General features: G+C 42.3%; 3 protein-coding genes and 1 long non-coding RNA gene across 7 annotated transcripts; 2 read left to right on the top strand and 2 right to left on the bottom strand.

Annotated features, from left to right (window-relative positions):
- The first annotated feature begins 11,417 nt into the window (after positions 1 to 11,417).
- LOC121283532 (40S ribosomal protein S25-like) lies at positions 11,418 to 12,287 on the top strand. The gene is made up of 2 exons (XM_041198211.1): positions 11,418 to 11,591; positions 12,007 to 12,287. The coding sequence occupies exons 1-2, from the start codon at positions 11,476 to 11,478 to the stop codon at positions 12,179 to 12,181; spliced, it is 291 nt and encodes a 96-aa protein (XP_041054145.1). The 5' UTR covers positions 11,418 to 11,475; the 3' UTR covers positions 12,182 to 12,287.
- Positions 12,288 to 29,934: 17,647 nt separating this feature from the next.
- On the bottom strand, positions 29,935 to 30,586 carry LOC121283458. Of its 2 annotated transcripts, none has more exons than XR_005944263.1 (2): positions 30,522 to 30,586; positions 29,935 to 30,226 (listed from the first exon to the last, which is right to left on the bottom strand). It is a non-coding gene; the product is annotated as an uncharacterized LOC121283458 (long non-coding RNA). The 2 variants fall into 2 exon arrangements; XR_005944264.1 differs by having other exon boundaries at positions 29,935 to 30,221; positions 30,522 to 30,573.
- A 190-nt stretch (positions 30,587 to 30,776) lies between these two features.
- Positions 30,777 to 122,222, top strand: LOC121283250 (nucleobindin-2-like). 3 transcript variants are annotated; one of them, XM_041197629.1, is made up of 13 exons: positions 30,777 to 31,050; positions 39,636 to 39,773; positions 94,232 to 94,339; positions 100,035 to 100,161; positions 101,099 to 101,202; positions 101,421 to 101,606; positions 102,879 to 102,969; positions 104,548 to 104,606; positions 107,599 to 107,691; positions 109,541 to 109,630; positions 110,390 to 110,560; positions 117,496 to 117,580; positions 118,788 to 122,222. In XM_041197629.1, exons 2-13 carry the CDS (start codon positions 39,636 to 39,638, stop codon positions 118,898 to 118,900), a joined length of 1,365 nt encoding a protein of 454 aa, XP_041053563.1. In that variant the 5' UTR covers positions 30,777 to 31,050; the 3' UTR covers positions 118,901 to 122,222. The 3 variants fall into 3 exon arrangements, with proteins under 3 accessions (XP_041053563.1, XP_041053562.1, XP_041053564.1); XM_041197628.1 differs by having other exon boundaries at positions 100,035 to 100,167; XM_041197630.1 differs by lacking the exon at positions 118,788 to 122,222 and having other exon boundaries at positions 117,496 to 117,588.
- Positions 122,223 to 126,355: 4,133 nt separating this feature from the next.
- On the bottom strand, positions 126,356 to 138,728 carry LOC121282820 (2-oxoglutarate-Fe(II) type oxidoreductase ppzD-like). The gene is made up of 5 exons (XM_041196635.1): positions 138,654 to 138,728; positions 138,398 to 138,551; positions 137,864 to 138,009; positions 133,446 to 133,556; positions 126,356 to 126,685 (listed from the first exon to the last, which is right to left on the bottom strand). The coding sequence occupies exons 1-5, from the start codon at positions 138,726 to 138,728 to the stop codon at positions 126,356 to 126,358; spliced, it is 816 nt and encodes a 271-aa protein (XP_041052569.1).
- Positions 138,729 to 144,179: the final 5,451 nt, after the last annotated feature.

Raw genomic sequence — 144,179 nt, 5'->3', positions numbered from 1 at the left:
TTATGTCCAGGATTTTACAGCCCCTCCCACCAAGCCGGATATTATGGTCCCGCCGAACTAAATAGAGTTTTAAATGGTTCACCGTATTTGCTGGCAGGAGACACGCTGTGGTCGGGCCGTAAAATCCTGGCCTATGTGTAAGTATACACAATTCGGATATCATACATTGGTCAAGGGATTTATATACTGTCACTGTACTTTTCTTAAAAACTCATATTTTAATCCAAATAGGCCAGCTGTTTTTCTGCAAACTATGGAAGGTAGTAATTATGTTTTGTGAATTTCAAATCCGGTCAGTATATGATAGAACTTGAAGCTAATTAAAATTCGAAACCTGATTTCTAAAGCTTCATGGGACATTTTATCACATTATGGGCATTATATAAATGCAAATTGTTGTTGTTTGAGAATAAATGGTCTCAAAGTCCTCTTTGAACCTTGTTATTTATTATGCAGATCGATTTTCACATGCAAAGTTTCTGTTTTGAACTGCAATCCTTGTAATGACAGTAGCCCATAATCTTGCAGCCAACACCAAACTCTCAATTCAGTATAGTTGGCAATATTTTCAGAGCTTATATGACATTATCTTTATTACATGGCATGGATGAACTGATTGCCTTGTTTTCCTCTGGGAGGATTGTATCAACACTTTCAAACACCAACAAGTAATGGTGATAGCTAGGTCTTCTGCTCATGAATAAATTCACATTCTGTGCTGATAGATGTATTTCGACTAACTGTCTTAAATGTTATATCTATTGATCCGAGGGAACCTGTAAATCCGAGGATAAAACTTATGTCTGCTTGTATCTGGCTGTTATAGCCATAAAACTTAAAACTATTGTAACCTTCTGTCTATTGAAGATGCACTTCCAATTCCACAGGCCCCCTACTATGTGTGCTAGATAAAAGAATGCCTAGACTTTCGATTAAAGATTACTAAACTTCAGAATGAGAATGGAAGACTGAGGATCTTGATGTCAAAAACACCATCTTATATATTCCTTGCCAAAGAATTAGTTCTGTTTACTGATCCGAATGGCACTTGTTAAGTGAGTTCAGCCCTTGTCATGTCAATCGCATTGTCCTGTTGGTACCCATGTTATGTTTCAATCAATATAAAACAAGCACCTAGACAGGTCTGGTTGATTGTTCATGCCCTAGTTTCTCCATTTTTGCTAACAAAAGGGTCAAACAAAGCTCAAGATAGGACAGGGCATATTTATCTCTCTCTTAACAAGTTGTCTCTGAACCTGTGGCATTATTAATGGATTTTTTCCCAACCGATAAAAAATATTTTGTTTGTATAATACTTCATAGTTTAATTAGCATTGGTCCTTTTCTTTCCTAGCATCCTTTCAAACTGCTGACCCCATTTTGAGGACACATCTAGGCAAATCTTATGGCTCTTCTCCTACAAGTAGATGTAGAAGGCTATAAAGAGGGTTGACCTCTGTACCACTCACTGCACAATCCTCATAATTGCAGAATTGCCTGGAATCAGGTCAAAACTGACTGATACATGGTGCAGATTATCATTATGCATCCTTACAGCAGTTGGGACAGCTGAGCATCCAGTTTTCAGCTGACTCACACTCTTGTTAAAAACAGTTCCCCACAATTGTTGGATGGTAGAGCAACAATGCTTCCAAATCTAATTGTTGGTATTTTGGTTAGTGTGAACAGTCAAGACTTTTGCTGGGTCAGCTAGTTCAGCATGGCTTTTTCAAGCAGTACCTCTTAAATAATGATATATTTTGATTGGGGCTTAGCTGTAGAACCATCCAGCTCATTGTTTACTCAGACCTTCTCATTTATCTGTACTGTTTGATGAGCTGCCAAATCTACCTGAAAAGTTGGAGCCCTCTGAATATACTGATCATCTGCCAAAGTGAAATTTGGTCACCTCCAGGTGTATATATGGTGTGCAAGTGCTGGCAGTTGAATTTCTTATGCAGATGTATTGGGACGCTTGTGTAAACAGAGACGAGGATATTCAAATCGAGGTATTATTAAACTGTGAGTCAATGTACATCAGCTAAAATTATTCTTGTTCATTTAAAAAGGTATAAAAACAATTCAAAATAAAGAAGAAATAACTTGAATTTACATAGTACCTTCTCTAACTTTAGGACGCTTTACTGCCAGTTATGTACTTTTGATGTGTTATATTACAGTTGTATTATGAAGAAATGTGACAGTAAATTTGTGCACAACAAACTCCCACAAACAGCAATATGGTCAATATGATATTGGCTGAGGTATAAATATTGGCCAGGAAAACGGAAGAACTCCCTTGTTCTTCTCTGAATAGTGCCTTCTGCTGTCACAACATATGTTGCAGAAGGTGACAATTGTAAAGCTTAAATATGCTGCCTGTGAAATAGAGCAACTTAGTTATTGTTAATTTTATGTGGCGCCTTTGAAAGTGCTTTCTCAGACTCTGCTTTTCTTGTGGCTGTTAATGAAAAACTAGCTACAAATTCTTCCTCTTTTTTTGGTTCTGGTTATCAGTTGGAGGTAAAAGACCAAGCCATTATTCAAAGAAGAGCAAGTTCTTAAACTTCCTCAAATTCTCCATCTCTCGTTTCTCCTTTAACTCACTCCTCAAAACCTACCTCTCTGAACAAGCTTTGTCAACTGCCCTACTATCTCATGTGGCTTGGTGCTAAATTTCACTTCTGTGAAGCACCCTAGGTTTCTTTTACACTAAAAGGTGCTCAATAAATACAAATTGTTTTTGGTATGGAAATAACAGCATAAATGGTATTGCATCATTGCTTTACTAAATTGTTGTCAGCTTGTGATACTTCCATTTTGCTATAATTTTTGATACTGACAGCTTGCCATCATGTTGAAAATTCAGTCACTGTAGTGCAGTACTGGAGTCCTTGGGGCCACCTCAAACTTGTTTGTTCTGGTAAAATTAGAGGCAATGCCTAGTTATGATCTGGTACCACCTTACATCAGCTGATTGCAACTAACAGCTGTAATCTCATCAACTGCAGATCTGATATACATTCCAGATTAAAATCCTTGGATCAAGTTCAGGCTTGTCACCTGTCTGGTTTTGATCTGGTTTCTAAAATGTAAAGCAGATAGCTAAAGTAATTACTTTGTTGCACCCAATTGGACACATCACCCGATTTGCAAGGTAAAATACTGAAGCAGCAGTGACCCGAGTAGGGTAGAAAACACTTTTTACACTACATTTTACTCTACAGCCTGACGATCTAATACACTTAGTAAGTTCCCTGAAGTCAATGTTACTTATTGAAGGAAGGAGTTGTTGCAGCCATTGTCATTTAAATCATTTTGTTTTTGAAATACTTAAACAAATTAAAGGTTATAGTTCCTATAATTACTTTCTGTAAGTCAGGCTTAAAAAGCAACTTTCCATGATTAAAAGTAAACCACTGCTTCATCTGCAGCAAATGAGCGGAGGCTGCCACTTCAGAGTGAGGCACCCGAGTCACACCAGGCGATGTTTAACAGAGAGTTGACCATCAATGCACAAACTATTGCCTAATGAGACAGAAGGCTTTCAAAATATTTATCATGTTAATTACCCGACAGCAAAGAAATATTCATTTTATTCTGCTGGCCGCAGGTTGGATTATCTTACATGATGGCTTCACCTGACGGGTCTACCTCAGTTACATCATAGGAAGTGCTGATGTCCAGTGCAATTAACCTAGCCACATATCAAACAGTGATTTTACAGCTTTGTTTCACTGAAAGGGAAAAACAATGTGAATTTCAAAAAAAATCAGTTACGTTTGTTAGAGCACCAAACCACATTGTGGGATGTTCACTGTCCTAAAGTCCTTTGTCGTTCATTATACATTGGTTGAGGAGAGGACTTAGAGAGGATTTAGAAAATGATAAAAGCAGCAAATTAGAAACAAAAGTAGGGGATTTAGAAAAGACCCATAAAACTGAGCCAATAAATAGAAACAGAGACCTGATTAAGGCTAAATGTTTCCTAAACAGTATGGTTTCTCAGTAAGTCAAATTTGCTGTATGCATTTTATAGCATTGTCAATTCTTGTAAAGAGTGAGATTATGACAATTTCACCACAAACTAGAATTTTTTTCTGTCAGTGAGAGAGATAAATCATACTAGATGCTTTTCCTTAGGACGGGAAAAAGTAGTGACAAACAAGGCATGGCTTTCATTGAGCACCTTGGATGGCTGATTGAAGAGCAGCATTAGTAGAGGCCAGTGTTGGAAGTTGCCTGTTCACTGCCACAATTTGAGATTGGTGAACACTCTTAGGTGTTAGATCAAAAGTTAGCAGACAAGAATTATATTTTGGATAAAAAGAATAATACAAAAACAAAAAGAGGCAAAATATGTAGTTTTAATCAAAACAAAAAGTTTCTCTACCAGTTGAAAAAATAATCATTCTAGTCATACACATGGTGGATGGTGAGGGGTACTATGGCTGCTACTGAAATGAGGGATACTTAACTCAATTTACCACAAAGTATGCATGCCCATTGTCAGTGTATTAACAGCATGATGAAGAAATATTAGACACAAATAAGTAGGAAATACCAATTCTTACAGCAAGATATTGAACTTTGATGAAATATAGCCGACAGAGGCTCATAGAGTAGGTAAATAACTGGGAAAATAGATTTTGTGCCAATTGTCCTCAGAAAGCCCTTACTGAAATCTTTGTGCTCACTGATAAAGTTTAGTTTTGGACTCGGTTTTATTTGGTCTGTGCAAAATCTGGACTCAGTTCTTCCTGCACCTGTTTCTTTACTTTTTTTTTACTGTGACAAGTGGCACAAAACAGTATTGCAGTTGGTCCATTTTCCTCATTTTCAGCTGGATCGAACAGCTGAAAGCTATTTCCACAACCAGGGCTTCATGCTTTGTAGCGAGCCAGACTCATCACAGCTTATGTGAATAAATGGATTTGGCTCTTATTGTGTGGAGAGTCTTTCTTTCCTGTTTCAGCCCTCTGGGGTAGAGAATTCCAAAGATTCACCACCTTATCACTGAAGAAAGTTTTCCTCATCTCAGTCCTAAATGGCTTACTTATTATTCTGAGACTGTGTCCCCTGGTTCTAGACCTCCCCCTGCCCCCCCAACCATTGGAAATATCCTGCATTTACCCTGTTGAGCCCTGTAAGAATTTTGTATACTTCAATTAGGTCACCTCTCATTCTTCTAAACTGTAGAGAATACAGGCCCAATCTCCTCATTCTCTCCTCATGGATCAATTCTGCCATCGCAGGAATTATTCTGGTGAAGCTGCACTTCGTCAATGGTCAGTATATCCTTCCTTAGGTAAGGAGACCAAAACTGCACACAATCCACCAGGTGTGGTCTCACCAAGACTCCATATAACCGCAGCAAGAATTCCTTACTCCTGTACTCAAATGCCCTTGTAATAAAGGCTAACATATTATATGCCTTTCAAATTGTTTGTTGCTCCTGCATGTTAGCTTTCAATGACTTGTGAACAAGAACACCCAAGTCCATTTGGACATCAACATTTCCCAATCTCTCACCATTTAAGAAATACTCTGCACCTCTGTTTCTCCTACCAAAATGGATAACCCACATTTTTCCATATTATAGTCTATCTGCCATGTTGTTACCCACACACACAGCCTGTCTAAATCCCTTGAAGCCTCTTTGCATCCTCCTCACAATTCACAATCCCACCACATTTCATGTCTTCAACAAACTTGGAAATATTTCAGTTGGTCCCCACATTTAAATCATTGATTTGGAATGTGAATATCTGGAGCCCCAAGCACTGATCCTTGTGATACCCCACTAGTCACAGCCTGTTAACCTGAGAAGGATATGTTTATCCCTACTTTCTGTTTTCTGTCTGTTAACCAATCCTCAATCCATGCCAGCATATTATCCCCAATTCCATGTGCTCTAATTTTGCTCACTATCCTCTTGCATGGGACCTTATCAGAAGGCTTCTGAAAATCTAAATAGACCACATCTACTGGTTCTGCCTTATCCTTATTGTAACATCCTCAAAAAACTCCCAACAGGTTTGTTAAACATGATTTCTCTTTTATAAATCCAAAGTGATTTTGCCCAATACCACCACTATTTTCTAAGCACCCAGTTATCACATCCTGTATAATTTTCCAGCATTATCCTCACTACTGACATCAGGCTAACAGGTCTGTTGTTCTGTTTAACTTTTCCCACCTTCCTTAAGTAGTGGGGTTACTTTTGCTACCTTCCAATCCACAGGTACTATTCCAGAATCTTCAGAATTTTGAAAGATGATCACCAATGCATCCACTATCTCTATAGCCACCTCTTTCAGCACTCTGGGATGTGGATCATCAGGTCCAGGGGATTTATCAACTTTCAGTCCCATTAATTTCCCAAGCACTACTTTTTTGCTAATACTAATTTCTTTCAGGTTCTCAATCTCACTAGTTCCTTGACTCCCCAATATTTCAGAGAGGTTTTTTGTATCTTTTTCCATGAAGACAGACACAAAGGTAAGAAATTTCCCGTCGGTGAACGGGGGCGGGCCTACTCGCCGACATGTAAAATGATGTCGGCGGAACTCCCGACGTCATCCCATGTCATTTGCATTTTCAGGTAGGCGGAGGCACAGCTGAGTCAGCTGTGCGCCCGCCGACCTGTCAATGGCCTATTGAGGCCATTCAAAAATCAATTAAGCTCATTAATGGACCTGCCTGTCCAACCTTAAGGTTGGCAGGCAGATTGGGAGCGCTGGTGGCCACCTGCAAAAGCATGAAACCTCATCCATGGGCAGGATGAGGTTTCATTGCTGAATCAAAAATTTAACAGATACTTCTAATTAACGTTATGTCCATGTCCCAATGTGACATTGTCACGAGGGGACATGGATGGTGAATGAAATTTTCACTGCAGTAACTTTTTTACTTTGGGAACCGATCTCCTTGAGGCAGCACTTAGTCTCAGGGAGAGGAGCGCACTTCCGATTTTAGGAATCCCCCCCACCCCTCGGCACAGGAAGCACTTAAGGCTTCCCTGCAGACATCACGCTGGTTGGGCCTTAATTGGCCCACCCACTAAAAATGGCAGCTCTGCCCCCATTCCCGATCGGGGGTTCCGATTGGAGGGCCACACACCCACGCCCACTCCTGCACTTCCCCAAAAATGAGGGGGAAAATTTTGCCCAAAGGCTGAGATGTTCTGGTCCTGCCTGCAGCAGGAAACATTGTGGGCTAGATTGAAAATTTGGAAAGGCAGCCAAAAGTCCAGTGACTTTCAGTGAGAATTTCCAGTCCTGCCACTGGGTGGGACCGGAAAATCCCAGCCATAGTATCTATTTAGTTTCTCTGCCATTTTCTTATTACCCATCGTAAATGCTCATTCTTTGCCTGTAATAGGCCCACATTTGTCTTTACTAACCTTTTTACATACCTATAGAAGCTTTTACAGTCTGTTTTCAAGTTCCTTGGTAGTTTACTTTCATATTCTATTCTCCCTTTATCAATTTCTTGGTTCTCCTTCGGTGAATTTTAAGATGCTCCCAATCCTCAGGCTTACTACATTTTTTTGGCAACGTTATATGTCTCTTCCCTTGATCTAATAGAATCATTAACTTGTTTTTAGTCATGATTGGATCACTTTTGCTGCTAGCTTTTTGAGCCTTAAAGGAATGTAAATTTCTTGAAAACCATGTATTAATTCCTTAAATGCTAGCCATTGCCTGTCTACAGTCATACCTTTTAACTAGTTCCCAAATGTACCTCAGCCAACTTGCCCCTCATATCTTCATTTTGCATTGAATTACATCACTTTCAAACTTCATGGAAAATTCTATCATATTATGGTCACTTTTCCCTAAAGACTCCTTTACAACAAGACTATTAATTAGCCATTTCTCATTGCACAACACTAGACCTAAAATAGCCCGTTTCTGGTTGGTTCTATAAGACTCAGAAACAAGGGGTTTCACTTCCGTCTAAGGTTCAGACCCTGTAATAAATATCAATGACGCAAAACAACTTTGGATACAAATTTCATTTCATGTGGAAAACCTTCATTAGCCCATTGAGCAGTAGCATATACATAAAACACCAACTGCTTAGTAAGACCCATGTGCGGGAGCTCATTCCTGGGTGGTCAGTTCGCTGAACGAATTCTTCCGCACAACTTCCCGTGACTGACCAGGTAACACTTCCCTGGCTGCAGCAGCTATGTCCTTGTGGACTGTGGCTTTATACCCCTTTTGAACCCTGGTCCCTTGACATATAAGGAAAGACCTCAAATTGGGTCATCCAATTGGGTTTCAGTGCCTTATCAATCCCACCATAGCTATGCAAGATCACCTGCATGCGGTCATTTCCTGCTCTCAGCAAGGGTGATGGGGGTATAAACGTCTCCAGGTGCATATCAGCAATCTGCACCTTGATAAGGCACGAAGAAAGCCATTTATTCATATCCAGAGAGGCCATTGTCTATGACAGTTGTAGACAGAATGTCTGGGTGCAATTAGTCTGGGCCAACAGCCTTAAGGACATGTCCTGACATGTCTGTGTTTGTGTGTGTGTGTCCCTGTTCAATTAAACCGTCTTTATTTTTAAAAAAAAAACAAAATGAGCCCCAGCAATGATGAATTCTGACCAAAGACTTCTCCCTTCATCCGATGTCCTCCTCGCTCCAACCACATAGTGAGCTTCACATGCTGGTCTACACAGCAAATGGGTTACATTTTATTTACAAACAGAAATATAAGCGATATTAGAAATGCCTTACAGCATAACAGAAATACAACAGATATAAAAATGTACTGCTGAAAAAAGAGACGTCAAAATCTTTCATCTTCGCTCATCAGGACACTTTGCAAGAAAAGTGCCCCATGATTACTGTGTTACCCTTCTTACATGTACCTTTAATTTTCTACTTTATATTGTGCCCTACACTACCACTACTATTTGATGACCTATGAACAATTCCTACCAAAGTTTGCTGCCCCTTGCTGTTTCTTAGATCCACCCAAACTGATTCTACATCTCGATCTTCCAATCTAAGATCCTCGCTCACTAATGTACTGATCCCATCCTTTACTAACAATGTGACACTACCTTCTTTTCTCTTTTTGCCTATCATTCCTAAATGCCAAATACCCTTGAACTTTCAGTTCCCAACATTGATCACCCAGCAGCCATGTCTCTGTAAAGGAAATTAGGTCATATCTGTTTACTTCTATTTGTGCCGTCAATTCATCTACCGTGTTGTGAATGCTGCAAGCATTCAGATAGAGTTCCTTTAATTTTGTCTTAATATTTAATATTTAACTGTTGGTGCACTCTCTCTCATCCTGCTATGCTCTGATAAAGGTTTCCCCTTATTGCTATCCTGCTCTCTTACCTTCTCCTCTCTCTTTCATTTATCAAATATTCCCTGCCCCCCACTATTTCATTTAAAGTCCTCTCTAATGCCCTAGTTATTTGACTCACAAGAACACTGGTCTCAAACTGGTTGAGGTGAAGACCATGCCAATGGTACAGCTCCCACTTTCACCAATACTGATGTCAGTGCTCTAGGAAATAAAACCCATTTGTCCCACACCAATCTTCGAGCCCCGCATTTAACTCTCTAATCTTATTTACCCTATGCCAATTTGCTCATGGCTCAGATAATAATCCAGAGATTATTACCTTTGAAGTTTTGCTTTTTAATTTAGCCCCCAGTTGCTCATACTCTCTAAGCAGACTCTACTTCCTAGTCCTACCTATGTAGATCCTGAGTACTGGATCCTCCCTCTCCCACTGCAAGTTCCTCTCCAGCCCAGAGTAGATGTCCTGAAGACTGGCACTGGGCAGGCAACACAGCCTTCTGGACTCTAGCTCTCGACTGCAGAGAACTGTCTATGCCCCTCACTATACTGTCCCCTACTACCACTATATTTCTGTTATCTCCAACCACTCCCCCCCCCCCCCAAAACCTGCTTGATGATGTCCAGTAGCATGGTGCCCTGATCAGTTTGCTCATCCACCCTGCAGTCCTCACTGTCATCTATACAGGTTGCAAGCACCTCAGACTTGCTGGACAATTGCAAGGGCTGAGGCTTCTTCACTTCTATCTTTATGATCCCTTTACCTTTCTTACTTGCAGTCACACCCGCCTGTCCTTGTCCACTGACTAAAACAGAAGACCCTATCCTAAAGGCTGTCACTGCCTCCTGGAACAAAGTGTCAAGGTAACATTCCCCCTCCCTGATGTGTCACAGTGTTTGCAGCTCTATGACTGAGCTGAAGCTCCTCAAGCCACATACACTTACTGCAGATGTGTTTGCCTTGGATCATACTGGTATCCAGGAGTTCACACATCCTGCAGTCACAGCACATTACCTGCCCTGCCATCCTGATTGTATCTTAATTAAGTAACTATTAATTATTTTCTTCATTAATTTTGAATTAAATTAGTCCTCCCTCACCCCACTTACTGTACTTTAGTAATCCAGTAATCCAATAAACACTATCAGTTAAGAATAAAAGAAACAATGATTCACTAGTTTCTTACTTCCCTTCTGCTAGTGTCTCTAAATTTATTAATTATAAAGTAAGATACTTCAGGGTTATTTAAAAGTTTACTTTTTCTACTTTCCAGCTCTATACAAACAGTCCTTAACATCATTTACTCATCAACCAATCGACTTACGGCTTTCCTGTGAGGTCACTGTTTAAATGTTTTCTCTCTCAAACTCAGCGCTCACTGGAAACCGAAGCTCCGTTCCTTTGTAGGTGCGCCTCTCTGCCACTGTTTCTCCCAGTTCTATGGAAGGGTCATGAGGACTCGAAACGTCAACTCTTCTTCTCCGCCGATGCTGCCAGACCTGCTGAGTTTTTCCAGGTAATTCTGTTTTTGTTTTGGATTTCCAGCATCCGCAGTTTTTTTGTTTTTATCTCCCGGCTCCTTCTGACTAAGTGGCTTCTCAATTAAGTCTCGCTCTTTAAAGTCTCGTTCTCCTTGCTGATGTCTTGTTCTTTATAACATTATATATGATGGAGGAGAGTGGGGTATAAGAAAGAGATCGCATTATGACAGATAAGGTAGTAAAGTGAGAATTTGGTGCTAAGAAATTTACAGTCAGACAATTTGAATGCTAGCACAATATATTACTTGCACGTTATGACAAATATATACAATTCTTTCCCCTTTCATTAAAAATCTCCATTAAACCTTTATTCACTTCCAATCTCTAGTTGATATCATGATGTTCACATAAAATATACATTCAAAATCGCAATAATACATATTGGGCCTTCACTTCCTCATTACTTATCAGTGCTCCGGCAGCGTAGCCTGAAAATTGCGCATCTTGAAGTCCCGACGCATGCATGTGTGTGCTAAAAGCGCACTGCATTCGAACTTCCAACTCGGGATTTTTAACTGCACAGCTGAGTACGCTACTCCTAGGCTGCCAGAGCAGGGGCTCTTCCTTTTCGTCTTGGACATCTTGAAGCGACAACATGTCTCCTAAAGATGACAAAAAAAAAGATGGGGGCAAAAAGGATAAAGATCCAGTAAACGAGACTAGAGGCAAGGTCAAGAAGAAACGGTTGGAAGGAAAAGTAAGGGACAATCTGAACAACTTGAAAACAAAAACAGGATTACCTGAAAAAACTCAGCAGGTCTGGCAGCATCGGCGGAGAAGAAAAGAGTTGACGTTTCGAGTCCTCATGACCCTTCAACAGAACTGAGTGAATCCAAGGAAGGGGTGAAATATAAGCTGGTTTAAGGTGTGTGTGGGGTTGGGGGAGAAGTGGAGGGGGTTGGTGTGGTTGTAGGGACAAACAAGCAGTGATAGAAGCAGATCATCAAAAGATGTCACAGACAACAGAACAAAAGAACACATAGGTGTTAAAGTTGGTGATGTTAACTAAACGAATGTGCTAATTAAGAATGGATGGTAAGGCACTCAAGGTATAGCTCTGGGGGGGGGTGGGGGGAGCACAAAAGATTTTAAAATATTTAAAAATAATGGAAATAGGTGGGAAAAGAAACAACTTGATCCTGTTTAACAAAGCCACATATGATAAACTTTTGAAAGAGGTACCAAACTATAAGCTCATCATGCCTGCAGTCATCTCTGAAAGACTAAAGATCAGAGGTTCTCTGGCCAGGGTTGCCCTACAGGATCTGCTTACGAAAGGTACGATCAAACTGGTGTGTTAACACAGAGCACAGGTAATTTACACACGAAACACCAAGGGGATGCACCTGCTGCTGCAGATGGCATGTGAACAGGTTCTGGAGTGGATCCCAAGTGAGGATATTTAGATACAAGTGTAAAATTTAAAAAAAACTGAAGGGCTTCTATTTAAATTGACGTGACAGCGCTAACTTTGCCTAGATGCCCTGATGAAAGGCAAGTATTTATGTGGATTTCTTTACACACTTTCATTCTTGGTCTAACTGCAGTGAAGAGAGGCAGCAGACATTTTGGAGAAATTCTTTAGGTGGGTGATTTTTGTTTACATATGTTTGAAAGATGTTGAAAGTATATATAATGTGCATAAAGTGTAAGAAAGGTAGAAATTTAAATCTTTTTACAACTTTGTCATGCAATTCTGCTGTTTATTACATTAAAAAGCACTTTCATATTTAACAAGGTGGGCCTGACTCTTGGAAGCTTTAGATAAAGTTATTTTGTAAAATATGTGGTGTATTACAGTTGAGTCCCTTTAATGCAATGTTGATCCAAAGAAGCCTGTTAAATAGTAAATTTGAAATCTCAAAAAGGAGTTCTGCATTTACTTTTACAAGCTAATTTGGCTATTTCAATTGCTTTAGAAAAGTGTGATGCTTAAAAGGACACACCAAGCCCTCTATAAGGTGATGTTAACTATCTCTCCAACAGGTATTCCAGAATCCAGTGGAGATTACAAACTTGATCTGAAATCACACTCAATCCTGGCACATCTCAATTTCTGCTCTGCTTATTGGAACCGTTCTACTTATGTTGAGGACTGAGGGCTTGACGTAGGCACAGGAACCATGAAGAGAGTCAGGCAATATGTTTATAAAAGCAAAAAACTGCAGATGCTGGAAATCCAAAAAGGGTCATGAGGACTCGAAACGTTAACTTTGCACTTCTCCGCCGATGCAGCCAGACCTGCTGAGTTTTTGCAGACAATATGTCTGTTTGCTGAACAAGCGGATCAATCACCCACCCTTGATTGTGAATAGGCAAAGGACGTCATATGAAATGATGCCAGATGAGCTGTGTGTCAGGACACCAGGCTTTGGCAAGAAAGCGATGGGACACCTCTGTAAAATCAACATTGCATTAAAAGGGACTCAAAACTATAATACACCACACTGCACTAAAATGCATCGTAAATACATTTTACAAAATGACTTTAGCTGAAGCTTATTACAGGCACTTCCATGAGTCAGGCCCACCTTGTTAAATATGAAAGCACTTTTTAATGGAATAAATAGCAGAATTGCAGAAGAAAGACCTGAAGCCAAACTCAAAATGCTGCATTGCCTTAACAATGGAGATAAAACTTCATATCTGGGTCTTTTCAACAGGGCATTAGTGACCTGTGTAACATTTCGTCTGGTCACTACTGCTTTTGGACATTGAGCTTTGAAAATTTTTGATGTTTCCCTCTCTTCCTCCCTCCATCCCCTCTCCTCCCTTCCAAAATAAGACAAGAGAATTGTTGTGGTAAAGTTTTTTTAAAAAGTTTTATTTTATTTCTAAAAATGTGAAAAAGTTGAAGTAGTTATTATTCAAAATATATTAGTGCAGTTGCTTAAGTTAAAGTTTACAGTGTTGTCACAAATTCAAGATTTTGTATCCCTTACGTTATGTTTATGAATAAATGTTTTCCATAAAATTTTTTTTACAGACAGCTACAAATGTGTTATTACGATATCAAAAACACTGAACACTTAAATAGAAGATAACTATAACTTAATAACATAATTCAAATAAACAACAAATCTGAACTGGAACATTTTTAAATGAAGGCATAAATATACAAATGAACAACACAAACCAAAAATAAGTCGAATGTAACAAAACACTGTTCACAGTCAAGTCAGTGGTCAAAAGTGCACTAAATAAAGAACACAAAACACTGAAAAACAAAGAAAATACCCATCACGAAAAAATGGGGGCAGACGAGGCAGTGTTGGAGGGAGAGAGGAGGGACCCTAATTCCTTCCACGTCACCCTTGGCCCCTTTCCCGTCCACATGACATAACCTCCTGTGTCCCAGATGCATACCAAGCAGCAGGTTTCTCTGAACTGGGCAGTTGCTGGACAGAAGGTGCAGCTGCAGGTTTTACCATTTTAGTAAGAATCTGACAGAGACTCATTATGCTGTCTCGTAAGCTCTTTCTGATCCTGAGAAATCTACATATGCTGATCTCAGTTAATCTTTGCAGATGTTGGCAAACATTTGTTAAGACTTGGTATTGCAACTGTGAATTGACACCTCTCAAAGTTAGCAAAGAAACTACTGTCTTATCAAGATTGGATATAACTAGCTCAAAGTATCTCCACAGCAACTGCATTTTTGACACCTCAAACTTAGTAGACAGAACAAACATTTCTGACCTTCCTTAATTTTTCAAGTCATAAATTAGGATTGTAAATTTCAGAAATTACTTTACGGGCAAAATTTTCTGGATGATGTGTGTGTGTGTGTGTGTGTGTGTGTGTGTGTGTGTGTGTGTGTGTGTGTGTGTGTGTGTGTGTGTGTGTGTGTGTGTTGGGGGGGGGGGGGGGGGGGGGGGGGGGGGTGCGCGCATGCCCGTGCCTAAAATAGGGCACAGTGATGTCAGGCGAGCGTCCTGATGTCACCGTGCGCCATCACGATATTTAGCTGGGCGGGCGCACGATGAAGTACGACATGCGCCTGCCATTAATTAAAGGGCTAGTTAAGGCCCTTAACTTGGCCATCGACGCCGATTTTGAGGCACCCGTGCGATCTTTGGCTCGGCACATGGGCGCAACGATTGGGCGGATAAGTGGCTTTTTAACAAAACTCATCCACGGGCAAGATCTGTGAGCTCAGTGAGGTTATCAATGTTTTACGCAGCAAGTATTTTAAACTTGCCTGTGTGATCTGTAGCAGTTCAGAACGAATTCCAGCAGCTTTCTCTGTATTTTGAAGCTTCAGCTCAGCAGTCTGCAGTCAGGAATCTTTATCGGGCTTGCAGCTTTCCAAAGACCTCCATTTAGCCTGGGTATGGATTCTGACATCTCCACTGGAGGCAGCTCTTGAGGAGGAAGGGAGGGCTAGAATAAGGAGGAGGCCAGGAGTGGACAATCAGCCTCCAGGGGAGCCACCTTTGGATGTCCAGGCGCAGGCATAAGGGGCACAGGGCCAAGAGGTTGTCCAAGGTGGAAGGGGCCACAGAAGACACCACTATCCTACTGCCAGGGTATACAGGCAGCGAAGCAGCTACCTCAATATGATTGAGGTGCAGTGCCAAAGGAGGCTCCAACTGTCAAGAGAAAGAGTCAACTACATCTGTCAGATGATTGGCCCTGAGATCGCGCCTAATTGTGTCGGTGGACACTCCATGCAGGCGGCTCTGAAGCTCACAGTTGCCCTCCACTTCTATGCCTCTGGTTCGGTGGGTGATCTTTGCGGTGTCTCCCAATCAGATGTCCACACTTGTGTCAAGCAGGTTACAGACCCTCTGTTCAGCCGGGTATCCACCTTTATCCACTTCCACTGCGACCACACAAGTCAGATACAGCAAACCAGAGGCTTCACAGCCATTGCTGGCTTCCCGTGTCCAGGGTGCAATAGACTGTACACATGTGGCCATCAAGGCACCAGCAGGTGAGCCCAGTGCCTTTGTCAACAGGAAGGGCTTCCACTCCAGGAACGTGCAGATAGTGTGTGATCACAGAATGCAGATTTTACAAGTCTGTGCCAGGTTCCCAGGCAGCTCCCACAATGCCTACATCCTCAGACACTCCAGGTGCCGGGGCTCTTCAGTGCTTCGGGTTGGCTGTTGGGTGACAAGAGCGAAGGTGGCTCATGACGCCAGTACACCGTCCAAGAACAGAAGCTGAGCTTCGGTACAATAGGAGCCAGGGCACCACAAGGGCTGTGGTGGAGACAGCCATCAGTCTTCTCAAGATGCGCTTCCATTGCCTGGACCATTCAGGGGGCGAACTCCAGTACCCCCCGGATCGTGTCACTCTGATCGTGGTAGTCTGCTGCGCCCTGCACAATCCTGCACTGGAAAGGGGGGATGGAATTGACGATGAAGACCTTGACGCCCTGGATGAGGCTACACATGATGAATCCAGCAGTGCCTCAGGAGGATGAGGAAGCACAGGGCGATGGTGAGGGTCACAACGACGACCCGTGTTTACACCAAGGAGACAGGGACATCCGGGACAATTTAATCCAAAGAACCTTCAGCTAACTCTACACACATGGATCAGCAGGAGAAGCATTGCCTGGAACTTCCACACATGGCACTTAAGTGCTACATCTTCCATCTTATCAGCTGCAAATAAGGCCTTAGTACAGAAACATCAATCTCCACTCTAACACTCATGATAGTTATGTGAAAATGAAAAAGTAACCACAATGAAAAGACACTCATCCATGGTAACAAAGCTGGACTTTATTCTGTCCACAATTAAAGCCCACATGATTATTCGACAATGTTACAAAAAAAGGGTCCCTATTCTAAGGCCAACACAAAATCACCAATGACATACCTGTGGAGTGCCTAAAATGCCTTATGCTTACGTTTGCGGGTGCTACGTCTAGGTGCTGTCCCAGCACTCGGAGTGGCTTGAGAGACAGCCTGCTGACTCTGCTGTCCTATTGGCCTAGATGACTTTGGCGGGCATCCTCTGGCCATTGGAGCCTGTGATGGCCCTGCCTGGGAGGGAGTGGCCAGTTCTAGAACTGGCACCTCCCCAGTTGTCGCAGCCTCAACGGAAGCAACGTTGACTGGCATAGGGGTGGAGGAGCTGCTGCCCTCATCTGGAACACCATGAGAGGGGCTCACAGCAACGACAGGCAGCCGCTATGCCAACGTGAGGTCCAAATCTACCTCCCTGCTCACCGCAGATGCATGGGCCCTGAGTGCCAGCGCTTGGTGTCCACAACATCTCCCACAATGGAAAACACCACCTGTGGCCAGAACCGCTGTGAGGGCTTGCAGGTCAGAGCGTATCCCAATCATATTTTGATCCATTTAGTGGAAGACCCTCTCTTTGAGAGTCGCCAATCTCTCATTGAAGGAATCCTGATGCTCCGCCCTGAGGGCGGATTCTTTGTATGCACTCTGCCTAGACTCCTCCGTCGCAGAGAGCAACTGAACCATTCGCTCATGCAACCCTGCCAGATGGAAACACTTCCTGCCGCCTTTCTTGCAGCTGCTGCAATGGGGACAACTCCAGAGTCACGTCATCAGTGCCGGACTCAGCATGTGCCTCGTCCCCTGCAGCCCTCCGGCTGCTGGAGCCCTCGGCACTCTCTGTCCCTACCATCTCCTCCAGCGATCGTGATGTGCTCTCTCCACTGTGACCCGGGACACTAGCCGATGGTAAAGTCCCCATCGAGGTGTGCGTGTCTGTGCTGATGCCTGGCTGGCTGAAATGATGTGCTGCAAGTTGCACATGTTGGCCCTCAGGTGTGGAGGGGGTGCTGCGGTGCGGACGTGTGGGTCGCTCTGGTGGTGATGCTGAAATTAACAACAAGGACAGTGCATCAGTTAGCGTTCATTCACTTCAACCTTTCATCCCGTTTCCCCCCAGCCTCAAAAGTAGCTCACGCAGTGGATGATGAAGACTTTAACGCTGTGGATGCGGCTGCACACGATGACTCCAGCAGTGATTCAGAGGATGAGGAAGCACAGGGCAATGATGAGGGGCTGCATGTCGACCCACAATACACCAAGGAGGCAGGGCCATCTGGGAGTCTTTAATCAAATGAACCTTCAGCTAGCTCCACACACATGGATCTGCAGGACCAGCATTGCCTGGCGCATCCATATGTGGCACTTAAGTGCTACATCTTCCACTTCATCAGCTGCAACTAAGGGCTTAGTACATAAACATCAATGTCCACTCAAATATTCATGATATGTCTGTGAAACATACAAACGCAGCACAAAGGAGACACCCTCAGCTATGATAACAAATGTGGATTTTATTTCCATCCATCCATCAGATGGTGCCACAAAAATCAAAACAAAACTTTGTTCCAACGTTAAAAAATATAAATTCCCTAATCTAGAGCTAACACAAAATTAGCAGTGACAAACCCATGGAGTGCCTAATGTGACTTATGCTTACGTTTGTGGGTGCTTCACCTAGGTGCTGCCCCATCGCTCGGAGTGGCTTGTGAGACAGCCTGCTGTCCTGATGGCCTCAATGACCTTGGCGGATGTCCTCTGGCCCATGGAGCCTGTGCTGGTCCCGCCTGGGAGGGAGTGGCCAGTTCCACAGCTGGCATCCTCAACGGATGCAATGGTCACTGGCAGAGGGGCGGAGGAGCTGCTGCCCTCATCTGGAGCACCCTGAGAGGAGCTCGCAGAGATGACAGGCAGTTGCTGCGCCGACATGAGGTCGCTTTGGATCTCCCTGCTCACCGCAGATGGATGGGCACTGAGCTAGGACAGTTGGTACCCAGAACATCTCCCACATTGCCAATGACCACCTGTGGCCAGTAGTGCTGTGAGGGCTTGCAGGTCTGAGTGTAACCCCATCAGAAGCTGATCAATCTGTTGGAAAACCCTCTCCATGACAATCACCAATTTCTCCATGGAGGAAGCCTGATGCTCTGACATGAGGTTCATGCCATCATTGACACTCTGCCTGGATTCCTCCACCATGGAGACCAAGTGAAGTACACTCTTCTGCAACACTGCCAGATGCTCCCGTGCACCTGGCCGCTTTTCCTGCAGCTGCTGCATGGCGGACAGCTCCAGAGGCACATCATCACAGGCCGACTCAGCATGTGCCTGATCCCCTACAGCCCTCCAGCTGCTGGCGCCATTGGCACTCTCTGTCCATGCCATCTCCTCCAACGATTGTGAAGTGCCCTCTCCACTGTGCCCTGGGTTAGAAGCCGATGTTACATTCCCCACCGACGTGGTATTCGCTGCACTGATGCCTGCCTCGCTGAAATGGTGTGACACTCATGATAATTGACATCCCTCAGGTGTGGAAGGGGGCATTTCATTGAGGCCATGCTCTGGTGATGCTGAAATTAACAACAAGGACAGTGGATCAGTTAGCATTCACTCAGTAACACAGTTCATTCCTTTCCTCCCAGGCTCAATGCGCTCAACCTTCAAGAACCTAAGGAGACGAACATTGATGGGGTGGTAAATAGTCAGGAGGAGGCCCAAACATTACAGGCGCATTAAGACAGGCTGGTCAGATGGCCTAAGGAATGCCACATGGAATGTTATGTGGATAAGTGTGTGACATTATGCATTTGGGACAAACAAGATACGGGAATATAGGAGAAATGGTAGGACCGTGGAAAGTAAGGACGATTATAGGGACCTTGCTGGGCAGGCCCGTTAAGGTGGCTGAACAAGAACATAACGCATTTAACAAGGTAAAAGTCAGATTTGCCTTTATTAGCCGAGGAACAGAATGTAGGAAAAGGGAGGTCATGTTGCAATGCAGAAAATGCCATCGAGGCCACAGCTACACTTCTGCATTCAGTTGTGATCAGCCCTTCATGGGAGGGATGGCATTGGAGTGGAGAGAGTACAGAGGTTCCTGACAAGGATGCATGCTGGCCTGGAGAGTTGGAGTGATGAGGAAACATTGCATACACTTGTGACATTTGCCGTGGAGCACAGGAGATTGACAAGTCACATTATTGACCTTCATACCGTTATGAGGGGCATAGACTGGGTGATAAGAAGGCAACATTTCCCCTTGATGGAGGGATGACTAACGTGCTGGCATTTATTTAAGCTGAGTGCCATGAGGTTGACAGGTGAGGTGCTGAGGACCTTTTTGGACAGAGTAATGTGGGACACACTGGCTGAAAGGGTGGCAGAGGTACAAACCCTCCTAAGATGCAATAAGAATTTGGATTTGCAGCAGCAATGCCATGGCATGTTAGGCCATGGGGATAGTGGTCAGAAATGGGATAAGGCGACTTTGGAAGGTGCTAGAGACGCGTATCCTCAAGGGGCCAAGGGATCTTTGTGTATGACCCACACGTCTGACTCTATCAGTCTGTGAATGAGCTGTGTTGCTGCATTGACAATTGCAGCAAACATCAGTGCCTTGGATGGTGGGAAGACAGACTGGATTGGACTGTGGGCCTCAAATACCTAGCCGCTGTACCCCAGCCTCACTGACACCTGTCGACCTGGCCACATGGCGCCTTTCCAACTCCACAGCCTGTTCTTCAAAACGGCTGAGGATGAGAAGCTGGGCCTGGCTATCACCAGTGTGCGAATGCTCATAGATGTTGTGCGCATTTTTCTCCTGCAGAACAGAGAACACCATTTATTGGGACTGATCACTCATGTACTCTGCATGCGCATGCCACACCTCAACCACAGTGGTCCATCTGAGGCCTCCAGCGGCTCCTGTCCACACTACCGGTGATCGGTCATCAAAAGGTAGTACACCTGCTCCCAACCCCCTCCCCCAACGGCCACCTTGGACACATTCAGCATTCATCACTTTCAATAACACAAAGGTCTTAGCTCCCATGGCAAGGAGGCGTAACTAGGTGTGGCGCCGAGGCCAGCAGATGGCTCTTGGCCATGACACCTTGAGGCTCCCCTTCCACCATCTCATCACCGTGAATAAGACATGTGTTGGAGTTCTCAGTATGTGCCTAGCTGCCTCTCCTGCAGGCTGCCCCCAGGTTACTCAAATGCGACAAACACCAACATATGCTGTGGGAAGAACCCATCTTCTCATCAACCACCAAGGCTGATATAAGCATGATCACTATCTGCTTGACCACCTAGTGTGCGCAAAATGCCCAATGCAGTAACGACACTAAGACGTGGGGTGGGGGGAGCGGCGTGGGAGGCCTCAAAGGCTAAGGCTACTTGCTGGGTTAAATGGCCAAGGCTAACATGGAACTCACCTTTCCAAAGCGCAACAAATCATTGAAGCGCTTGTGGTGCTGGGTCCATGTTTGCCGCACAACATCCCTGGAACTGACCACCTCCGCCACCTCCTGCCAGGCCTGCGTCGTCACGTGGGGGGCCCTCCTCCTCCCATCCTGGGGAAACAGGAACTCTTGCCGTGCAGCCACCTCCTCAACAAGGGCAGCAAGGCAGTCATCAAAGAAGCGAGGGGCACATTGGCCGCCCGCTGGCCTACCCTGCAGCCTGCAATGCTCCTCTGGCCTTCCCTCTACCACAACCTGCTGTGCTGACCCCCTGCAGTACAACCTGGAGCTGGCCATGGTGATCAGCCTAAAGGAGGCTGCCTGGCCTTTTTTAAAAAAATACAGACTGCCCCACTGGAACGGGCGGTCTGTACACACCTGCCGCAATTTAAAAAGTCCCGCTTTCCACGCGACTGTGAAATGTGCTGGGCGGGCCTTAATTGGCCCACCCGCGCAAAATGGTGGCGATCAGGTCCGAGGCTGCCTGCGATTGCTTCAGCTCCGCCTGCCTGCCGAACGGAAAATTCAGCCCTATGTATTCAGATATATACATACCCTGGCTGAACACATTGAATCAGTCAGTTTCTTACGGCACTGATCCACTGTTCTAGGCACAAACCTGTTTCCAAGCAGTTGAACATTATGGCCCAATATTTTCATTGTTCTATTTTTCCATTATATGTCCATTGCAGGCAAAGTAGATTTTTGGGTTTTATTTAATTTAAAACTTAGATAATTTTATCTTCCATGTTTCAAGATATTCTTTTAGGCAAGCATTAGCTCTATGTCCCAGAGAAAGATTTTCAATTTCTTCTATTTTAAAAAAAAATGTTCTCATCATCTAGATGACACTGGAAAAGCTGCATTTATTATGCAACCCCAGTTGCCCTGAGAAGATGGGAAGTCTTTTCCTTGAACTGCTGCAGTCCTTATGATGATGAGGCAACCCAGATCAGCACTGGGTGGGGAATTCTAGGATACTGACCCACTGATGATACTGGTGATGGGAAATTGGAAGTTCTGCTGAAGAAGTCCCCGCGAGTTACTGCAGTGCACCTTATAAAAAGTAGCAATGCATTCACAGTATGTTGGTGACAAATGTTTAGGCTAATGGCTGAGGTCCTGATCAAGCAGGTTGCTTTGTTTTAGATCCAGTTGAGCTTCTTGACTATTGTAGCTGTACCCAGTCAGGCAAGTGGAGAACATTCCATCGCATAGCCAATATGACTGCACTTTTGTTACTACTGTGGATTAATTATCTGGAGATCTGGATTAGTCATCCTGAGAACATGAGTTCCAATCCAACCATGGCAGTTTCAGGATCAGAATTCAGTTTTAAAAGTTTGGACATGGAAAGTTGGCATCAGTAGAAGTAACCGAAAAAACTATTGTAATGTCATTAAAAAAAAACTACATTTGTTTATAGAAGGAAACCTGCTGTGTTTACTGGGTCTACCTTGTGACTCCAGTTCCATACTAATAATCTAAAACATAAAAAAAAAGCAACTCTAACTCTCCCCACTTGCCGTACACTTTGCTACTCCACTGTGATTCAAACCCAGACCCTGTTAATCAGTGTTTGTACTACCTGTCAGCAATGTCACAGGAGATCAGATAGAAACAAAATAAAAATTTAAGTCACAAAGGTATAAAAAAGTCAGGAAAGTAGAGAGGCTGGGGAAAAAGAAAAGAACAGAAGTGAAGTTTTTAAAACTTTTCCTTAGTTCATTTTAGTGGTACAAGATCACTATTAAAGTGTTAAAGCTATGCTTGACATCTGAATAGCATTATTAACCTAATTTTCAAGAATCCTTTGGAGTGTGGTACATGATGTAAAATTCTAGGTACCTGGTTGGGAAAAATCCATAAAATTTCTTGGATCTTTTAACAGTCTAAAAGGTTAACTTCTTCAATATTCTCCTTTTACGTGACCAATGCAATTAAATTATAATCAACAGCTGCCAGCGTACAAGTATTTCAACTCCATTACCTGCATGTTAAAAGGGTTATACGACATAATTTCACCATTTGAAATGGTGATCACTGGAACTTGACATCCCATTTTTCTTGTTTTATTTCTAGTTCTACTTCCTTCCAGTGGCTCGTCATAATTCCAAAGGGTGTTCTTCTGAAGTCTGATGCAACCATACTTACAGTAATGTTATAATGAGCCCATGTTAATTACACTATGAAATCAAACTGATCAACAGACTTCATATGTTCATCTGCTTGCAGTTCACTAGTCACTTTTTACCATTCAAATTCTTTCCCTCTTCTCCTGAATGAATTCTTTCTGGTCAAAGTTCAACTTTCATCAGCAGTGGTCTGTCAACTGTTTATTCTTTCCGCATAAGCCAAATAAGCAGTTAGCTCAGTTGGCTAGATGGTTAGAGTGTGGTTCTGAATAACACCAACAGCTTGGTTTCTATTCCTGTTTTGGCTGAGGTAGACTTAGGACCTGCCTCCTCGCCCTGCTCTAAAGAGTGGAAGGTAATATCAAACCGCCACTGACAAAAGCTGCCAAGAAAATAGCTCAGGATGAAGCAACAGCAGACAAAGAGCCAAAGGCCTGCCTTCAAGCAGATCACACATAATGAATGAATGAAGAAAGCCAAATAAATATCAGCATGCTGTTTGAGAACAGGTGGCATCATAACTAAAACCAATTTGTCTTCTGGTGATGTCAACACACTCATACTTATCAACAGAGTCCCTGGCACAGCAATTAGCAGTGGGATACTTGGCTATTTTTTTCCCTATTGAAGCTCTGATCCAATTCATTTGTCTGGGATAGAATCACCGAACAGTACAGCATCAGAAGAGAACATTCAGCCCATCAAGTCACTGCCAGTTCTTTATTGAGCAATCCAGTTAATCCCACCCACCCAGTCTTAACTCTGTCCCTGCTATTCTCTTTCTTTCAAGTAATTATCCAATTTCCTTCCAAAGGCTACTATTGGATCTGTATCCACCACTAATTAGGCGGTGCATTCCACATGCTATCTCTGGTTCTTATACCAATCAACTTGAATCTCTGTTCTCTTTGGCCGTTGGAAACAGTTTCTCTTCATTTAATCTATTTAAAGCATTTGTGATTTTATCTTTGTTAAATCTCCCATTTGTCTTCCCTGCTCCAAGGTTCAAAAACTTTTTTTGTCTGTGGACGACTCAGGTGAAGTTAAAATACCTGTAGACCAGTGACTAATCCTACCTCACCTGTTTTTGCTCACCACCACAATAAAAAACTCATCAGAATTTATGGGAACTTAGGGAAACTATAAATATTTTTCTCTCTTGCTATTAAATGTAAGAAACATAGGTGTATTTTTTAATTAAATATAAGTAAATTATTCATTCATATTAGAATAAGTATAGGCCTTTGCATATTTCAAACATTAATACTACAAGAACCGTATGAAAAGGCAAAAAATAATGCAAAGAAAGTGATTGCTACAGAAAATTTTTTGACCATTTAAGAAATATATGAAAGTCTTGATACCAAAGAGGGTTAACAATGTTCAGAATAACAGCTGCTAGTGATAGATAAACAAAAGCTGTGGGAAATATAATGTAAAATCAAAGCTGCAGGTGGCACAACCTGAATGAAAGATGGTGAAATCAAGGAGGTGCGGCCAGTACCTTAAAACTGGCTTGTGAAATGAAGACTCAAAAAAAGCAAAGACATAAAATACCTGCAAATCAAGGAAAGACAACTAGCATCAATGTGGAAAAATATCGGAATCAACAATGAAAGAATGAAAAAAAATGCTAAGCCGTGGGACTCTGAGTTACCAGCGGAAGTATGGACATGACTGGATGAACATAGGTCTAGGTCCTAAGCAAGCTACTCAATTGTGTTATAAGAGAGGAAATCCCAAGCATGGAAGCAAAACATGCTGATACCAACGTTCAAAGGAAAGGAGTGTTACTCACAATAAGAGGTTGTGGTGGAAGAATTGGTGGAAGAACAGGTTGGTCTTTTTGGTTCAAGCTGGTTTATTTTCAAGACAACTCCTCAGTGCTACTGACTTCCAAGTAGCTTTCACATTTTTTCCAAACATGACTGCTCTATTATTCTTCATACCTAACGTCATTTAAGCTGCCTTCATCGCAGATCGACTCAATAATAGTAGTATCTCGCTAGAAACCACATCAGTACTGATAAACAGATTGATCCCTGCTATCTTAGAAGGGAGGATCACCCGTTTGGAGGATGTTAATGTATTGTCATCTCTGAACCTGAAACAGGTAGAGCTTTCATACTCCTTGAGCTTTCGCTGGTCTGCTTCATCAAGAGACTCCAGATAGTAGTTAAGCCAGTCCATGCTATACATTGCAGAAGTGCAACCACTGTCCAGAACTGCACAGTTGAAGGAATCTACCATCAAGATACTCATCACTGGATTCAAACTCCTGAGTGATCAATACAATTCCATCATGGTAGTCACCATCATCATTTTCAGTTTCAGATGAGTCCGTCTCATGGGTCACTTCAAAAATGCGATTGCTTCACTGTGGGCAGTTCATCACGTAATGATACTGGGAATCATACTGAAAACACTGATTAACCATTCCCTGTGCATTTTTCAGTTTAAATTCCTACGGTCACTGTTCCAGACACGCTTTTTGTCCTGACTCTCAAATTGGCTAGGGTTACAACCATTTGCAGACCTCTTGTCATTCACCCTACCTTTGTATTGGAATCTTCGTCTAATGTTTGGTTGACCTCAAAATTCGGCCACCATTGAATCCTCTATCCTTTGTTTCACAGCATAGTTGTTCCCATTTGCTAAAAAAGTGGCAGGGAACAATTGTTTCCCCAGAAATTTTTTTAGGGCAGCAGCCATTTGATCCAAAAGAGATTGTCTCCCCCGGAACAGTACCAAAAGACTATCAACATGGGAAATGCGAGCACAGTCCAGTAATTTAAATGCCAATACCGATTCCAGAATTTCAAGTTCAAATCTCTGCAGTCTCCTGTACCATTTATCAAAATCCATGATATACTCTTCCATGGACTGATCATCTGATTCCCTAAACTTATCAAAGATTGTCCAAGCTTCATACGCTTCCAATTACTCATCCTTTTTGTAAAACTTTTCCAAAAATTGTAACAGAAGGTTTAATCCCTCTTCACGATCCAAATCATCCACTTTCCAATCTGAGAATATCTTACTTTTGGCTGGTAATGATAACGCCAAAGCCATACCTTGCTTCTTCCGGGGTATAGAAGTAACCCGGGTCCACATTTCAACTTCAGTCTTCCATTGCTGATAAGGTTCAGTCAGAAAAAATTGGTGGATAGTCAAATCTTGCAATTTTGCACCGTCCTTCTGCCATTCCGTAACTTAAATTGTCAGCAATAGTACACTTATTTTCCCTCAGAGGATTGAGACAGAAATCTTCAAATACAGCAATCAATCAGCAAAGCTTAAAGTTCATCCTCTGCTACTATGTCTCCTTGTCTCAACTGTATTCCTGGTGGTCTTATGCGGTGCTGTAGGGCCTGCCGAATTTTCCCCGAAACCTCAGCTTTAATGAAAGCTTTTCTGCCCTCGTGCAAAGCATTCAGGTAAGCAGAAAAAGTGGAGCTAATGCTAGTCCCTTCGAAAGAAAGGGGTGCATCTGACAATACCAAAGGTTACTTTGGATTTCTTTTGTACACCAACTGGTAGGGACTGTATCCCCCAACCACTTGCAAAGAGTTCTTTGCAAGCATCGCCCATGCTAGTGCCGCTTGCAATTTACAATCTGGTTGATCAGCTAATATTTTATGTAACATGTCATCTATTAATACATGGTTTCTTTCACAAAGACCATTACTAAATGGGCTCTAGCTATATTGTGCGTAACTATGATGTTTAAATTTTCACACATATCTCGAAATTCCTCACTGGCGAATTCCCCACCAATATCTGTGAGGAACTTCGCTGGTGTTCCTAATCTTGTTCCTACCCATTTCTTCATGACTTTATCAACAATGGTCCTTTTGTCTTTACTATTATAACAGTGGATAGGCTAAATCTGGGTGCCATATCTATGAAGTGTAGTAAAAAAGAAACCCTATCCTTATCACAAACTTTCAAGCCCATTGCCACTGCATCGTTAAACTCCCTGGCTAGTGGCAATCTCACAACAGGATGTGGAAGTATCTTGCGATATTTAAAACAAATTTCACACTGAGCAGTGATTTGTTCAATAGGATCATCACATCCTTTACCAACCACTGCCGCATCTCGAGGTAGGATCTTCAGTTTCTGTGGTGCTGAATGTGCAAACTGTCCATGTAATTTCCAAATGATCTTTTTATCCACCAAATTCTTATTCTCAGCAGTTAACTAAACTTCATGAACTGTTTGCTGAAAAATCTCTGGTTTCCTTAGTGGCAAGCAGTAATGGCCTGACTGAGTAAAATATAGATCCACATTTTTTCCAAACACGACTGCTCTATCATTCTACATATCTAGCGTCATCTGAGCCTTCATCATCACAGATCGACTCAATAATCGCGGTATCTCGCTAGAAACCACATCAGTGCTGATAAACATATTGATGCCTGCTATCTTACAAGGGGGGGGAACCACCTGTTTGGAGGATGTTAATGTTTGGTCAAGGAGGGCCATTCAAGATTGCACGAACTACTGAGGAATTAAACTCCTACAAAATACCTTCAAGATATGAGCGATATCCTATACTAGAGACTAAGAAAGCTGGTGGAAATCTATGAAAGTCAATTCAGATTCATGCCCAAAAGAAGCACCATCAATTTTTTGTTTTGAGTGTTATGAGCCCAGCTGCTGTTAATACTGGACAAGTCAGATCCCAGAGTGAAACTTTGCTTGTTAGATCCCAACTTTTTTTTGAAGAAACCTGTGAAGGAAAGTTACTGAACAAATCCACATGATTCTGCTGATGAACTTTTAATGTCAAGAATAAAATAATTATTAAAACAAGAAATGTGAACTATACTACACCTGACAAAAAGGTTGGAAAGATGTCAATACAAACACAAGACGACAATTCAAATTCCCACTATTCCTTTACCCCAGTAATACCTTTACAGACACATAAACCAGTGAAGAGTTACCACGAACTTGACACAAAGGCTTCTAACTTGAGACTGGCACAGTTGCAAACCATTTTCTTCCAGTGAATTCCTGAGCATTCACTTGATGCTTTTCAATCAACTTGTATCGCTCCCCAAGACACCCAAAAGCCACACTCTAAACCCACTGTTACTTCAGCTCAGAGCAAATAAATGAATTTCCTAAACTCAGTCTTCCAGTAGCAGCCTACTAAACTGATCACTTTACTGAGTTCCATAACTGATTATTCAGTTAACTACTGTCCCACTAGCCTTGCGGTTTTTCTTCTCAGCGAGCTTAAAATCCTTGTCTTTTCTAGCAAACACATACTCTTAACACCCCCCTCTCACTCCTGTCTTTTCTGTCAGCGTGTCCCTGGATCACTGTTGCTAGGCAACAGTAGAACTTTTCTACTGTGTGTTTTGTTTCTAGAATTACTGAACTTTCAACCCCTTTAACACATCTCTTTCACTTCAGGGGTTGTAAGACCTCATTAAAATTGTATATATACACAAATAAACCCAAAAGACCTGAAACCTCAGTCACAAGGCTATCCAGACTCCCAGGCACCAAGGTTCATAAACAAAACCTAAATTAAACTGAAATCATTTTTTACCTTTCTCAAAACACAAATATATGGGAAAATGTGAAATTGTCCAGTTTGGCAGGAAGAATAAAAGAGAAGCATATTATCTAAATGGAGATTGCAGAACTCAGATGCAGAGGAACCTGGATGTATTAGTGCATGAATCACAAAAGTTGAGTATGCAGGTACAGCAATTAATTAGAAAAGCTACTAGAATATCATTGTTTATTGCAAGGGGAATTGAATACAAAAGTAGGGAGGTTATGCTTCAGTTATACAGAGCGTTACTGAGGTCAGATCTGGAGTAGTGTGTGTACAGTATTGGTTGCCTTATTTAAGGAAGGATATAAAGGCATTGGTAACAGTTCAGAGAAGGTTTATCAGACTACTATCTGGAATGGGTGGGTTGTCTTATGAGGAGAGGTTGGACAGGCTAAGCTTGTATCCGCTGGAGTTTAGAAGAATAAGAGGCAATTTGATTGAAAAATATATGATCTTGAGGGGCTGTGACAGGGTGGATGTGGAAAGGATGTTTCCTGTTGTCGGAGAATCAAGAACTAGGGGGCCACGGTTTAAAAATAAGGGGTTGCCCATTTAAAACAGAGATGAGGTGAAATTTTCTCTCTGAGAGGGTCATGATTCTTTGGAACTCTTCCTGAAAAAGCAGTGGAAGCAGAGTCAGTAGTTTTAAGGCAGAGGTGGATAGATTCTTGGTAAACAAAGGGGTGGTAGGTTATCCAGGGTAGGCGATATGCAGATTTGAGATTACTATCATATCAGCCAAGGCCAAAGACCCCAGTACACAGAGGGTCAGAAACCCTCAAAGAAAGTAGCTTTGAAAAAATTGAAATGATACAATCATCTGTTGTGGAGAGGGAGACAGAGAGAGAGAGAGAGAGATGACATGTGGAGGCAAGTAATGGAGATGGAGCTGCCAGGAAGGCCTAATGCTAGATCAAAGGACACAGTGTGAAGAGACTTAAACACAATGGGATTGGAATGATTGAAGGAGGAGATGATGAAAGGTGTTCAACTAGCTTTGTGGCAACCCCAAGTAAAATAGGAAAAGCTGGAAGAAACATTACAATAGAACATATTTATTTTAAACATTCTAATGTGTTATAAAATCATCACAATAATCTTCTCAGAAACAAACACTTATTTCACATCTATATTAATAAAACAAAATGAACAGTAACAAAAATCTTGCTCATAAAACTACATTTGATGTTGCCCCTGCTTTTAACGCCTCGTGCCATGCAGGCAGGAAATGGTCCGGGTGTGTGATACGAGGCCAGTGCTGGGGATGTTGGTTCTGGCCGGTTCTCTCACATGGCTTCGACCGTGGCATATTGTGTCAGTGACTCGCATTTTGGACCAGCTCGAAGACCTCCCGCTCCCACCCTCAGACAACAGGTTGTCCGCAGGCCGCACTTTGTGAACCACTGTTCTACGAAAAAATGAAGATTCAACTCAGAACTAGGATTAAAACTTTACACCTTCCTCATCTTTGCTTTAGTCCGAAACCCCATGCTGCATTTATTAGATGAGTCCTTGAAGGAGCAGAGGCTGCCAATGAATTTTGATTACACTAATCCTAGTACCAAGGTCTGTCCAATGCATTTCACTCTTTATTAAACTCAACTCGAAACATTTACATCTGTCTGCAAAATGTACAACTCTTGCTATTCATAAAGATGGCTCCAAACACTCAATTAATGTTAATAATTAAGGAAAAAACGCACTCCACTTTGTCAATCCCACTTCGTCTGGGTGCCAGCAAAATACAACACAAACACCCCCTACCATATTGACGTCACATCCCCTCCAAGTGAAGTCGGATCCCCAAACGCCACGTACGTGGATTTATTTTCCGCTCTCAACCAACCCTGCTGTCAAACAATGCTCATCTCCTGATTGACAGCAAAATTAGCCAATAGGAGCTGGGAATGAGTGTATGGCGGGACCTCGGCGGAGCGTTTAGCCAATGCAAATGAAAGAAGGCGCGGTCTACAGGCACTAGTGGTTGGGTAGGTTGCAACGTTTGTCAAACGGAGTTGAGCTGTGGTGTACCGTATCGACTAAGTAGGTGCTTGTTTTTGTGAAGGGTGGTGGAGGAGGATCGTGGCTGTGCATCTTTCTGCAGGTCAAAGGTACCAAATATTAAGCCAGGACCACTCCAGCCTTAGCTCACACATCCAACTTAACCATTGAAAAATAAGGACTTCATTACCCAAAGTCCTGTCTGAAAGTAGGAGGTACCCAGATATCAGGGTAAGGAGTAAAGCTGCACCGTTACAGTGATTCGTTGTATGGAATGTATTTTTGTTGTTAATATCTGAATCGCCGTGTGATGAACAGGCGGTTTTGGATTTGAAGGTATTAAACCTGTCGTGGACATCAGACGTCAGTCTCGCCCTTTGCACTTAGACTTTGCCACAGGGCACAGGCGCTGCTCAAATCGTGAAACATATGTTAATGTATGTTATCCTCTTTCTGCAGGTTAAATGTCAAAATGTTTATTAACTCCATTTCACAACCCTTTAGTTTTTTAAGACTTAACTTACAAGCTTTTTGTTGTATTTGTAACCAAGATTTGTTAAAGACTTGCAAATGACGAAATACATTTTCTAGTATATAACATTGGAGAAAATGAATATAAAAATAAATTATGAACACCTAGAAATTAGAGTTCTGATTCTTAAATGCCACTAATTTGTTTCTGGACACAATATTGACATAAATGCTACCTCTTGCGTGAAATGTCCTGCATCCCAATACTATTAAAATCATTCTGCTTTTAATTTGCCCCACCTTTTGTAGAATTAGGCTGCCAGTATGTGTATGTATTACAGCTACTGTTGCAGAATGAAATAACATTATTTCATTTTTACCCACTCTATAATATAGTAGCTATGGGCAAGTAAATTTATGTACTTTGCAATGTTATGTGATTATGTTTCAACTCAGATGCTTAATCTGAAACATTTTATCCAATTTGCAGAACATTTGGTGACCCTGGAGAACGCTGTTCTGAATATTTTTTTTGAGATAATTGTTAAATGCAGTTTTAGTACATCCATATTAAATAAATGCATCAATTTTTCATTTTTTAATATTTGCAGAGGGAGAATTTAGTTCACAATTATGTTTTTCTTAGTCAGAAACACTAATAACGAGGTTCTTGTCGCTGATAGAGCAAATGAAATTGAAAAGTTAATGTTTCCAAAATGCCAACAAAGATCTAACAGGTAAACATAGTGACTTAATGGCCCAGAAATGGTTGGAATGATGTATCTCTCAACAAACACTGAATTGGGTTTTTTATCTCTCCCTTCAGATCAGGCTATTTTTGCACACAGGTTGTTGGAATTGATAAAGACGCAGTGACATCAACAGTGAATGTCAGGTTCAATGGTCTGTGTCCTTAACCAGTTAAGTATAAGGATACAGAAAGAAATGGGATGAATTGGAGTCAAATTAGACACTGAAAGAGAAGAGAGGAGGAAAGGATCAGAAAAGAAAAGTAGAAAAAAGTGATATTTAAAGAAACTCTTAGAACAATTTACTGCAGCAGGAGTGACTCCACATTTCATTGAGATAAAAACAAAAAAACTGCAGATGCTGGAAATCCAAAACAAAAACAGAATTACCTGGAAAAACTCAGCAGGTCTGGCAGCATCGGCGAAGAAGAAAAGAGTTGACGTTTCGAGTCCTCATGACCCTTCGACAGAACTTGAGTTCGAGTCCAAGAAAGAGTTGAAATATAAGCTGATTTAAGGTGTGGGGGGGGGGGGGGGGGGGGGGGGGGGGGCATCATGAGGACTCGAAACGTCAACTCTTTTCTTCTCCGCCGATGCTGCCAGACCTGCTGAGTTTTTCCAGGTAATTCTGTTTTTGTTTTGGATTTCCAGCATCCCCCCCACCTTAAACCAGCTTATATTTCAACTCTTTCTTGGACTCGAACTCAAGTTCTGTCGAAGGGTCATGAGGACTCGAAACGTCAACTCTTTTCTTCTCCGCCGATGCTGCCAGACCTGCTGAGTTTTTCAAGGTAATTCTGTTTTTGTTCAACATTTCATTGTTCTATTTCTGAGCCTCCAAGGTTGAGTGATATATAACAGTGTCCTCTAATTTGTGTTAATAGTATAAATCCAACTATTTCAACGGGGATCTTGTGCCACAAATGTGCATTTTTTTTATACACTAAGAATGGTGGATACCATGAACTCACTAGTATTTTCCCAGCAATTTATGGGCAAATATATACTTATATAGGAGGATTTCTAGGAAACATTAGAAACTGCCATAGAATATTTCTGAGAGAATTCTAAATGTTCTGCAGCTTTAATATTGCAGTTTACATATTTTATGCTAACATAATTGGATAAGGTGTATTCATATGATTGCTAGTTATTACCCTTGACCTTCTCTCTTTATTATTTGTTCATGGGCCATCATTTATTGCCCATCCCTAATTGCCCTTGTTCACATTATAGTGGATCTGGACTTTCATGTAGGCTGGATCAGGTAAGGGCAGCAGATTTCCTTCCCTAAAGGGCATAGTGAACCGGATAGTTTTTTACGACAATGATTTCATCATTAGACTTAATTCCAGATTTTTGTTGAATTAAAATTCCACCATGTGCCATTGTGGGATTTGAGCTTGGGTCCCCAGAGCACTATCCCGGGTTTCTGGATTACCAGTCCAGTGACAATACCACTATGCCACTGCCTCCTCCTTTTAACAGGTGATGAAGCATTTTGTCACTGGTTAGAGATACTTGGTGACATCAGAGGAAATGTGCATCATTCTTATTCTTGTTTGGTCTTCTAATTTTGCCATTCCTTGAGGACCAACTATTCCAAACTCATGCCTTATTAACTGAATTGAATATAACTTCAGTACACTATGTGATCATAGGTGGTCTTTATATACTGGGCCTCAAGTGCTTTATGAACAATTTTCACTTGAGTGCACTGATAGCATAAGAGTTATTTTGCAGGTAAATGGGAGACGATTTACTAAATCTGTTTTTAGTGATGGCGGTTGAGAAGTTGGTGAAGACTTTTCTTATGTTTTCACCTTGGGATATATTATCCTTGGTTTTGTTTTATTCTTTCAGGGGATGTGAGGGTCACTGGCTAGGCCAGCATTTTTATTGCCTATCCCTAATTGCCCTTGAGAAGGTGATGGTGGACCGCTGCAGTCCTTGTGGTGTAGGTACACCCATAGTGCTGTTAGAAAGGGAGCTCCAGGATTTTAACCTGGTGACAGCAAAGGAACGGCTATATAGTCCCAAGTGGAATATACAAGTCAGTCTGCTGTGTGGCTTGTAGGGGAACTTGCAGGTGGTGGTGTTCCCATGGATCTGCTGCTCTTGACCTTCTAGGTGGTAGAGGTTGCAGGTTTGGAAGGTGTTGTCGAAGGAGCTTTGGTGAGTTGCGGCAGTGAATCTTGTAGATAGTACATGCTACTGCCTCTGTGCGTTGATGGTGGAGGGGGTAGATGTCGAAGGCGGTGGATGAGGTGCCAGTCAAGCGGGCTGCTTTGACCAGGATGCTGTCGAGCTTCTTGAGTGTTGTTCAAGCTGCAATTATCCAGGCAAGTGGAGAGTATTCCATCACACTCCTGACTCGTGCCTTGTAGATGGTGGACAGTCTTTGGGGAGTCAGGAGGTGAGTTACTTGCCACAGAACTCCCAGCCTTTGACCTGCTCCTGTAGCCACAGTATTTATATGGTTAGTTTAGTTCAGCTTCCGGTCAATGGTAATGCCCAGGATGTTGATAGTGAGGAATTCAGTGACTGTAATGCCATTGAATGTCAAGGAATGAGAGTTCTTTGGGGAGGGCTGATGAACTTGAGGTGGTTACAGAGAGGAAGAGACAAGAGCATAAATGGATTTAGGTGCAAACAATAAGAATTTTAAATTCAAGGCTTGTGGGGGGCGGGGGGGGGTTGCAGAGGGGCAGAGTGCAGGGCGGGGTGGGGTGGGGTGGCAGAGATCCAAATTATATGTCAACATTGCCAGGGCTGACAGGTGGGCGGGTGTTAGTTTGGGATCAAATAATTTTGGATGGGCTGAAGTTTGTGGAAGATGACGAAGAATGTGAGGCACTATATTGCCACTCATGAGCCAAGTTTAAGTCAAAGCCAGAATGTTAGTGCTGTTCTCCACAATAAAATCATAGATGGCAAAGGTCATTTTCATGGGGGGAAAAGACATTTTGGAGTGAAATGCAGGAATGAAATGCAGTTCGTTTGTAGCAGTGTTGGGTGTGGCAAGCAGGATAGGAAGATAATGTTAGCTCCCAGTAAGTGGGAAGGTCAGCAAGAGGGAATGGCGAAGCAATTTGGGCTGCTGCTCATTAAGAGGTGGTGCAGGTGCCTCAGTAGGTCCTTTAGAGAATGCCAGGAGTGGAAGAGAGAGTAACTGTAGGCTTATACAAGTGAGATTCAAACTTTGAACAGTGGCAGGTGAATATGAAGGTAGAGGAGTTGAGATGGATTCGGGGAGAAGCAAAGTACCCAAGAAAGGGTAAAAAAACATAAGTGGCAGCGTGAAACAAAGGTTGCTTGAACAAGGAGCAATTAGGTTATTTGGATGTAATTTGGAATGGAGATGGGATAGAAGTAGTTTACCCAAGGGGTATATACTTGGTTCACTTTTCTTGGAATATACAAATTTGGATCATCTTGGTGCAAGTGCAAATAGTTAATGTTATTTTTTTAAAAAAAGGCAAGCGAATTTTGAGCTTTAAAAATGGGAGCATAGAGCGCGATAGTAAAGAAGCAATGCAGAATTTGTACAAATGTGGGTTGGATCACCATTAAAATATTGTGTACAGCCTTGAATACTTCATTATAGAAAGGACATTAAAGCCTTAGAGAGTGTATTGTGTGGAGTCTCAAGGATGATGTTCAGGATGGGAAGCTATTATAATGGGACACAAGATACTAGAATTATTTTCAACTGCAGCATAAAAGATGAGGAGGAGATTTTAAAAAGATTTTTTCAAAATTATGTAGAGTTTTGGTATGAATAAAGAAATACTATTTCTTCTGGGAATCAGTGATGAAGGATAACTAATTTAAACCTCTCACTTAAGGAAGTGAGAAGACTTGCTATGAGAAATTTCTTCATATAGGTGGTTGTTGGAATATAAAATGCTTTGCAGTGGGGTGTGGTTGTGGTGGGGATTGTCACATCTTTCAATGGAAATTGGATAAATATTTGAAGCAGAGGAAAGTACAGTACAAGGCTGTGAGGAGGCAGTGGGATTAGATTTGGGTAATTCTGGGGGTGTAAAAATCAATACAAGACATGAAGAATCAAATGACCTCCTTTACAGTAAGTCTTTGATTCTGTGGTTCTAACTGTGCCAAAAGGTTGCGTAAATGCAGTAATAGTTACACGTGTTACACCTCTAAAAGAGTTTTGATGTCGATTTGGAAATTTACTGAAGAACACTGAGCTTGTTCTTGCTCACTAAGTTTATATTTGCATCCCAATTTGTTTTTAATTTAACATGCATTATGCACAGGAGAGAGACAGACAAACTGCACCTATTCCTTCTTACCACCTGCCCGTGAGTAGGAACTGTTTTGAATTATTTCTTTAAATATAGTTTTTGTGATCCAATTTATTAATAATCCACAGAAAACTTGAGTTAGGATTAACTCAGAAGGTTAAGTTTATTTTACATTAAAAAAACCGGGGAAACCGTGTCCACAATGTCTGTCTTTCTCACTACACACACACACACGTGTACACACACACACACGTGTACACACACACACACGCGTACACACACACACGCGTACACACACACATGCGTACACACACACACACACGCGTACACACACACACACACGTGTACACACACACACACACACGTGTACACACACACACACACATGTGTATACACATACACACACGTGTACACACACACACACACACACACACACACACACACGCACACACAGTAATGGGGGATAGAAAGAAAGGAGTTTTACAGTCCAAGAACTACAGATATGGATATTCGTTCATGTGATTTCCAGAGTCTCAAGTTAGGGTCCAATGAGGAACTTTTTCACATAGGAGTTTGAGTTCAGCTGGCTGATGACTGGAGTTGTAGTATTTGCTTTTCAGTTGGTGCTGACTGCAAGATGAAGTAGGAACACAGAGACTGGGTCGGTTCTGTAGGCAATTTTCCAGCAGAGGCAGGCTTCGAAGTACAGACTGTTGTCCTACCTGGCAGGTCCTGGTTGGTGGCTCAGCAGTTGGATGTTAAAACAGCAGACTGACTAGTTTTCAGTTCTCAAAGGCATATAGGGATTTCAAAATAGTCACGAGTCATGTGACCTCAGAAAAGATGTTTATCCAGCATCTGGAATTGGCTTTGATTTCAGGGTTGACAATGCCTCAGTCATTAGTTGTTGAAAGAGATACCATCTATGTTGAAGGCCTGGTGTTTGGGAAGCCATTGTCTAGGCAGATCCACTGACTCCACTAGCAAGGTGAGCTTATCAGGTGCAAATGGCATCCCTTTTGAAATGGGCCTGGTCAGTTATGATATGAGTCTTTTAGCCGCTCTGTAGGCATAACAAGGATCTGATGTATAAGTCTCTTGGTCTTTTGTGATTACAAGGGTACGGTACAATGAGGTGTGAGATTCCAGAAGTTGAGCAAAGATTTCTTTTGTTCTTGTAACTTCTGGGGGTAGCTCCTAGACAAAGGGCCAACCCTGTGGTCATGTGAGTTATAGCAGCCATCTTTTTTGGTTCAACATATTACAATTTAAAAAAAAAATAGACTTTAAGAATAATGTGTTGAATATACGATGTTGGAGCTCTAATGTTGTAGAAACACAAAATATGTAATATAGAGATTTGGTTTCCAGTTCTGTGCTGCGTCTGTGAAGTATTTGCATTTGAAGTATTTGTGTTTTTTTACATTGCTTAGGGCAATTGTCCTTTTGAATCATTTGCTTTTTCACAGCTTATTGAACCAAAAATTTTCTTTAACGCAATTCGATTGATTTTGGCATCAGGAATCCAGCTGAATTGAAAGTTCATATGTTGAGAAGCCATTAATATGCTTGCCACTTTGTCAGATGTTTTTTAAGTTCTCTTATTGAGTGTCTTTTTTAAATTTTTTTTTGTATCAAACTTGTTTACCCATAAGTCTACTAGCTTAGTTAATAATCAGGAATTGTTAATCTTTTACACCTGTTACTCATTGAACTCTGAATTGATACCTTGGAATAAATTATTTCTACGTCAGCTTTTATGTTGAGATACTTACGGAAGTACAGCATTATATCTAAAAGTCACAATCCCTAGTAGCATTTTGATAATCTAATCTGAATTTAACTACAATTAATCTGATAATTTAATAAAAAAATGGATGTTGAGTCAAAGATGGATATGTGACAAGGACTGACTAACAGCTTGGTCAAAAAATTGTGCTTAGGGAGCATTTTAAAGGTGAAGTATAAGGTGAACAAGTAGAAAGACTTAGACAGGGAATTCCAGAGCATATGCATCAATAATGGGGTGAAGCAGAGTAGGGATGCACAGATGACCAGAGTCAGAAGAATAAAGATTTATGGGGTGGTGGTGCTAGAAGAGGTTACAGAGATGAGGAAGGGTGAGGCCATGAGTGATTTGAACACCAGAATGTGAACATCACATTACTGTTGTTGGGACTGAGAATCATGGTGAGCAGAACTCGGTGATCATAGGACATAGTGGAAATTAAGGGACCGTGGAGAATGGGAGGCTGGCAGGGAGAGCATTGTATTGTTTGAGTGTGAGTGTGTCAGTGGCATGGATGAGTGTTTCAGCAGGAGATGGATTAAGTTGGGAATAGAGGAAGACCATGTTAGGGTAGCTGTGAGAGGCAATCTTTGCTTTGGAGATAAGGAGTTAGAAACTTTGCTCAGTATCAAATATGATAGGATAATGAACAGTCTGGTTCAGCATGAGGCATGGTTGGAAAGGGGATGGAATCAATGGCAAGGGGTAGGAAGTTTGTGGCAGGGGCAAAAGATGGCTTTGTTCTTCCTGATGTTCAACTAGAGGAAATTACCCACTAATGGCCTCAACCCACCACCTCCTCCGAGTAGTTATTTTCATATATAAGCATGGCTCACAAGTTCAAAAGGCAAACTGGCATTGCAACTGAGTCTAGTGTTATCCACATATGCACACTTACTAACAGGGGTTATTGGATCATGATTAAGAATGGAAACCTCATTGTTTGCTCCTGGGCTGAACAAACGGACATCAAAACCATTTACTATCGTCATATTGTTGCCATGGCTGGAAACTTCCTCATCTGCATAGTTCAGTTCCATACTCAAATGCATATTTAACTAAACTGTTTAAATTCAACAGCATTCAATAAGTCATGGGTTTGTATGCTAATTTTCAATGAAAAAGCTTGGGATTTTGGGCCTGCATTTATTTTACAACTAAGTGGGGAGTATGTTCTTGTAAGGTTACAGTTACAATTTTTTTGCTTCAGGTTATTAATGAAGTATCATGCACTGGACATTGTGTTGAAGCACTCCATAAAACAATGCATAATAAGTCAAAGGGAGCATCTGAAATGGCCACCACGTTGATATTGATGAACCAAACAAACATATTTTAAGTGTTCAATTCAACATGGAATCCTGTGATGCTAGGTGAATGTCAGTTTTCTGAATTCACAACTGCTTGTGATTATATTAGGAATGATCTCACAGCATCCGTTTTACTACTTGATTGATTTAATTGAAATGTTTGAGTTGAATAGATTTTGAGTAATTATGAGGAAGATTTCTGATATTGCTTTTCTTTTTACACTAGATGCATTGGAAGATTGTGTCAGTGTCTCACTGTTGGTTGCTGCTCTGTCTCCTTGGTGCTGCTGAAACTGTACCAATTGATAAAATAAAGGTGAACAAAATAGAAGAACCAGTGGAGCATGCTACAGTTGAAACTCCAGTAAGTATTCCAAAGTTCCACAGGTAATTTATATATAGAATTATTGTGCGGTTAGTTGCATTGGAAATGTTCTAAGTTCTGCCTTGGCTTTGAGTTTGTATGCATTTGAGTAATGTATAAACACAAGCCAGTGAATCATCTGATCGCACTGGTGTAATTAATCCTCAAATAGTTATACAAGACTTTATTCCCTTCCCCAACTACCCATGTTAATTTTATAGAAACTATCTATTTGTGAAATTAACCAAGAACAATGAGCAGCTGAGGACAGTGATTCTAATAGTGAAAGAGTAAAATCATTTCTGAGATTAAGTAAATACGTTTCCAAGGGAATAAAATCATTTGTTCAGTGGGTGCATATGTGTCCCTGTTTCATGTAGTAGGAGGCAATAGTTGCCAATTCTATTCATCCTGAGGCACAGTGAGCAGAGTTTTCTGCCAATAGATAGGTGTCTTGGGTGGGGTGACAAAGGACCATTGACACTACAGGAGGTAATGCAATGTCAGATGACTGGATGTCTGCCACTGAAGACTCCTGGAGCTTGTAAGCAGCCTTTTGAAGCTTAAGTTGTGTGCTACCTTCAGGGAAACAAATGGATTTGACTGTGGCAATCTGTTAATTCACCAGGAAACATTGATGTAAGTACTGAAGAGAAAGATGAATTTCCACTCTTCCAATTTTTTTTGGCACAGGTTACATTCTGCTTTTGCAACCTCTAATTCTAAATTATGAAATTATCCCTGATGTCTCTTTAGCAAACTCTTTATGTTTGTGGTTTTGCCTCTGACAAAATAGAAGTTCAAATGGCTTATCAATATCTTTTGAGCCCTGCAGTTGATGTGTTGCTGATATTAAAGCGAGTGGGAAGTAGAGTTGAGTAATGCTGATGAAAGCTGCTCATAACTAAACATGGCTCATACCGCAGCTCTTCTTTTCTATAATGCAACTTACAATAATTATGCTTTTCATTGACTGAATGATGCACATAAATGTTTGGAGCTTCCTCTTCAACATGCAGCGATGCTTATTTGTTCAGCTGCATTTGAACTAATATCTATAATCTTTTCGGTTAGCAGTTGCATTAATCCAATTACAATATGTAGTTTGGAAAAAAGATCCAAATGGTCCCAGTGGTGCCCAATGCTATTGGCAATTATGCTTTGTGTGTTGTGAGCAGACGACATCAAGTGTTCTGTGGGGAAAGTGTATCCCATTTTTGCATGAGTATCTCATCATAGGCATGTATGCTGTTTGTGTTTATGTGTGTAAATGTGCATAAGTCATCAAACCTGGCAGGACAGATTGAGAGAACAGCTAATAAAGCATATGGTATCCTAGGCTTTATTAATTGGGACATAGAGTATAAAAGCAAGGAGGCTATATTGAACTTGTATAAAACACAGGTTTGACCTCAACTGGAGTATTGCGTCCAGTTTCTGGGAGCCATACTTTAGGACAGTTGTGAAGGCATTAGAGAGAGTGCAGTAAAGATTCATGAGAATGGTTCCAGGGATGAGGAACCTAGTTATGTAAAGATATTGGAGAAGTTGGGACTATTTTCCTTGGAGAAGACAAGTTTGAAAGGAGATTTTGTAAAATTATTCAAAATCATGAGGGGGCTGGACAGAGTAGATGGGGAGAAACTGTCCCCACTGGTACAAGGAGTGAGAACAAGAGGGCAGAGGTTTAAAGTAATTGGCAAAAAAAGCAATAAAGACAAGAGGAGAAACTGTTTCACGTAGCGACTAGTTAAGATCTGGAATGCACTGCCTGAGAGCAGTGTGGTGGAGGCAGGTTCAGTCCAGGCATTCAAGAGACATTTGGATTATTTTCCAAAAAGGAAGAATGTGCAGAGTTATGAGGAATGGCACTAGGGCTAGAATTTTACATTCGGCATGCGGGCGCGTGCCTGACATGCACAAGCATAATATGATGTTGGGCGTGTGTCACGACGTCATCGCGCACTCGTGCGATATTTCGTTCAGCGGGCGCACGCCAGAGTCAGCTGCGTGCCCGTTGATAACTGAAAGGTCTATTAAGGCCATTAATGAGCTAATTAACTTGAAATTTATGCTGCCCGTCCAACTTAATGGAAACCTCATTCACGAGCGGAATGATACAATAATGCAATCCTAATACAAATCAAATGAAAATATTATTTTGAAATTAAAAACATGTCCCATCTCATGTGACTGTGTCACATGAGAGGGGACATGTTTCATCAAATTTTTATAATCCATATTAATTTTTATAAAAAGCGCTTCAATCTCCCTGAGGCACAGAGCTGCCTCAGGGAGATTGAAGCGCTCTTTCACGTGCATGCGCAAACCGTGTGCCAGGCCCGCTCTCCCTCCTCCCCTGGCCCGTACAGGTAGCACTGAGTGCTGCCGCTCGTGATCCACGCAGGATGGTCCTTAATTACCCCACCCACGTGAAATCACGGTGCGTAGCAGATCATGGGCTGTGGTCGGCTTCCTGATAGCCGCTGCCCCCTCCCGCCGAGCCAGCCTAACGAGGGAAAATTTCTGGCTTATGTGAATTGCTCACATGGAGATTCAGTGCAAATGCCTCCTGTGATTAGACTCTGTGTATTGTTACCCTGTGAGCTTAATCTAAAACTGTGACCAACTGCATAGATTTCATTTTGTTCTAATGTTATTGTGGTTTCAAAGGGGATGAACTTCCTCTTGTGAATGACTTGTGAAAAGTGACTGTCAACTTTTTTTTTTGCTAAAATTGCAGAGAAGGATTTTTTTTCCATTGAATCAATACAAATATAGTGCTGTGACTGATATCTTGATGAGGTATTGCAGTTTTACTTTTTTGTGACAGTTATTGCTATTTCTACAATAAAATTATGAATTAATATAATTGAGCTTCCAACTATATAGGCCACTTGAGGGCGAATTTGGATGTGTTCCCTCATCAACCATCTCTGGGTTAGCTGTATTACAGGGTTTGAAATTGTACAATAGTGACTACTGTAACTCCATAATAGTATGATGAATTTCGAAGGGCATCGGACAGATACCCTCCTTCCTGCCATTCTATCATATGTACATCTGAGAAATAGGTTGGACTTAACATTTATGTCCAGATTGGCTGCTTCAGCCTTAGCTGTTTCTTACCAATGAATGTCTGCAGTGATTAATCTCCTCTGGTCGTTGTCTTCTCCAATTGTTTTCATCCGAGCTGAACTATCCTAGCTGAACTCACCTTATACATAAATATTATCTCTATTGTTATATTGCCCTTTATCTTGTCACTGTGATCTCCAGAATTCCAATAGTACTCCTTTTTGTTTTTATCAGAACTCAATAATTCTGGTTTTGAGAGCTGCTTGTTCTCTAATATGTTGGGTAGTGCATGTAAGGTAACTGCTATTGACTGGCTCTGCTTGCATAGAGTGGCATGAGAAAAAGACAGCTATGGGGCATGAGGTTAAATATGGCTGGTTGTAGAAACTAACCAATTAAATTAATTAAAATCAATTATCAATTAAAAACTTAGCTTTTGCGGCTCTTTGGAAAGATGTAACAAAGTTAAACATTCTGAAATCCTACATTTAGAATACTTTACATTTTATAGCTCCTGCACTTGTAGCTCCTGCAGTCAAGTTTTACAGGTACAAAGCAATCTCAAAATGTTATTTCACTCCTCTCTCTCACTAAGAATATACCATTTTGCATTCTATGTCCAACTTATCATTTGACATGTCAATCAGGTGAACTCATGGTTCTCATTTGCAACCCAAATTTTAAATGAACCCACCATCCATTCTAATAGTGGAGTGATTAGACTGCTGAGCTACAGGAGGCATCTGAAAGGATGACATCAGTACAGTAGTGAGAAATGATCTTGACTCAGAAGATCAAGTAGTCAGTTTGGGTGGGAATAAGGAATAACAAGGGAAAGAAGTCACTGTTGGGAGTGGTTTATAGCCACTCTAACAGGAGCTACACTGAGGAGAGAGTGTAAATCAAGAAATAATGGGGACTTGTAAGAAAGGAACAACAATAATTGTGGATAATTTTAATTTTCATATAAATTGGATAAATTGGTAAAGGTAGCCTTGAGGATGAGTTCATGGAATGTTTTCGGGACAGTTTCTTGGAACAATATGTTCTGCAATCAGCCAGGGTACAGGCTATTTTAGACCTAAAATGTTTAATGAGGCAGGATTAATTATCCGATAGCAATGGGTCCTCTGGGCAAGAGTGATCATAATATGATGGAATTCCACATTCACTTTGAGAGTCTGAAATTAGTGTCTTAAACCTAAATAAGGACAATTACAAATATATGAAGCCAGAGTTGGCTGCAGTGGACTGGAAAAATAGGTTAACAGGTAGATGGTAGAGAACAAACAGCAGACATTTAAGAAATATTTCATAACATTCATCAAAGATATATTCCATTAAGAAAGAACGTTTCTACAAGAAGGATGCACCATTTATAGCTAACTAAGGAAGTTAAGGATGTTATTAAATTGAAAGGAAAGGCATAAAAAGCTGCAAAGATTCATGGTAGGCTGGATGATTGGGAACACCTTAGAAACAAGCAAAAGATAACTTTTTTTTTAAAAAAGAGGAAGAAATGAAAAAAAGGAGTAAACTAGCATGAAATATAAAAACAGACAGTAAAGGCTTTTACAAGTATATAAAAAGAAACCATGTAGCCAAGTGAACATTAGTCCCTTGGACTTGAGACTGGGGAATTAATAATTGGAAACGAGGAAATGGCAGAGCCTTTGAACAAGCATTTTGACAGACACAAATGTATCCTAATAATAATAATAGGTGAAAATCAAGGGGCACAGGGAAGGGAAGAACTTAAAACAATCATGCTCACCAGTGGAAAAAGTACCAGGAAAAATAATGGGACTAAAGGCTGACAAATCCCATGGACCTGATGGTGTGCATCCTAGGGTCTTATGATATGGCTGCAAAGATAGTGGATGCATTGGTTGTAATCTTCAACATTTTCCTAGATTCTGGAAAGATCCCAATGTTTTAGAAAACCACAAATATAACACCTCTACTCAAGAAAGGAGGGAGACAGAAAGCAGGAAACTATAAATCAGGTAATATCTATCATTGGGAAATGCTGGAATTCATCATTAAGAAAGCACTTTCAGGGCATTTAGAAAACCATAATGTAATCGAGCAGAGTCAACAAGGTTTTATGAAAGGGAAATCGTGTTTGAGAAATTTACCATAGGTGTCGGCATATAAGTCAAACTTCGAAGCCTCAAGAAGTCCTCCAAAGTGGGGCATTTCATATATGCCGGGTACAAAAATTAATAGCTGGCGTGGGCAGTCACCATCTTTGTCATCACCATGTGGGATCTGCTCTGGGCATGTCTTAAACCCCTGCGCATCTTCGCAACACAGCCCATAATGCCTGCTTGACCCCTTGCACCCAGTTATAAGGTAATGGTAAGTAAAACGTCAATTTCTGGGGTAAAAAATTGAGGCTGACTACTAATGCAAGTATAGCATGTTGTGGCTGAAAGGGGGGTAGACTTACCCTCCCAGTATGTGCAGAAACATGCATATGATTTTTGGGGCTGACAAAATGAGCTCATCTTATACTATGGGATTACTATATTACAATGGTACTTCATCTATGGTATTAGAGTTCTTTGATAATGGAACAAGCAGTGTGGATAGAGGGGAGCTATTAGATGTAGCATATATGGATTTCCCAAAAGGTATTCAATAAGGTGCCATGTAAAAGGTTGCTACACAAGATCTCATGATGTTGTCTGCTAATATTTTAGCATGGGTGGAGAATTGACTAACTAACAGAAAACAAAATTGGGATAAATGGGTCATTTTCAGGTAGAAAAATGGTAACCAGTACACTGCCATAGGAGCTCTGGGTCTACTAATGCCTTGGATGAAGGCACAGACTGTATTGAAATTTACTCATGATACAAGGAGATAGGAAAGCAAATTGTGGGGAGAACATGGAGAGTCTGCAAATGGATATAGATAGGTTAAGTGAGTGAGCAAAAGTTTGGCTGATGGAGTATGAACTTGTCCACTTGTAGGGAGTAATAGAAGAGCTGAATATTATTTAAACAGAGACTGCAGAACGCTGCAATACAGAGGGATCTGTGTGTTCTTGTACATGAATCACAAAACGTTAACATCCAGGTACAGCAAGTAATTAGGAACACATATGGAATGTTAGCCTTCATTGTAAAGGGGATGGAGTATAAAAGTAGGGATGTCTTGCTACAACTGTACAGGGTATTGGTGAGACCACACCTAGGGCAAAATTTTTAGTTTGGCGGGCAGGTGCGCACCCAACCTGCTTGAGCGTAAAATGACATTCAATATTTCGGTCGGCAAGCGCACACAGGAATCGGCAGCACATCTGCTGATAATTAAAAGGCCTGTTAAGGCCATTAAAGTATCAATTGACTGACATTTTTTGCTGCCCGTCCAACTTTATGGTTGGCAGGCAGGCGAAAAGGCCAAGTGGCCTTTGCACTTTCAGGAAACCTCATCCACAGGTGGATGAGGTTTCCTAAAGCAAATAAATTTTTAAAAAATGTCCCTACTCATGTGACAGTCACATGAGGGGACATATTTTACAACATTTTTAATTTCTTTATTATTATTTTTTAAAACTCTTCATGTCCCTGAGGCAGCTCTGTGCCTTAGGGAGATTCTAAAGTGGCGCACTCATGCGCATGTGCAAAGTTCACACTTGTCCTCCTCCCCCTGCCCGCACAGGTGGCGCTCAACACAGCTGCTTGGGTTTCACGCTGGGCGGGCCTTAATTGGCCCACTGTGAAATTGCCTTCTGGCCTCGATTGAGGGCAGCAGTCGGTTTCCAGACCGCCCCCGCCAAGCCTGCCCGACAAGGGCAAGATTCTGCCCCTAGAGTATTGCACCCACTTTTGGCCTCCTTATTTAAGGAGGGATATGCTTGCATTGAAAGCATACCAGAGAAGATCCACTAGGTTGATTCCTGCGAAGAGGGCCTCTTTTCAGAGGAAAGCTTGACCAAGTTGGGCCTGTATTCATTGGAATTTAGATGAACGAGGGGTGATCTTGAAGCACGTAGGATTCTGAGGGGGCTTGACAGGGTAGATGCTGAGAGAATGTTCCCCTTTGTAGGGCAATTGAGAATTAGGGTGCACAGTTTGAAATTAGGGGATATCCCATTTAAGATGGAGATGAGGAGAAATTTCTCATCTGGGGGGGTCGGTAATCTTTGGGAGATTACCGGAGTAGCGGAGATTAGGTCATTGAATATAGTCAAGGTCTACAAGGACATCAAGGATTATGGGGCGGACAGGCAGGAAAATGGAATTAAGACCACAATGAAGATCAGTCATGATCTTACTGGATGGCAGAATGCTCTCATTCCTTTTACATCTTTAGTTCCTCTCATAAAATTGCATACTTTTATTTACTAACCAAGTGCAAATTAATCTTGAAATATTCTATGGATATTGATTTGGAATGTGAATTTGAGTACATTCCAATTTGCAAAGTTCCCTATGTTTTTTAATTCAAAATAACCTTAACGCCTATAAATTTAACTATTAAATAGTGTGGCTTTGAAGGAAATGCATAAGCTGCTTTTTCATTTGTTAATGGGACGAGTGTATTGCTGGCAAGGCTGGCATTTGTTGCCCATCCCTAACTGTCTTTCAGAAGATGGCGGTAACCTGCCTTTTAAATTGCGGTAATCTACATGGTGAAAGTACTTGCACACCACTGTTAGAAAACATAGAAAATATGAGCAGGAATAGCTCATTCAGCCTTTTGAGCCTGCTCCACCATTCAATATGATCATGGCTGATCCTTGATGTCAACGCCATACTCCCATTCTCTCCCCATGCCCTTTGATGCCTTTGGAGTCTAGAAATCTATTTTTTTCTTAAATATATTCAGTGACTTGGCCTCCACAGCCTCCTGTGGTAGAGAATTCCACAGGTGGGTCACCACCTCTGAATGAAGAAGTTTCCCCTCATCTCAGTCCTAAACGGCCTAACTCATATCCTGAGATTCTGACCCCTTGTTCTAAATCCTCCCAGCCAGAGGAAACATCATCTCTGCATCCATTCTGTCCAGCTCTGTCAGAATTTTATGTTTTAATGGGATTCCCTCTCATTCTTCTAAACTCCAGTGAATACAGGCCTAGTCAACCCAATCTCTTCTCTTACAACAATCCTGCCTTCCCAGAAATCAGTCTGGTGAACCTTTGTTGCATTCCCTCTATGGCAAGTATATTCTTCCTTGAGGAAGGAGACCAAAACTGCACATGCTACTATAGGTGTGGTCTCATCAATGCCTTGTGCAGCTGCGGTAAGACATCCTTCCTCCTGTACTCTTGCAATGAAAGTCAACATACCATTGCCTTCTTAATTGCTTGCTACATCTGCATGCTTGCTTTCAGTGACTGGTGTACAAGGACACTGAGGTCCCTTTGTACATCAACATTTCCAATCTATCACCATTTAAATAATACTCTGCCGTTCTGTTTTTCCTACTGAAATGGATAACTTCACACTCATCCACGTTACGCTGTATCTGCCATGTATTTGCCCACTCACTCAACTTGTCTAAATTGCCTTGAAGCCCCTGAACACCCTCCTCATTGCTCACATTGCTACCAAGTTTCGTGTCATCAGCAAACTTGGAAATATTGCATTTGCTTTCCTCATCTGAATCATTTGATATATATTGTGAATAGCTGGGGCCCAAGTACTGATCCCTGTGGTACCATGCTAGTGACCGCTTGCCACTCTGAAAAAGACCCATTTACTAGGCAGAGTGTTTGAGAATTTTGACCAAGCAATGATGAAAGAATGGCAATATATTTATAAGTCGGGATGTTCTGTGGCTTGGAGGAGAGCTGAGAGATGTGGGTGTTTCCATGTACCTGATGCCCTTGTATTTAGGCTAGAAAGGTGCTGTGGAAGAAACCTAGGTGAGTTGCAGCAGTGCATTTCAAATTGCAGCTGAGGTGTTCTGGTGGTGGAGAGAGTAAACTTTTAGAGCACTGGATGAAGTACCAATCAGGTAGGCTGCTTTACCCTATTGTAGTTCACCTTACGAACCACCAGGAGACTCAGGTACAGGCTACGATTGTTTATTAATTCTTCAAGCGTACGCAGGGAGAGACAGCTTTGGGTAGTCTAAGACTGTACTCTACAGATTACAGTGAAATCACCTTTTTTTATACAGAGTTAGTCACGTACACATATCCTAACCTTGTCAACTCACAGTCAGATGCTCAACAGATGCCTCCAGCTTTGGTTACTTCTTTCCCATATAAACAGACACTAGACATTGTTCTCCTCCTTGCAAGGCCACCATATCTTGTTGACTGCAGGAGCGTGGGCCTCCTTGATTCCAACACACACTTCCAGGACTTTGTTCTTGTTTTACGAGCTTGCCTATCTCATATCTTATCCTACCTGAAACACATCTGTTACTTCCCAGTTTTGCTTTTCTGCTTACAGTTCTGTTTTTACTGAAACGCACTTCCAACAAAATAAAATTATAACTCTTTCACTGGATGATGTCAGACTTCTTGAATGTTGGAGCTTCATTCATTCAGGCAAGTGGAAAGTATTCCACTACTCTTCTGACTTGTGCCTTGTAGATGATGAGCAAGTTTTAGCCAAGGGGTCAGTTACTTGCTGTAGAATACCAAGCCTTTGACCATCTCTTGTAGTCACAATAGTTATGTGGCTGGCCCAGTTAAGTTTTTGGTCATTGTTGTCTTCCAGGATGTTAATGGTGGGAATTCGGTAATGGTAATGCCATTGAATGTGAAGGGAAGATGGTTTGATGCTTTGTTGGAAGTAGTCATTGCCTAGCACATGAGTAGCGTGAATATTACTAGTCACTTTTCAGCCCAAGCCTGAATGTTATCCATGTCTTGCTACATGTGGACATGGACTGCTTCACTAGTTGAAAAATTGCAAATGGAGTTGATCACTGCAATCATCAGTAAGCACCCTCACTTCTGACATTATGGAGGGAATATCAGAGTCATTATGACATAGAATAAGGCCATTCAGCCCATTGAGTTTCTGCTGGCTCTCAGTAAAGCAGTCCAGTCAATCCCATTCCCCTGCCTCAAGTGTGCATCTAATTTCAGTTTGAAATCATTGATCATCTCCACTTCTACCACACTCATAGGCAGTGGAGTTACAAGTCATTACCACATGCTGCTTAGAAAAAAAGTTCTCCGATCCCGTATCTCTTGTTAAACCTATGTCCCCCTAGTATTTTTACTCTCAGCTAACGAGAACAGCTTTTCTTTGTTTACCTCATCCGGACCTGTCAAACTGTACACCTCTATCAAATCTCTCCTTATCTCCTTGCTCCATGGAGAACAAACCCAGTTTCTCCAACCTAACCTTGAAGCTAACATCCCTCATCCCTGGAACCATTCAGTTACATCTCTTCTGTACTTCCTCAAGGATCCTCACATCCTTCCTAAAGTGTGGTGACCAGAACTGGATCCACACTCTAGTTGTGGCATAATCACATTTATGAAGCCCATATCTCATATGCTTTGCTAATTATTCTTTGTCCTGCCACCTTCAAAGTTCTTTGCACATGAACCTCCAGGTCCCTCTGTCCTGCACTCTCTTTAGAACTGTGCCATTAAGTCTATATGGCCTTTCCCTATACCTTCTCCCAAAACGCATCACCTCTCACTTCTCGGTATTAAATTCGATCTGGCACTTATCTGCCCATTCTGCTTGCCTTTATGTGTCCTGTTGCATTCAATTAGTTTCATCCTCGCTGTTGGACGCACCTCCAAGTTTTGTATCATTGGCAAATTTTGAAATTTTATTCATACTCCAATATCCAAGTAATTTATATATATATCAAGAATAAACAGTGGCCCCCCTAGCACTGACCTTTGGGGAACACCACTGTCTAGCGTAATCTAGTCTGAAAAAAATGACTGCTTAACAAGATTCACTTTATTATGTCCTTACTTAGTTCACCTCATTCCCTAGCACCAAGTCTGGCAATGCCTCCTTCATTGTTGGATGAAGAGCATACTGGTCAATGAAGTTATCCTAAACATATTTCAGAAATTTCTCCCCCCTTTTCCTTTTACTTCAACATTATTTCAATCCTTATTTGGGTAAATAGAGTCCTCCAATATCACCACTCTGTGCAAGAACAATAATTTGTGATTTGTTCCTCTATTTCTCTATCACTATTTGGAGGCCTGTAGGATACCTGCCGAGTAGTGTGATCATACCTTTTTTGCTTCTCAACTCTAAATAAATGGATTCTGTGCTTGCCCTCAAGGACATCCTTTCTTTCCATGTTTTCCATAATCATTACTGTTCCCCTTTTTTTCTTCATTTATCATGCCTAAACACTTGGTACTTATTTTTCAAAGATGCATGGTCCTCATATTTTTTTAAACCACATTTCCATTACTAACACTATAGCATATTCTCATGTGGCTATTTGTGTTTGTAAGTCACCAGCCTTATTCACCACCTGTAACTTACATGCATACATTCTAAACCTGAAATGTATTCCTCACAGTCCTTCTTAGGCTGCTCGTATCTAATATGGTATTACTTCCTTCTTCAGGATTATCCAGAACTCTCACTTTATGCAGCTTATTCCTCTTTTCTACTTCCATATGCAGCCCCCCACCCCCACCGATCCCTCCGCTGACAGTTTAGTTCAAACCCTCCTCAACCACACAAAGGAATCTCCCCACAAGGAGATTGATCCTCATCCTGTTATTATGCAACGTGAACTTTTAGAATAGGTGCCTCCTGCCCCAAAACTGGCCTCGATACCCCAAGAATCTAAAGCCCTCTGTCCTGCACCTGACCTCATGCCACACGTTGACCCTCCCTATCCTTGTATTTTTACTCTTGTTGGCATGCGACCAGTGAGTAATATGGAGATTGCAACCTTCAACGTCCTACTTTTTAACTGCTTCCTTAGCACCTGAAAATCTGACCGTGGGATCTCAATACTTGCCCCCTCTGTTTCGTTGGTACTGACCTGTACCACAATTTCTGGCTCACTTCCTTCCCCCTACGGAATATTCTGCACTCTCCTTGTGATGCCCTTTACATTTGCAACAGGGAGGCAACATGCCATGCAGGACTCAATGATGTTTACTGAAAAACCAGGATGTCCCCCTAACTATGGAATTTCCTATAATAACTTCATTCTTCTCATTTCTGTTCTCTCCTTGCAATCCCTTGCCCATTGGTATCATGGCTTGGACTGCACTCCAAGATGTTGTCATTCCCAGCAGCCTCCAAAGCTAAGTACCATTTTGAGAGTGGCACATGCCCCGAAAACCCCTGGACTTCCTGCCTCTTCCTACCCTTCAGGATGATGGCCGATCTACTATCCTGAACTCTTACTGCCTGTTGGGTAACCATCCGGATTGTATGATCCTGGAAACTCTCATCCTTCCTAATGTTCCAGAGTGACTCCAGCTGCCTCTCAAGCTCTGAAACCCTGAGCTTCAGGTCAAACAACTGGAGACACTTCTTATGCATTTGTTTCCCAAGACAAATGCAGTGTCATTGAAGCAGCTGAAGGTGGTTGGGGCTAGGACACCATCCTAAGGAACTCCTGCAGCATTGTCCTAGGGCTGAGATGATTGGCCTCAAACAACCCCTATCATCCTCATTTGTGGTCGTTATGACTCCCACCATTGGCGAGTTTTCCTCCTGACTCACTTTGACTTAAATTTTACAAGGGCTCCTTGATATCTCAGTCAAATCCTGCCTTGATGCCAAGAGAGTCTTCTCACCTCACGTTTGGAATTCAGCATTTTTTGTCCATGTTTGGACTAAGGCTGCATTGAAGTTTGGAGCTGAGTGATCCAATTGGATCATATATGTGAGGGCTATCACTTCCATCATTTTGCTGATTCAGAGTAGTCTGGAGCAAAAATTGGCCAGATTGGTTTTGTCCTGCTTTTTGAGGACAAGATACGCTTTGGCATCAACCTGACAATGTGGAAAATTGCCCCTATTGTAGCTGTAATGGAATAGTTTGGCTAGAGGCACCACTGGGTCCAGTGTATGTCTTCAGCTCTACAGCTGGGATGTTGTCAGAACCCATGGCCTTTGTCATATCCAGTGCATCCAGCTGTTTCTTAATTGTGGAGTGAAGCTAATTGACTATAGACTGGCATCTATGATGCAGCAAACTTTAGGAGGAGACCAAGATGCGCTATCTGCTCAGCATTTCTGACTGAAGATAGTTGTAAAAACTTCAGCCTTGTCCTTTGCACTTGAGCTGGGCCCCACCATCATTGAAAATCAGGTTGTTCAGGCAACTTCATCCTTGTATTAATTGTTTAATAGTCCACCTGAATGTGGCAAACTATTCTTTGATCTGTTGGCGGCATCATTTAGTTCTGTTTACAGCATACCATTGGCTCCTCATCTTTAGATACACCTGGTGCTGGTCTTGGCAAGTTCTTCTACACTTCTCATTGAACCAGGGTTGATCACCTGATTTGATGTTAATGGCAGAGTGAGGACTCTGCCAGGCCATGAGACTACAGTTTGTGGTGAACTACAATTCTGCTACTGCTGATGGTCCACAGTGTTTCATGGATGTTCGGTTTTGAACTGCTAAAACAGTTCTGAATCTATCCTTTTCCGTACAATGGTAGTGCCACCTAACGTGTTGAAGAGTGTCTTCAGTCTGAAGGCTATGCAGTGATCACTCCTACCAATAATGTCAGGGACAGATATATCTGTGGCAGGTGGATTGGTGATGCCAAGTTAATTTTTTGCTATCTTGGTTCTCTCGCCATTTGCCAGAGATCTAGTCTGGCAGCTATTTCCTTCAGGATTTTGTTAATATTGATGTTGCTAATCCCCTCTAGGTGATGGACATTGTACTCTGGGTGAGGGATTTCCGTCTGTGTCCTTGTTAGTTCTTCCAAGTGGTTCAACATGGAATACTGATTCATCATCTGAGGGAGTGTGGTAGGTAGTATTCTTGAGGTTGCTTTTTTGCCTGTGTTTAATCTGATGCCATGAGACTTCATGGGGTTTGGAGTCAATGTTGAGCACTCCAAAGTTGTCTACTTCCCTGTTGTATACAACTGTGCTGCCAGCTCATGTCAGTCTGTCCTACCTATGGAACAGTGCAGGGATACTGATGAAGGAATCTAGGACATTTGCTGAAAGGTGTGATTCTGTGATAATGACTTTGTAGGTTTTTGCTTGACTTAGTAGATGGGACAACTCCCCCAATTTTAGCACGTCTCCAGATGTTAATGAGGAAGACTTTGCAGGTTCGATAGAGAAAGCTTTAACTTGCTGTAATAAACACTTTAGGACCTAATCACATAACAAGAATGTCTAAGAATAACTTGGCTAGAGAGAATTTTGACTCTATAGACTGAAAAAGCTTTAACTCAGTGGGTGAGTGAATCAAGACTTGATGTGTCTTTGCCATGTTTGAGACTGATGCTGAGTTTGGTTCTGGGTGCTTGCTTTGATTTTATTCTTGAAATACTTTGTCGCAGCAGTTTGATACATCTAAGTGACTTGCTAGGTCATTCAAGAGGGCAGTTAAGAGTTCACGTTGCTGTGGGCCTGGAGTCTTTTGTAGGCCAGACCAGGTATGGAGGGTGGGTTTTCTTTCCTGAAAGACATTAATGAACCAGTTGAATTTTTAAGTGTCTGGTAGTTTCATGGTCACCATTACTGATACTAGCATTTAATTCCAGATTTACTTAATTATCTGAATTTAAATTTCCTAAGTGCCTTGATGAGTTTGTTATTGTGTCTATACTATGCCCTACCATACCCGTGAACTTTGACTCATTTGATTTTGTCACAAGTTAACAGTCATACAATGTGACTTGTGCGGTTTAAATCACGTGGAGGATGATATCATAGTGATTATGTCACTGTGTTCACAATCCAAAGAAGTGGACTGATGATATGGAGAGATGAGTTCAAATATAATAAGTGTGATATGTTCAGTATTCAATTTCAGTCAGAAGGAAAATTTTTGTCACCTTTTTTAAAAAGAACTAAAGTAATAGTGCAAAGGGTACCACAGCAAATGAAGATACTTTAATTTACAGCCAGAATATTTATAAGCTCTGACTGACTTGCCAACCAGCTGAAGTGGTTTGGGTGTGACCTCCAGAAAAATCAGTTAAACTTTGCCCAGTGTTTACTGAGCAGCAATTAAACTTTGTTGCTTCGAAGAGACACAGTTTGACCTGGGGAATGGAATAATACATTGTGCACTGAATGTTTTTCTTGCAGAAGTTATGTGATTTTTTTTTATGAAGTCCCAACTTGGGTTTTATTCAAAATAAACAATTTGGAATATAATATATCACATAGCTGCCATCTTCAAGGACAGTAGATATTAAATCGTTAAGACTGTTGATCTTTTTATGTGAAGTTTTAAGTGAACAACATGAAATTTATTTTTATAAAACAAAAAAACTGCGGATGCTGGAAATCCAAAACAAAAACAAAAACAGAATTACCTGGAAAAACTCAGCAGGTCTGGCAGCATCGGCGGAGAAGAAAAGAGTTGACGTTTCGAGTCCTCATGACCCTTCGACAGAACTTGCGTTCGAGTCCAAGAAAGAGTTGAAATATAAGCTGGTTTAAGGTGTGTGTGTGGGGGGCGGAGAGAGAGAGAGAGAGAGAGAGAGAGAGAGAGAGGTGGAGTGGGGGTGTGGTTGTAGGGACAAACAAGCAGTGATAGAAGCAGATCATCAAAAGATGTCAACAACAATAAAACAAAAGAACACATAGGTGTTAAAGTTAAAGTTGGTGATATTATCTAAACGAATGTGCTAATTAAGAATGGATGGTAGGGCACTCAAGGTATAGCTCTAGTGGGGGTGGGGAGAGCATAAAAGATGAAAATAAAATAAATAAATAAATATTTTTTTTTCCTTTTCTCTTTTTATAATGGAAATAGGTGGGAAAAGGAAAATCTATATAATTTATTGGAAAAAAAAAGAAAAGGAAGGGGGAAACAGAAAGGGGGTGGGGTGGGGGAGGGAGCTCACGACCTAAAGTTGTTGAATTCAATATTCAGTCCGGATGGCTGTAAAGTGCCTAGTCGGAAGATGAGGTGTTGTTCCTCCAGTTTGCGTTGGGCTTCACTGGAACAATGCAGCAAGCCAAGGACGGACATGTGGGCAAGAGAGCAGGGTGGAGTGTTAAAATGGCAAGCAACAGGGAGGTTTGGGTCATTCTTGCGGACAGACCGCAGGTGTTCTGCAAAGCGGTCGCCCAGTTTAAGTTTGGTCTCTCCAATGTAGAGGAGACCACATTGGGAGCAATGAATGCAGTAGACTAAGTTGGGGGAAATGCAAGTGAAATGCTGCTTCACTTGAAAGGAGTGTTTGGGTCCTTGGACGGTGAGGAGAGAGGAAGTGAAGGGGCAGGTATTGCATCTTCTGCGTGGGCATGGGGTGGTGCCATAGGAGGGGGTTGAGGAGTAGGGGGTGATGGAGGAGTGGACCAGGGTGTCCCGGAGGGAGCGATCCCTACGGAATGCCGATAGGGGGGGGTGAAGGGAAGATGTGTTTGGTGGTGGCATCATGCTGGAGTTGGCGGAAATGGCGGAGGATGATCCTTTGAATGCGGAGGCTGGTGGGGTGATAAGTGAGGACAAGGGGGACCCTATCATGTTTCTGGGAGGGAGGAGAAGGCGTGAGGATGGATGCGCGGGAGATGGGCCGGACACGGTTGAGGGCCCTGTCAACGACCGTGGGTGGAAAACCTCGGTTAAGGAAGAAGGAGGACATGTCAGAGGAACTGTTTTTGAAGGTAGCATCATCGGAACAGATGCGACAGAGGCGAAGGAACTGAGAGAATGGGATGGAGTCCTTACAGGAAACGGGGTGTGAGGAGCTGTAGTCGAGGTAGCTGTGGGAGTCGGTGGGTTTGTAATGGATATTGGTGGACAGTCTATCGCCAGAGATTGAGACAGAGAGGTCAAGGAAGGGAAGGGAAGTGTCAGAGATGGACCATGTGAAAATGATGGAGGGGTGGAGATTGGAAGCAAAATTAATAAATTTTTCCAAGTCCCGACGAGAGCATGAAGCGGCACCGAAGTAATCATCGATGTACTGGAGAAAGAGTTGTGGAAGGGGGCCGGAGTAGGACTGGAACAAGGAATGTTCCACATACCCCATAAAGAGACAGGCATAGCTGGGGCCCATGCGGGTACCCATAGCCACACCTTTTATTTGGAGGAAGTGAGAGGAGTTGAAGGAGAAATTGTTCAGCGTGAGAACAAGTTCAGCCAGACAGAGGAGAGTAGTGGTGGATGGGGATTGTTCGGGCCTCTGTTCGAGGAAGAAGCTAAGGGCCCTCAGACCATCCTGGTGAGGGATGGAGGTGTAGAGGGATTGGACGTCCATGGTGAAGAGGAAGCGGTTGGGGCCGGGGAACTGGAAATTGTTGATGTGACGTAAGGTGTCAGAGGAATCACGGATGTATGTGGGAAGGGACTGGACAAGGGGAGAGAGAAGGGAGTCAAGATAACGAGAAATGAGTTCTGTGGGGCAGGAGCAAGCTGAGATGATCGGTCTACTGGGGCAGTTCTATTTGTGGATTTTGGGTAGGAGATAGAAGCGGGCCGTCCGAGGTTGGGCGACCATCAGGTTGGAAGCTGTGGGAGGGAGATCCCCAGAGGAGATGAGGTCAGTGACAGTCCTGGAAACAATGGCTTGATGTTCAGTGGTGGGGTCATGTTCCAGGGAGAGGTAGAAGGAAGTGTCTGCGAGTTGACGCTCAGCCTCCGCGAGGTAGAGGTCAGTGCACCAGACAACAACAGCACCACCCTTGTCAGCGGGTTTGATGACAATGTCAGGGTTGGACCTGAGAGAATGGAGTGCAGTAAGTTCAGACAGAGACAGGTTAGAATGGGTGAGAGGAGCAGAGAAATTGAGACGACTAATGTCGCGCTGACAGTTCTCAATGAAAAGATCAAGAGAAGGTAAGAATCCAGAGGGAGGGGTCCAGGTGGAGGGAGAATATTGGAGATGGGTAAAAGGATCCGTTGAACTGGGTGAGGACTCCTGCCCAAAGAAGTGAGCCTGGAGACGAAGACGGCGGAAGAAGAGTTCAGCATCATGCTGAGCCCGAAATTCATTGAGGTGAGGGCGTAAGGGTATGAAACTAAGTCCTTTGCTGAGCACTGAACGTTCAGCATCGGAGAGGGGAAGGTCAGGGGGTATAGTGAATACGCGGCTGGGGTTGGGATTGGAAGATGGGGTGGGGATGGAGGGACAGGCCGGGGTGGAGGGTCCTAAATGGGTGTTGGTGTCGATGAGTTGTTGGAGCTTGCGTTCCTTAGCACTTGAGAGAAAGAGAAGTTTCTTGTTGAGGCGTCGGATGAGCTGAAGAATAAAATGAAACTGGGGGCACGCGCAGCTTTGAAAAAGGGTACTGCGGTGCTGCTGGAGGGAGAGGTCGAGTGTGTTGATATGGCGGCGCATGGCACTGAGTGTGGATTTCAGAATGTGACGGGAACAGCAGTCCGAGAAACGTTTTATGTCCCGGAGATACCTGTAATCCTGGGTGGGTTCGAAACATGAGGGGTGGAATTTCAGTTGAAATCCACGTTTTTGTTTTTGTTTTGGATTTCCAGCATCCGCAGTTTTTTTGTTTTTATCTCTGTGTTTAATTGACTGCCACTGCTCTTCAAGAAATGCCTACCTCCTTGAAGAAGTTCTGTTCCTCTCTGCGACAAGATTTCCGTATCTCTCTTTTGCCCTGCTCACCTTCCTTGCTTTCCATTTCCCTCCTGGTGTTTGACAAGATGTTTACTAAAACCCGCTTGCACAGCCACATCTCCTTTCTCAGTGACTGTCTCCATCTCCGATGTGGATTTCAACTGAAATTCCACCCCTCATGTTTCGAACCCACCCAGGATTACAGGTATCTCCGGGACATAAAACGTTTCTCGGACGTCCCCACCCCATCTTCCAATCCCAACCCCAGCCGTGTATTCACTATACCCCCTGACCTTCCCCTCTCCGATGCTGAACGTTCAGTGCTCAGCAAAGTTTCATACCCTTACGCCCTCACCTCAATGAATTTCGGGTTCGGCATGATGCTGAACTCTTCTTCCGCTGTCTTCGTCTCCAGGCTCACTTCTTTGGGCAGGAGTCCTCTCCCAGTTCAACAGATCCTTTTACCCATCTCCAATATTCTCCCTCCACCTGGACCCCTCCCTTTGGATTCTTACCTTCTCTTGACCTTTTCATTGAGAACTGTCGGCGCGACATTAGTCGTCTCAATTTCTCTGCTCCTCTCACCCATTCTAACCTGTCTCTGTCTGAACTTACTGCACTCCATTCTCTCAGGTCCAACCCTGACATTGTTATCAAACCCGCTGACAAGGGTGGTGCTGTTGTTGTCTGGCGCACTGACCTCTACCTCGCGGAGGCTGAGCGTCAACTCGCAGACACTTCCTCCTACCTCTCCCTGGAACATGACCCCACCACTGAACATCAAGCCATTGTTTCCAGGACTGTCACTGACCTCATCTCTGGGGATCTCCCTCCCACAGCTTCCAACCTGATGGTCGCCCAACCTCGGACGGCCCGCTTCTATCTCCTACCCAAAATCCACAAACAGAACTGCCCCAGTAGACCGATCGTCTCAGCTTGCTCCTGCCCCACAGAACTCATTTCTCGTTATCTTGACTCCCTTCTCTCTCCCCTTGTCCAGTCCCTTCCCACCTACATCCGTGATTCCTCTGACACCTTACGTCACATCAACAATTTCCAGTTCCCCGGCCCCAACCGCTTCCTCTTCACCATGGACGTCCAATCCCTCTACACCTCCATCCCTCACCAGGATGGTCTGAGGGCCCTTAGCTTCTTCCTCGAACAGAGGCCCGAACAATCCCCATCCACCACTACTCTCCTCCGTCTGGCTGAACTTGTTCTCACGCTGAACAATTTCTCCTTCAACTCCTCTCACTTCCTCCAAATAAAAGGTGTGGCTATGGGTACCCGCATGGGCCCCAGCTATGCCTGTCTCTTTATGGGGTATGTGGAACATTCCTTGTTGCAGTCCTACTCCGGCCCCCTTCCACAACTCTTTCTCCGGTACATCGATGATTACTTCGGTGCCGCTTCATGCTCTCGTCGGGACTTGGAAAAATTTATTAATTTTGCTTCCAATCTCCACCCCTCCATCATTTTCACGTGGTCCATCTCTGACACTTCCCTTCCCTTCCTTGACCTCTCTGTCTCAATCTCTGGCGATAGACTGTCCACCAATGTCCATTACAAACCCACCGACTCCCACAGCTACCTCGACTACAGCTCCTCACACCCCGCTTCCTGTAAGGACTCCATCCCGTTCTCTCAGTTCCTTCGCCTCCGTCGCATCTGTTCCGATGATGCTACCTTCAAAAACAGTTCCTCTGACATGTCCTCCTTCTTCCTTAACCGAGGTTTTCCACCCACGGTCGTTGACAGGGCCCTCAACCGTGTCCGGCCCATCTCCCGCGCATCCACCCTCACGCCTTCTCCTCCCTCCCAGAAACATGATAGGGTCCCCCTTGTCCTCACTTATCACCCCACCAGCCTCCGCATTCAAAGGATTATCCTCCGCCATTTCCGCCAACTCCAGCATGATGCCACCACCAAACACATCTTCCCTTCACCCCCCCCCCTATCGGCATTCTGTCGGGATCGCTCCCTCCGGGACACCCTGGTCCACTCCTCCATCACCCCCTACTCCTCAACCCCCTCCTATGGCACCACCCCATGCCCACGCAAAAGATGCAATACCTGCCCCTTCACTTCCTCTCTCCTCACCGTCCAAGGACCCAAACACTCCTTTCAAGTGAAGCAGCATTTCACTTGCATTTCCCCCAACTTAGTCTACTGCATTCGTTGTTCCCAATGTGGTCTCCTCTACATTGGAGAGACCAAACTTAAACTGGGCGACCGCTTTGCAGAACACCTGCGGTCTGTCCGCAAGAATGACCCAAACCTCCCTGTCGCTTGCCATTTTAACACTCCACCCTGCTCTCTTGCCCACATGTCCGTCCTTGGCTTGCTGCATTGTTCCAGTGAAGCCCAACGCAAACTGGAGGAACAACACCTCATCTTCCGACTAGGCACTTTACAGCCATCCGGACTGAATATTGAATTCAACAACTTTAGGTCGTGAGCTCCCTCCCCCACCCCACCCCCTTTCTGTTTCCCCCTTCCTTTTCTTTTTTTTTCCAATAAATTATATAGATTTTCCTTTTCCCACCTATTTCCATTATAAAAAGAGAAAAGGAAAAAAAAATATTTATTTATTTATTTTATTTTCATCTTTTATGCTCTCCCCACCCCCACTAGAGCTATACCTTGAGTGCCCTACCATCCATTCTTAATTAGCACATTCGTTTAGATAATATCACCAACTTTAACTTTAACACCTATGTGTTCTTTTGTTTTATTGTTGTTGACATCTTTTGATGATCTGCTTCTATCACTGCTTGTTTGTCCCTACAACCACACCCCCACTCCACCTCTCTCTCTCTCTCTCTCTCTCTCTCTCTCCGCCCCCCACACACACACCTTAAACCAGCTTATATTTCAACTCTTTCTTGGACTCGAACTCAAGTTCTGTCGAAGGGTCATGAGGACTCGAAACGTCAACTCTTTTCTTCGCCGCCGATGCTGCCAGACCTGCTGAGTTTTTCGATGAAATTTATTTTCTTTATTTCAGACATACCTATTTTAAAAAAGCTTATAATTGACACTTATATGCATCAAGAACTTTTCAGTAGATGAAGTTTCCTGGAATCATCAGTAGTGAAACAATATTTTGAGGGTGGATTGTATGTAGAGTTTGGAGGTTATGTTTTGTTGCCCATCTGTGCACTCACTTGATAAGTCATGATCCAATTTTTTTCCCATAGTGCCCTTGTTCAAAATTCTACTCCTTTATTCATTCTTGGGATTTAGGCATCAGTGATGAGGCTTACATTTACTGCCTATCCCTTTTTGCTTTTCAGAAGGTGGTGATGGGCCTTTTTGAACCACTGAAGTCCATGTGGCGAAGCTGCTCTGCTAACGCTATTAGGCAGGGAATTCCAGGATTTTGATGGTGGGATGGTAATATATGATGAAGTCAGGATAATCTGTGACTTGGAGTGTTGGTGTTCCCATGCACCTGCTGCTCTTATCCTTCTGAATGGTGGCGATTATGGGTTTTAGAAGTGCTGCTTGTATGGTACGAATGACACTTGCCAATTATTAGCCGAAGCCATGGGCTGTGGTGTATGTGGGTCTCTGTGCAATTAAATATTTACAGTTGTTTTGTTTGTACTTGGTGCATGGTTTCTGGGGTTCAGCTGCAGTAACTTGTTGTTTGGTGATGTATAATGAAGAATGTAAACACAAGGAAGCTGAATGTTGCAGGCTAATGAGATTTATGTCTTAATCTGCTAGTTGTGAAATTAGTTTGTAGTTTTAATTTAATTTCTAGTGAGCATTAGTAATAATTGGCATTATTCCTTGGAGGGAGGTTGTTATGGGGAAAATGTTACAATGGTGCATGAAGGGATACAGTTCTAAGATTGTTATGGGAGAGCAGAGGGAATTTTAATTACCACAGTTATAATTATACCATAGCTGGCCTAGTAGCATTTGACCCTGGATGCCCAAAATAGAATGAGGGCTGTCTGCTGATACTAACAACTCTCAATTTAATGGACACAAAATGCAAAAAGTTTCCCCAAAAGAATGCCAGGTCTTTATATGGTTTTAGTAAAACATTATTTAAAAATAAGCTTAAACTTCTGATATGAATTTCCCACAGGGCTGAACCTGAGAGAGTTTGTTGAGTCGCAGGTCTCACCTGCTTGACTATAAATCATTAATTTTTCCAGAATTTATTCAATAAATCAATGTCTGTTGAAAGATTAATGTAAAATTTTGGGAGTACCACACTGGAGAAAATTGGGGGATGATCACAATACAATTCCTTTCATTCAGTTGCTTGCTGGCATCCAGAATAAAATCCTGATTTTAGTGATTTGTCTCTTGTCCAACTACTTCATGTAAAGGCAGTGGAAATGAGAACATTTGTGTGTTCAGCATGAGTGCAGACATTTTTTTTGAAGAGCAAATGTTTGTTTGTCTCTCTTAGCCTTAGCTATATGGCCGGTGAATGCTCATGTGTTTTTCTGAACGATTCCCAAAATTTTCATGCATAATGGCTTCATGCAAATGTCACTATTGCCAAAAAGGATCCACTCATTTTGTTCAGTTAGAGCGGTTCTTGGCAAATGCTGTGTTCCAGAGGCAGGCGGGCCTGAAAATGTTATGGATGCGTATTGGCACCAACACCTTCCCATCTCCACTGGAAGTAAGTTTTGGGCAGGTAGGTTCATGGTTGGCCTTCCTGCCCTGTCTCCACTTAAGTCCCTAAAGTGGCCAATTAAAAATTATGGGCCTCTTCCCACCTCCACTGCAATCTTTCCAACTCCAAGCGGACCTGCCGACATGTGGCCTGCACGACCAGCAAAACTGTGGGGGCACGGGTGGGTTGGGGGGGGCAGGCGGGGCTCCAAGTTTGGGCAGCAGCCACAGCCACCTCTTGTGTTGCTGAGTGCAAGAGCTGCAGGTCTCTGGCCGGCAGCTATTGCTGGTCCTCAGCCAGAAGGAAGACCTGCCACTGTCCACTTAACTGCTTGATGGGCAGAAGATATGGCAGGCCTTCCTCCTCAGAGGCAGTGCAGGTGTCATGCTGTTATTTTTAGGCAGCGGGTGAGACACCTGCTGAGAATGGAAGATTCCACCTCTGGATTTGCTGCGTGCTTGTAGGTCAATATCATTTAAGACACTGTCTGACTAGTCATATAAAATCTCATTTGTATGGCATCCGATTTTCTTCTCTTCATTAAGAAAGGCCTCCCTTGGATCATCAAAGGCCAGTCAATTGCATAAACATTGCAGGTAACAAAGAAATGATCAGGACAATCTGAGAGTGACAGAGGTATGCTTGACTTTTCGAGAATCTTTCGCGTACTAACCTGACTGCGGCAAACGAAGTTTAATCAGCTGAAGAGCAGATAAATTAAAACTCAGTTCTGTGTCAAAGGTGAACAGAGCTGGATTATTATTTACACTATCAAGTTTGATTTTTATATTCAGCTTCAGCATATTCCAGTGATGTCACAATTAATCCTCTAGCAAAAATACCAGAGCAGCCCAATTAAGTTGATGCTTCAAGGATTTGAGAGAATAATACAATTTTAAAAAAAAATTCTCCCAGTCTTCTCATGAAGGCACTGATTTATTTTAGAGTACGGTTCCACAGGTGCCAGGTGCCCTGAATTACTTGTCCAAGTAGCTCATTCTCAGTGAATAGCTAGATGATGAGTGCTGGCCAGTTGTCAGTGGGTGCTTCATCTACAAGGTTGGTGTGGGCCTAAATAGCCAAGTGGTTATGGTACTGGGTTTGTAACCCTGAGATCGAGAGTTCAAATCTCACAATGGCAAACTATGAAACAATGTAACTAGGGCTTGGCCTAAATAGCCAAGTGGTTATGGTATTGGGTTTGTAACCCCAAGATCAAGAGTTCAAATCTCACAACGGCAAACTATGAAAAACAATGTAACTTCATCTGAATAGGAACAGATGGAAACATGTTTGTACTCAAAAAGAGTTACAAGGTTGGTGTGTTCTTACCTAAGGTCTGTAAAGGGACATCTCCAAGCAGAAGTCAATGAATAGTATCAGGAGTAGGATTCCCATCTGTACTTTTCTCCCTCCTCCTTCCTCGTTGTCCAACTAAGATCAACCAACCCTACTCATGTTAGGGCTGCAAATATTGATTTTTCTGGTTGCTTTGGCTCAGTTCTATGAAATTGTAGTGCACTTATTTACAAACTAACCTATTGAAAAGCCCTTGAATATCAATTACATCCAAAATTAAGACATTCATGTACGGTGCTGACACCTGGGACCGGTTTACTTTCTTTAGTGTGTTGGCCTATTCTGACAGCAGACTCGTACAATAACATTTTTGTTGGCCTGTTATGCTGTTTGCTTTCTGTCAGTCTGACCATTTATACACAAAGCTGTAGCAGAATTTGTTGCAGTTGGCTGCAGTGCTTTCCTGTAAAAGTGGCTTTAGAGAGTCTTGATTTAGAGAATGCAGCCACTTAAAAAGGCTATGTCAGGGGCGTGGATAGTGCAATATTTAAACATAGGCCTGAATTTTACCTTTGGCAAGTGCGTGCAATCAGTGGGCTCGGGAGCGGCCAGGAAACAGACCCCTGGCCGTGATCGGCCCTGACCATGATTTCACGCTGGCTGGCCAATTAATAGCCAGCCAGTGTGAAACACATGCTGAAAAGCTCAGCGCTGCCAGGCTGGGGGCAGGAAGAGAGCGGGCGATGACGTCGGCGTGAGTGAGCCCTGCGAGAGAGCTCCCTGAAGGCAGACAGCTGCTTCAAGGAGCTGCAGACCTTCAGATGATGAAATAAAGGTGTAAAAAGCTGCAAAATGCATCACAAGTCCATGCATCACAATCAAGCACTTGAAAGCATACCTCATAAAAGTGCTGTCCACAGATGTTTATTTTATTTTCATAACAGATTTCACCCCGTCCTTGGATGAGGTTTGATGAAAAATGCAAAGGCCGCCTGGCCGATTCGCCCGTCCGTCAACTGTAAGAATGCCTGGGGCACGAAAAATTGTGCCGTTAATGGGCTTAATTGCTTGCTTATTTGTTGGTGGGCGCGCTCCCCACTTTAAAGCGCACCCGCTGAGCGAAATAGTACACGGTGACGTCGGGAGGCTCGCCTGACGTCTTCTTGCGCGATTTTATGCCTGGTCGGGCGTGCGCCAGCCCCCCTGCACGATGTAAAATTCTGCCCACAGGCCTTTAACATTTGGAATTGTGTTCAAACCCAGATCGGAATGGGATAGAGAATCGCTAGTGGTCATGGGGCATGACTAGGATTTTTCTTTTGCCTAAACCCCTGTCAGCAGCCACCCATCAGGAGGGTTTGTTCAATCTGGTGTGATTTCTGAAGGCAGGGAATACAGTGTGTTCAGTCTTTAATCTTGAGCTCACTCTAACATTGTATGCAGTGCTTGTCTCCACACCATTCTCATATCCTCCCTACTGCCTGGTAGACTCAGCCCTATTCCACAATCTCTCTTAAGGCATTTTGTGCTGTGCTTTGAGGCGAACATGATTCATAGGGTGGCAATATGTTACTGGGTTGATGGAGAGGAAAGATTTTTTAGTGTGACACAGGTTAGGGCAGTATGCTAACTTAATGCATGAACCAGTTCTGTGTTCTGATTGTAATAGTTTTGTGGTGATGTAAAATGTTGAGTTGGGTGAAGTGATATTTTGTCACCCAGCTTGTGGGAAGGACATCGTCAAGCCCTTGGGCTGGGGTTGGCCTGGCCATGTAATTTCCTTGTCATACTAGCTGAAATTCATTTATTGCAAATATTTTTGATAGCACCCCATTGTGCAGGATTAGACAAAGAACTGACAGACCTGGGAGATCTTCAGAGAAATGTAAACTTTCATCTGGTGTAATATTTTTAAATGTTATTAGTATTGTTTCTGGATCCACAGCAGCCTTTTTCTGGGAATGTATGAAAGGGCTGGCTATGGTTTCTGTTTCCAACCATAAGTTATAAGTTGACCAGCTTCCAGACAATGATCCAGATTTACACTGCCAGTAGTACAAGAGCAGCTAGCTGCCCTAAAATGAGGACAGCTGAGTTTGCAAGGAAAAACTGGGCTAGAGTTGAAACTTGAGTCTCTCCATTTATGTCTCTTGGTCAAATTGATGCCATAAGCTATTGAAAGTTAAATGCAATATTCACAAAGAAGCAACCTGCCTAAACTGTTGAACAGAAATGTTTTGAGTATTGGCACAGATCCTGTAGGGTTTCTGGACTCTTCATAGGTGGCCTATTTAATTGTTGACCTGGCAGTTAAATAGCATGGGTCCTTAAATTCTTATCCTCTGTGGCTTATGGGATATGTTTTTGATTATAAATGTAATTGCTTCAAATAAACCATTCTTGCTGGTTCTTTTCGAGGTGCAGTTGTTCTATGATTTACTTAATTGATACTGTACTAAGTTTTTATTTGTTACTTCTTACAATCTTCTTTTCTGTGGAACCAGCTCCACACTAGCTGGTTCAATAAATGAATGATGATACTTGGAATATAGGCTCAGGAAATATTTAAATCGAGACTTGAATTTTGCTGATCTTGGTGAGTGGAGGAGATCATAGTGAAATGCTTAAGTTAGCTATCGCACATTTAAGGTCTACTGTGTGTGCATGTACATACCTTTTAAAAATTCACTTCTTTACTCTGTTGCTTTGAGTTTTCATTGGCTGCACAATACTTATGTAGTTGCTCTAGTGTGGCAGAAAACCTGTTTAGGAGCAGCTTAAAATAAAGTGAGAAGTGGAAGTATGAAGTTATTTGGTGTCTCAGAATTGGGAAGCAGGCAAGAAAATGGAGTTGAAGCCCAAGATCAGCCATGATTATGTTGAATGGCGGAGCGCACACATTGGGCTATGTGGTCTACTTCTGATCCTATTTTTTATGTTTTCATGTTCTTAACAAATAAATGACTCTGCCTATCTTAATACAGAGGATTTTTTTTTTTGTTGCAAGCATGCAAAACCAGTGCACTCAGAGAGGAAAGCGAAGTGTTTTGTCACTTCTTAACAATTAAGAATACACACAACTATCTGCTTCAGAATTCCAACTTTCTATATGAAAGACAGAGGTTCCCTTAATTCCTTATTCTCTACCAGAGGACAATACATCCGGGACTTAGCACACCCTACTGGCAGGTTTTGTATAACAATTCTTTTTAACTAAAATGTCCTTTTACAAAGAAGCATAAACATTAAACACAAACATCACATCTCTTCCCCCTTTAGTCAGGAACAAATCGGTCAGGCGGTTTGCAGATTTGTTTTGGTCTAGAGAGGAGTGTTGGCATGAGTACCTCCGTTTGTTTGATTAGAAATGGAAGGTTCTGTGTTCCACTTGCTTCTGTTCAGGTTCAACAGTTGCAGCTATAGTGCTACAGGTTTGTCAGTTATAGTGCTACAGGTTTGTCAGTTGAATCAAGTCTGGTTTCACCAACTGGAGCAGATGTTTCCCAGAAATCTTCCACTGTGACTGCGATCCCAGGAAATTTGGTTGCTTGGATTTGGCTTCTCTAATCTGGTTAGTGTGTCTCTTCCAGATTTCACAGGAAGATTCAACATCATAGATAAGTGGTCCTTGACGATTGATGATTCTTCCCATGAGCCACTTTAGTTTCCAATAATAATTTCAGACCCAAACAGACTGATCCAGATTAAACTCATGACCTGGTTTACTTGTGTCATGTGGCCTTTTCTGATTAAGTCGCCTTGAACCAAACTTCCTTTCAAATCTGGAGACAGAAAATCCATTCTGGTGTGTGGTCGTCTTCCAAACATCAGTTCAGCAGGAGATACGCCTGTTGTTGAATGTAGCGTGTTAAGATACATTATCAAAAAGCTCTTCAGCTTCAACTTCCAACTTGTTTGCATCCTCCGCTTCAACATGGCCGTTTTGAATGTCTGGACAAAGTGCTCCGCTTCACCATTTGAGGATGGGTGGCAAGGTGTGATGAGAATCTGCTTGATCCCATTGTTTTTCAGGAATGTTTGAAATTCACATGATGTGAACTGTGCACCATTGTCAGACACAATCTATTCTGGCAATGCAAAAATAGTGAATGCATTCCAGAGAGCATCAATGTTGTTTCCATGAAGCCGACTACTTTAGCAAAGACCATGAGGCCATGACCTTTGGCGGGCATCCACCACAATCAGGAACGTATGTCCGAGAAGTGGTCCAGCAAAGTCCGCATGAAGTCTCTGCCAAAATCCACATGAAGTCTCTGCCAAAGTCCACGTGAAGTCTTTGCCATGGGTGGTCAGGCCAAGCCCAAGGACGTAATGGAGCAGGTGCAGGAGAAGACTTCATTTCTTGGCATGGAAGGCAATCACTGATTATGCCTTCAATGTCTTTATCCAGGTGTGGCCATCATACAAGTAGATGAACTAATGCTTTCATTTTGATGATTCTCATGTGACTGGGATGAAGTTCTTCTAACGTTCATGTTTAGAATTTTGCAGGAATAACAATTCTGAGTTGCCATAACAAACTTGCAAATTCAGCTCAAATCCACACATGTAGTAAGGTTTAAGCTCAGGAGCCACTTCTTGAGGTACACAACTCTTCTGTGTGTGCAGGTAAACTTTGGAGAGCACAGCTTCCCTCTGCGTTTCAAGTCAAATTTGATCCGCTTTAACAGGTAACATATCTATCTGGTTCACATTGAAAGCAGTGACTTCACTTCAGGTTGCAGAGCTATGGTGTAACGGAAGTCTGGAAAGTGTATCCGCATTTCCATAATTCTCAGTAGAGCAAAATGTAATTTCGTACTGGTAAGCAGATAAGATCAATGCCCACCTTTGTAGGCGTGCAGCAGCAAGTGTTGGGGTTTGTGACTTCGGGCTTAGCAACCAGGCCAAAGGCTTGTGGTCTGTAATTAACATGAATTTACGCCCATTCAAACATTGATGGAACTTCTTGACTCCATAGATTAGTCCAAGAGCTTCCTTTTCAATTTGAGCATAATTTTGTTTTGCCTTGGACAATGTGCGTGAGACGTATGCATTGGGCTTTTCACTGCCATCAGGAAATGTGTGGGAGATGACAGCTTCAACACCATATCCAGATGCATCACAAGCCAGGCTGACAGGTAAGTTTTCATCGAAATGTGCCAGGACTTTAGCAGAAGTGAGGTCTCAGAGTTCCTTGAAACTTTCCTGACAGGCTTGTGACCAATCCAATTTTGCCACCTTCTTCAAATTATTCAGTGGTGCTGCCTTGATAGCCAAACTGGAAATGAACTTGCCGTAGTAATTCACAAGTTCCAAAAATGAATGAAGCTCCTTAATGTTTTTGGGCTGCGGTGCATTCACCACTGCCTCCACCTTTTTGGGTGAGGTTGAGAGGCCTGTTTCGTTGATCACATGTCCCAGTACTCCACTGAGGGCTTCAGGAACGAGCATTTGGATTTCTACTGCGAATGCTGTATTTTCCCAGTCTATGTAGGTCCCTGTCTAGGCTCTCTAAATGAGTTGGGTGGTTTTTCCTGGTGATGAGTATGTCTTCTTGGAAGCAGATTACACCAGGGAGGCCCAGCAGTATTTTGTCCATGGCCTGCTGGAATAAGTCTGTTGATAACGTGATTCCAAATGGTAATCATTTGTATTGAGATAGACCTCTGTGTGTGCTGATGTTTGTATACTTTCTGGAATCTTCACTCGGCTGCATTTGCAAAAATGCCTGTAATAGGTCAAGCTTTGTGAATAATTCACTTCCATTCAGAGCACCGAACAGGTCCTCAATTTTCAGTAGCAGGTACTGATGCACTTCCAGGAAAGGATTAATGGTGATGTTGTAGTCGCCACATATTCTGATAGACCTGTCATCCTTCATGACTAGGACTATTGGAGCTGCCCGGTCTGCATAATCAACTTTCTCAATTATCTGAAAGTTTTCAAGTTGTTCTAGTTCCTGCTTGATTTTCTGTCGCATTGAGCAGGGAACTGAACATGGTTAGAAGTACCTTGGAGAAGCTTCATCCTTCACAGCAAGTTTAGCTTCAATTCCTTTAATAACTCCAAGACCTTCTTTGAAAACATCAGTATGCTTGTCTAACAAGGACTGCAACATTGGGTTGCAATGCACTTTATTTATTTTATTCCAGTCCAGCTGAATTTCTTTTAGCCAGTTCCTGCCCATAAGCGATGGACAATCCCCTTACACAATGATAAGTGGTAACCTGCTATTTGACCTCCATACTTAGCTTGAACAGATATTTTTCCAAGTATATTCACAGGCTCACCAGTGTAGGTGCTAAGCTGGAGGAGGGTTTTCTCCAGTGGGCATTTCTTGAAATTTTCTCCCATGTCTTCTCTGAAACAATGTCTGATGCTCTAGTGTCAACCTGCATTTCAACCATTTTACCATTTAAGGCAATGCCAACTCTTAGTCCTTCACCTAGTTTCAGCTCAGATTGAATGAAATACAATTGCAGTTCCTCATTGTCGCTGTTAGTTTCATTTTTTGCCTCTTCTGGGCTCACATTACTTTTGTATCCAAGTAGGGCGTCTTTTTAAACTGCCTGTTTGTTTTCAAGCGTGACTTGTTTGTGATGCCCTTTTCTTGGCAGTGCTCCTTTACTGTGATCAACCTTTGCTCTACCTACATGCTGCATGTATTCTTTTTTTCCATTGTAGCGACAACCAGCAGTTTTCTGCTTACAAGTTCTGCATTATGCCCTATTCCATTATAGCGGTAACATGTTTGAAAGCAAGTATACCCTGACTTTACTATTTTAACTTTGGCATTGTTAGAATGCACTTTCAGACCTCCAGCTTGTTTCCCAGCCATTTCTATGCTTTGTGCAATCTCGAACACTTTCTTCAGTGTCAACTCTTGCTCTGCTAATAATCTATGCTGAATTCTTTCATTTCTTAGTCCACAAACCAAGCAATCACGCAACACTCCTTCCAGGTAACCTTTAAAGTTGCAAAATTCTGCGAATTTTCTCAACGCAGCCAGGAACTGGGAAACTGACTCAATTTCATGTTGTTCTCTTCAGTGAAATTTGAATCTCTCGGCAATAATTGCTGGTCTGGGATCGAAGTGCTTTTTCAAGATGTCCACAAGCTCTTTAAAATTTTTATCTGCTGGCTTGTCAGGAGCAATGAGATTTTTCAGTAAAGTAAAATTTTTCATTCCGAAGACTAAGAAACACTGAGGTCTGATTTTCCTCTTCAATCTCATTCATAATGAAAAACTGTTCCATTTGCTTGACATAAACTACAAAATCTGTAGTAGCTGGATCAAAGGCCTTTAATAATGATGATCCCATCCTCATTACCATTTGAAGTGTTTTGTCACTTTTTAACAATTAAGAATACACACATAACTATCTGCTTCAGAACCCCAACTTTCTGTCTGACAAACAGAAGGTTTCTTTATTCATTATTCTCCAACAGCGAGCAATATATCCGGGGCTTAACACATCCTACTGGCAGGTTTTATATAATAATTCCTTTTAACTAAAATGTCCATAGAACCATAGAACCATAGAAAAGTTACAGCACAGATGGAGGCCATTCGGCCTATCTTGTCCATGCCAGCCTGAGGACACCCAGGTGCCCTTTCTAATCCCCCCCTTCCTGCACCCGGCCCATACTCCTGCAGCTTACAGCACTTAAGGTGCAGATCCAAGTACTTTTTAAAAGAGTTTGGAGTTTCTGTCTCTACCACCAACTTGGGCAGCGAATTCCAGACACCCACTACCCTTTGCGTAAAAAAAGTTCTTCCTCGTGTCCCCCCTACACCTTCTGCCACTTATCTTGAATCTATGTCCCCTGGTTCTAGAATTCTTCAGCAAGGGAAGCAATTTAACCTGTCCACTCTATCTGTTCCCCTCATAATTTTGTACACCTCAATCAAGTCAGCCTTCTTTGTTCTAAGGAAAATAACCCCAACCTATCCAATCTCTCCTCGTAGCTACACTTTTCTAACCCTGGCAACATTCTTGTAAACCTCCTCTGCACTCCCTCCAGAGCTATTACGTCCTTCCTGTAATGTGATGACAAGAACTGCACACATGTGGCCTCACCAGTGTTTTATACAATTCCAACATTATATCCTTACTTTTATATTCTGTACCTTTGCCAATGAAGGAGAGCATTCCATGTGCCTTATTTACAACCTTGTCTACTTGAACTGCTGCCTTCAGGGACCTGTGTACTTGTATGCCAAGATCTCTCACTTCATCTACCCCTCTTAGTATATTCCCATTTATTGTGTAATCCCTATAACTGTTTACCTCCCTAAATGTATGACCTCACATTTCTCTATGTTAAAATCCATCTGCCACTTTACCACCCACTGCACCAACCTATCGTTTTGGAGATTATGGCTATCCTCTACACTATCCGCTACTCGGCCAATCTTTGTGTCATCTGCAAATTTCCCAATGGTGCCCCCACGTTCGTGTCCAAATCATTAATATAGAACACAAACAACAAGGGTCCCAACACCAACCCCTGTGGAACACCACTTGAGACAACTTTCCATTCACAAGGGCATCCATCGACCATTACCCTTTGTTTCTTGTTACAAAGCTAACCTTTTATCAAGTTTGCCACATTACCCTGAATCCCATGGGCTTTTACTTTCCTGACCAATCTACCATGCGGGACCTTGTCAAATGCCTTGCTAAAATCCATGTACACAACATCCACTGCACTACCTTCATCAACCCTTCTTGTCACTTCCTCGAAGAATTCAATCAAATTTGTGAGGCAAGATCTTTCTTTAACAAATCCATGCTGACCATCCCTGACTTGTCCATGCCTTTCCACATGACAGTTAATCCTATCTCCCTTTACAAAGAAGCATAAACATTAAACACAAAAAGTAAATTATTAGATATCAGCTGGCTTGTTTACCATCTACAAGAATCAAGACAGGATGCCTAGATGGTGCAACTCCACCATTAATACAACTTAAAGCCATCCAGGACACAGCTGTCTGCTTGATTGTTGCCCTTGCCACAACTTTATATTTACTCTCACTGTTACTGGCACAAGCACTGCAGCAGTTCAAGACAGCTTACCACTACCTTCTTGGAAAAGCTAAGGATGGGCAGTGAATGTGGCTTTGCCAGCATTATCCACATTACAAGAACAAATAAAAGGAACTACACTCACAACCAAACCTAATACTGTTATCACCTGGGCGGGTTGTCTTATGAGGAAAGGTTGGACAGGTTAGGCTTGTATCCTGTAACTCGAATTTATAAGAGTAACAGGCAACTTAATTGAAACATAAGATCCTGCGAGGTCTTGACAGGTTAGACATGGAGAGGATGTTTCCTCTTGTGGGAGAATCTAGAACTAGGCGTCATTGTTTAAAAATAAGGGGTCACTCATTTAAGACAGAGATGAGGAGAAATTTTTTCTGAGAGTTCTGAGTGTTTGGAACTCTCTTCCTCAAAAGGCAGTGGAAGCAGAGCCTTTGAATATTTTTAAGGCAGAGCGAGACAGATTCTTGATTATCAAGGGAATTAAAGGTTATCGGGGGTAGGCAGGAATGTGGGGTTGAGGTTACAATCAGATCAGCCATGATCTTATTGAATGGCAGAGCAGGCTCGAGGAGCTGAGTGGCCTACTCCTGCTCCTAATTCATATGTTTGTATCACTTGAAGTTTATCCACTTGCACTTTTCAACAGGAGTTTTGGAATTAAGTGATGACGAGTGGAGGCTATTGCTGATATTTTGCTTACGTTAACTGTGGATCCCATCTGCATCTCTGGCAAATGTTTCCTAAGCTGCACAGCACTCTGAAAGTTCCTGCGCCGGCCACACACAAACTAGCTTCTTTAACTTGCCACACTTGCGCAGCTGTACAAAATAATTTAAAAGGGCCACGCACTTAAAAAAATTGCCTGCGCACTCCAAAAAAAAAATAGAGGGAATGTTACTCTGACTGACATCAGCCATTTCAGCAGAGATCAGGGATTGCAGCTGTAACCTCTTGTTCTCTGCATCTCTACTGTCAGGGCAGTATACCTGCTATTTCAGCCATTGGCAGAGCTTGAAGTATTAATCAGTAAAACAAGAGACTGAACACTAATAGTGACCATAACAGGACTTCCCACAAAAAGAAACTGTTAAAATTAAAATGTGACCTGTATGTACTATTAACCTTCTGTCTTGTGAACAGACAGTTTTGTATCCAGTTCATTACACAGTGGTATGCTTGGCTAGCTGCTAGGGGCTCTGTAAAACCAAACCAGGAGAGACCTAAAGGATGAATTCATTCACCCTTTCCTCACCTGCAGCAAAGAGATCAATAGCTTTCATCTTGGGAAGATAAGTTAAAGTTAAATTCAAAAACTCTGATTTAGGGGATCAAAACGGCATTTTCCTTGTGTGAACCTCCCTTCTCCCTGTGCAAACATTAATTCAAATGGTCAGATGCAGTCAAGGCAATCATTATGTAATCATGCTTAAACCTATAACACTGCGAACAAGCACTTTTTGGGCTAAAAGTTTAACTTGAAATAATCTTTTGTTTCTTTCACATAACACCTAAAGCTCAGCCCATATAAAGCTAAATGTTGACTCTTTCCTCTGCTGATGTGGTTTGTATTGGTGCCAGCATCGTTATAAAAGGAAGTGCTGACTGTAGGGTTATTGAATTTGAGGTGAGGGGAAATTGCTGTGCTTGGTTGCATAAGGTCAACAGAATTTACTTTGTGGTTGAAATGGATCTAACGGACCTTGTTGATTTAGTTATTGCATGTAGCTGTAAACTGAAAAATGAGAACCACATAAGAAGGTTTATTATATGGTTGAGACTTGAGTAGTTAAACAGCACAAGTTGGATCTTTTGACAGAGAAACTGAAAATTAAATTGTGCTGTCAAGACATTTAAAAAGTCCTGTGCCCAAACTTGCGGTTATATGGAAATGATTCCTGCATCTTACTAATGTGTTCTTGCCATCTGAGAAATTGCTGGCCTCTATTTAATGCCACTCAGTACAGCATGATTCAGATCAGGAGCTCTGGAGATAGAGGATTCAAACCTGAATTCTGTCTTCATGCATTCAATCCCCTCTGCATCCATTTTTTGATCATGTACAGTACAGTGCTTGTCATTTTAAGGCTCCCTGGCACCACTGGTATTCTTGTCCTAGAACTTGTTCCAGTAAAATTTAGGCCATTATACAAATACATTATTAAATTACTCTCGCAGCTAATTTTTGCACAATACTTTGTTCATTCCAGTATTATGTGGTTCCTTAAAGTAGAAAAATGGGGTAATAGCATTTAAATATTATATATTGAAGGAAGTTTTGAAATCTGTACTCCCACCTTCAGAAATCTTATTTTGATTCTGATGCCCTTTAGTGCTGGCAAGTGCTAGTTTTAAAAACTCCAGTGATGGGGTGGCAGAGGCAGTTGAGGGTCGCATTTCACTGCCAGCTTCATTCCATATTGCTGTATTTCCTGTATTCACCCCAATATGACTTTGTAATGTAAATGAAATGTAATTGAGTCTCCCTAACCGTTATTTAATCAAAGTAAATGTGAGATGGAAATATTTCTGGACCAGGATCTCATAACTGTTCAGCAGGTATACCAGCCTTGCAGAAAATAGAAAGTGAAAATGGCTGATAGGCCATCTGGAGATTTCTACACACTTTATTAAAAGCGTGTAGCACTGCCTTTAAAAAATACCCCAAGATTCCAGCAAGGCTACAGTTATTGTCTATACTAAGTTGCTGTAAGACTTTGGTGGGCCACCTTGAACTCCTGCCGTACTTATAGTGATGCTGCTCCCACAATAATGTTATGTTGGGATTGTCAGAATATATATTCAGCAACCACAATTTATACGATGCCTTTACTGTAATAAAACATGTCGAGGCACTTAACAAGAGCAATATAAAACAAAACATTATACCGAACCGCACAAGGAGATATTAGGTCAGATGACCAAACCTCGGTGAAAGAGGTAGGTTTTAAGAAGTGCCTTTAGGGAGTAAAGTGAGATAGAGAGTTGGAGAGGTATAGGAAGGGAATTCCAGAGCTTGGGGCCCAGGCAAATGAAGGCACAGCCATCAACGATGGAGGGATTTAAAATTGGGATGCTCAAGAGGCCAGAATTAGATGAATACAGATATCTGAGGGTTGTGGGGATGGAGGATATTACAGAGATGGGGAGGGGTGAAGCTATGGATCAATCATGATGGTTATTGTTGAAGTAATCATTGCGTGATACAACACAGCAGAAGGCCATTCAGTCCATTGTGCCTGTGCCAGCTCCTTGTTACAGTTATCCATTTTCCCATAGCTCTGTAAATTATTTTCCCTTCAAGTATTGATCCAGTTCCCTTATGAATACTACTATGAAGCTGAATGCATCACCCTTTCAGGTCATGCATCCAGATCACAACAAAAAGAAATCTCATCAAAGCTCCTCTGGTTCTATTGGCATTCGCCTTAAATCTGAGTCATTTGGTTGCTGTACATTCTGCGGCTGGAAACAGTTTCTCCCTATTTAGCCTATCAGCACCATTAATGATTTTAAAAACCTCCATTAAATCTCCACTTCTCCCTCTCTGCTCTAAGGAGAACAACCCCAGCTTCTCCAGTCTCTCCACATCACTGAAGATCCTCATTCCTGGCACCATTCTAGTTAATCTCTGCATCCTTTTCAAGGTCTTGACACCCTTAATGTGTGGTGGCCAGATTAAACACACTACTCCAGCTGAGGCCTATAGCCAGTGTTTTACAAAGATTTAGCAGAACTTCCTTGCTTTTGTCCTCTATATTTCTCTATTAATAAAGAGAAGAATTCCATATGCCTTTTTTTAAAAAGCTTGCTCAACTTACCTGCCATTTGTGATTGTAGAGCCCCAGATCTCTCTGTTCCTACACTCCCTTTAAAATTATATTATTTAGTTGATAATGTTCCTCCTCATTCTTCCTATTGAAATGTATCACTTCACGTTTCTGTGTCAAATTTCATTAGCCATGTGTCTGCTAATTTTATCAGTATGTGTATGACCTTCTGAAGTATATTACTATCCTCATTATTACTTAGTATGGCCTGTAACTTCTGAGCTCCAGGGCAGTGTATTTGGGGGTTGGGTTGGGTGGTGGTGGGGGGTACCCAATGATGCAGTAGGGAACCACGCCCAGGTAAAGATGGCACGTCAATTGTTGGGGAAGTTCAAACTTCCTTTGGGCAATTGTCCTGCACTGGGAATGATCCAATGATGCGATTTAGATCGCAAACTTTGGATGGTTCTAATTGTGTTACAGCAATAGTTGCCTAGAAAAAGAAAAATTAAAACCGCTTCTAGTTTCTGGGTAGCTATAGCACTGACTGATCCCGGCCCCCACCCCCTGCCCCTCACAGGACTCCCACTACCCTCCTGACCCCCATGGGCCTATGTCCACTGCCCCACTATCCCCCCCCACCACGAGACTGCCACAATTACTCCACTAATCCCCACAGGACTCCTGCTACCCCTCCATACCACCCGCACCCTCATGGTACTCCCCCCCCCCCCCCCCCCCCCCCCCCCCAAACAGGCCAGACTTGGCCTGACCTGACTGGCCCCACCCCCACCCCCAAATCCTAACCACCTACCTTATACACTTCCCTTCTCCCTGGCTTGTCAAAATGGCTGGACCTTTAAATTTAACCAGTTAAATGGCAGCTAGTGCCATGAGTAATGGGATGTGGCTGACTTACCTTCGACTGAGCTGCCCTCGACTGCCAGCTGCGGGAACCCACTGTGCTACACTGATTTCAACTGGCCTGAGCCAGAAAGTCGGGCAAGATAGGAGGGGCTTCATTTTAAGGTAAGAAGCTAGGAGCAGAGTGGCAATCCAACTCAATTCTACTGGATATATTTCTGAATTTTGTGTCATCTACAAACTTTGAAATTATATCTGGTATAGTCAAGTTCAGACGATTAATATATATCAAAAGGAACAGTGGGGATACTACCCACTGTGTAATACCACTTTATATTTTCTTCCAGATAAAAAAACAATTGTTCACTACTACTGTTTTCCACCCCTTAGTCAACTTCCTGTTGATGCTTCCTGTGTTTCTTTAATCCTTTAATTTTGCTAACAAGTCTATTATTGTAGATGTATTTTGTCAAACACCTGTTCTTGAACTTTGGGGATGTCACTCGTGTCTTCCACTGTGAAGACTGATGCAAAGTACCTATTCAGTTCCTCTGCCATTTCTTTGTTCCCCACTACTACTTCTCCAGCGGCGAAGAACCAGGGGATTGGGAAGCCTACAAAGACCAACAGAGGACAACTAAAAAAGAAATAAGGAGGGAGAAGATTAAATATGAGGGTAAACTAGCCAGTAATATAAAAGAAGATTGTAAGAGTTTTTTTAGATATATAAAAGGTAAGAGAGAGGCAAGAGTGGACATTGGGCCGCTGGAAAATGATGCTGGAGAAGTAGTAGTGGGGAACAAAGAAATGGCGGAGGAACTGAATAGGTACTTTGCGTCAGTCTTCACAGTGGGAGACACGAGTGACATCCCCAAAGTTCAAGAGAGGCGGGGGCAGAGGTGAGTATGGTGGCCATTACCAAGGAGAATGTGCTAGGAAAACTGAAAGGTCTGAAGGTGGATAAATCACCTGGACCAGATGGATTACACCCCAGAGTTCTGAAGGAGATAGCTGAAGAGATGGTGGAGGCATTATTGGTGATCTTCAGGAATCACTGGAGTCAGGGAGGGTCCCAGAGGACTGGAAAATCGCTAATGTAACCCCCCTGTTTAAGAAGGGAGTGAGGCAAAAGATGGGAAATTACAGGCCGATTAGCCTGACCTCAGTCATTGGTAAGATCTTAGAGTCCATTATAGAGGATGAGATTTCAGAATACTTGGAAGTGCATGGTAAAATAGGGCAAAGTCAGCATGGTTTCATCAAGGGGAGGTCATGCCTGACAAATCTGTTAGAATTCTTTGAGGAGGTAATAAGTAGGTTAGACAAAGGAGAGCCAATGGATGTTATCTACTTGGACTTCCAGAAGACCTTTGACAAGGTGCCGCACTGGAGGCTGCTCAGTGAGATAAGAGCCCATGGTGTTAGAGGCAAGGTACTAGCATGGATAGAAGATTGGCTGTCTGGCAGGAGGCAGAGAGTGGGGATAAGGGGTCCTTCTCAGGATGGCAGCCGGTGACTAATGGAGTTCCGCAGCGGCCAGTGTTGGGACCACAACTTTTCACTTTATACATTAATGATCTAGATGAAGGAACTGAGGGCATCCTGGCTAAGTTTGCAGATGATACAAAGATAGGTGGAGGGACAGGTAGTACTGAGGAGGCGGGAAGGCTGCAGAAGGATTTGGACAGGTTAGGAGAATGGGCAAAGAAGTGGCAGATGGAATACAACATGGGCAAGTGTGAGGTCATGCACTTTGGTAGGAAGAATAGAGGCATAGACTATTTTCTAAATGGGGAGAAAATTCAGAATCTGGAGTGCAAAGGGACTTGGGAGTCCTAGTCCAGGATTCTCTTAAGGTTAACTTGCAGGTTGAGTTGGTAGTTAGGAAGGCAAATGCAATGTTGGCATTTATTTTGAGATGACTAGAATATAAAAGCAGGGATCTGCTGCTGAGGCTTTATAAGGCTCTGGTCAGACCACATTTAAAATATTGTGAGCAATTTTGGGCCCCGTATCTCAGGAAGGATGTGCTGGCCCTGGAGAGGGTCCAGAGGAGGTTCACAAGAATGATCCCAGGAATGAAAGGCTTAACATATGAGGAACATTTGAGGACTCTGGGTCTATACTTGATGGAGTTTAGAAGGAGGAGGGGGGATCTGATTGAAACTTACAGAATACTGAAAGGCTTTGATAGAGTGGATGTGGGGAAGATGTTTCATTAGTAGGAGAGACTAGGACCCGAGGGCACAGCCTCAGAGTAAAGGGAAGACCTTTTAGAACAGTGATGAGGAGAAACTTCTTTAGCCAGAGAGTGGTGAATCTATGGAATTCATCGCCACAGAAGGCTGTGGAGGCCAGGTCATTGAGTGTATTTAAGACGGAGATAGATAGGTTCTTGATTGGTAAGGGGATCAAAGGTTACGGGGCGAAGGCGGGAGAATGGGGTTGAGAAACTTATCAGCCATGATTGAATGGCGGAGCAGACTCGATGGGCTGAATGGCTTAATTTCTGCTCCTATGTCTTATGGTCTTATGTCTATATACATAACATTACTTCACTACTACTTCATCAAATAACTCGATCAATTTATTCAAAAATTCTACATCTTTAATAAATCCACACTGATTTCATTTAATGGCCCATACTTTTCCAAATGCCAATTAATTTTGTCTTGGATTAGTATCTCTAAAAGTTTCCCCACCACTGACATTGGGTTGACAGGACTGTGGTTGCTGCTTATATCCCTCTCCCCATTTTAATATCTAATATTATATCTATAGTCCTCCAATCCTCTAGTGCTATCCCCATATCCAGAGACGATTGTGACTTCAGCTCTTCAATGTCCTTGTTTCTTTCAGTAACCCAGGATGTATTGCATCCAAACAGGGTCACATTTTGCTTTGAGGACTGCCAACCTTTTAAGCACCACCTCATTATCTATTTTTATCCTACTCAATAGCACTGTGTCTACATTGGTAGCATTCTCTTCTTTAGTGAAGACAGATGAAAAGTACTCATTTTGTACATCCGTCTTGCCTTCTGGCTCCACAAAAAAATCTTTTTGCCCCTAATTGACCCCACCCTTCCTTGGGCTGCCATTTTGCTATTTATATGTTTACATAAGACGTTTCATTCCCATTTAGTTTAGTTGTTTAATATATCTTGTAGATCATAGATATTGCAACCATGGTAGGGCAGTGAAGGAGAGGGTGTTTATCAAGATCGATGGCAGGATCATTGTTCAAACAAACTACTTTGTCCTCCTTTCTTGAGTATTGTTACTACTGCAACTAGACAGGCAAGTGATGAGCATATCATTCCTCCCCTTTGCTGAGCTATGTAGATAGTGGAGAGGATTTGAAAGGTTAGGAGGTAAGCCAATCATTGTAGAATAATCAACTCCTGCCACGCTCTTGCAGCCAGTGTTGATAATGACTAGGTCATTTTGCTTCCAGTCAGTATGCTAATTGTGAGGACATTAGAAATAGGAGTAGGAGTAGGCCATTTGCCCCCTCACCTGCATCGTGGGCAGAAATTTTCACTTGGCGGGTGGGAGCGTGCCTGACCTGCTCGAGCATGAAATGACGCACGTTGACGTTGGTTGAGCGTGCCAGCATCAACGTGTAGCTGCGCGAAAGTTCAGTTGCGGGTGTGCACCAGAGCCGGCAGAACACCTGCCAACAATTAAAAGGCCAGTTAAGGCCATTAAGTTATCAATTAATGTAAATTTTTCCAATCTAATGGTTGGCGGGCAAGCAAAATGGCCAAGCGGACTTTGCATTTTTTTGGAAAACTCATCCACGATCGGGATAAGGTTTCCAAAAGCAAACAAAAATAAAATAAGAACTTTAATTTTGCATTAATAACATGTCCCTGTTCATGTGACAGAGTCACGTGGGGGGCGTGATTCATTACATTTTTATTTTTTTAATTTCTCTTTATCTTCCTGAGGCAGCTCTGTGCCTCAGGGAGATTATGCAGTGCTCACTCATGCACGAAGTTCACACTCGGCTGGCTCGCTCCTCCCCCCCCCCCCCCGCCACCCCGCCTCCCCCTCTGCACAGGCAGTGCTCAGCGCTACCGCTCATGTTTCACACTGGACAGGCCTTAATTGGCCAAGGACAAATTTCTGCCCCGTGTATTTTTTAGTTTCTCATTCTCTGAACACCCTGTAATTTCTAGCACTCCCCAATTTTCCCTGTGTCTTTCCCTGGTGTACTCACTAGTTTCTTCCTATGTCCTCTGGGTTGTTATTGTGCCTATCTTCACACTATTTTCTCCTTTGGTAAATGGTGTGGAGTGTTGGAAAGATGTTTCAGGTGATTATCAACCTGCTTTGAGCCAGGTGAATGCTCCTTCCTTGGCCAGCACGTCCTAGAGTGGGACTCGAATCTGCCTATGCCTTCTGGTTCAGGAGCGCTACCAACTGAGCCATTGTGCTATGGTGGTACTATTGGTGGTGATGGTACCATTTTGGGATTATTGGACATTTTCTTCTTGGAGCTGGTAATTGCTTGGCAATTATGTGATGCAAATTTTATGCTGTTTTGTCAGTACTTTCTGGTTCTTTACATTCTTATGATTTAGGGCCAGTCCATGATTTGTGTTGAATTGATTGACCTCATTAATATTTCATTTTCTGTCCCCTTGTGAAATCTGTGATGAATCCGTTTAGCCTCACAAGGCCAAATGGATGTGTTACACCACAAGCACTTCTGATGAGGCTTTCCCAAGGTTTGAAAAAGTGTATGTTAATATGCATTTTTTTTAAAGAAAGTGTGGATTATTATGTAGTTCCACCCGAAGGAATTGGTGTCATTGTGCCTCATTATGATGTTAAATTAGCGCCTAATAGTGTGCCTTTGATATGAGCCAATTTGTTGGGATGTCAGTATCATTGGCAAGGCCAGTATTTATTACCCTCCCCTAATTTCCCTTGAGAAGGTGTTGGTGGAGCTGCCTTCTTGAAACGCTATAGTCCATGTTGTGTAGGTACACCCACAGTCCTTTAGGGAGGGAGTTCCAGGGTTTGACCCAGCGACAGTGGAGGAACGATTATATATTTCCAAGTTAGGATGGTGAGTGGCATGGAGGGGAACTTCCAGGTGGTGGTGCACCCATATGTCTTCTAGGTGGCAGCGGTTGTTGGTTTGGAAGATGCTATCTAAGGAGCCTTGGTGAGTTCCTGCGGTGCATGTTGTAGATGGTACACACTGCTGCCACTGTGTGTGGAGGTGGAGGGAGTGAATGTTTGTGGATGGGATGCCAATCAAGCAGGCTGCTTTGTCCTGGATGGTGTCAAACTTCTTCAGTATTGTTGGAGCTGCACTCATCCAGGTAAGTGGAGACTATTCCATCACACTCTTGACCTGTGCCTTGTAGATGGTGGACACAGGCTTTGGCGAGTCAGGAAGTGTGTTACTTACTGCAGGATTCCTAGCCACTGATTGCTCTTGTAGCCACAGTATTTATGTGGATCCAGTTCAGTTCCTGGTCAATGGTAATCCCCAGGATGTTGATAGTGGGGGATTTGGTGATGATAATGCCATTGAGTGTCAAAGAACGATGGTTAGATTCTCTTTTGTTGTAGGTGGTCATTGCCTGGTACTTGTGTGACGCGATTGTTACTTGCCACTTGCCAGCCCAAGCCTGGATATTGCCCAGGTCTTGCTACATTTGGACATGGACTGCTTCATTATCTGAAAATGGTGCGGAACATTGGCGTGTGCTAAGTATTGATGCCCTTGAAGGAAAATTGCACTTAATTCTTAACTTAGTGTACATTGACTTAAGTTTCTTGGGTTGAATTCCTCATAAATCGTCTCAAATTGTTCCTATAACTAAAATGACAGACCTGTAACCACCAGACTTCATCCAGTCCTACGCAGCTCAAAATGGTTTCTTAAAGTGCAACCCATGTTTGGTAGAATAAATCTATGTATATACTGCTGGTTGAATCAAAGAATTGTTACCGTGCAGAAAGAGACCATTCAGCCCATCATGTCTGCACCAGCTCTCTGAGCATTATGACTCGGTGCCATTCTCCTGCCTTTTCCCTGTAACCATGTACATTGTTTCTATTTAAGTAATCATCTAATGCCTTCTTGAATGCCTCGATTGAACCTGTCTCCACCACTTCCAGGCTGTGCATTCCAGACCCAAACCACTCGCTGTATGAAATTTTTTTTTTCCTCACATTGCATTTGCTTCTTTTGCAAATCACTTTAAATCTGTGCCCTCTTGTTCTTGATCCTTTTATGAGCAGGAACAGTTTCTCCCTATCTACTCTGTCCAACCCCCCTCATGATTTTGAACACATCTATCAAATCTCCTCTTAGCCTTCTCCTCTTTGAGGAGAACAGCCCCAACTTCTCCAATCTATCTTTTATAACTGAAGTTTCTCATCTTTGGAACCATTTCTGTAAATCACTTCTGCACTCTCTCCAATGCGTTCACATCCTTCCTAATGTGTGGCACCCAGAACTGTACACAATACTCCAGCAGAGGTCTAACTAGTGTTCTATACAAGTTCAGCATAACCTCCTTGCTCTTGTACTCTATGTCCCTATTAGTAAAGCCTAGGATACTGTATGCTTTATTCACTGCTCTCCCTGTCCTGCCACCTTTAATAACTTATGCACATATACTCCCAGGCCTCTCTGCTCCTGCACACCATTTAGGGTTGTTCTCCTTATTTTATATTGTCTCTCCATATTCTTCCAGCCAAAATGAATCCCCACGTTTCTCTGCATTGAACTTCATCTGCCATCTATCTGCCCTCTGCACCAACTTGTCTATGTCCTTTTGAAGTTCTACACTGTCCTCACCGTTTACAATGCTTCCAAGTTTTTTATCATCTGCAAACTTTGAAATTGTCTGCTGCACACCAAAATCTAGATCATTAATATGTATCAGAAAAAGCAAGGGTCACAATACCGGCCCCTGGGGAACTCCATTACAAACCTTCCTCCAGCCTGAAAAATATCCATTAACTATTACTTGCTGTTTCTTATTACTCAGCCAATTTTGTATCCACATTGCTACTCCCCTTTTATTCCATGAACTATAATTTCTCTCTCAAGTTTGTTGTGTGGCACCGTGTCGAACGCTTTTTGGAAGTCTATGAATAACCACATCAACAGTATTACCTTCACCAATCCTCTCTACTACCTCTTCAAAAAAACTCAAGTTAGTTAAACACTATTTTCCCTTAAATCCATGCTGGCTCTTCCTAATCAACTCAGATATTTCCATGTGACTATTAATTCTCTTCCGAATAATTGTTTCCAGAAGATTCCCCACCACTGAAATTAAACTGACTGGTCTGTAATTGCTGGGCTTATCCTTACAACCTTTTTTGAACAAGACCATAATCTTGGTAATTTTGCAGTCCTCCAGCGCCTCTCCTGAGTCTAGGGAAGACTAAAATGTTATGGCTAGTGCCCCTGCAATTTCCACACTCATTTCCTTCAATATCCTTGTACGCATCTCATCTGGTCCTAGTGCCTTATCAGCTTTGAGTACTGACAGTTTATCCAACACTTACTCCTTATCAATTTTAAATCCTTCTAGTGACAGAGTTTCCTGTTCTCACCATGGCCTGGGTAGCATCTGCTTTCTTGGTAAAGACAGATGCTGAGTGTTAATTTGACACTTCAACTATGCCCCCTGTCTCTAAATGCAAATCCTCTTTTAGGTCCCTAATCAGCTCTACTCCTCCTTTTACCCCTTTTACCACTTATGTGCCAAAGACAACTCCTTTTTGTTGGGTGCCCGACTTTTCTCATAATCCCTCTTTGCTTCTCTTATTTGCTGCTTCATCTCTCCTCTGACCTGTATTCAGCTTGGTTCTCAAATCATATTTTCTACCTGACACATGTCATAAGCACACTTTTTCTTCTTTACCTTAATTTCAATCTGCTTTTACATCCCAGGAGCTTTGGATTTCTTTGCCCTACCTTTCCCTTTTGTGGGAATATACCTTGACTGTACCCAAACCATTTCTTCTTTTGAAGGTAGCCCATTGTTCAGCTAGTTTTTCCCACCAACCTTTGGCTCCAGTCTATCCCAGCTACATTTCTTGCCCCATTGAAGTCGGCTCTCGCCCGGTTAATTACTCTTTTTCTGGATTGCCCATTGTCCTTTTCTACTGTCATCCTAAACCTAAATGTCTGCTAAATGTTCCCCCACTGGCACTTGATCTACTTGGCCCACCTCATTTCCAGGAACCAGGTCTAGCAATGCTTTTTTTTTTGCAAAAATATACTTTATTCATAAAATCTCTTCAACAACATTTCAAACCATTTCAAAATCACCATCACAAAAATACAAAACAAAAACAGAATTACCTGGAAAAACTCAGCAGGTCTGGCAGCATCGGCGGAGAAGAAAAGAGTTGATGTTTCGAGTTCTCATGACCCTTCAACAGAACTGATCTGGACACCCTGGTTCACTCCTCCATCAGCCCCTACTCCTCAACCCCCACCTATGGCACCTCCCCATGCCCATGCAAAAGATGTAACACCTGCCCCTTCACTTCTTCTCTCCTCACCGTCCAAGGGCCCAAACACTCCTTTCAAGTGAAGCAGCATTTCACTTGCATTTCTCCCAACTTAGTCTACTGTATTCGTTGCTCCCAATGTGGTCTCCTCTACATTGGAGAGACCAAACGTAAACTGGGCGACCGCTTTGCAGAACATCTGCGGTCTGTCCGCAAGAATGACCCAAACCTCCCTGTCGCTTGCCATTTTAACACTCCACCCTGCTCTCTTGCCCACATGTCTGTCCTTGGCCTGCTGCATTGTTCCAGTGAAGCCCAAGGCAAACTGGAGGAACAGCACCTCATCTTCCGACTAGGCACTTTACAGCCTTCCGGACTGAATATTGAATTCAACAACTTTAGGTCTTGAGCTCCCTCCTCCATCCCCATCCACTTTCTGTTTCTTCCCCCTTCCTTTTGTTCTTCTTTCCAATAATTTATATAGATTTTTCTTTTCCCACCTATTTCCATTATTTTTAAATCTTTTATGCTCCCCCATTCCCACTAGAGCTATACCTTGAGTGCCCTACCATCCATTCTTAATTAGCACATTCATTTAGATAATATCACCAACTTCAACACCTCTGTGTTCTTTTGTTCTTTTGGCTGTGACATCTTTTGATGATCTGCTCCTATCCTAACACTCCCCCATGACCCCCCCCCCCCCCACCCCCCCACACACACACACCTTAAATCAACTTATATTTCAACTCTTTCTTGGACTCGAACTCAAGTTCTGTTGAAGGGTCATGAGGACTCGAAACGTCAACTCTTTTCTTCTCCGCCGATGCTGCCAGACCTGCTGAGTTTTTCCAGGTAATTCTGTTTTTGTTTTGGATTTCCAGCATCCGCAGTTTTTTGTTTTTATCACAAAAATACAATCAGGTTCAACTTTTACAATGTGTATCACGAAATGCATCAATATATTAAATGAATATTACAATCATTTGCAGACATTCATTTTGAGCTGTACAGCCCGAGGGGATTTAAACAGTTCCTGGTCCCTCGGTGCACTGTGGCAGAAAGGTCTTAGACAGCGACCTTTCCCCATTGCGCCTTTGTGGCAGCTGCCCCAAGCTTTAGTGCGTCCCTCAGCACGTAGTCCTGGACCTTGGAATGTGCCAGTCTGCAACACTCGGTTGGGGACAACTCTTTGCACTGGAAGACCAACAAGTTTCGGGCAGACCAAAGAGCATCTTTCACCGAGTTGATGATCCTCCAGCTGCAGTTGATGTTTGTCTTGGTGTGTGTCCCTGGGAACAGCCCGTAGAGCATAGAGTCCTGTGTCACAGAACTGCTCGGGATGAACCTCGACAGAAACCACTGCATCTCTCTCCAGACCTTCTTTGCAAAGGCACAATCTACAAGGAGGTCTCTTTGCCACTACAGCCACCTCAAGGGCAACATGCCGAGGGGGTGAGACTCCTGGGGTGTAGGGACGATCTGACGGGGAGGGCCTTTCTCACCAATAGCCAAGCTACGTCTTGGTGCTTGTTGGAAAGTTCTGGCGATGAGGCATTCTGCCAAATGACTTTGACAGTCTGCTCGGGGAACCATCCCACAGGATCCAGCCTCTCCTTTTCCCGCAGGGCCTCTAAGACGTTACGTGCCGACCACTGCCTGATGGACTTGTGGTCAAAGCTGTTTCTCTGCATAAATTTTTCCACGAGGGACGGGTGGTACGGCATGGTCCAACTACTTGGAGCGTTCCGCGGCAGCGTGACCAGACCCATCCTTCGCAACACCGGGGACAGGTAGAACCTCAGCACTTAGTGAGTGACACTTGGTGTTTTCGTACTGAGGGTCTACACACCACTTGATGCAGCCACACACACAGGTGGCCATCAGTATGAGGGCAATGTTGGGCAGGTTTTTTTCCCCCTTTATCTAGAGGCTTGTACATCGCATTCCTGCAGATACGATCCATTTTTGACCTCCAGATAAAGCAGAAGATGGCTCAGGTGATCGCCACCACACAGGAGTGTGGAATGGGCCAGACCTGCGCCATGTACAGCAACAGCGAGAGTGCCTCACACCTGATGACCAGGTTCTTACCCGCGATGGAGAGGGAGCATCGCTCCCACATGCCCAGTTTCCTTTTCACCATAGACACTCACTCCTTCCAGTATCTAATGCATGCCCTGGTCCCTCCGAACCATATCCCCAGCACCTTCAGGCCGTCAGTCCTGACAGTGGAAGGGACAAAGGATTGGTCAGCCCAGTTCCCGAAGAATATGGCCTCACTCTTTCCACGATTTACCTTGGCTCCCGAGGCCAGTTCGAACTGGTCGCAGATGTGGATCAGTCTGCGCACTGACAGCGGATCCGAGCAGAAGACGGTGACATCGTCCATGTACAGGGAGGCTTTGATCTGAGAGCCTCCACTGCCTGGGATCGTCACTCCTCTTATGACCGGATCCTTCCTGATGGACTCAGCAAAGTGTTCTATGCAACATACGAAAAGAAAGAGGCGAGAGAGGACAGCCCTACCTGACTCCAGATTTAATCGGAAAGCTATCTGATTCCCACCCATTGATTGAGACTGCGCTACTGATGTTAGTGTAGAGCAGTTGGATCCGATTGCGAATTCCCTCCCCAAACCCCATTTTGGAGAGCACATCCACCATATAGGTGTGTGATATTCTGTCAAAGAGCTTCTCCTGATCCAGGCTGATGAGGCAGGTATCCACACCCCTGTCCTGTACGTAGGCAGTCGTATCCCTGAGCAACGCGAGGCTGTCAGAGATCTTCCTGCTCGGCACAGTGCAGGTCTGGTCGGGGTGGTCACCAATTCCAGAGCGGATTTGACCTGATTGGCGATGACCTTGGACAGAATCCTATTGTCCGCATTCAACAGTGAAATGGGTCGCCAATTTCTAATTTCCTCCCTTTCCCCCTTGTGCTTGTAGATGAGGGTGATAATACCTTTCCTTATAGATTCTGACATACTGCCAGTCAGGAGCATACTCTCGTACACTTCTAGCAGGTTTGGGCCGATCCAGTCCCATAGAGCCGAATACAGCTCCGCCGGCAAGCCGTCCCTTCCAGGAGTTTTACTCTTCTCGAAGGTCTCAAGGGCCTTAGTCAGTTCGTCAGGAGTTAGCGGTTTGTTCAGGCTCTCCCGTGTACTGTCGTTTAAGACCTCCGTGATAGAGGACAGGAAGGACTGGGAGGCTGTGCTGTCTGTGGGCTTCATGTCATACAATCCGGCATAAAAGGATTTGCTGATCCTCAAAATGTCGGACTGTGATGACTTTACTGAGCCGTCTTCTTCCTTCAGGCTGCTGATCACAGAGCTCTGTGTGTGTACCTTTTGGAAGAAGAAACGTGAGCACGTCTCATCCTGCTCCACAGAGCGGACTCTGGAACGGAAGATGATCTTGGAGGCCTCCGAGGCAAAGAGCGAGGCTTGCTGGCTCTTCACCTCTTGGAGTTCCTCCTTGACATTGACCCCCACCGACTGCAGCCGGAGCAGATTCTGCATGTTTTTCTGGAGTCGGGACATTTCCCTCTGTTCCTTTCTAGCTTTCTGGGTGCCTTTGAGGATGAAAAACCTCTTGATGTTTCCTTGATCGCTTCCCACCAGTGTGTCAGGGACTCAAAGAGGGGTTTCACGGTTCTCCAACCTTTGTAATCCCTCTTGAGCTCCTCAATGTTCTCTGTGGTCAGCAGTTGCACATTTAGCTTCCATTACCCCCTGCCCACTCTCTGGTCCTTCTCTAAGTGGCAGTCAGTCAGTAGGAGGCAGTGGTCAGAGAAGAACACCGGCTTGACGTCGGTGGATCTGACCGCAAATGCATGGGACACAAACAGGAAGTCTATCCTGGAACGGATGGACCCGTCTGGCCGCGACCAGGTGTATCTATGCTGCGGTCCGTCTGCAGGGTTGCTGAAGACATTGTGCAGCTTGGTATCCTTAACTGTTTCCATCAGGGATCTGGACGTATTGTCCAATCTGCTGTCGGCCCTGCCGGATCGTCCAGCCGCATCGATGATGCAGTTGAAGTCATTGCCCAGAATGACTGGCCTGGAGGTCTCCAGCAGCAATGGGAGCTGCTGAAAAACCTCCAGCCGCTCGCCCCTTGTGACGGGGCGTACACGTTAAATAACCGGAGTGGAGGATTCTTGTACATTACGTCTGCTACGAGGAGGCGCCCGCCCACCACCTCCTTAACCACGGAGACGGTGAAGTTGTCTCCCCGCAGCAGAATACCCAGGCCGGAGGAACGAGAGTCATTTCCGCCCGACCAGATCGATGGCCCGTGGGACCACCATCGTGACCATTGCCTGTAGGAGCTGAGGTGCGGTATCGCACACTCCTGCAGAAACAACAGATCAGCTTTGACCTTGGCAAGGTAGTCCAAGGTCACAACACATCGCATAGTAGATTTAATGCTACGCACATTTATGGATACAATCTTTAAACCCATTTTAAAGCAGTTATTCTCTTACCAAACCTGTTGTCTCTGAGAGTCCCAGACCTTTAGTCTGCTCCTTCATACCCATAGTGTGCTCAAATTGCCTCACTTTGGATGGGCTGAGGAAACTGTCCTGAAACTCCCCATTGGCAGTGTTCTGCTTGGGTGGCATCTGGGGGTCCATGCCGAGAGCGGGGTTTGAAATGACCTTTGTTGGAGAAGCTTCTCTAGTCCTCTCCCCCTCTGAGGCATTGCTGCTCCCGGCTTCCCGGAGCTGGGGTGTGCTGAGCGTCTCACTGCTCCCAGATTCCTGGGGCCGTGGTGCCCTGTCCTCTTCGGGTTGTAGGCAAAGTTGGGGTGCGCTGGTCTCCTCATTGTCTCCAATGTTCTGGAGCTTGGGTGTCTCGTCCTCCAACTCCCTAGAGCTTTGCCGCTTCTTCTGTCGGAGCCACCCTGGAACTTCTTCGTCCGAAGAGCTGCTGCCCTTCTCATCTGTGTCGGATGGGAGATGCCTCTTGCCACTTGTCTGGGAAATGGCTTGGTTCCTTCTTAGCCCCTTCTTCCTTTTGGCTTTCTTCACCAGCTGCCACTCCCCCTGCTGCTTTTCCACTGCTGCCTCCTCCTCCTCCATTGATTCACTCCCCTGAGGAGTGGGAGGTTCAGGGGCAGTGCTGTTGATTGGCTGTCTGTTGCCTCAATCTTTTCCTCCACCTTGTCTCTCTCTGTGTCCTCCTTTGTCCCATTGTTCTCCCTGGGGGCCTTGGTGGTTGGAGTGACACGAAGCATTTCTTCTACTTCCCCCTCGTTGGCTTTGGCTGCCTGAGCATAAGTACGGCAGCGTTTGGGTCAGGTCCTGTAGAGGTGACCTGCCTCGCCACACAGGTTGTAGCACTTAGCCTGTTTGTAGTCTTTTGTCTGGTGCCCTTCCTGTTTGCAGTTCTTGCAGAGGACGGCGCTGCACTTGGCCACCACATGACCAGCCTTGCCACATGAGCGACAAAGTTTGGGTTGCCCAACGTTGACAAGGTAGCCACAGCTTCCCCCAATAGCGAATCTGGAAGGAGGGTGGAAGATGGCTCCCTTACCGTCAGTCTTGAGCGTGACCTTAACCTGGCGTTTGCATGTCCAGATCCCCAAATTGTCTCTAATCTCGGTGCAGCTCCCAACCTTGTCGAAGTACCTGGTGAGGAAGGTGAGCACATCGGCGACAGGGACGTAGGGGTTATAAAGATGCACCATCACTACCCGGTCCCATTGTAATGGCAGAGCAAAGACCGGCTCCACCATCAGGATCTTCATCTCCGACAGGTCTCTCTTCTCCTCAAACACCTTCAGGAATTTGACGCAGGCTGCCACTCGCTTGAACGTCATGTCAAAATATCCAGCGCTGGGGAAGTCTTGCAGGCAGTAGATTTCCGCAGCTTCGAATCCACACGCCTTTAACAGGATCCTCTTGGTGAAGAAGGCCTGATCCATAGGTGCTCCTCCATCGCTGTCCTTCACTGTGACTTGGACGGCGTTAGGTACCCCATGGAATGGCGTTCGATTGGTTATAGCATTTGCTTCACGACCTTGCCCTGGCAGAACCATGATCATGGTCTCTCCCCTGCCAGTTAAGTGTCCAATGCTTACTTTCTTGTTGGATTGGACACATATTCCTGTAGAAAATTCTCCTGAACACACACTAGGAACCCTTGCCCCTCTCTGCCCTTTAAAGTACCACTATCCCAGTCTATATTCAGGTAATTAAAGTCCCCCATTATAACTATTCTATAATGTTTGCATCTGTCTGTAATTCCCCTGCAGATTTGTTCCTCTGCATCATTTCCAGTGGTTGGGGGTCTATAGACTACACCGAGCAATGTAATTACACCCTTTTTGTTCCTCAGCTGTAGCCAATCAATTCTGTGCTTGAGTCCTCTGGGACATCCTCTTTTTCCAGCAGTGCAGTGCTCTCCTTAACCATCACAGCTACCCCTTCTCCTTTTCTTCCTGCCCTGTCTTTCCTGAACACCTTGTGCTCAGGAATATTTAACACCCAGTTCTGTCCTTCCTTGAGCCAGGTCTCTGTTATCGCCACAACATCGTAATTCCGCGTGGCAATCTGTGCCTGTGACTCACCAATCTTATTTATTATACTCCACTCATAGATGTAGTATAACTCTGATTTAGACTTCATTACCTTCTCCCTTATTTCCTCCAACTCTGCCTATTAACTTACTATTCTCTATTCTAGTGCTATCTGTCTCTCCCAATATTTTATGCACCTAATATTCTCTCCTGGTTCCCACACCCCTGTCGGGTTAGTTTAAAGCCCCAATAGCACATGCAAAACGTCCCAGAAGAAACTTGGCCTTGGCTCTGTTCAGATGCAAAACTTGTCTGGCTTATGCAGGCTTATGGTTCCCCCAGGGTTTTCCTCAGCTCTGAAGGTGAGGTTTACACCCAGGTCCACTTCTGCTCAGCTGCTCCTGTTTCTGACTTAGAATAATTGCTGTGTATACCACACCTCTTTCCCCTGTGCACTGAATTTCCGTGTGAGCCTATTTCGCTATTCACACTGTCGCTGTCTCACTCTGGCATAGTCGCCCGTCTCCTCACGCGCTCCTTACTGACCTTTTGCTTTTCCATTGTTCAAAGAAAATGGCATGAAAATTTCATATGTACATCATTTGCTTTCCTGAAACCTTATTGACAATACTGACTGGATAATTAATACCAAATTACAAGTTTTTATGCTGTGGTTTTGTATACACTGGGAGTTTACTTAGAGTGCAGACCTTCTGTCATTGCAGGCCTGAGCTCTAGAAATTTCTCCCTAAACCATTCTATCATATTGCAAAGTTCTCTACTTTCCAAAGTCTCCTGAAAACCTGTCTCTCTGATCATACCTTCAGTTCCCTCCCCTAACTAATTCTTCCCTGATGTTCAATTTGGCTCTTTGTGGATTGGCTTGAGGCATTTTATTTTAAAAGGTACCATGTAAGTTATCAGTATTTGGCTGCCTGTGTGGTAGACATGCGTTTTTAAAAATCTGCCTCATGACATCACTAGAATCACCTATCTGTAGGCTTCTTAACTGATAAAAAATCCATTTACTTTGCCAGAATTCAGTAGCACATTCTCATTTTTTTTGCAGGACACTGGGCTGTATTATGATCGCTACCTCCGTGAAGTAATTGATGTGTTGGAAACAGACAGGCATTTCCGTGACAAACTTCAGACAGCAAATATAGAAGAAATAAAGGTATGTTGCCTATTAAGGATTCTTATTTATACAGTCACAGCCAGAGAGTCTACTGCCATTGCTTCTTTCCTGCACTCACACTGTTACCTCTGAAGTCCACCAAGAATCTATACTTGGCCTCCTTCTATTTCTTATTTGTACCTTTGCAACATCCTTAGAAAAATCACCTTCAGTTCTGCATGACACCCCAGCTCTCACTCACACCACCTCTGTCTCCACAGTATCTGCTTCATCATGCTGCTTGTCCAATGAACAGTAAGGCCCTCCAAATAAATAGTGGGAAGACCAAAGCCATTGTCTTCAGCCTCTGCCATAATTTTTTGTTTCCTATGGTTCAATCTTACTTTCTGGCCACTGGCTGAGGCTGAATTAGACTGTTCACAACCTTGGCATCCTATTTGAACTGAGTTCCCGATCTATATCCAATCCACCACCAAGACTGTTTACTTTCACATCTAATATCACCTGTCTCTGCTTCTGCCTCGTCCATCTGCTCCTGAAACCCACACCCATGCTTTTGTTACCTCCAGACTTGATATTCCCAGTGGTCTGCTGGTGTTCCTCTCATCTTGTAAACTTCAGCGCACCCAAAACTCACCACCCATATTCTCACACTAAGCCTTGTTCGCCAGTCACTCTTTTGCTTGCTAATCTACATTGACTTTTGGTGCAGCAATGACTCAAATTTAAAATTCTCATCCTAGTGTTCAAATGCCTCCATACTTATTGTGGAGTCTTACTCCACGCTACCACTGTAATCTTTCGCCAAATCTACAACCGTCGGAGAACTCTGTATTCCTCCAATTCTGACATCTTGTGGATCCCTGACTCCTCGTTCCACCGTCAATTGCTATCATTTCAGCTGCCTATGCATTAAGGTCTGGCATTCCCTCCATAAACTTCTCCACCTTTATCTCTCCTTTAAGACTCTCCTTTAAAACTTACATCTTTGACCGAGCTTTTGGCCAACTGTCATAATATCTTCCTTATCTTCCTATGAGACAAGGTCAAATCTTGTTTGATTCTGCTCCTGTGAAACTCCTTGGGACAGGCGCTGCTTGTAAAAAAAAACAAAGCTGGGCCTCCAAACAACAACTCATTTACAATCTTACTGCAAATGATGAATGGGCAGTATATAATTGTTTGTGCTGCAGTTGTACTCTATACTGAGTACTGTTTCAAAATGTGGGTAGTACTACCAAACACGTAAATTTGCAAAATGGGAGTGGGTATGGATGATTACTTTTTCGCTTTTAATTTGCTGAATGCAGGTGTGCAGATAGGATATTGGGGAAATGTAACATTTTGTGGAAAAGCTTTTAAATGTTTCTGCAGTGCGATGAAACAGTTCCAGAAAATGATTGTTGCATGTTTTGAATAAAATTCTGTACTTTGAATAAATTTCAGTACTCTTGTTTTGGTCACTAACACCAAAGGCCTGGTGTTCAGCAGCATCCCAATCTAATTTATAGACATGTTTTAGATTGGGAAAGGAAGGAATAAATGTATAGCATGATTTTGATACTTATGTTGGCAGAAGATCTGGAAATATTTTAATATATCAAATTGATCCACTTTAAACAAGCTACAGTTTGTACTGTGCAGACTGCGATACATTCTGTAATATTCCTAGTGAACGAAGGACCTTCCACCCCTCCATCATACAAAATATTTGATTTAGTATATGGGAGGACAAGTGCTGTCATTTTTTTTTCTCGTTAGTGTGTGAAAATGAAACCATTTGCCAATTGTAAAATTAACCAATTCTTTTGTTGGTCCAACTGTAAATTCTCAAAACAACATAAAATTGGTTTCAAAGAATGTTATTCTTGATTATGGGACTATAATGGGAAGTTTGTACAGGAACAGGTAATTGTAACAAGATGGGATCAAAACTTACATTGGATGGATTCCTGGACTTGTAGCTACAAACCTCTGTGTTAGATAACTTTATTTTTTTTTTGGTTGATGAAGCCGGGATTCGTGAGGACAGTAAATCCAAGACTAAACATATATTTTTGGGGTAAGAGAGAGCTTTCCTTGTGCTGTCCTGTTGGAATGATGGGCAGTCTGTAGGCTGCAGGATTGCCCCAGTCAGCATATTACTGTCTTACAAGGAGCTTCTGTTTCTTTTCTCCCCCGCCCCACCACCAGCAAATACCTGTTTGTACTGCAGATTAGCCACGTCTCAGTGGCAGGATCTGGGATATGTTGTGGGAGCAGTTTGTAAAATTAATTTATGGGATGTGGGCATTGCTGGCTAGGCCAGCATTTATTGCTGTTCCCTAATTGCCCTTGAGAAGGTGGTGGTGAGCTGCCTTCTTGAATCACTGCAGGCCATGTGGTGTAGGTACACCCACAGTGCTGTTAGGGAGGGAGTTCCAGAACTTTGACCCAGTGACAATGAAGGAACGGCGATATAGTTTAAGTCTGAATGATGAGTAGCTTGGAGGGGAATTTCCAGGTGATGGTGTTTCCATGTGTCTGGCTGCCCTTCTCCTTCTAGGTGGTGAAGGTTCTGGGTTTGGAAGGTGCTGCTGAAGGAGTCTTGGTGAGTTTCTGCAGTACATCTTGAAGATGGTACACACTGCTGCCACTGTTTGTAGGAGGTGGCCGGAGTGAATTTTGTGGAAGAGTTGCCAAACAAGTGGGCTGATTTATCCTGGATGGTGTCAACCTTCTTGAGTATTGTTGGAGCTGCACTCATCCAGGGAAATGCAGTGTATTCTATCACATTCCTGACTTGTGCCTTGTAGGTGGTCACAGGCTTTGGGGAGTCAGTAGGTGAGATGCTCATCGCATGATTCCTAGCCTCTGACCTGCTTTTGTAGCCAAAGTATTTATATAGCTAGTCCAGTTCAATTTCTGCTCAATGGTAACCCCCAGGATGTTGATAGTGGGGGATTCATAGGAATGCCATTGAATGTCAAGATGGTCATTGCCTGGCAGTTGTGTGGCGCGAATATTACTTGCCATTTGTCAGCCCAAGCCTGGATATTGTCCAGGTTTTGCTGCATTTGGACATGGACTGCTTCTATATATGGGAATTGCGAATGGTGCTGAACATTGTGCAATCATCAGCGAACATCCCCACTTTTGACCTTATGATGGAAGGAAGGTCATTGAGGAAGCCGCTGAAGATGGCTGAGCCTAGGACACTACTCTGAGGAACTCCTGCAGTGATGTCCTGGAACTGAGATGATTGACCTCCAACCACTACAACCATCTTCTTTGTGTTAGGTATGACTCCAAACATCGGAGAGATTTTCCTTTAATTGCTTTTGACTCCAGTTTTGCTAGGGCTCCTTGATGCCACACTTGATCAAATGCTGCCTTGATGTCAAGGGCATTTACCGTCATCTCACCTCTGGAGTTTCAGCTCGTTTATCCATGTTTGAAGTGAGGCTGTAATGAGGTCGGGAGATGAGTAACCCTGGTAGAACCCAACAGAGCGTCAGTAGGCAAGGTATTCCTAAGCAAGTGGCACGTGATAGCACTGTTGATGACCTCTTCTATCCCTTTGCTGATGATCGAGAGTAGACTGATGGGGCGGTAATTGGCCAGGTTGGATTTATGCTGTTTTTTGCGTACAGGACATACCTAGGCAATTTTTCACATGGCTGGGTAGATGCCAGTGTTAGCTCTACTGGAAGAGCTTGGCTAGGAGCATGACAAGTTCTGGAGTACAAATCTTCAGCATTATTGCTGGAATATTGTCAGGTCCCATAGCCTTTGCAGTATCCAGTGCCTTTCTTGATATCATGTGGAATTAATCGAATTGGCTGAAAACTGACATCTGTGATGCTGGGGACCTCTGGAGGAGGCCGAGATGGATCATCCACTTGGCACTTCTGGCTGAAGATTGTCGCAAATGCTTCAGCCTTATCTTTTGCAGTGCTGTGCTGAGCTCCTCCATCATTGAGCATGGGAATATTTATGGAGCCGCCTCCTCCAGTAAGTTTAATTGTCCACCACCATTCACGACTGGATGTGGCAGGAATGCAGAGCTTAGATCTGATTTGTTGGTTATGGATTCACTTAGCTCTGTCTATCACTTGTTGCTCATGCTGTTTGGCATGCAAGTAGTCCCATGTTATAGCTTCACCAGGTTGGCACCTCATTCTTAGGTATGCCTGGTGCTGCTCCTGGCATGCCCTCCTGCACTTGTCATTGAACCAGGGTTGATCCCCTGGCTTGGTAGTAATGGTAGAGTGGGGGATATACCGGGCCATGAGGTGATTGATTGATTGTGTTTGAGTGCAATTCTGCTGCTGCTGATGGCCCACAGTTCCTCATGGATGCCCAGTTTTGAGTTGCTATATCTGTTCAAAATCTATCCCATTTAGTATGGTGGTCATGCCACACAACACAATGGATGGTATCCTCAATGTGAAGATGGGACTTGGTCTCTTCAAGGACTGTGTGGTGGTCACTGTTACTGATACTGATACTGTCATGGCAGATGCATCTGCAGCAGGCAGGTTGATGAGGATGAGGTCAAGTATGGTTTTCCCTCTTGTTGGTTCCCTCGCCACCTGCCACAGACCCAGTCGAGCAGCTGTGTCGTTTAGGGCTCGGCTAGCTCGATCTGTGGAGGCGCTACCGAGCCACTCTTGGTGATGGACATTGAAGTCCCCCCCCCATCCAGAATGCATTCTGTGTCCTTGCCACTTTCAATGCTTCCTCCAAGTGGTGTATAACATGGAAGAGCACTGAGTCATCAGCTGAGGGTGGCAAGGGGGTGAAGAGGGTCAGTCAGTGGTAATCAACAGGAGGTTTCCTTGCCCATGTTTGACCTGATGGCATGAGACTTCATGGTTGAGGACTCCAAGGACAACCTGCTCCTGACCTTATACCACTGTGCTTCAGCCCCTGCTGGGTCTGTCCTGCTGGTGGGATAGGACATACTCAGGGATGGTGAGGGTGATGTATGGGACATTATCTGTAAGGTATGATTCTGTGAGTATGACTATATCGGGCTGTTTCTCGACAAGTCTGTGAGACAGCTCTTCCAATTTTGGCACAAGTCCACAGATATTAGTAAGGAGGATTTTGTAGGGTCGACAGAGCTGAATTTGCCATTGTCGTTTCCGGTGCCTAGGTCAATGCAGGGTGATCCATACTGTTACATTCCTTTTTATTGACTTTTTAGCGGTTGGATACAGTGGATATCCAGCGGATATGGTTTGCTAGGCCATTTCAGAGGGCATTTAAGGGTCAACCACATTGCTGTGGGTCTGGAGGCATATGTAGGCCAGACCGAGTAAGAATGGCAGCTTTCCTTCCCTAAAGGACAATAGTGAACCAGATGGGTTTTTAGGATATTTGACAATGGTTTCATGGTCATCAGTAAACATTTGATTCCAAATATTTATTGAATTCAAATTCCACCATCTGCCCAGATTCTGGGTCTCTGGATTACTAGTCTAGTGACAATACCACTACGCCACTGCCTCCCTCCATAGGTTAAGAGTTTATTTTCTTTTAACCACCAGCAGGCCATTGGATGTTGTGCGGGGTTGTGGTAAGAGTGGTTGATGGTGGGTGGGTTATTGTTGAGGTGAGATTGTAATTTTCTATGGGAAGATTAACTAGAGGTATTGAATCCATTATTAAAGATTTTGTGATCCCTGTGATATTTAATAGATTCTTTGTATGGTTCTGTTAATTTTTCTCTCCATTTTCTCCAATTAAGAGTGGAAAACTGGCTAAAGAGCTGAACTTAGTGAGTCATCTTGTAAGAACCAAATTGGATGAATTGAAAAGACAGGAGGTGTCCAGGCTACGAATGCTTATTAAAGCCAAAATAGATGCACAACAAGGTAAAGGTACTGTACAGAAACAGATTGTTGCATTGTTTTCCATTATGTTTGTCTTGTTAGTTAAGGACATTCAAACCAGAATATAAAATCTTGGCTCACTCTGCTTCGAAATTTGGTATTAACAGTACTCTCTAAACAGGTTTTGTATCAATTCGATTTCCTGCAGAACCATTCCCACGTGTAAGACAATTTGAATCCGACACCAAATATGTTTGCAATTATTGTGTATGACCATGTCTTTGACACATGTAATGTTACAAGTGGTAGACATATAGTGAAAAAAAAAATATTACCCTGTTTTTTTCCTGAGATGTAAATGTTGTTGATCCTGTCTCTCTGTACAAATTTTTAAGAAAGTTGAGGTTCTTTATAGGCCACCAGTGACGCGCACTTGACCATATACACTAGTTAAACCTTCCTTGTTTCACTGGTGATCTCTACTTTTAATTCCGTTCCTACACACGACAGGCTTCTTTTTAGTATTAAAGCAAAAGTATTCAAACTGAGAAAAAGTCACTGTGGGTAGGTGATTGACATGTGCCTGGTATGTTATGGGATGGATTTGGCCGAGTAATTATGAATCTTAACAGCCAGAGGACAGAGAAAATCTGAAATCAATTTATTCTTAGCTGATTTTGAACAGAAGACCTTAAGGAAAGGAACTTGGTGAACTAGTGGAAATGTTTATTGAATTCCGAATGTATACATTCCCTCTAGCTGATAGTTTCTTCTACTATTGCCTGTGGTTCAGATAGGCTGACTCTTCTGGGTACAGTTATATCCTGATTTAGATCTATTTATTTAATAAATATTAACTGTACATTGTGGTCTTTGTTTCAGAGAAAGTATTGTCATTAGTGACAAAGATAGTCATCTTTTCCTTTTTTTAAAAAATAATTTAAATGTTGATGGTTTAACTCTTCTCTTTAACTCTCAGATGCAGGAATAGACCATCACGCTTTGTTGAAACAGTTCGAGCACCTCAATCACCAAAACCCCCATAGCTTTGAGCCCGAAGATTTGGAATTATTGATTAAAACTGTAAGTGGTCATTATGTGCTGTGCAATATGCACATATGAACCTGAACCTTCAAAACATTGATTAAAGTAACATTTATGTTGTTGACCATTCTGCTTGCCCTCTGGAAACCACAATGTTTCTATTTCCACACTCTCATCCCAGGTCTAGCCAAGCATTTTAAGGCTGTTGTGTTCAGAGTAGTATAAATTAGTTTGACTTTTATTTTTAATACATACAGGCCACCAGTGATCTGGAAAACTATGACCAAGAACGGCATGAAGAATTTAAACAATATGAGATGCTGAAGGAACATGAGAGAAGGGAGTATTTGAAAACATTAGATGAAGAAAAGAAGAAACAGGAGGAGGCTCGATTTGAGGAGATGAGAAAGAAACACAAGGATCACCCAAAAGTTAATCATCCAGTAAGAGAAACCTCACAGTAAATTGAAAAGAGTAGATTGTCTTGCTGTTGGGGTGCTTATTACCTTTGCTTGATTAGTTTGAAAATTGTTAAATTGAGAAAACCAGGGGTCAAGGCCCATTGTTTAGGGCAAGTGACTTGTTGTGGCAAATAATTTTGTTATTGATCAGATCCTCTTTCAGACTAGTATTTTCATTGCCTCTCTGAGACAATTATGCAAAATTGAGGTAATCAGATAGCTAATTGCACTTCATACAGAAGTTGTAGACATTCAGCGGATTTTACATGATGAAATAAACACTAGTGCTATTCATGAGGTAAGATATTGAAACTGAAAAATATAGGATTGAAGTTCAGATGAACCAAGTAATGATTGTGGAACTAGCTTTACAAATGTATAGATTGCAATGTTAAACTCCTAATAGCCAGTTGAAGGATGAATCCAGACCCAATCAGTTTAGATTTATTTCCAGAGTGAAACATTACAAGCCCCTCATCCCAGTGTCAGCAAGTCTCTCTTTATATGTGCTCAAGTAACAACCCAATCATTATCCTCCATCTGCATATCGTTAACCACAATTGATGCACAATAACATATAAGGGGGAGAGAAATATGAGAGTTGAGAAATTCCACAGTTCTTATTTCTTGGAAAAATAAAAGATTAGAATAAGAGCAATGCAGTGGGTTCCAAACTTGCTAAAATATCCTCAATTAGAATAGTAATATATTGTATGAAATGATGGATGTTGGAAGAATAATTGTTCCCTGAAAACTATATTTTTTTCTAATACACATTGCTATTGCAATTGCATGTCAAGCTCTTTCAGCAATTCCTTTCTCATATGAATAAAGGTTAAAGTGGGTGAGAAAGACATTGCAATTGGCTTAGTCCATTGTCTGATCCAACACTTACATTGTCCTTACAATCACTTGAAAATAAAGACAATTTGCATTGTCTCCTACTTTAATATGCCTTCTTTAAGGCTTTGAAACTGTTAAACCCCATGAAATCTTAATATGGTGAGTTCAATCACTTCATTGCCAGACCTTTGAGGTGTCTGTGATTCCTAAATATCAATGATTTAGTCTGTCCTCTGCTTTGAAACTGTGTGACTTTAAACTAAACCTTCCTATTTCCACCTTCATATGGAGCTCACATGTGATCAGAATTTGGTGATCACTTGAAAAACTGGCTGTAACTTAACCCTCCATGGGGTGCTACCATTTTAGCATTGAAGACGTTTTACCTGCTCTGTGTCTTATTGTTCTCAGGGAAGCAAAGATCAGTTGAAAGAAGTCTGGGAGGAAACTGATGGTCTTGATCCTGAAGATTTTGATACCAAGACCTTCTTCAAGCTGCATGGTAAGATTGTGACTTAATAATTTCCCAGCCTCTTGATTCTGGACTGGATAACACTTATAAGAACACCAAGCAATTGAGATGTTGGCCAGATTTTTATCAGGGTGACAACAGCCCATGCTGGAAAGCCGGCAGCAACCCTGCTTCAACCATTTGGGGGAGATTTGACCCCATTTTATGTCCATCAAACAGCTAATGAGCTGCTGTTGGGGCCCCATTCCTTAAATGATAAGAACCCACCACCAGTTGGTGGACCGGTAGCTCTTTACTCCCAGCAAGGCAGGTTGGGGATGTTGCCATTGCTGCTGGAAGGGGAGAAGGGGGCTCTCCATGGGTCACAGAGTGCAGGAAGACATGCCCAGCATGACCTCTCAGGAGAGTGCCAGGGTTTACTTGGCGGTCGTCTCAAGGGAAAGACTGCCCACCCACTGCTGGTGAAATACCAGCGGCAGCAGGAAGAAGCATTAAATGGCCACTTAAGTGACTGAGTTGGCCTCTGGATGGGAGGGCCATCCTCCACCATCCCCTCCACTGGCAATGCCATGGTGGCAGGAAGGTGAAAGGCATGTCAACCCCCACCCTCCCTCTTGATTTTTGCGCCCACTCCCCACCCCCAACTTTTGGTCTGGAATGTTCTGTGCTTGAGTGCTGTTTTATGATAATGTGTTGAGGAATTATCAACACTTGATAATGTAAGTAGATGATTAATCAAATACTGGCTGTTTTTTTCTACAGTAACCAGGTGACCCGTGTTCTTTCTCCCTGTCTCCCCATCTCTCTTGAATTTTGATTTCTGTTGAAGTATGGCCAACTGCATGGGTGGAAATTTTTATGTATAATCCAAAAGACTAAAGACTGACTGGCAGAAATATTTGACTGTGATGAATTTGATTTTCTCTCTTTATCTGTGACAGACACATTACACCCGTTGGAATCAGAAATGATTCCCCACACACACGTGTGTGTGCGCGTGCTTAGGCTAGTTATGGCAGCTCATTTGCTTCCCTGATGGAAATCGGGTAACTCGCCACAGAACGGCAGTCAAATCTTGGAACTTCCTGGCTTGGTATTGCTCTAGACATTGCACCACCACTCCCTTTCCATGTGTCTGTTGTACTTTTTTCTAAATTCAGTAGTTAATGATTATGAGATGTAAATTTGCAATTGCAAAAGCTTTTATAATAACATAGAATACTACAGTGAGGAGGCCATTCAGCCAACAAATCTGTGGCGGCTATTTTGAAGAACAATCCACTTGGTCTTATTTCACCCACTCCCCATATACCCCATACAACTTTTTCTCTTGATCAAATGTTTATCCAGATCCCCTTTTATGATGCAATTTTAGTATTCAATGCCATATGATGAACTAACTTTGAAACTCTGAAATTCTCACTTGCATTAACATTTTCTTTAAAATGGCAGGCAATATTATATTATTCATTCACTGATTGGTAGTTGGAGTTTAAATCAATTAGAAAATTTTGGGGAGAGTATGGGGCAGTAGTTGCAAGTTTCTATTTGCACATTTATGGAATATACTTTGTGAAAGATTAACTACATGAATATTTTTCTTCTTAGATACGAATGGTGATGGATTTTTGGATGAGCAGGAGATGGAAGCATTATTTACCAAAGAGGTATTAACTAATATTCTTTCTAAGTATTGTTGAAGAAGAGACATTTTTTGTTGAAGCTTTTTATCATGCACTCATCAGGACAGTTTGCAAGAAAATACCGATGTTAGGGGAAGCAACATATTTATACTATATGAGAAGAGACTGCTGATTGGATGGCAAGTGGACTTTGATTGGTAGAGGTGATGCCATGGAGAATGCACAGTTGATTGTGACTGACAGTTTATTGCCAAGCTTTGTTTGAAATTTAAACCAGGCAGCTCGACTCTGATTGGTGAAAAATTGCCCTGGGAAATGAACCAGCGAATGGCTGTCACTTACTTTGTTTTTTTCAGCAATACGCAAGTTCTATGCTACCAAACGACTATTAATATCTTTTGCTTTTGTAGATCAACTTTACAATACCATTACACTAAAGCATGCAAAATTAGGTTAAACTTGGCGTCACCAGTTTGTTCATAAATCCCATAAGTAGTCCCATGATCAAATTCAGAGCTCGAATACAGATTTGAATGCTTGGAGCCACCTGTGCTGCTGGTGAAACCTTCTTTGTACTGCATTATGAGAAAAACATGGCTGCCATTTGTTCATTGACTTTCCACTCTTTCTATGCGTGATTTTTAAAATCGCTTGCGTCCCCTTAATATTAGGGTGGACAAACTTGAAAGTGCTTGTGTGATTTTTTTTCTTCTCTCTCACATTTTCATAGCTCTAACTTCTAATGACAGGAAGAGCCAGGTGAAAATAAATCCCAGTAAACTACTTGCAGGAAAGATCACTTTCCCTTCATCCCATCTCTCCCCTTTACTCTCCTTCCCCTGCCACACATGTATCCATTTACACCAACCGCCCTCCCTCCTTGGACCTTCTTCCACTTCTTCCTTTGTTGAGCAAGTTAACCACTTGCTCTCCAATTCTTCTTGCCCTGAGTACAACACTTGGCCACCACATGAGTCAAGCTATTAATATGTTCCAAATGTGTCTGGACCACCAGATTTTCTTTCAAAATAAATTGAAACTCCTATGCTAACCAATCTGAGAAAACCCAATGTAAATGTTCACATTTATCAGGGATCCCTGTTATGTAGTAGATGACACTGAAGCTCTTTACATAGTCACAGAAACAGTATTTGCCATTGGATAAGGAAGCAATGAGCCAGTATGCACCTATGTAATGGTGCCTGTCCAATAAAACGATTGCCCTACATCCGAAAGTGCTTAAATTTGAGCGTTTCTATTGACTGTTCCTCTTGATTTATATATATTGGATTTGAAACCATTGACAATAGTCATAAACATGTGGAATGTTTGCACCTGAACAGCTCACCCGATCTTTGTTTAAGGAAAATCTCACCTTGAAAGCTAAAGCTAACACATGACCCATACTCAATGCACTATCCTAAACTAGCCCATCACTTATAAAGGCCTGGTATTAAACCCTGATTCTCACCTGACCGCATGGGAGATGTCCACCCCTTGATACCATCATTTTATCATATAATAATATATAAATATATATTTTGAAAGCTAGGCTTCTAGACTTTGAATATCATACTTTTTGAATATCTCCTTTGTGGTGTGGTAAATGTACTGCTTTCCAGGAAAGAGGCCTACAATTGGTGACTATATCAATGCCTCCTAAATGCTTTTGCAAATGTTGACCGTTGGACCTACTGCTGATGTAATTCAGGAGTCCTCCAACAATCATACCTAATTGAAAGATGGACTAGATTCAGTATCAATCTGTTGAAATTAGGTTTGCCAACTCTGGTTTGGCAAATGACTACAGAGTACTTGATTATGTTATGCTTAATCACATGACATTTGCCCACTTTTGCAAATGTTGCATTTACCTTAGTTGAGCAGCTTTACTTCACTGAGTCCTAAATTAAAAAAAATATATACTGAGGTGAATAATATAATTTATAAATCAAAGAATACAAAATAATAGATTTAATAATAAGTAATGTATAAATAAAAAGTACATGGTGTTCCTCATTGTAATTACTATTGTAGTAACATTAAATTAATCTGATTCAACAAGAACATCACAGATATAAGTAACTTCAAATTGTATGAAAACTTTAATTACTTTAATGACTTTTTATTGTAAATAGCTTTGGTTTAATTTACTGCTTTTATATCTTGCTAATTCAATCCCTTGACATCCAGATCCCCTCGCTGAAGCCCAGTTTCAGGGAGGTGATGCACAGTCCTCAAGAGGGCAACACTGAAGCTGTCCCACTCCCATAATAAAGCACATTGGACTAGATTTTGCAGTCAGTGGTGAAGCAATGGCGCTCATCGCTGATCTCGAATTTCTAGCGATCTCTATAGCGTAGTTTTTCCCTTTTTTTGAAACAGTTTGAATCTAGTGCCAAGTCAAGGAGATCTCTTGGTATGCAGCAGGAGTGATGTCAGCAAGTAGGTAAACAGCCAATCATATTGAAGTATTTGTGTACAACAAAGTTAAAAGCACTTGATATCTTTAAAAGCTTTAAAAATGAATACTATTTTAAAAAATGTGGATATTTTCTCATTGCGCTAAGTTTGTATGCTGGAGGTCTATTTATTCTCATCCCCCTTTATGCTATGTTAATGTTTGCATTAAATTTCTACCTGCAGTATTCTAAGCATTTTTTAATCTAACTAGCAAATATATGGAAGTAGTAGAAAGGGGAATTTAATTTGATGAATGTATTAACAATAATACATTTTCTAACTTGCCACACCACCCTATCTGCTAACATTTTGCATGTTTATCTATCTCTCCACTTTTAACACTTCAATGAACACAAGAGTGTGAAAAAGAGAATGCTTGGAAGATTCTTTAGTTTTCAAAATTGTTAATGACAAAGTAGTGCGCTACAAAAACATGTTTTTCTTGTCCATCAGCTTCCCTTAAAGGATATTGGCTTTGCTGATTTCCACTTAGATGAGTGGCAAAATGAAAAGTTCAATTTTAAGCTGCTTCCTCTTTTTATTAAAACTGCAGCTAGAGAAGATTTATGACCCTAATAATGAAGAAGATGATATGGTAGAGATGGAGGAAGAGCGATTGAGGATGAGGGAACATGTTATGAAAGAGGTATTGCACTGTCTGATGAACAGAAAAGAATCCTGCATGTTCCCATTTGATATGCAGTCAAATAATTTCAAAGTATGGAATGTACTTCCTTTTAAAGGAGCATTTAAGATGTTTTAAGATTTTGAAATGGTGAATTAAACAATTATTTATTTTGTTCCTTATCAAAACAGTTTTGCATTGTGTTGATGAATCTCAATTAAGTAATTTGTTTTAATTATCAAATTACATATTAAAGATGGCACTGCAATAGGTTCATTGTTCCACCTTTGATGTTTGCATCCCTTGGACTTACACACAAGCTTGAATGCACCTGGAGAATGATGGGCTCACCTAATTCTTCACCAAATCTGATTCTTCAAGCTCTCCCAAAACACACACATTCTTCGGCTGAATGCTTTCACATTAACCAATTGGGGAAGGACAAGTCTTATCTACATGTTGCACTGCCTTTCTAAACTTATTCCCCTCACTCCATTATCTCTAACTACAAAAAGATAATCTATTTCACATTTTCTGTGTAGTTGCCTTGGCTGCCCCTCCCTTCTCTTCACCTGCATATTCCCCCAAACCCCCTCCCACCATGCTCCTGACTACCCAGATCCCCCATCCCTCTATAGGGATTGTTTCTGTCTGATCCTGATCTCCCTTGCCCCCACTCCAAGATCCTCTGTTTTGTGAGGCTCACTTCTTGCTCTCTTAATCCTTTCCCCACCCAATTCTGGACCACTTGTTTGTGGACACAGTCAATTCACTTTTTTTATAGGCTATATCCATCTGCCTTTCAAAATTGCCAACATCGCTCTGCTGTTCTACGCAACCTATCATTATCTCAATCATCCTCCAGCCACTGCCCCACCTTAAATTCACTTTCATCTTGAATTTCTTCGACCTGTTATCCCAACTTAATATCCATCTTTTCCTACAATGCATTTTGGTTTAGCGTACACTTTAGTTGCAATGCCATGACCATCGTGGGCATATTTAACACCCAAACCTAGCTACCTGCTACCCCTTTAATCCCATGACCATTTTTGCATTCAAGCGTTGGGCAAACTTTCCTCCATATGAATGTTTGAAAGATAGAATCCATTATTTTAAGCCCCTATTGTAGAATCTACTCCCTTGTCACTGATTTCAACCCAGGGTTGTGTTCCAATCTCCTGTCCTATCCATCACTAAAACCCTTACTTTTGCCTTTTGAATATCACCTGCATCTACCCTGTTCTCACCCCTACAGTCACTTAAATCTTTATCCATGCTTTTGTTGCCTCTAAACTTGAATTCTTCAGTGCTCTTGTTGACCTGTACTCCAAGCTGTTCAAAGCACAGTTATGCATATTTTTTTTTACCTGAATTGGTCTTTGTTGAACATTGCCTGATCCTTGCTGATCTACACTATTCTCTCAATGTACTGAATTTGAATACCTGGCCTTCATTTTCAAACACTTCTTGGTCTTACCTCAGCCTATTTGGACAACCTTTTACACCTTGTATCTCCTCCTGCACCATTCTGTTTGCAACTCTTGCTTTCTTTATATGCCTCCCCTTAAACAATAACAGCAGAGCCTTTAGTTCCCTTGATTTCATTTTGTGGAACTATTCCTTGCTGCTTCCCTTTGGGTCTTTAAAAGCTTCTTAAAAGTTACCTTCTCTTTTAAACTTTTGTTCGCTTCTCTGAACTCTCCCAGCATAGCTCAACACCTGTTTCTTTTTTTAAAAAAAAACCTTCCTCTGTAAACTCTGATAGATATTTTATGTTCAAGGCACTATATGAATATAAGTTATAGCTGTGTTCAACATAGTTTAAACTATACATATTGCATCAAATGTAATTTTACATTCTTTTCAGATTGATACTAACAAGGATCGATTGATATCCATGGATGAATTTCTAAATGCTTCAGAAAAGAAAGAGTTTGTGGATGCAGAAAATTGGGAGGTGAGGAGTCATGTGATGCAAGTGGAAAGATCTTGCAAAATGTGTAGTTCAATCCCACCTAATATCTTCTGATGTGACCACAGTCTTTTATATGCTTCCCAGTTGTTGGTTGAGGGTTTTTTTTGGGTGGGTGGGTGGGTGGGGGAATTGGTGGGTGGGGTGGGGGGGGAGTTAGCACTGTTTTTTCATTGGTCAGAATTTTCCAGCCCTGCCATTGGCAGGTTCCCATGTGGCGGATGCAGCAAGTCATGCAAACTTTCATTGACTTTAGTGGGAGCGGAAGATCCTGCCAGTTGGAGGGGCTGGAAAATTCTGGCCATTGTTTGTATGGTAGTATGATAACCCTGCATATGGTAGTTCTGTTTACTTTCGATAGACTGGATTAGAGTTATACCACAGCTTTCATTTTTCCTTCATGCTCTTTGCTGGTGGTAGAATATTACTGCCAGTCTTGGGCTCGGGAATAAAATGGCATGTAAGTGGTACTGCTTGATTGCCTGGCTTTCTAAACCTTATCATCTTTGTTAAAGATGAGCCCAGGCAGAAATAGGCTTTTCTGTTCGTTTACACCTACAAACCCATTATATCTCATTATTTTAAACAAGCCGGCAATTGTGACTTAATTTGACTTCAGAGAAAATTTAATTCAAAATTGGTAATTGCTCAACTTTTCCTCTCCCATAACTAGTAACAACTCATAGGTTGGGAGATGCTCGTCAATTTAACTCCCGTGTGCTTTTGTTGCATTTTGTTGTTCAGACTCTAGATGAGCAGGAGCTTTATTCAGAAGATGAGCTGCAGGAATTTGAGAAACGGCTGTCTCGGCAGGAGCATGAGCTGAGGATGAAATCGGATGACCTGTTGAAACAACGTGAAGAGCTGCAGCTGCAACAAGACCAATTTCAGGCCCAGAAATTTGAGTTCCAACAGGTAAACCTCTTATGCTTATCTAGCTTCCCCTTAAGTGCAGCTATCCTACTCGCCTTAACTACTTCTTATGGTAGTGAGCTCCAGATTCTAACCATGCTTTGTTGGTGAAACTATGGTGACTCAGAGGGAACAATTCTGAGAAAATTCCTGGCCCAAGAATTTCAGCCTTGTGAGTTGAGCATTATCTTTGGTCAGTAGAGGGCACTGTTTGCCTTTTGAATTGATGTGAAATAGAAAATGCTTATAGGTAAAAATGGCACTAACTGTCCTAGGTTATGATGTGGGCAGGCTTAGAGGGAGTGACCTACAGAATTTTAGGGCTGAAGGTATGGCTGCCATTGATAGAGTGTTTAAAATTGGAAATGCTCAAGTGGCCAGAATTGGAGAAGCTCAAATATCTTTAATATTGTAGGCTAGAAGAGATTACAGAGCTTGGGAGGCAGAAGGCCATGAAGGGGTTTCTTGGTGAGGTTGATGTAAAATGTTCAGGTTGGGAGGTGAAATGTACAATAGCGTTTAATGGCTGCTCAAGATGAGAGGAGTCCTGGTGAAAATAAAATCATGCAATGTCACAGCACAGAAATGAGCCATTCAGCTCATTAAAATCTCTGCAAGGGATACAACCAGCTTTACTGCCAGCTGCCTCCTGAGATGATGAATGGGATTCTATTTAATGTTCCTCTAAGCTGTGCAGCAATCTGAAAGTTTCTACACAGGCTGCGCAAAAATCAGCCCCTTTAAGTTAGTCCGCATGCATAGCCATGTAAAAAAAAATTTAAAGGGCCCATGTACCTAAATGAATCAACTGTGCATACAAAAGAGATTAGAGGATACATTTATTCTGTTTCAGACAAGTTTAATATTTGCATTCTACAATGTGCAGTTGTGGTTACTATCCACCACCTTGAGTACAACTGAGTGGCTTTCTGGAGATTGCAGTTAAGAATCAACAGATTAGCTGTGGATTCGAAGTCACCTATAGGTCAGACGGGGTAAGGATGGCAGATTCCCTCACCTAAAGAACATTAGTGAAACCAGGTGGGTTTTTATGGCAATCCAATAGTTTCATGGTTACCAATACTATTAATTCAGATTTATTTAATTAATTGAAGTTAATTTCCCCAGCTGCCGTGGTGGGATTTGAACTCGTGTTTCAGGATCATTAGTCCAGGCCCCTAGATTATTGCACCAGTAATATGAGGACTATGCTATGATACATGGGACAAATAAAGAAATAAAAGATGGCCCTAGAGGAGGTGTAAGTGGGAATAGTAGAATTATTACCAATAGTGGAATCATTATGTCCTCTGGACTCATCTTTTGTTTTTTTTCCCTTGTTCATCATAACACCCTTTTGCCTTGTACCATCGCCCTTTTGACATTCTCTCCTTACTTTCTCTCAATCACAGACCTTACCTTTTATTTTTGCCTTCCACCTCCACTTTCCCTGCATTTGTTTAAAAACATTACACCTCTAAATTTTTCCTGTTCTGATGGAAGGTCATTGACCTGAAATGTTAACTCTATTTCTTTGACCACAGATACTGCTTGATATGCTGCGCATTTCCAGCATTTTTATTTGCATTTCAGGTTTCCAACATACACAGTATTTTGCTTTTGTGTTATTTGCTATCTGTTAGACTTTTGCTTTTCCAATATTTTTTTCTAAAATCAAGCGATTTTGAGTTAGGTTTGTTATTAAAGATGGCTGTATTGAAACACTAATAACAGGAATTTATACTAAACCTATATAAAATGCTACTGCGATGTCCAATTCTGGGCACCACACATTAGGATAAAAAAAAAGCTTTGGAAAGGGTATTTACTAGAAAGGTTCCAGGGATGAAGGATTATAGTTATCTGGAGAGACTTGCAAAGTTGAGGTTGCTCTCCTTAAGAAGGCTAAGAGGAGATATGATTGCGGTGTTGAAAATGATAAATTAGATAGAATAAATAAAGAGAAACTGTTTCCAGGGACTGACTGCTTGATAACCAGCATACATTTAAGGTGATTGGCAAAAGAACCAGAGTTGATAGGATGAAGAACTTTCCATGCAACATGCGGTTAGAACTTGGAATGCACTGCCTAACTCGGTGGCGGAAAGTAGTCAATAATTGCCTTCAAAAATGAATTGGATAAATGGTTGCAGGAGGAAAAAATTGCAGTGAAATGGAGAAAGAGTGGGGGAGTGGAGCTAATTAGATTGTTCTTCAAAAAGAGTAAGGTAGACTTGGTATTCCTTGCTGGATTTATGCAAGAATTAGATTTGTCTTACAATTTTCTTTGCAAAGTAAAGTTGTTCCTAGCAGTTGCAGTGAGTCTGAGATTCTGTTAGCAGTCCTTTAAGCTCAAACCCCCAGTCTAATATCACTGATGGTGGTAATTTTTCTTCAGATGCATGAATGTGAAGGAAAATCTATTGGGGATTATTGTTTGATGACATATGTGCTGATGTTGTATTTGCCTGCATGTCATTGTGATGTAAAGGTGCTCGGCAGACCAATTGTTAACGTGTGACTGGAGAATAACACTGCCCACTGTATGATGTATAGAGTCACATGGTATTAGACTCAGAGAAAACATTCTAGAAGCAGCTGGTGGTAGTTCTTAGCAGCACCATGCATGCCATTAACTAAGATCTGTACATGGTTAAAGATTAACAATAAATGGTTCATGTTTAAACATACAAGTTTCAAGATCTCATCATTGAGTCATCAAACGGACCCATAACACAGCATGGTGTTCAGCAATGGCACCATAATACAACATGGTAATCAACGGTGATACACAACATGGTGATCAGTGATGATAAAAAATGTCACATTTTAAACAACGAACCCAGAACAGTATCGCAAGATACAAAAGAACTAAAAGCAGCTGAAGCCAAACTAGAGAAACATGTGCCTAAGAAGAAAAGTTAAAGAAACAGTTGAAGAAGCTTCACTGCAGACTTAGAAGTTGAGGAACCCGCTAGAGTGAGTGGAAGTCCATTGTGAGACCCTGAGTGATGCAGAATTAAAAAAAAAAGAACCTGGTCAGATCACAAAGACAGTTGAGCATAACTATAAAATTTGCAAGACCTTGAGTGGCACTGAGTTAAGACAATTAGCGGGATCACAAGTTGGTGAACAAAACTACAAAAATTGTAGGACCTTGAGCGACAGTGTGAAGAATACTAGACAGTTCACAAGATGGTGTGCAAAACTTATTTTAAAAAATAAACTACTTACATTGTAGAATAGGTGGCAGTCCCACAGCTCAGCATATCCACAGGGCAGTTGGAGGGAAGCTGCAATGCCATCCAGCACGATGTAACATAAGGTTGCTGAGCTAAAGTAAAAAAAAGTTGAAAAAAGACTGCAGAGGATAAAAGGCAGGTAGAGCTGCAGAGCTAAAGAGAAAAACCTGCAGAGTTTAGAAGCAGATATTGCTGCAGTTTGTTTTTTTTTAAAAAAATGTTAAATAAAAATCAGCTGGTAGAGAAAAAGAAGACCCTGCATAATTAAAAAAAACAGATCTGCAGAATTTAAGAAAGAAGAATCATCCTGAAATTGATTTTGTGGCTCTGAGGAGTGAGCTGTTGCATTTTTAAAGATTTTCAAAGAAAAGGAAACATCCCACTATCGTGAGGAATCCTTTTCAGTCAGGTAAAATGTTTTCCAGTTAAAAAAAATTGCTGCTGTTCTGAAGATTTTAAAAACTCGATAGTTTTTAAAAAAAAAACCTGCAGGTCCCCAAGCTTCTTGTTAAAGAAAAACGGCTTCTGTAAAGTTAACCGTCTTGAAAGTTTAAATTATAAAAAAAAGTCTACAATCATGAGGATCCTGTCAAACCTGAAAAAGCACAGGAAAATCACAAAACAATCCAGCAGCTGCAGAGACAGCCTGAGTAAAAAGAATGGTTATTGAGTTTAAAAAAAAATGTTCCTGCACACACTATCTTAAAAGGGCAATGACATTTAAAGCGGCAACTACAAAAATAAATGGCCACAGCCAGCAAATTAGAAGAGCCAGGTGCTTTTTGGATAAGGAATTATCTAAGAGTGGGAGTCTTGGAGAAGACAATTTTTAGTTTACAGAAGACTTACAGCATTAATAAGGAATCAGAAGGAGTACAAGTTGATAAATTTTTATTCGTCTTTGATTCATTTGCTGGTGAAGTATCCACAGCTAACATATAGATTAACACTCAACAACATTTGGTGAGATATTAAAAGGCTTTGCCAGATATTTTAAACTCCCAAGTTGTAGAGAGCGCGGACCCTGGAAGAAAGTCTAGCACAATTCCCAATATAGCGCAGAGGGCAACAAAAGACCCCAGAGTGAGGGCAACAACATTAAAGTAAACCACAAGGTGGTTGCTGACCATGTCAGTACATTGAAATGCACAAGCCAAAAACTTGTGCAGAAGAAAGAAATGGCTTAAAAATGCAGTTTTTAAAAAATTGCTGACACCGTGCAACAGAAGAAAGCAGTGAGGAGTGAGCAAATGGCTGTGAATGAAGGAAAGCTGTCTGAGGTAACTCAAAAGAAGCAAAAAGTCAATGAAGCTGTTCCACAGCAAAATGTTCGCATCAGAGCTGAACTGGAAGATTTGAAGCACAAGAGTCAAGTTGAGTATACACCTCTGAAAACACACAGTGAAGTTTTCAATGAACCAAGTTGTTCGAGATCTGAACAAACACCTTTGCGTTGTCTCTGAAATTTATCAGGAGGAGATAACAACCCTTAATTACACAGTTGGCAAATCAAAGCAGGAGTAGGGAAAACCCAACCAGATGTACAGCCAGGCAAAACAGCAGGCAGAAAAGGTATGCAAAGAACTTGTGACACTGAAAGTCTCCTTGAAGAATCAATATGTTGCCATTGGGAAAAACATGTGGAACTAAAAAGGACATTAAATATTACTTCAGGAAAAACTGCGTTGGAATCATCAGGAGCAACGAAACAATGTACTGGAGCTCAGAGTGAGTTGACATACCATCAACAAGAAAATAAACAGTTGAAAGAACAGTTGATTGCCCTTCAAGATCAGACGCAAAAGAAATGCATCATAATTCAGCTGCATGAAGAAATTAAGACCGTCTTAAACAGCAGAATGGAAGCACAGCAGAAGAAACTTGAAGTACAGGAAAACGTAATAAAGCAAATGAGCTTTGCAAAGAAAAGGAAAACCTGTTGAAAAATTTTCACGTGCAACAAGAATCCCTCTGGACAAAATTTATTCCTCTGAAAAATTATGAAGAGAAGCAAAATTAATCTAATATCACTGAACAAACTGAAAAGCCAGGTGGCAGGGAAGACTAAGCAATGTTCTATATTCCAGGAGGAAGCCAAAAGCCATGAGAAACAGACTGAAGACCTGAAGAAGCAGTTGAAAGAAAAGGAGGCATTGAAAGGAAATGCTGTAAAACTTTCCAAACTGTGAGCGGATAATGAAGTCATGAGAAGCACGATTACAAAACTAAAACAAGTTATCACTTCACCAGAAACAGACCTGGCCAATAGTGAAACCAAAACGAAGGACAAGGACAAAGTTCTGCTACAGACAGAGAAAGAGAAGACAAAAAACTTTGGAAAATTTAAATCCGACACTGAAGCACAAAGAACTAGGGGAAGAAAAAGCACTGGATGTCTCAGACGTACCAAGAACCATTGAACTGAATGAAAAGATTCATAAGCTTGCAAAACAATCTGAAAATAAAACTGCAGACCAGCGTTTGGCTGAAATTGTGAAACAAGTGAAAATGAAGGTTCCATTTGTGAAATGCCGATGTCCAACAAGACCATGACAGATACTATGGGAAAAGAAAATTTGAGTCCATTCCAGAAATGAACAAGTGCATGTTCTCTTCAGAATGAACAGGACAAACCCAGTGTCCAAAAAAAGCAGACAGATTGTTAATAAAGAGAAATTCAACTCGAAGGAGCATTAAAAAGTGAAGCAAATGGAGATAACCAAGTACTAGAAACAGTTACCATTCATCTAAACATGACAGATCAAGATTTGGAAAAGCTGCCAAGCCTCAAGACTGTCGGAATTTATAAAGTCAAAGACTTGAAGTGGGGAGAAGGGATAGCAATTAAAGGTCGTATCGTAAATAATTATGGTCTTTTGAGAAGAAGGGGGGATGTTGTATGTGCCTGCATGCCATTGTGATGTAAAGGTGCTCGGCAGAGCAAGGGTTAGCGTGTGACTGGAGAGTAGCACCACCCACTGATGTGTAGGGTCACATGGTATTAGACTCAAAACATTCTTGAAGCAGCTGGTGGCAGTTGGTGATGGTTGGTAGCAGCACCATGCAAGCCATTAACTGGGATCTGTACATAGTTAAAGATTAACAATAAATGGTTCACATTTAAGCAAACAAGTCTCATGATCTCATCATTAAGAAATCAAACGAGCCATAACACAACATGGCGCTCAGCGGTGGCACCATGACACGACAGGGATTGGTTGATATGACACTATGCGACAGAATGCTGCCCTTTTATTGTCACCACCCGGATAGTAATTGATCTCACGCTTATGGATAGGAGATTCCTCTCTCCAGTTCCAATTTCTGATGTTGGTCTACTGCACAAGATTCAGAGTTTATGAGAATGTCTCAATTAGGAAGTTGAGTGATTAACACAGAAAATGTAGCGGGAACTATACCAAGCTCATGTTAACATTATTTGGACCAAGTATTGGGCTTTATTCAATCTCCACCTTGATCTGGGAGTGCTTAGGTTCCAAAAGTGGAAAAAATATTTCCATGCCTGCACTTGCATTGCTCACCTTGTTAAACCCAATTACTGTGCTTCACAAATGTGGGGACAAGGAGGGACTTTGTTGTGCTCCCTGTGACTTCCGGTTAGCTAAGTGGGCAAAACGAAAACAAAATTTAACTTTCAGAAGAGGTTGACTTTTTTTTTAATATGAAATCCAACAGGCCGTACAGCAGCTGGAACAGCAGAAGCAAGCACAGCAGGCTCATCCTCCAACAGGACCTAATGGAGAACTCCAGTTCCACCAAGGTTTGTAGCTTGCTGATAAAATTAGTGTGATCCCTGCTTTCTTTTCCATAATTATGCAACTGTTAAATTGCAATTTAAATCTACCATCTGATACAGGATTTTTCTTTATCTCTTATTTACATCACCAAAAGCAAATTATTTTGGTGTGAGTTTGGAGGAAAAGAGATGTCAAGTACCACTTTCTCTAAATCTGTTTTGTTTTAAAACATAATCTTATGGGCAAGAGATTAGCAACTGTGGAGGAGCAAGGGAATTAAGAACACAAGGGGCTCATGTTTACATCACCAAAAGGTAGTACACAGATACAAAAAAGTAAACAAAGGCTAGTAAAACGTGGGCCTTTATCTCGAGGAGTTTGGAACAGAAACTGAGATAGTGATGCTTTACTTGTACAGTGCAGCAGCCCCCATCTGGGGCGCTGCATTCAGTCTTTGGCATTGCACCTTGATAAGGATAGATCAGCCTTGGAGAGGGCACAGCTCGGGTTTATCAGAATACCAGGGACTTGAGAGTTAAGTTATGAGGATAGGTTGCATAAACCTGGCTCACATCCCTTGAATTTAGAATGTTGTAGGGTGGTTTAATTAATGTGTTTGAAATGATAAAAAGACTTAGTAAGGTAGATACAGAGAAGCTGTTTCTTCTTTTGGAGGAATCCAGAACAAGAAGGCAGAATTTTTAAAATTAGAGCTTGGAGTGAAATCAGGAAGTAATTTTTCAGTGTTTTGAAAATGGGAATTCTCTTCCCCTCAAAGCCTGTGCTTACTCAGTGAGTTACACTTTTCAAGATTCAAATCAACAGATTTGTTTTACTAAGGGTATCAAGGAACAGGGATTAAAGTGGGTTAATAGAGTTGAGCTACTCGTCAGCCACGATCTAACTGAATGAAGGGACAAATTCAAGGTGCCGAATGGCTTACACCTGTATCTATGTTCCAAATTAAAGAGTTTGCTGCATGCCATTCAGTGGAAGAGGGAGTCAGTCAGAGTGCAACACTATCACCTGGTTTGCACTACCATCCCATATAGGCTTGCAAGTGGCCCCAAGCTTCAGATGTCTTCAGTGCAAGCACCACACTGACAGCAATATTAAAGGCCCTTGTGTTGCATATTTTTGCAGTGTTGATCTCCGCTTGAACCCTACTTCTCTTGCTGAAGTGTTAACTTCCTAGCTGAATTCAGTTGTGTTGCATTTCTGTTTTCATAGAAACAAACCAAGCAGTTCCTCCAGGAAATGCCCAAGCTCTGCCTCCAGGCCATGACCAGCTACAGGATTTAAATCAACCAGCTGCACCTGGACAGGATCAAACTCATCAATAATCATCAGTGCCTCCAGGATTTGGGCTAACAGATGAGTTTCTGATTGGCTTTTTGGGTCCAAACAATCATTGCTCCAATCCTATAATTTTTGTCGCTGTTTAATCCTGTTAACGTCGCACAATACGTGGAGACCACTGTGTTTGCAAGCATTTTCTTCAACGAGGCTACTGAAACTCTCATGTGCAGATATTTAGTTATCCAGCAAAGGTGATTTACTTAAGATAGTGAGCAGAGCCTTGAGCAGAATTTCACTTAAAACCCCTGAACTGAGATCTGAGATTTACTTGCAAATTGTAATAGTACCTGGCTCCAAATGGATTGTGAGCCCTTGGAAATACATTTTCACTCTGTTGTAGGTGTAGTTCCTTTTTGGGATATGGGAGAGAGTGTTTATTGTGTGGGGAATTAAAGTTAAGATTGTTCAAAAGATTTAGTTAATGAGTACAGATGAGAAATTTAGGTTAGCATTTCGGGGTTGTAAGTAGAAGGGCTACTCATCTTGTGTGTGAGGCATTTTGTTAGAGATTCCACGATCACCTTGCTAGTCCAGTCTCACTTTCTTGGCTATTCAGTGCCAGTTTAGCTATCTCCAACTACAATTATTCTCTCTCATTCTTGGCCTCCTATGCCATATCTGTGCAGGGCAAAACTGATGCATGGAACTAATTGGGTGCATTAATATCAATTTTACTGCATTTTAGGATCTGCATTGGATGTTATGGGTCAGCGATGTTTTAGGGTGATTATTTCAGCTGGCAAATAACGAAGGGGCTGGCTTGTATGGAAGTACATATACTTGCAACATTTTTTTAAAGTTATTTTTTTAGATATTGATTCATCATTGTTGATGGGTTCGGGGAAATCTTTGGGAGTGCTGCTTGAAATTGTGTCCAGTTATCTCAATATTTTGGCATTTCCTTTTTCCTTCTGATTTGTAACTAAGAACTGTCAATACCACAGGTACCCTGCCAGCCTGAGTGCTGGAGACAACCCTCTTAATGAAAATATTCTGAGATTTTCCCATAGGCTTTCCCAGGTGGGGCTTAAATTCAGACTATCACCTTGGGTGATGTCCAAAGCAGTTGATAATCCATGAACAACACAAAAATGTTAAAAGCCTGTTATGAATTGCCAAATCACAGTTACTGATTCAGCAACTGCCAGCACATTCTTTTGCTCCATAAAAAAATACAAACATTTCAAAATATGTTAATTTAAACTTTAGGCTAAATATAAATAGAATAAATGCTCAATATTGAATATGGGTGTTTTGTTTTGATGTTGGACTGCCTTTTCTCAAAACCTTGAACAAGTTGTAAGTTCTGGGCATTTTAGATTTGTTAAAGAACACCAACATTGGCCAGTAGTAAATTATCAAAGTACATGACAGAACCACCTATGTACAAGTGTTATCAAAAGTTAAATGTACGATCCTTTTTTTGAAAAAAAGTTTGCATGTGCAACATGCAGAAGTAATCTTTTCTTAACTGTGTTCAGAGAATACTGCAAAATAATATCACCCAATCATTCTCTGATTCTATTTTATAATGTGCAGTATTAGAGTGATTCAGAAAATAAGCTTTAGTTGATTTTTGGAACGAAAACTCAAGCAGTGCACACCCTGTATATAATAATACTGGTACACCTGTATTCAGCCAAGACATATGCTATTTGTGTGGGAGTCAATGCCAGTTTGCCTTCACCAGCACAGCTTGGTTTCCTAAACACTTTTCTGCCATCATGGGAATGTAGATTGCTCTACTTAAAGTGTGCAGATATTAAGTATGCAATAATAGATAGTTGAATGTTGTATTTTACCATGTGTAAACTATTGATTGGATAACGCTAAAAACTTGAAGGATTATGGATTGATTTCATTTTAACACTTTCAGATTTATTTAAATTGAAAAGCTACTTCTCACAGCACTTGTATTCTGACATACTAGTTGTCTTAATGAACCTCATGGTTTGGTTTCAGGTAGTGAATCACTAATGCACTGTAATGATACAGTCTTGTGCGTGAGGATTTGCACTTATGATCCCTTCCTCAACATGCTGGATTTAGCTGTGCCATTTTGAGGAGGTGTCAAATGGAGTCCAGATACTCTGCTACAGTACGAAACTAGAATGAAGCTTACATCCACATACAGGCAGATACAGAATGGCACTGGCAGAAGCCTGGAAGCTCATCTTCCCTCTCAACAGAAAATGCTGCATGGTAGCCCAGAAAGCAGTTTTTAAAAACATATTTCAAAGTTATGAATTCTTACAATTTTTTGCCAGATCGATACTGCTGTCATTAGTGGCCGAACTGTTGACATGCAACATTTAAAGGCTAGGAGCATCTTGAGTGAGATTCAGCCATCCGTGAGAGAGCCCCTTTGAGAGCAGAGGAAACCATAAAAGTAACACAAGGGAAGGTTGAATTCACATTTCAGAATAATAGACTTCTATTAAGTGTATCTAGGAATTGAAGTTTTCTATTAATTGGGGAGATTGAGTGATGCACTGGGTTGCATTGTAGCTTCTAACATTGAAGCCTGGACTTCAGTCCACCCAAACTGAAGATCTGCTAGTCAGTGAGAATCCTGTGTGAAGTAAGTTTGGCAGTTTGACTGAGTTTCTAGCAGGTATGGATTCATAGGGCAAAGCTATCCCTACTGTGACACTAATTGTCACTCTTACTGGATGGTGTGAGAAATACAAAATGTTGTACGGACAAAGCCAGTGCTTTTGGGTGTCTTTGGGCGAAGATATTATTGGTGGCACCATAAGGGTCTCTAAGATCTCTATTCTGCATCAAACTATATTGCACCTAACCTGGGAATGCTTAATGTTGGCACCGAGTATCTAAAATTGTAAAGTACTAAGTACCTTAGCACCACATCCCTCAGCTTGATGAGCATAAAATTCACCATACATTAGGAAAATGCTGTTTGAGTAGAAATGTCCTTCAGTTTAATTGTGTGGTATGTTCAATTTTTATTGATTTAATAAGTGCAATGTTTCATTGTCTGCTCACTCACCAACTACGGCCTGTCCAAAGAAATCTCTGCCACCGCTATGTGTAAAAATATTCCACTGTAATTTGAAATCTGTTAAGCATTAAAATTCAATATTGTCTTAGCCCTGAATAATCCGTTCTGAGAACATATTTTAAAATGCATTGCAGTTGTATTTTTATTTGAATATTGTACTTTTTTTTGTTTTGTCTTGTGGTGCAATATTTGTAGATGAAAAGGTTTCAGTTCTCTGTTAATTTCTCTTAAGATTTGGTTTATAAAAGAATTGCGTTTATGCATAAAGCAGAATATTTAAATTACTGATATGCTGCTGCTTTCTTATTTGAGCCTATACTTGAGACATTCCTTTTCAATAAATGTCTCTCACCATCAGTAACTTCTAAAAACATTTTTTTGGTTTTGGCTACTACTCGAGGTTATCGACATGATAAATGCAAAAACCATCTATAGAGATAAGCAGTCCCATGACCAGCAGACCGGAGCAAAGCAACCGCATCCAGTTGGTGATGAACAACTAGGCAACCAACAGGAGGGAGACAATGCCATGAACATCTCCATCCTCAACCATGGTGAAATCCACTACGTGAGTTTAAGCAACATGGCTGAAGTGGTGGCAGAAGTCTTCAAGCAAATGTCCCAATGGATGATCCTAATTTATTACAGCTTGAGGTTCCCACCATCACAGATACTAGTGTCCAGCTAATATGGTTTAATCCATGCTGTGGGACACAGGTAGAAAAGTGGAGTTGAGACCATGATCAGGTCAGAATGGTGGAACTGGCTTGAGGGGCCAAATGACCTGCTTCTGTTCAAGTTTCTTGTGCAACATTAAGAAGCTATCTAATGTACTAAAATCAGAAAAGGCTGATTTGGTACAGTTATGATACTGGCTTCTGCACAACAATGTGGAAGATTGCCAAGTATGTCATATCTATTAAAAGTGATAAATCTTATCTAGCTAATTACTTTGCCATCAGCCCCCTCTCAAACAGCTTTGAGGAGGTGGAAAGAGTCATTAACAAGGCATTTAAGTTACACCTACTCAATAATAACCTGCTCACCAATGCTCAGTTTGTATTCCAAAAGCATCATTTTGCTCATTAAAAGTCTAGATCCAGACATTGGTGCAAGATCTGAATGCCTGAGGAGAGATGAGAGTAGATCATCACCGCGGTCACCTAAGTCTGGCACCAAGGAACCCTAGTAAAACTGAAATCAATGCGAGATAGTCAAAAGAAAACCCTCAAGTCTGGAGTCATGCCTAACATGTGGAAAGAAAGAAAGACTTGTGTTTATAGGAAGAATATGTCAGAGGTCAGTTACTACAGAAGCATCCTTAACCCAACCATTTTTCAGCTGCTTCAATGACCACCTTTTCGTTATAGGGCCAAGAGTGGGATTGACAATTCCATTGTGCTTGGATCTATTCTCTGGCTCTATCTTCTGCTGGCCTGCAGCAGGACTTGAACAAGTGCCAGATAATAATTTTATATGAAAGAAAGCCCAACCGTCTCCCCTTGACTTTCAACAGCACCACCAGCATTGAAGCTTTGCTATTAAAGTTTTTGGACTCACCATTGGCTGTAAGTCTAACTGGACTACCTATGTTAACACTTGAGTACAAGAGCAGGACAGAGACTGGGTACTCTGCAATAAGTGCTCACTCCCATGACCCCTGAAAGCCTATCCAACATCTGCAGGTGTTAAGTCATTAGAATGCCCAATATTAACCTGACAAATACATCTGCAATACTGCAAGCTCAACACCATCCACAACAAAGTACTTCACTTGGTTGTTGCACCCTCTACTTGCACATTGTTGCTGACATATACATGATCCACAGGATGCACTTCAACTCTCCAAAGGCTACTGTGCTCTTCACAGGATTTTAACAGCATCGAAAGAGGCTGTTTGGCCCAACGTTCTGCACTGGCTCTCCAAATGAGCGTTATGACTGAGTGCCATTGCCCTACCTCTTCCCCATACCCCTGCACATTGTTTCTATTCAAATAATCATCTAATGCCCTCTTGAATGTCTGGACTGAACCTGACTCTATCACACTTCCAGGCACTGCATTCCAGGCCCAAACTACTCGATGTTTGAAAAAAGTTTTTTCTCATGTCACATTTGCTTCTTTTGCAAATCACTTTAAATCTGTGTCCTCTCGCTCTTGATCCTTTTATAGGTCGGAACAGCTTCTCCCTATCCCCCTCTCTTTGTTACCAAAAAGGATAAGAGCAGCGATGTCAGAAACACCATGATCTCCAAATCATATACCATTCTGATTTGAGTATATAGCTTAATTCTTCCTTCATTGTCTGATTGATGACTGTAACTCCTTACTTAACTCCAATGGAGAGAGCACAATTATCAAAGGATAGGAGTGATTTAAGGGGGAGGCTCACGACCACCTTCATAGACCAATAAATATGACCTTACTACTATTATTCACATCCAGAGGGAGCGAGAGAAAAATTCTAGCATGGTTTAAGATTGTTAGTGTGGAATGTCAGTAAGCAGTAGCAACCTTAATGCCTTCATGCTGTGTTAGCTTACAATACCAGCTGTTTGGTTGACATGGAAGTTGTTTGAATTTTGTCTTGGGTTCAGTACAAAGCAGGATGCCAAAGATATTAGCTTACTTCAATTTTTTTTTCTTTTTTTCATTTCTCCCTTCTACTCTTGCAGCCTCCAGTGCCATTAAGCTTAACTCACAATGTTTTGATTTGTACAAGAAGAATTGTGAATATCATTGGGCTATATTGTCATGCACAATGTTGTCCAGTCTAATACAAATGTTTATCCAATATCCACATATGTAGACGCATGCTTGTTGAAATGTACATATGCATAGATACACACACATTTTCCCCAAAGGGCACTGAGTTCTGTGAGGTGAGAGTGGCCGCACTTGACATCAAGGCAGCATTTGACCAAGTGGTATCAAGGAACCCTAGCAAAGCTGAAATCAATGGTAATTGGGGAAATAACTCTCCACTGGTTGAAGTTATACCTAGTGCAAAAAAAAATAGTTCTGGCTGATGGGAGGTTATTCAGGACATCACTGCAAGAGTTCCTCAGGCTAGTGTCCAAGGCACAACAATCTTCAGCTGCTACATTAATGACCTTCCCTCCATCATAAGGTCAGAAGTGGGGATGTTCGCTGATGATTGTGTAATGTTCAGCACCATTTGTGACTCCTCAGATACTGAAGCAGTCTATATGCACATGCAGCAAGACCCAGACAACTTTCAGGCTTGGGCTGATAAGTGGCAAATAGCATTTGTGCCACACAAGTGCCAGTCAATGACCATCTCCAACAAGAGAGAATCTAACCATCTCCCCTTGCATTTCAATGGCATTATCATCGCTGAATACCATCACTGAATCCCCTACTATCAATGTCCTTGGGGGTTACCATTGACCAGAAACTGAACCGGACTAGCCATATAAATACTGTGGCTGTAAGAGCAGGTCAGAGGATGAGAATTCCTGACTCTGCAAAGTTTGCCCATCATCTATAAAGCACAAGTGTTGGAATACTCCCAGTTGCCTGGATGATTTCAACTCTCAACAGCATTCAAGAAGCTTGACACCATCCAGACAGAGCAGCCTGCTGGATTTCCACCCCATCCACCACCGATGCACAGTTCAGTGTGTACCATCGACATGATGCAATGCAGCAACTCACCAAAGCTCCTACAACAGCACTTTCCAAACTGGTGACTTTTAGCACCCAGAAGGACATGGGCAGCAGATGTATAGGAACACCATCACCAAATTCCCCTCCAAGCCACACACCATCCTGACTTGGAGCAATATTGCAGTTCTATCACTGTTGTGGGGTCAAAATCCTGGAACTCCCTTCCTAACAGCACTGTGGGTGTACCCACACCACATGGATGGCAGCGATTCAAGAAGGCTGCTCACCACCACCATCTCAAGGGCAGCTAGGAGTGAGCAATAAATCCTGGCCTAGCCATCAACACCCACATCCCGTGAATGAATAAAAATAAAATTACTGCCCTTGAACATTTAAACAGCTGACTGCACTAAAAGGAATTATGATGTAAACTGACATGGACAAGTGCTGCTTTAATATAATTTGTTCAAATATGCACAAAATATTTGAGATAATTTGTTTTAAGTTAAACTTTTATTAATCAAAAGCACAGACTTTTAAATGGTAAGCGAAGGATGGAGGAATTAATTTCCAGAAAACTAAAATGTATTCTAGCATAGCACTCTAAAAGATATTGCCTTTTAATTTATTTTTTATCAACTGCCTCCAACATGCCAGCCTTCTCCTTGCAGCCAGGAATTACCTGGCCAAGGCACAATTACTAATCTTTTCAGATTTTCCTAATATTACACTCCTGCGCACAATGTTGCAAAAGCTGGGAATTCAGCAAATAAAGAGATAGAACCCACTATGAGGTGAATGACATTGCTTCAGGTGCACTAATAAACTTATTAATCCGCTGGTAAATTAATTTAATCAATTTGAATCTGCAGTTTGGAAAGTCTTCTTGCATGTTTGCTGGTTGGTATTCTGTTCTATCACCAGTTGGATAAGATTCCCTTGAAAATATTTCACTGTGAGTCGCCTTTAAGTACTGAATAGAAATGATGGGTGGGTACTTGTCCAACCCATTGCAGCATGCAAGAATTGCATTATGATCTGGATGAACAAAAAAAGCCACTAACTGTTGAGGGCTGTTCAACATATCATCAGACTGTGGAACTGGAACCCTGTGTTTCTGAGGAAGAGAAGCAATAACTTACTTGACTTGTATATTCCACATAATGTATGCATAAAGATTTCTATAATAATGAGCTCATAGTGCGAAATTCAATTCTTTCAGAGGCATCAGGGTGCAGGAGTGGGCTCAGCATTGTAAAAGGTGAACTTAGAAGTGAAGCAATATCTCTTCACAGATCAATCATAGAAGAAGGTGTCAGGCAGGATGGTTGAAACCAGGCCACTAGAGTCGTGTAAAAGAATTAGCTAGAGGCTGTTAAAAGGGAGATTTAGAGAAGGTGCAGAGGAGATTTACTGGAAGGTTAGCAGAGATGTGGGACTTCAACCCCATGGAGAGAGTAGAGAAGCTGCGATCGTTGTTCTTGGAGCAGAGAAGGTTAAGAGATTTAGTATAGATATCAATAAGGAGAAACTGTTTCCAGTGGCAAAAGGATCGGTAACCGGAGGCAATTGGTAGAAGAACCAGAGGCAAAATGATATAAGCTGTTAGAATCTGGAATACTCTACTTGATAGGGTGGTGGAAGCAGGTTCAAATAGGAATTGGATAAATACTTGAAAGGGAAAATGGGGCTATGACTAAAGGACAGGGGAATGGGACTAATTGGATAGCTCTTTCAATGAGCCAGCAAAGGTGCAATGGGCTGAATGGCTTCCTTCTGTGTTGCCACTTTATAATTCCATGACTTTTAGGTTGGTGTGTTTGTACATTAATTTAGTGGCATAACCTTTAGGCTATCAGCAGGTCTTTGGGAATTCTAGGCTCTATATTGGTGCATTTTAACTTCCCAGCTCATGCTGTAAAGGCATGAGGAAAAGTGAAGTGCACAAAAAGGCCATTTAACTAGTTGAGTTTATCCATCTACCAACTCCTGCTCCTGCATTTCAACCTTATTGTTTCAACTGAGACCCATTCAAAAAGATTCAGAAACCACAAAACTAACAGCACTTTGACTTTCCTTATAATGCCTGGTACCCATCATTTCAGTTCTTGGCCCTTTTCTTTAGTTCTCTGCCCAAAGGCAGGTCCAACTCAGTACCTATGAACTCCATCACAGGTACGGCAAGTCATCAGGTCCCAAGACCACCCCAACTGGAAACAGGGAATGAACCCTAAGCTGATGGCACCAACCTGGTCCAACGCACCTTCCTTAACATTAAGTCCTGGAGTGGAATTTGAACCTAGAGCTCTGAGGCAGGGAGGCTACCCCACTGTGCCACAATACCTCTGCGTGGTTCTTTTATGCCACTTTAACTAACATGAAGTAAGGTTGGTGGAACACAGGTAGACATCTATAGCTACACTGGAATTACTGGAACTCTTTTTGGTGTTTTTCTTTAATTAAAAGCACGTAAATACTCATGCTTTTTTTGCCTCTCTCATGCACATATACACACCCTTCACATGCAACATACTTACAGACACACATACAGACGTTTGATTGGACAGTTCCAAATGTAGAAAAATGCACTTCACGGTTAAGTGCACTAACACCTTTCACTCATGAAGATTCAAGTAAAGACCCTCTCAAAAGGACTGAGTGTTGCAGCTCGATCCATATTCCTAATTTTCACGAGGGGAAGTGCTGTTTTTGTTTTGGATTTTGAAATGTTTGCAAGTCTCTTTCCTATGTTTGTTTTACTTTTTTTGTAAAACATCTCACTAATGTTCAGCAATTAAAAAAAAGTTGTTACTTAAAAAAAAACCACTTAAGACACACTCGATCAGTGAGGGGAGACTTGGCCTGAGTGAGACAGAAAGTGAGTGAGTATACTTGGGAATTTGGTTCAAAGTGGGAATTCAACTGGTAAATAATTTTCAAGTTCAATTTTGGAGTAAGAGTCAGATTCTGACCTAGAACTAACAACCCAGAATTAACAGCCTTTAAGTAATTTAAGTAGCCTAGTTGAACAGGTAACTGTCTTAGCAGCAGTTAAACTGTAAATCACCTGAAAGATTTTTGCCTGAGTAGGGCCTAAATTAGGTGTTGATAACTGTAGCAGGATGCTAGGCTGGAGAGTGACCCATCACAGATCTACATAAGAATGGGACATTTAAGCGCATGATCAGTGAGGAGAGGTTTCGGCCTGAGTGAGACAGGGACCACGTGAGTATAATAGGAATTTGGTTCAAAGTGGTCATTTGGTGCACAGGGGGAAAGAGGTGCTTTAAGTAAGGTTTACTGCAAGATGTGCGATTTAGAATAGAGTGCTGGGAGTTGGGTAATTAAGGGAGTTATGAAGGAAGGGAAAGAGGTGCTCTTTTGCTTTCTGCTTTCTCACTTTCTCAGCCTTTCTCAGGAAGTGGTTGTACTTTGCTACAGGAGAAGATGCTAGTTATTTGGTGAGCATCTGGTAAGTGACTAAGGTTTATTCTATTCCTAAGGTCAAAATAGGCTAGCAACTGGTAGTAAGCTCAATAAAATATATAAAAACAAAAGTAAAATATATAATTGAATCAAATAATTAAATAGTTAATTAGAACAAATTAAGGACGTTAGGTGACATCCAGGTGATGTGTCACAGCTGCAGAACGTAGGAGCTCTTAGATGTCAGTTTAATCCAGGGCAAACATGTCTGCAGCAAGTGTTTGAAGTTGGAGGCTGAACTACAGACACTGTGACACATCAGGGAGGGGGAATGTTACCTGGATTCTTTGTACCAGGAGGCAGCCATACCTCTTAGGACAGGGTCTTCTGATTTGGTCAGTGGTCAGACACAGGAGGGTGTGACTGTGGGTGAGGCAGGTAAGGGGACTCAGGGGAGGAGCGTAGGAGCCTCAGCCTTTACAATTGTCCATCAGGTTTGAGGGGTTTTTTCAGCTTGTTTGGATGAGAGTGGGGCCTGCAGGGTGGATGAGCTAACTGGCCATGGCAATGTGGTACAGGAAGCCATTCAAGTGGGGGGAGCAAAAAGGAATGTAGTGGTAGTAGGGGATAGTATAGTCAGAGGGATTGATACCATTTTCTGAGCAAAGAGCGTGAGCATAGACGGTGCATTGCCTTCTCGGGGCTGGAGAGGAGTTTGCAGTGGGAGGGGGAGGTCCCAGTCATTGTAGCCCGTCGAGGTACCAATGACATAGGCAGGACAAAGAAGGAGGTTCTGCATAGTCAGTATGAGGACCTAGCACCAAATTAAGAAGCAGAACCGCAAAGGTCATAATCTCTGGATTATTGCCTCAGCCATGTACAAATTGGCTAAGGGCAAATGAGACTAGGGAGATGAGTGTGTGGCTCAAAGACTGGTGTGGGACAAGTGGGTTCCGGTTCATAGACTACTGGCACCAGTACTGAGGAAAGTGGATCTGTATCGTTGGGATGGTCTACACCTGAACTGTGCTGGGACCGGTGTTCTTGTGAGCTGCATAACTAGGGAAGTAGAGAGGGTTTTAAACTAAATAGTGGGGGCAAGGGTACAAATTTGGGAAGATGCGGTAAATCAAAGAGCAGAGACGACAAAAGGAAAAGGTATTATGCGAAATGATAAACAGACCGTGACAGGAAAGGATGGAGAGTACAAATCTAACAGTAAATCAACAGATGAAACTAGAGGTTATAAAAAGAATAAAAGGATGAAACTAAAAGCTCTGTATCTGAATGCATGTAGCATTTGAAACAAAACAAATGGACTGAGAGTGCACATAGAAATAAATAATTACAACTTGATAGCTATTAGAGAGATATGGCTGCAGGAGGACATGGATTGGGACCTGAATATTGAAGGGTACAGGATATTTAGGAATGACAGGAAGTGAATAAAAGGTGGAGGGGTAACTCTGTTGGTTAATGATGGTAATAGCACAATAGAGAGGGAAGACCTAAGTTTGGGAAACCAGAATGTGGTTAAAGAAATAAGTCACTTATGGGAGTTGTGTACAGGCCCCCCAACAGCAACCACAAGGTAGGATTGAACATAAAGGAAGAAATAATTGGAGCTTGTCAGAAAGGCATGGTGATAATCATGGGATATTTTAATTTACATATAGACTGGAAAAGTCAGATGGGCAAAGATAGGCTAGATGAGGAGTACATTGAATGTTTTCAGGATAGTTTCTTAGAACAGCATGTTCTGAAGCCAACCAGAGAGCATGCTACACTAGACCTGGTTTGTACAATGAGATGGGAGTAACTAATGAAGCCATAGTGAAGGCACCCCTAGGTCGCAATGACCAAAACATGATTGAATTTTACATTCAGCGTGAGGGAGAGAGGAGTGGATCTGAGACTAAGTTTTTAAACTTAAATAAGGGCAATTGTGAGGGCATGAAAGCTGAGCTGGCTAAAGTGAATTGGCAAATTAGGTTAAGGGACAGGTCAATAGAAATGCAGTGGCTAATATTTAAGGGGATATTTCAGAATGCACAGTATAGATACACTCCAATGAGTAAGAAAAAGTCCAAGGGATGGACACACAATCCATGATTAATTAGAAAGGTTAAAGAAAATATCAAATTTAAAAGAAAAAGGATATAATTGTGCAGCAGTTCAAGAAGGCAGCTCACCACCACCTTCTCAAGGGCAACTAGGGATGGGCAATAAATGCTGGCCCAGCCAGCGAAGCCCACATCCTGCGAATGAATGAAAAAAAAAACGGGTGGCAGGTCAGAAGATTGGACCAAATACAAGGAACAGCAAAGAATGACGAAAAGGCTAATAAGGAGGGGAAAACTAGAATATGAGAGAAAGCTATGCAGAACTATTAAAACAGATCATGAGAGTTTTTTTAAATAGATATTTTAAAAAGATATAACAAAATGAGTGTTAGTCCTATAGAGAATGAGTCTGGAGAATTGATAATGGAAAACAAGGAGATGGCAGATGAATTGAACAGGTATTTTGCATTAGTTTTCATGACAGAGGACACAAGTAACATCCCAGAAGCAGCTATAAACCAAGGAATGGAAGTGGGGAAGGAAGTCAGGAAAACTACAGTCGCCAGGGAAATGGTACTGAGTAAATTGTAGGAGCTGTGGGCTGACAAGAGCTTGGGTCCTGATGGACTTCATTCTAGGATCTTAAAAGTGTCATGAAATAGCTGATGCATTGGTTTTAATTTTCCAAAACTTCCTAGATTCGGGGAAAGTCCCATTAGATTGTAAGGTAGCAAATGTAGTTCCATTATTCAAAAAGGGAAGGGGACAGAAAGCTGGAAACTACAGGCCAGTTAGCTTAACATCTGTCATAGGGAAGATGTTAGAAGCTATTATTAAAGGAGTTGTAGCAGGGCACTTGGATAAGCTCAAGGTCATCAGGCAGAGTCAACATAGTTTTGTGAAAGGAAAATCATATTTAACCAACTTATTGGAGTTCTTTGAGGAAGTAACATGTTCTATGGATAAAGGGGAACCGGTGAAGGAACTATACTTACATTTCCAGATGACATTTGTTAATGTGCCACATCAAAGGTTTTTGCAGAAAATAAAAGTTCATGGTATTGGGGGTAACATATTGGCATGGATAGAAGATTGGCTGGCTAACAGGAAACAGAGAGTAGGCATAAATGGGTCTTTTTCAGGATGGCAAAATATAACAAGTGATGTGCCACAGTGATCAGTGCTGGGACCTCAACTGTTCACAATTTATATGAATGACTTGGATGAAGGGATTGAAGGGATGGTTGCCAAATTTGCTGATGACACAAAGATCAGTAGGAAAGTAAGTTGTGAAAAGGACATAAGGATGCTTCAAAATGACATAGACTAAGTGAGTGGGCAAAGATCTGGCAAATGGAGTATGATGTAGGAAAATATGAAAGTGTCTATTTTGGCAGGAAGAATAAAAGAGAAGCATATTATCTAATTGGTGAGAGATTGCAGAGCTCTGACATGCAGAGGGATCTGGGTGTCCTAGTGCATGAATCACAAAAGGCTAGTATGCAGGTGCAGCAAGTAATTAGGAAAGTGAATAGAATGTCATATACTGCAAGGGGAATTGAATACAAAAGTAAGGAGGATATGCTTCAGTTGTACAGGGCACTAGTGAGATCACATTTGGAGTATTGTGTACATCATTGGTCACCTTATTTTAGGAAGGATGTAAATGCATTGGAAGCTGTTCAAAGAAGGTGTACCAGACTAATACTTGGAATGGGCGGGTTGTCTTTTGAGGAAAGGCTGGACAGACTAGGCTTGTATCCGCTGGAATTTAGAAGAGTGAGAGGCGACTTCATTGAAACAAAAGGTCCTGAGGGGTCTTGACATGGTGGATGTGGAGAGAATGGTTCCTCTTGTGGAAAAGTCTAGAACTAGGGGACACTGTTTAAAGTAAAGGTCACCCATTTAAAACAGAGATGAGGTGAAATTATTTTTCATTCAGAGGGTCATGAGTTTTTGCTACTCTCTTCCTGAAAAGGTGGTGGAAGCAGAGTCTTTGAATATTTTTAAGGCAGAGGTGGATAGATTCTTGGTAAGCAAGGAGGTGATAGATTATTGAGGATAGGTAGGATGCAGATTTTAGATTACTACCAAATCAACCATGATCTTATTAAATAGTGCAGCAGGCTTGAGGGGCTGAATGGTCTACTCCTGCTCTTTGTTTGTATGTACTTATGTAACAAAGAACCACACCTCAATGTAAATCAGAATTGGTGAATTGCTAACCAATTCATATCTATCATATTTAATGTACTTGCAGATATTGTGTTTGAGAAATCTTAATAAACAATTTGAAAGTTAATCAATAATTTCATGGTATAAAAGGAATACTAGTAAATTGCTAAGATTTTAATTATCACTATTTTACCAAAATGAGTGTCATCTCACCGTGGAAATCAATGTGTCAGATGTCCACCTTTGCAGAAGGTTACCCATGTTGAGTAGAACAGTATTTTGAATGTAGGGAGCAGCAAAGTACTGGCCAGACTTGTGCATAACCTAAAATACGAATGTTGTAAAGTGTTAAAACACCAACAACCAATACAACTGTTAGCATTTCCTGTTTGGTTCATTCCTTTCTCCCAGTTTGGAGAAGGATTCTACCGGTCATATTAACTTACCCAAATGGCCAGTCTTTATGTGTCTAGACGATGAAAAATAACAGGTTATTTTATTATGGAGGGTATGATGGTCAATCTTAACCCTTTTGTTATCCAAAATCTGCACTTTCCTGCAGAGGCCGTTGTAGCACCGTTAAGTGGGGCTTACTTTTCCCCTCTTTCTAGCTCGTTATTTCTGTGACTAATTTCAATATCCCCATTGTCATCCAACAGACAAGGGATTGAACCTGGGACATTTCTGGTCTCATATGACTCATTGCTACACTTTGCTCTCTGAGCCATTGCATAACCTTGGAAGTTCCACTTTTTAATGATTTGTTACACAACAGACAGAAAATATTTGTTAATGAATATAGTAAAATAAATGATAAATTACTTGGTTTATCACTAACATGACAATTAACCTTCACTTTGAATTAAATACAGTTCAAGAGAGCATCATGCTCAAGGATGGCCGGGCAGAATAAGCAGTCCAGAATCTCCATTTTTTTTTCCGCCTGTGCTTATTGCTGTCTGCATCAAGCATTACAATTTCAGGAGCACGAAGCCTGTTCAGGTCTTGATGTGACAACGTTTCCTGCCAAACTGCCTTTATATGAAGAAATCCAAAATTTGGAGGGGAAATCAAAATATGATATGCTTGCTCACCAATTACGAGCAATAAGGCACCAACATAGTCAATGTTATGGCACTTGAGTTGGAGAATGTCATTTACATACCTATATTTATTTACCCCAGGGTAGAAATATGAGAATGTATTTTAAATTATTGTTTGGCAGAGAATACTTGGTTTGATTACATAATGGCTCAGGTTTTGTGGTGCCAATAACGGCAACATGTTTAGCGTTCGCGTGTTATTGAACCTCGGAGGGACTCGGCAACTCCCAGATATCCGCACTGTAGCGAGAATAGTCTGCAAGTTGCGGTGGGCCAATCTTTCGACGTTTCGAAACTTCACCCGCCGACTTTCGCATTCATAACGGCAGATATGAAACAAGTATGAATCTGGACTAATTGCCCACTGACAGCAAACCGTTAATACGCACAAATTTAGGACTGGTATTCCCAGGTTGTACGGAGCATTCTCTCATTTTACGAATACTTAATGAGGTGACCGGCACCCGAAGCTTTCTTAAAATGTTGAAATGATTCTTTCAAATGGCATTTCAGAGCAAAAATGTATTAACAAGATTTGTTTGTCTTTTTAATTGTTTTAACTTCTTAAACTAGATTTATCAAACCTTTTCATCGTTTTAAAGAAATGCCTTTTTAAACAAATCAGAGAAATCGTGTTAAAAGGTCAATATGAAAAATTCAGAAGTCTGATAAATCCTCTGAAATAGTCTTTGTTGTGAGGGGATCTCTCCTCCTTCTAACCCAAATTCTTTCTCTGGTGATTGCATGGGGCAAATTCATTATTTTATTTGAGGTCAGTGGCAAGTGGTATCGCTTCCATAATTGTTTCACATGTTACAAATCTAACAAAGAGTGATATGGCAGGTGCTGTTTTCAAGTCTTCTGCACAAAGTAGTTGTTCCCAGGTATAGATGCATTGGCAGGTCTTCCCCTTGGAATAGGTTATGACTGGGAGAATGAGCAGAGGTCATGCAGAGCATGACAGTCTGCTAGAACAGGGAGGAGGGCAGGCAGAAAGGTTTTCAGCAGGAAGTCATATCTGCCCAGGGTGTTTGGGGAGCAATTCTCCTACTTGAATCTCAATGAGGAATAATGCATCCACCTTCTACTCTTTAAAAACTTGATGTCATCCAAAACTCTGCTGCCCATGTCTTCACTCACAGCAAGTCCCATTCACCTACCACACCTGTGCTTGCTGACCATCATTGGCTCCTGGCTAAGAAGTGCTTCAATTTTAAAATTCTCATTGTTTACAAATCCTTCAGTGGCCTCACACTTTCCTATCTCCATATGATCCTTCAGCCCACAATCCTCTGAGATATCTCTGAGCTTATCAACTTCTGGCCTTTTGAACATCACCAATATTAATTGCTCCACCATCAGTGGCTGTGCCTTCCCCCAAGCCTCTCTTCCTTTTTACCTTTCTTTCTTCTTTTAAGATGCCGCTTAAAGCTTAATTCTTTGACCAAGGTCCTGGCTATTAGCATTAAAACTGCCTGTTGTGACTTGGTGCTTAATTTTGCTTTTTAACGCTCCTGTGAAGCATCGTGGGATGTTATGTTATGTTAAAGGTACCGTATAAAGATAAGTTGTTGCTGCGGAACATCTGTGCTTGGCTAAAATGGTTCTTACTGAAATCTGCCAACTACTGTGGCCACAACTCCAACCTCAGCAGGACAAAGACTGCTGTGGCTGTGAAGGAGAGGGTAATGATAAATTTTTATGTGTTTGGTTCCTTCCAGGCTGGAGATATTAGCAACATTTCATATTTTGCTGTCGACAGTTATGTAAGAGAGGACACTGAGGCTCTCTATTTTTCAGAACAAAAAGCTAATTTAATTCCTTCTTGTCATAGATGAGTAGGCTGAGTGAGCATGAGGGTTTGCTAGGATTGCAGGATTCCCCCATCATGCAGGGTGCCAATGATTGCATGCACATTACTTTGTGGGTGCTGCACATGAATGCTGTTATGTATTGGAACTGAAAGAGTTTCCACTCCCTTCAATGTCTAGCTAGTGTGTGACCAACAGCAATGCATTGTGAAAGTTGATGTCCACTGTTTTAGCAGTGATGCCTTCATTCTGTGGCAGTCCGTACCAACTGTAATTAAACCATAGGGTGACCACTGAGTGACAAGGGTTACCTGCTGATGATACAACTCATGATTCCAATGCACAACCCTTGCACACTTGCCCATCCAATGCCTGTTGTACACCAGATTCTGCTGCTGGTTGGCATGACTCCTCCTCATTATCTTCAGAGAAAGTAGCTCACTCCATTAGATTCTCCTCTGCTAGGGCCTCCCCTTTCAGGAGCACCAGGTTGTGTAAGGCACAGCAGATCACAATGAATAGTGAGACACAAGCTGGAGAATATTGCATGGTCCAAGCATCAAAATATCATTTTGAGCACGCCAGTGATCTGTTTAATGATGGCCCTGGTAGATATATGGCTCTCATTGTAATGCATCTCAGTTTCTGCCCACAGATTTCTCAACAAGTTATCACTCCAGCGAGTATCCCTTCCTCCAAAAAGCCATCCAGCCAATGGTTCCAGTGGACAGAATACCTGTGGCGCTTAGGAATGCTTAAGGATGTAAAAGTTGTAACTGCTTCCAGGATAGTGGGCACACACCTGCATGATCTCTTGACAAAGGCCACACACAAGTTGGACATTGATGGAATAAAAACCATTATGATTGACAAATGCTTTGATGGTCACATGCATAAAATCTATCACACATTGAACTTTGGGGAATCCGGCAAAATATACAAAGCCTCTGGTTCTCCCAGCCTGACTAATGAGATGAAGTAATTTGCTCGCTTAAACAATGCATCTGTGACTCCTTTATGCAATGGTGAGTTGAAGCTTGAAATTTGCCACAAAGGTCTCCAGCTGGTTCCTGGAGATGCATAAAAGATCAAGACCGCAGTCAACTTGAGAGAGACAGGCAAAGAGTGGCCACCGATGCAATTTGAACTGATCTCCCCAGCCAGCAATAAACAAAGGGAGGTCACTGTCTCCCTGGAGAAATGCAGTGTTCAAAAACACTGCCACCATGGGAGCTGAAGATAATTCACCCTTTGCCTGTAGAGTCTCTGCACAGGCTAGCATCTGACCCTACTATAGACTAGCTGTTGTTGTCTGTCTTGTTCTGGCCCTTGAGCAGCAGCAGGTCCTTCACCTGCCTGGACCACAGGATGCACCTGTCCCAGGACAGCTGACCTTCTTTGTCTCCTCCTCGCTTCCTCCTCACTGGAGGAGTTTCCTCCACAGAGAGCACAATATCCATGGAAACAGCAGGCTCTGGTTCCTCTCCAAGGGTCCTCACCCTCCAGTATAGCCCTGTCTCTAGGCCTCCTTCCTGTGCACTCTCTCTTTATTGTAAGTTCGGCCTGTAAACACTGAAGAAATAAAGTCTGCTAACAGCCAAATGCTGCCACCTTCAGCGTAGACTTTGCCTCTACATGCCTGATTTGTGGCCATAAAATCCTGCCCATAGAAAAATTGAACCTGAAAACAGGACCATATTTTAGAGATTTAATTTACCTCTAAACCTCCATTTTGATCTTGGAAGAGTAAGGTGAATGTTCCATAATTAGAATGCTCTCCACATTGCATCTGATATTCCTTCACAGAGGATTTCTGTATTGATGGGTAGTATGCAGTTCTCAGGGTTGTAGGATTTTGATTTTCTTCAAGTAATTACATAATAGGTTATAATGTAGAAATTATTAAGCATGCTGAAAGGCAAAGTTTAAAAATAAATTGTCCTTATTAACTACCAATAACTAAAACAGATGGTAATTGTCAGTCTTCTACTTCCTGTTGAATTTTTGATACATTTTCCACTTAAATAATCATACTGTCACTTTTCACCAAATTTCTCTCTTTTCAAGTTCCTACTGCTTCCCATATCTCCTGAAGCTGTTGATTCCTTACTGGAATATGGTGCCAGGCACCTCTCTGTACCTTAATTGAGTGGTCACTATTCATGTGTAAGCCGTGGCTGTAAAAGCTGGCAGGTTAGTTAACCATGGAGGAAATCACAGTAGATTTTATATTGTCAAAACAGGTACTTACTGCCAATCTTTTTGTGTTTGTTGATAAAGAAATCAGTCTCAAGGCCCAGGCCCAGTGCAATTACTTTCATAATTCGGATGCCCAGCAGCTCACAGGATTTGAAGAATGATTCCATACATTTTGTAAACTCAGGAGCATGTTTGACAGGACAGTTCTAATACAAATATCAAAAGGGGCTTTTTCACTCAAATTGTCTTTACTGAAATAAGAAGCTAAAGAAACATTTTGCGCACAGTCCATCCCACTTACAGGATACCTTCTCCTCTTCCTCCTCCCTCCCTCCTTCCTCACAGAGCTTCTTCTCTCCTCCTGCATTCCATTTGCTGGCCATTCAGGACCTGGCAGAAACCACCTTCATGTACCAATTACAGCGCTTCCACCAACTGTGCCTAAGTGACAGTTACTCAAAAAACACCTCACATGGAAATTGCAGAGTAGCCCTTTAATTAACATGAGGTCAGTCCCACCTCATAACAGAATGCCTGATCTTTGGTGAGTGATTTGCAAATTTGTGGCCAGGGCCTGCATGGTCCAGGTTTGGGATCTTGGCATCACATCAGCTGGTTGGGCTGTATTCAAAGTATTTTGGCACGCACAGGGAACCCACCAAATGGTAAGCCTCCATAGCACTGTTTGAGGAGGTGCTATGTGACTGATAATGCCATAGCTCTGCATTTACAGAGCTACTATCTGACATAATTGATAGAGTGGTTTCAGCACAAAAGCAGACCATTTGGCCCATTGTTCCTGTGTCAATTTCTGCAAGTGCAACTCCACTAGTTCCAACCTTCTGCTCTTTACTTGTGGCCATGCAAATCTTTCCCTTTTAGGTGCTTATCCAATTCACTTTTGAAAGCCACATTCGAATCACAGTTTCAGGGAATGTATTATATATTCTGGCTACTTCTTGTATTAAAAATGTTTTTCCTCATGTCACTTTTCTTTGTCAATCACCTTAAGTAGGTGTTCTCTGGTTCTTGATCCTTCTGCCAAAGAGAGCAGCTTCTCTCTAACCACTTTGCCCAGACAATTATTAATTTTGAACACCTCTAACAAATCTTTTCTCAACCTCCTCTTAAGGAGAACAACCTCAGTTTCTCCCAATTATCCATCTAACTGAAGTCCCTCATCCCTGGAACCATTCTCATAATTTGTTTCAGCACCTCTGTAAAGACTTCACATCCAACCTAAAGTGTGGTATTCAGAATTGGCAATACTCCAGTTGAGGCTAAACCAGTGTTTTATAAAGTTAATCACATCTTCCGTGCTTTTGAACTCTATGCCTCTACTTGTAAAGTCCAGAATCCCGTTTGCCTTTTTAACCACTTTCTCAACCTGTCCTGCCACCTTCAATAATTTGTGCAGATATACTCGCAGGTCTCTCTGTTCCTGCACTTCCTTTAAAAAATGTATCTTTTATTTCATATTGACCCTCCTTATTCTTTCTACCAAGATATATCACTTCCCTGTATTAAATGTCCATCTGCTATGTGTCTGCCCATTTCCATCAGTTGTTTATGTCCTCATGAAGTCTATCACTGTTCTCCACACAGTTCCAGTGTTAAGGAAACTTTGAGATGGTGTTTGGGTTCCAACTTCTGCAAAGGACTCCATTTTGTGATTGCAGTAAACTGCTTAAGTCGGGATGAGGTGCTGGGGGTGTTGTATCTGAAACATGTCCAGAACAGCTCAGAACATCAAGTCTTTCTTCATGGCTGGTACATCCTGGAACCATTAAGATAGCTGTTTGTTCTTTGTGTACTTCTGACTTCCTGGTTGATTAATTTACCTGTATTGAGCCATATAAGGAGTTGCTTTTATCCTTTCGTTTTAGGTGAAGTTAGGCAGGCAGCTTGTGTTAAGAGGTATGCGAGTGAAGGCTGCTAATCTCTACCACAGAAATAGCAGCCCTCTGGAATGCTGAGCTAACAGAAGTTAATATAAACTGAAGGAAATATCATCAAAGGTATATCATGTAATGGTTTCATGTAATAAGGAGATAATACTTTATTGTAACATAAAGCTAGGGAAATTGAGGGTTGGTCGTGCCTGTACTAAAACATAAGGATTCCTCCAGCCTGCTTTTCATAGTCTGAGTTGTCTGCGAGTATCATTTCCTCCTATAATTTCTATAAGAGAAATAAACTGCATCTACAAATCTCATTCCAGCCAGAGAGACAACACGTAACAGAAAAAACAATCTCAATCTAAATTTAGAAATCTTACATCACTTGCAGATATTGTTGACAGATTAAAGATTTCCTTCAGATCTTCAAGATGTGTGGAATTTAAGCTGTGAAGAACACAACCATTCATTTATTAAACAGAGGCATGCAGAATTATTACTCTGTCCATCTTCAAGCCTACTCCTTTCATTTACCATAGCACAATGTATGCCTATCAATAATCTACTCAATCAGAGTAGTCCACTGAAGGAAATGTTCTGCATTAATATTCCTTGGTCCCCAAGACTAAAGCAAACTAAAGTTCATATTCTTATTCCTACATGTCATTTGATTGTCAGGGAAATATATGTGATCCTGGACTGATTTGTTTAAGAAACAATGAGATGAGCAAATATAAATTCATGATTTTCAACTACTGTTAATCAGTCGGTGCAGTATCAAAACTTCACTGTACCTGTGCAACAAAATAATCTTCAGGGGATCAGCCTAATGCAACTTCCATCCAGGGCTCTTTATTTTGAGATCATGCACTTGGGATTGATATACATATGGGTTGTACTGGATGAAGTTTTTCAAGGAATCTTACCTTTCTGTTTGAATCCTTGGCTTGATGTCTTAGAGTCTAGTGAACGGCCATACTGTTGTTTAATGTCCCTTGGAAGCAGATAGAATTTCCTGCTAATGTCCATCACTTTAAACACCTAAGGAGCAATTGTGCTCTATCTTTAATAGAGACGCACTGAGATTTCATTGGATTGATAAACTTTAGCCTTTGCTTCTTGTGAATCTTCAGTTTTCCAGCTGTTTAATATTCCCCACATCTGATCTCTTTAAATTCCATCTTCTCCACTTTTGGGCAAAAACAAAGCTCATCATGAACAGGAAATGGGAAATTTTAGGTCAAAAAATCCTCTGGTTGCTGTGGATAGTGATATTGTAAATGTGTTTGTGAAATGTTTCTTATCTCAGTGTTTCCAGGGAAATTGTAAGTGTATTCCTTTGGTTATTGTTTATAATTTTATTAAATTACAAAGACAGAGTTTTGCAAACCTCAAAATGGAAAGAAGAGAGACACCGCACCATTTATAGGGTTGTTATCTTGATGTACTACTTGGGAGTGCCCCTCAAATCTAGCGCACCAGTGCAGGCTGCTGCACTACTGATTCTGTGGCAGAAGAAGAACATTTTTTGAGGCTGTCAACCTGCAACTGGTTAAGTAACTATGTTCCCCAACCTATGGCCATCTAGTCGGTCATGTCAGGGGTTTTTCCCCCTTTTCCTCATGAGGAGGCCGGGACAGAGTTATGTTGTTTGTTTGGGTCTGACCTGCAAATAAGGGGCGGAATTTTCCAGTCCCAGCAGTGGCGGGTGTAATGATGGGCAGGGCGGGGGTGGTGAGCAAGGACAATGCCATGGGAGTTGAAAAATCCATTTCCTGCCAGCAGGAATGTGTGCTCCCACCTGCTTGCCATTTCCGCCAGAGGCTGGTGTGAAGCCGCTTTGCATCCCGTAAATGGATGCAAATGAAGATCCGACTGGAATTGACCACCCATGTGCAAATCTGTGCTTTCAGCAGGGTATCATACCGGTCTGGAACACGTCTGCACTAATATGGCATGCACGAGTTGGGACTCACCTGGAAGAAGGCAAGGGACAGCTTGCGGAGATCGGAAGTTGGAAGGTCCAGTGACCGTGGATCCTGGAACTCCACGTGCAACAGTGGGTGGGTGGAGCATCAACCATGTGGATCTTCGCACTTCAGGAGCTTCCAGAAGGCGGATCTTCTCATTGCAGGTGCTTCCCGGAAGTGGATCTTCGCACTGTGCAAGTGGATGGCTGCATGAAGTGCTGTTGAACAGTGATGGCCTGTGCTGGGGCGGGGTGGATAAGACGGGGAGGAGAGGAGAGGATTGAAGAGGTGGGGTGGGTGTGGAGGCCTAGAGGGTGGAGGAGGAGGTTGGGAGTGGCAGGGGAAAGAGAGAGATGCTGTAGGGGTCATGGAATGTTTGAGATGGTATGGCGGGGGAGGGTGCGAAGGGCTATGGTGGACTGAGGGCCGGGAGGGGTTGTGCACGTGGGTGTGAACGGGCATGGGGGTTGGTGTGCAGGTGTGAACGGATATGGGAGGGAAGAGGGTAAAGGGTTTCAGAGGGAGGGGTCTGTAGTATCAACTGATGAGTCCTGGGGGGCATACTGAGCGAATTATTGATATGAAGGGATGGTGAGGGTTAAAGGAGACAGGGGAAGCCATTAGGTGTGGAGGGTGAGAGTTCAGCGATGATGAGTGAAGGGGCATGGAGGGCTGTTGGAAGGGATACAGAAATAAGTGGATTTCTTGGGGGTTGGCAGAATCGGTTCTGACAGTTGGCAGAACCACTGTCACTGGAGTGGGCTCCTCGGGAAGATAGGGGACATGGACATTCATCTGCATGGGACGGCCAAATGTTACATCCGGAGGGAGGGGGGCGTCAATGGTTATCGGAGTAGGTGTGGGTCATGGGGGGAGGGGTAAAGGCATTAGATTGCATATTGAATGTTACATGAAACATGCGCGCTCACAACTATGAAGAGCCAATGCTGCATGGGAGTTGGGACAGGGGGACGGGCAAAGCAGCAAGTCATCTCAATTGAACAAATGAAGGGCAACCCCAGTATGTAGCACAGACAATGCTAAGGTATTTCAATAGATGAACGTGCGAAGACAAAGGCTCAGCGTGTGTTGGAGGCTCTAGCACATGGCTTTCAAGACCCCTGGCAAAGATCCTTACCTCCCTGCACATGCATGGTTCCTGGGCACGTAGACCCAGCCGGGGCTGTCCCCCTGAAGATGGTGGGGGTGGTGTGGGGGCACACTGGCTTAAGAAATATGAATTGAAAATAAATCATATCAGACCTCATTAAAGTGACAGGGTAGTTGATTTACAAAAGTGTCATAACATTAGCAGTCATGATGCACCCATGCAACTGCATGTGAAATTATAACTTCTTAATCTTGCATTCCCTACCAGTTCTTCTAGGTGCTCCCCCAATATCCACAGCAGGAGTCGAGACACCCTGCTGACTAGTTTGCCCTGTTGTCTTGGATGACATTGGCAGCTGTCCTTTGGAGACCTGAGGCCTGGAGGCTTACTTTGGCTGCCCTGCTGTGGGGCATCTGCTCTTTCTGCATTCACAGAGGACAAAGCTGAAGGGGTTGCAGGCAAGGGGGCTTCTGAAGGGCTGGACACACTCAGGGAGTCCTGAGTGGAGGTCTCAAGGGTGCCCAACAGCTGGTTCTCCTCTCTTTGGGTGCCCAAGGAAGGAGAAGGGGCACCTGGAGGGAAATCATCCCCCTCTCACGTTGCCACCCATGGCTACAACTATGGCATGCAGGTCTGTGCGCATCTCCAGCAGAAACCGGGTGTTCTGCTGGACCAGGTTCCCCATGGCGTCCATCACCTTCCCCAAGGAGACCTCGATGTGAGCAAGAGTTGGCATCACATCATCAGCCAGCAGGCGGACGGCCTCCTCCGCCTCATGTGCCATTCTGTTGAGGGCCTCTGATACCTCTGATACTTCTGCCTAATGTTGCCCTGCTTCTTGCAGCATCTCCAGCA

This window comes from Carcharodon carcharias, chromosome 10 (assembly GCF_017639515.1).
Source record: "Carcharodon carcharias isolate sCarCar2 chromosome 10, sCarCar2.pri, whole genome shotgun sequence".
NCBI classification, from domain to species: domain Eukaryota; kingdom Metazoa; phylum Chordata; class Chondrichthyes; order Lamniformes; family Lamnidae; genus Carcharodon; species Carcharodon carcharias.
Note: the sequence above shows the minus strand (reverse complement) of the source record. Positions and strands in the feature narration are given on the sequence as shown.

Coding starts and splice junctions, on each gene's coding strand:
- LOC121282820 (XM_041196635.1), bottom strand. CDS start 138,728: ATGGCCAGCAAATGGAATGCAGGAGGAGAGAAGAAGCTCTGTGAGGAA. Junction 138,552..138,653: donor GGGAGGAGGAAGAGGAGAAG/GTATCCTGTAAG, acceptor TATTTGTATTAG/AACTGTCCTGTCAAACATGC. Junction 126,686..133,445: donor CTGACACATTGATTTCCACG/GTGAGATGACAC, acceptor TCTCTTCCTCAG/AAACACAGGGTTCCAGTTCC.
- LOC121283250 (XM_041197628.1), top strand. CDS start 39,636: ATGCATTGGAAGATTGTGTCAGTGTCTCACTGTTGGTTGCTGCTCTGT. Junction 94,340..100,034: donor CAAATATAGAAGAAATAAAG/GTATGTTGCCTA, acceptor TCTCCAATTAAG/AGTGGAAAACTGGCTAAAGA. Junction 117,581..118,787: donor AGAACTCCAGTTCCACCAAG/GTTTGTAGCTTG, acceptor CTGTTTTCATAG/AAACAAACCAAGCAGTTCCT.
- LOC121283532 (XM_041198211.1), top strand. CDS start 11,476: ATGTCTCCTAAAGATGACAAAAAAAAAGATGGGGGCAAAAAGGATAAA. Junction 11,592..12,006: donor GGAAAAGTAAGGGACAATCT/GAACAACTTGAA, acceptor AGGTGGGAAAAG/AAACAACTTGATCCTGTTTA.